Raw genomic sequence first — 144179 nt, forward strand, 5'->3', positions numbered from 1 at the left:
GACCAAAGCAAGCCAGATGACAGAAGGCATCCAGTTCAGCATCCAAAGGAGGTACAGCTGTGTTTTGAAAACATGTGCAGTGTAGCACCATGACCTGCCTGAAATGCAACAATTCAATGCCTGGTAGTGAGCACACCTGAAATTCTTTCCAACTGGTTCCACTCCATATGCACTTCACCTTATACACATAGCTTCAATAATTACTGCTTTGTCAATATGTAAAATCTTCATGAAAAGGTTTGAAATCACTGCAATCTGTGAATAGAACGCTATATCTTTTCACTGCCTGTGCCAAAAGCATTTCTTTATAATTTTGTATCTTTAATAGACAGTGTAAAATGCTGTTTTCAGAAAAATGACTTTTACTATTCATTTTTTTTTTTAAAAACCTGAATTTGTAGCTAATTCCCGCAACTTCAGAAGGAAGGAAATGACTAATGCCATTAAATCAAAGCCCTATTTTTAAAGCTAATTAAGTGAGGCCAAGGTGTGAATATCATTATTAATATCATCACTCCATCTATTTGGTTACTCTTAAAAATGTATTTGATGATTACAGACTTATCTCTCTATATCTCTCAGCCTTCCCTCAAATTACTCAGTTTATTTTATTCTCTTCTCATATTAACAACCCCAATTTACTGAAAACCACTCTTTGAAGGAAAAAAAAATCAGTAAGACTTGGCTAGGTCATTTCAGTAATGCTTTGTTTCCAGAAGTCAGAATTGACTCTTGAATTTATTAACCACATCAAATATGTGTAAATGGACAACATGTCCAGAAGTGCAGTATTTGAGTCAAGCTTACTTAAGCAGATGTTTTTCCCTCTCTCTTTCTTTCTTTTTTTCTTTTTCTCTTCCTTTCTTTTTTTACTAGGAGTGCTGGTGAGGCATAAAATCAGCTACCTTGAATTCCCCGCAACTCTTCTAGAATCTGGTGTGCCATTCTTGAAGTGTCACCTCCACTCACTGCAACCAATTACAAGAAACTTAAATATCTTTTTTTCTTCTTCACTTTTCATGTGTTCCTCTTACCATTGCTATTTTAACCCAGTCTGTGCTAAAACAGAAAAGGCATTTGATAAATGATTGAGGAAGATGAGACTCTACATCACAGACAATACTGGGGAGACCTGTATTTGTTAGCAGAGATGCTGTGGGGTGAAATCATGATACATAAGGTCACCTAAGGGCCAGACACCAGAACACTCAATCTGCAAATGCACTTGGAGAACAAGTGTATGGTGAAAGCAGAGTTGAGAAGGGGCAGTAAGAGAAACATTTGGAGAGAACACTGTGTCCTGGAGTTGGAGCTATCACTGTACTTTTTGGTTATTTAAGAGGGGAACACTTAAAAATTAGACTTACAGTTGGGAGTTATGTATTATTTCCAATTATTTATACCAGTGAATATTCTATATCCTTAAAGAAAAACATACTAAGTGCTTATATGCTAGAAGGATGAGAGGAATAAGTTATACACCTTATTGGTAGAACTGTAAAATATATCTGTGTACATTTTTAAATGGTGATTTGCTGATTTATTTTCAACTTATTCTAGAAAGAGTTTGAAGAAATTGGAGCTCAACAATGTAAGTAGCTAGAAGGCTAAAATAAATAATTGAAGAATAATACATGCAGTATAATAGTAAGTGCAAGATAAACACACTGAAATCTCATTAGACCTCTCTCTCTTGCTATTAAATAACAACAAAAGTTGGCTTTAAGTTTTCAAAATGAAAAATCAAAACAAGAAACATATTTAATGTAAGATTCTTAGCTTTTAAGATAAATGTATTTTTTTTTTTTTTTGCTAAGATTTGGGTACAGTTTCTCCCATGGAGTAAAAGCATTTTGTAGGCATCTATGATGCCATGAATAATGTACACAAGTAAGGCACAATACAGTAAACAGACATAGGAGACCTTTGTGTAGTTCTCATTCAATGGATTTTTAAATCTGTCTCTACTCTCTTATAGTCCAAGGCCAATTGCAGGAGTTTTTACAATGTGACCATTATTTTTTCTTACTATAGAAATATATAGTATTATTGGAAACCAAAAGGAGTTCTAAGCGTTTTGGTTGAGTGCTAATCTTGTTTTGGGTGATGAATGTAACGGAAGCAATTCAGGCATGACCTCTACTCGGGCCTACTTTTGCTTACTTACCTATTTTCTCTCTCATTTATATTTCCAGACCTATAGTATCTGACTTAGAATAATCACTTGGTATTTGTTCATTCACATTTCCAGGTTAGGCTCCTTTCTTAAATATAGTTCTAATATCTTTGGTCCCAGAATCACAGCTCTTGTCTCCACTTCACTGCATTTGTGGGAAATCCTGGCACTTCTTGGCCTCCCTGACATTTGATGATTGCTGAAGTAAGGAATCAGAAATAAGGAAAAAAGGAAGAGAAAAAGGAAACAAAAGTCTAAGGTAAAGTGGGTACAGGAAGGAAGTAGAGAAGCCCTCTTGCCATTCAAATAACTCACTGAACTCTAGCTAACCTGGGACCCTGAAGGTTAGATTATCATGCTGGATTTAGATCAGTTTGAAATATATATCAGAAATTCATGTAATTTTTCATTAAACCCGTATACTTTGTGGAAGTTTTTTGATCCCTTTTATTTATTTATAAATTTTGGTTAAATTTTGTAACTTGTTTCAGCTAATCATATAAAATGATAAAATACTATTTATAAGAATTTGCTTTAAATTTTTATGGAAATTAGAAAAGGAAAGAACAGCAACAAAAATAAAACAGACCACCACCACCACACACAAGAAAAGATGGACTGAGGAGTAGATATTTTTAAAAATCTAACAATTTAAAGCAAATTCACTGGTGTGATTATCATAAATTGGCCAGAAACATATTTTTCTAAATGCATTAATTTTCAAACTGATTGGACTGTGCATTTCCACTGAATTTGCATCTTTAAGTCCTCTCTTTCATTAACTTCCTGAATCAAAATCACCAGGAAATCCCCTTGACTCTACCTTCAGAATGCATTCTGACTATAACCTCTTCTTACCATTTCCTCCTTGTTTCCTTAGTTCAAACGATCATTTTTTTCTAGAAATACTACCATAATCTCTGAAATGGTGTCCCTCCTTTTGTTCTTGACTCCAGACCATCTATCTATTCTCCACACAACATCTGGGGAAATTATTTTAAGATAGAGTATTTTCATGTCACTCCTCTGTCCAATAAATTTCAATGACCCATCAGGCCCTCCAAGATCTGCACCATCACCCCTGCTATCCCTCCAAATTCATCTTCGACTACTCTCCACCCCCACTGCTTACACTCCTCCAGCCATGCCGACCTCTTTGGTGCTCCTTGAATACACTAAGCATGTCCCAGTGCAGGACAACTGCAGCTTTTCTTCTTTTGCCTAGGATATCACTTTCCCAGAGAACCACAGGGATTTCCTCCCAAACTCCTTAAGATAAATGCTTCAATGCCACCTTATCAGGGAAGACTTTACAGCCTCTTCTAATATCCATCACCGTCCTTCCTCCTTCCCTATTTATTTTTTCTTTTCTTCTTTCTATATTTTTAAACAAGAACTACATCAAACATATCAAAGAACATAAAAATATATATGCAGAATTAAAGAAGCAAATAAAATGAATGCCCATATACCCACCAACCAACAGATAGAATTTTACCAATACTGGTGATGCACCTATGTACCCTTCACAGATTGCCATCTACTCTATACTACATCCTCTTTCCTGTCACCCCCAGTAGAAGTGCCTACTACTATGATTTTAATTCCTTGCTTTTTAAAAAGAAATGTTTATCCCCATGTATATATATAACTGAAAGACATACTACTTATTCCATTTTCTATGAAAGAAATGATATTTTTATATAATCTATGTTTTTTGACTCAATAAAGTGTTTTTATGATTCATCCATGTAGGTAAATATAGCCAGAGTAGATTAAATCTATTACTTAATCCACTTTATGGATACCAATAATTCTGGAAGGTCTGAGATTTTATACTACTTGTAAGCTAACCAGTTAGTTTGTCGAAATCTTATGATTGCTGCTACAAGACATGAAACTCCTGGGCCAGAGACAAAGAACTTTATTATTTATGCATAGCAAGCAACAGGATCACCAGCATGTTTTTCCAAAATCCTAAGCACCAATTTCCACAGGTTTGTCACATGAAGAGGGCCAGATGACACCTACAGTGGGTTGTCTTACAGGAAAAAGCCCTGAGATTATGAAACACAAACCTCTAAAATGGGTGCTTAGCATTCCTGCCCTTAGCTGTGTGGGGAGACACCATTTTTCTGGACAGAAGGCAGGACTGCCTTTTTCTCTGGAGGGAGGAATTCTTTCTCTTTCTCTTCCATGGCTGTAAGTAAACCTATCCTTTGTTCCAGAGAGAAACACTGTATTTTCTAGGTTTCTGGCTACATGAACATTCTTCAGAAGATAGTCCTAAACAAAGAGTAGTCAGTGCCTCTTTCATGAGATGTATAGAAACATAAAAGACCTATGAAAAATCATGACCTAGGAGTGAATATGGCACAACTTTTGATTCTGCACTTACTAGATCTTTGAGTGGTTTCCAGGTTTTTATACTGTAAAAAATACTGCTGAAAACATTCTTATACATGAGCACTAGCTTATATATGCAAGAGTTCTAAAGGGTATGTTCTTCAGATAGAGTTGCTGGGCTGTGCGTTTCAACAACAGTGTATAATCATTTTCACTGAATTTCATCCTCAGCTAACCTGTATATCATCAAACTTCTAATTTTAGAATCTCATAGGTATAAAATCATATCTTAATTTAGGTTTGGTTTTCATCTTTAATAATAATAAAGTTAGTCATCTTTCCATTTGTTTTTACTCTTGAGAAAATCTTGGTTACTGTTTGACTTGCTTTGTATTTAGATATATTTTTCATATTAATTAATAAATATTCCTGAAGTGTCATAGGTGCTACTCTATCAATTACCTGTATGCAGATATGTTCAAATTTGGGGGGTGATCTTTTGAATAACTTTGTGATATCTTTTGAGAAACATAGGCTCATGGACTTATTTTTAATATAATTAAAATTGTTACTATTTTTCTTTATAATGTTTTGCAATATATATATAATATATTTACATATGTAATATTTTATATATATTTATGTACATACACATAACATATATTTATATATATCTATTGAGGTCATAAAAGTGCTTATTGATATTGCTGTTTTGGTTTATTTCCTATTCTATTAGAATGATCTCCTCTTCTACTTAGAATATGTTAGGTTCTGGAGTCTGAAAATTTGTCTTATTCTAGTAATAATCTGATCCATTATTATTTTGACTATTGCTTCTCTCCCATGCTTTCTATCTCTTTATTTAGGTACTCAGCAAGTATTAATTGAGTATCTATAGTACACTAGATTCAGTTTCAACATATGTTGGTTCTTCTCTTTCTTTCAGTGCCTCTTAGTCTCTTTTTCTTATATGTCATCTTTATTTGAGTTCCATTCAGGTTAATTTAAACATATCTACTATTCACTAATTTTCTCTTCAGCTGCATCTAACATGCTGTTCAGTGAGTCCTCAAGGGCTCTTTTATTGTTTTGATTTGAATCTTCATTTGACATAATTCTTTGTTTTCATTTATTTAAACATTTAAATAGATAGTTTTTGTCTAAATCTCACAATTCCAAAACATTCAATCACATTATTCAGTGAATCTCAGTCTGTAGTTTACTTTTACTGAGTCTTTTATTTTTTGTAGCTTTTCCCCCCATATGTCTTATAATTTTAGTGTTAGTTACTTTCTTTTGTCCTTTGTAGGCACTATTTGCCATCTGGCTGCAAGGTGCCCTTTCCAAGGATTTCTTTTCTTTTTTTATTTTTTAATAAGGTATAATTGACATACACTCTTATGAAGGTTTCACATGAAAAAACACTGTGGTTACTACATTTACACATATTATCAAGTCCCCACCCATACCTGAATGCAGTCACTGTCCATCAGTGCAGCAAGATGCCATAGATCCACTATGTGCCTTCTCTGTGCTATACTGTTCTCCCTGTGATCCCCAACACCATGTGTACTAGATATAATACCCCTCAATCCCCTTCAACCACCCTCCACACCTGCCCTCCCACACTGCTCCCCTTTGGTAAACACTGGTTCATTCTTGGAGTCTGTGAGTCTGCTGCCACTTTGTTCTTCCAGTTTTGCTTCATTGTTATACTCCACAAATGAGGGAAATCATTTGGCATTTGTCTTTCTCCACCTGGCTTATTTCACTGAGCATAATATCGATCCAGCTCCATCCCTGTTGTTGCAAATGGTAGGATTTGCTTCTTTCTTATGGCTGAATAGTATTCCATTGTGTATATGTACCACCTCTTCTTTATCCATTCATCTACTGATGGACACTTAGGTTGCTTCCATATCTTGGCTATTGTATAAAGTACTGCAATAAACATAGGGGTGCATATGTCTTTTTGAATCTGAGAGGTTGTATTCTTTGGGTAAATTCCAAGGAGTGGGATTCCTGGGTCAAATGGTGTTTCTATTTTTAGTTTTTTGAGGAACCTCCATATTGCTTTCCACAATGGTTGAACTAGCTTACATTCCCACCAGCAGTGTAGGAGGGGTCCCCTTTCTCCGCATCCTTGCCAGCATTTGTTGTTCTTAGTCTTTTTGATGCTGGCTATCCTTACAGGTGTGAGGTGATATCTCATTGTGGTTTAAATTGGAATTTCTCTGATGATTAGTGATGTGGAGCAACTTTTCATCTTTCCATGTATCTGTTGGCCATTTGAATTTCTTCTTTGGAGAGCTATCTCTTCATATCCTCTGCCCATTTGTTAATTGGGTTATTTGCTTTTTGGGTGTTGAGGTGTGTAAGTTATTTACATATTTTGGATGTTAGCCCCTTGTCAGATATGTCATTTACAAATATATTCTCCCATACTCTAGGGGGCTTTTTTGTTCTGTTGGTGGTGTCCTTTGCTGTACAGAAAATTTTTAGTTTGATGTAGTCCTAAGAGTTCATTTTTGCTTTTGTTTCCCTTTCTCAAGGAGATGCATTCAGGAAGAAGTTCATGCTTATATTCAGGAGATGTTTGCCTGTGTTGTCTTCTAAGAGTTTTATGGTTTCATGACTTACATTCAAGTCTTTAATCCATTTAGAGTTTACTTTTGTGTATGAGGTTAAACAATAATTCAGTTTCATTTTCTTGCATGTAGCTGTCCAGTTTTGCCAACACCAGCTTTTGAAGAGGCTGTCATTTCCCCACTGTATGTCCATGGCTCCTTTATCATATATTAATTGACCTTATATGGTTGGGTTTATATCAGGGCTCTCTAGTCTGTTCCATTGGTCTATGGGGCTGTTTTTGTCCCAGTTCCAAATTGTCTTGATTACTGTGGCTTTGTAGTAGAGCTTGAAGTTGGGGAGCCTCCCTGCTTTATTCCTCCTTCTCTGGATTGCTTTGGCTATTCAGGGTCTTTTGAGGTTCCATATGAATTTTAGGATGATTTTCTCTAGTTCGTTGAAGAATGCTGTTAATATTTTGATAGAAATTGCATTGAATCTATGGATTGCTTTAAGTAGGATGGCCATTTAGACAATATTAATTCTCCCTATCCACAAGCATGACATGGTATCTTCTTTAATTTTTCCCATAAGTGCCTTACAGTTTTCACAGTATAGTCCTTTCACTTCCTTGGTGAGGTTTACTCCTAAATATTTTATTCTTTTTGATGCAATTGTGAATGGAATTGTTTTCCTGATTTCTCTCCTGCCACTTCATTGTTAGTGTATAGGAATGTCACAGATTTCTGTGTATTAATTTTGTATCCCACAACTTTGCTGAATTCAGATATTAGATCTAGTACTTTTAGATGGATTCTATAGGGTTTTTTATATACAATATCATGTTATCTGCAAACAGGGACAGTTTGACCTCTTCCTTGCCAATCTGGATGCCTTTTATTTCTTTGTGTTGTCTGATTGCCATGGCTAGGACCTCCAGTAGTTTGTTAAATAGAAGTGGGGAAAGTGGGCATCCTTGTCTTGTTCCCAATCTTAAAGGAAAAGCTTACAGCTTCTCACTGTTAAGTGTAATGTTGGCTGTGGGTTTGTCATATATGGCCTTTATTATGTTGAGGTACTTGCCCTCTATACCCATTTTGTTGAGAGTTTTTATCATGAATGGATGTTGAATTTTGTCAAATGCTTTTTCAGCATCTATGGAGAGATGATCATGTGGTTTTTGTCCTTCTTTTTGTTGATGTGGAGGATGATGTTGATGGATTTTTGAATGTTGTACCATCCTTGCATCCCTGGAATAAATCCTACTTGATCATGATGGATGATCTTTTTGATGTATTTCTGAATTCAGTTTGCTAATATTTTGTTGAGCATTTTTGCATCAATGTTCATCAGGGATATTGGTGTGTAATTTTCTTTTTTTGTGGTGTCTTTACCCAGTTTTGGTATTAGAGTGATGCTGGTCTCATAGAATGAGTTTGGAAGTATTCCCTCCTCTTCTATTTTTTGGAAAACTTTAAGGAGAATGGGTATTAGGTCTTTACTAAATGTTTGATAAAATTCAACAGTGAAGCCATCTGATCCAGGGGTTTTGTTCTTAGGTAGGTTTTTGATTATCAGTTCAATTTTGTTGCCGGTAATTGGTCTATTCAGATTTTCTGTTTTTTCCTTGGTCACCCTTGGAAGGTTGTATTTTTCTAGAAAGTTGTCCATTTCTTCTAGGTTATCCAGTTTGTTAACATATAATTTTTCACAGAATTCTCCAAAAATTTGTATTTCTTTGATGTCCATAGTGATTTTTCCTCTCATTTCTGATACTGTTTATGTGTGTAGACTCTTTTTTTATTGATAAGCCTGGCTAGGGGTTTATCTTTTTGTTTATTTTTGTTGAAGAACCAGCTCTTGCTTTCTTTGATTCTATTATTTTATTGTTCTCAATTTTACTTATTTCTGCTCTAATATTTATTATGTTCTTCCTTCTACTGACTTAGGGCTATATTTGTTCTTGTTTTTCTAGTTTCATTAATTGTGAGTTTAGACTACTTATATGGGATTGTTCTTCTTTCCTGAGGTAGGCATGTATTGCTATATACTTTGCTCTTAGCACAGCATTGGCTGCATCCCACAGATTTTGCAGTGTTGAATTATTGTTGTAATTTGTCTCCATATATTGCTTGATCTCTGTTTTTATTTGGTCATTGATCCATTGGTTATTTAGGAGCGTGTTGTGAAGCCTCCATGTGTTTGTGGCATTTGTCATTTTCTTTGAGTAATTTATTTCTAGTTTCGTACCTTTGTGGTCTGAGAAGCTGGTTGGTAAAATTTCAATCTTTTTGAATTTGCTGAGGCTCTTTTTATGGCCTATTGTTGAAAATGTTCCATGTGCACTTGAGAAGAATGTGTATCCTGTTGCTTTTGGATGGACTGTTCTGTAGATGTTTGTTCAGTCCATCTGTTCTAATATGTTGTTCTGTGCCTCTGTGGCCTTACTGTTTACTATCTGGTTGATCTGTCCTTTAGAGTGAATGGTGTGTTGAAGTCTCCTAAAATCAATGCATTGAATTCTATTTCCCCCTTTAATTCTTTCTGTTAGCATTTGTTTCATATTTGTAGGTGATCCTGTGTTCATTGCATAGATATTTATAATAGTTATATCCTCTTGTTGGACTGACCCCTTTATCATTATGTAATGTCCTTCTTTGTCTCTTGTGACTTTCTTTGTTTTGAAGTCTATTTTGTCTGATACATGTACTGCAACTCCTGCTTTTTTCTCCCTATTAGTTGCATGAAATATCTTTTTCTATCCCTTTACTTTCAGTCAGTGTATATATTTGGGTTTGAAGTGAGTCTCTTGTAGGCAGCATATAGTTGGGTCTTGTTTTGTTATCCATTCAGTGACTCTATGTCTTTTGATTGTTGCATTCAGACCATTTACATTTAGGGTGATTATCGATAGGTATGTAGTTATTGCCATTGCAGGCTTTAGATCTGTGGTTACCAAAGGTTCAAGGGTAATTCCCTTACTATCTAATAGTTTAATTTAACTCACTTAACTCACTTAGTATGCTATTACAAACACAATCTAAAGGTTCTTTTTTTCCTCCTTTTTCTTCCTCCTCCATTCATTATATATTATTTATCATATTCTGTACTCTTTGTGTATCCCTTGATTGACTTTGAGGGTATTTAATTTGATTTTGCATCTGCATAGTAATTAATTGTTCTACTTTCTTTACTGTATTTTTATTTCCCCTGATGACAGCTATTTAGCCTTAGGAACACTTCTATCTATAACAATCCCTCCAAAATGCACTATAGAGGTGATCTGTGGGAGATCAGTTCTCTCAGCTTTTGCTTACCTGAAAATTGTTGAATCTGTCCTTCAAATTTAAATGATAATGTTGCCTAGTAGAGTATTCTTGGTTCCATGCCCTTCTGTTTCATAGCATTACATATGTCATGCCACTCCCTTCTGGCCTATAATGTTTCTGTTGAGAAGTCTGCACCTCATTCCTTTTAAACACACACACAACTATTCTCAAATATTTTTAATTTTGCATGAACTTTATTGTATCTGTTGCCATGGCAACAAAGAAATCCTTGACCACTGACATCAACCACCATCTTCTTTTAATTTTTTTGGTATGTTTTGTCTTTCCAGAAATATTAGAATTAAAATTAGGCACACTTGTTAGAGGTAAGCAGTATTTTTCCCTAGAGATGCTCTTTGTTGTAAATGTCATAGAATGATGAGGCATACTAAAATAAGAACATGGAAATATGGTCTATGAGCTGAATGGAGAAGAAGTTGATAGCAATTTGCAGGCATAGACAGATGTCTCTGAAAATCTAGCCACCTGTGATAAAAGCCAGAATACAGTTGACCCTTCAACTTGAACATCATGAGTTTGAACTGCATCCCAGTTCACTTATAGATGATTTCTTCAATAAATACACTGGAAAATATTTTGGAGATTTGTGACAATTTGAAGAAAGCATTTTTTCTTCAATACAGTGGGTATTACATATAACATACAAAATGCAGTTAGTCAACTGCTTATATTATTGGTAAGGATTCCAGTCACAACTGGACTATTACTAGATAAGTTTTGGGAGAGTTCAAAGTTACATGCACATTTTTGACTGTGTGTGGGTGGCTGGCATCCCTTATCTCATGTTCAAGGGTCAGCTGAATAGGGAAGAACCCCAGGATGCTGGAGCCTGAGAGCCATGAATGCCTGGCAGGGTGTGTGTCTTCAGGAGGAGCTGGATTCCAGCTTCACAGTACAGCTATGTGTGTACTCCCTCCGTGCAGCAACTCTTCACACCCACAGTCTGTCTGCATTCTTATGCGATGATTGTACACACTGGAAGAAAGAGGAGATTCACAAAAATCTGGGCAGCTTTGAGTACTGTCTTTCACAGAAAAACACACAGGAAAGGTGTTGTAGATTTATCTAAATAAGAAAAAGAGTAACAAAACAGGACTGCAGGTTAAATTTTAATTTCAGATAAATAATAAATGTTTATTTAAGCACAAATACATCTTAAATATTGACTATATATGTATATGTGTTAGCATGTATGTTTAGTATAAGTATATGCATATGCTTAGTATAAGAAAATTGTTTAGTAAAGTATATGTGTATAAGTATACATATATTTTTCTACTGTGTTAACTTTGAACTTCAGATAAACACTGAATTAACATTCAGCATAAATATCTCTCAAATATTGCATGGGATTTACCTATGCTAAAAATAATTTATCATTTATCTTAAATTCAGATTTAGCTGGAATCCTGGGTTTTAGCTGTCAACACTGCATAGAAAGCATCCAGTGTTTCCCTGAAGGTTGAAGAGAGAACAGGGGAACTCCTTGCTATTTGGGGGAACCTGCCAATCACCAAGCAGGAAGGCAGCAGGAGAGCAGGTAACAGAACAGGGAGAGCACAGAGCTTCATAGGAGGATTTGATGACCTGTGAGCAACATCTTCTGGTTATATTACTACCCAGGCTCTGAACAAGGTGAGACAGAAGGGTTATAAGCAACCAGCCATGAGCTGCTGACACACTGCTTCCTTCCCCATTCCTGATAATCCCGTTCTAGAGGTCGAAAAGAACTACAGGGCTAATTTGTCCCTAGAATAAGTTGTCACCTCCTTGTCAAAAAAAAATAAAACAAAACAAACAAGAAACACCCAAATGAGAGCAAATACAAGTCATTTATTCAGAGCTTCCTACAGAAATGGAGTTAATTTGCCTTTGGGAGAGTGGGAAGCTAATCACTTGCCTTTGGGTGGGTGGGAAAGCAGGTCAGGAGCTGAGAAAGCTTTATAGTGGAAAAAAGATGGAAAGCTTCAGGGATGCTCTGATGGGAAGCTTTCCCATGGGGAAGGAGGACTAACTAGAAGCAGGGCATCTTATGTGATCACTTTGAGGGGATTGTTTTAGTTTCTCTGATTGGTTGAGTTGGAAGTGGGGAGAGGGGGCAGAAAGACAGTAACTGACCAAGTCCTTATCATCTGAGCCAACTGCTACAGAGGTTGTTTGGCCTCCTGGCTGGTTGCTGCAGAGTTTATGGGTCAAATTTCTGTTATACATATGGTCTGATCATGTGTCCAGCTGCATATTCAGCCTCCTAATATGGATGCCTTGTGAATAAAATTAGATGATTCACTTTAAAACTCTTGAACAGTTCTGGAATAGCATAGCATCCTATAAAGCATTATTATTATCAGTAATGATAATGGGCATTACTATTATTAAGTTTATAGTCTAAACATACTGAGAACACTAGTAAGAAACCTAGATACAGCAAGTCTGGGAAACGTTTATTTCCTTCATGTTTACCAGAGAGTATGTTGAATAAGGCTAGTGTTGATGCATAGGAAAATGTTATTTTTGTATGTCAAAAAGTATGTTGAATAAGGCTAGTGTTGATGCATAGAAAATGTTATATTTGTATATTTAAATATCTACAATTTTTCATGAATCCACTACCAAATATTAATTAGAAATTACCATGGCTGCTTGTACATGTTAAAAGTTGTATGACAACTCAGATATTTACCTTGATCAATAATATTCTTCCATTTACACTGCCTCAGCCTACTATTTTATTCAGTGAAGATGTCAAAGTTTTAGAAGCAAGATATGCAAAATTACAGAGAGGATAATAATTACATGGAGTGATTAGCATAGAATAATTGTTTTAAAAGGCAATAAATCAATAAACACAAAGAAAGGTTATTTACATCACTTTAATGTTCCTAAAAATTAGAACATCTCTGATGGAATGAAATGTTTGAAACTCCATCACTTGCTTGCTATGGTGTTTTGTGAAGTGCATTTAAAGAAAATTTCTCTACAGAATAATTAAGTATTTGTAACTTTAAGAGGGTGAGTTAATTTGTTTTCTGCTAAGCTCAAGAGCTGCTTGGAGAATTGTCACCTCCAGGTCTAGCTTGCTTGCTTTCTGTAATATCCTGATATGAATTGAGCCCAGTTAGTGCCTACTTAATAATTTGCATTTAATCACTCATATTATTTGGTGATGCTTTTAGTATTATTTTTATGTAAATGGGGAACTTAGCAAAATAACTCTACAATGAGCCTAATAACATTGTACAGTTTGTGTATCTAATTGTTCTCTTTATTTTTCACTCCACTTTCACACATTTAGAAAACTTGGGTAGAGTGAAGGCTGCCCATTTAATCTTAAAAAGCTGTTTAAATGTCAGTTCATGGATGATATGGCACCATTAACAAGTCATGATTTCTACTATACTGTCTAGGTAAAGTAAACATGAAAATTGAGTTTATTGGCCTGAAATAGAGTAAGCATTATAAATTGACTCTAGGTTGCTTTTCTCAGATATCATCACTTACTGTATTAATTATGACAATTGCCAAGGACGATTAATTCAATCCATCTTTTTTATACACATATAAGATATAAAGAATATTCAAACTGTCTTGCCACTCATCTTTGCAAGAAAACTTTTGCTTTCTAATAGCTATAAACACTTAACTAATAGTGACTAAACCTGAATTCAGGAGGTACTTTATTTACTTTAAAACTGAAAAGAAAAATTGTATTGAGTAAATGTATTTCCAGGTATGCAAATATTTCAAAGAGAAATGTCTTCATCATTCTACAAATGAGAACATATTTTTGCATATGGTAAGGTGGCCTTTAGCCTGTTCTATGTTTCCATGTGTAAAGTGAAAAGTAAACTTTCCCACACTGAATTCCTCAGAGATTGTTTCTTTAAAGGCTTTACTGTCCTAAGAAAATTATTTGGCATGAGTAAAAATATCATGTCAAATATACAAACATGTCTTTTACTCTGCAGTATTTTTAATGTAATCAGGATAGAAACCAACACATATAGACTGAAAAATTATGTCTCACAATGGATATCTGCTGCGGGTGCACATCATCAGAATTATTATCTGCCCAGCAGATAGGTGCTTAGTCACTTGGATAAAGCTTCTATTTGAACAGCTTTTCACAAAAAAAGAAGCCTGCATCTAAGAGAACATTTTTTCTTTCGTCATCTTTTTTCCTGAAAAAACTGAAATAACTTTGGTACCTAATTGCAAAGATTCAAATTCATTTACAGCCTACTAATTAAGGAATAGTTATAATACCTTTTATCTCTTTCCATTTACTCTTCCTTAATTTTACAATTACAAAAATAACACTGAGAGCAGAGAACATAAAACTAACTGTAGAACTTCTTCAGATAATCTTCCAGGCATTTAGCAGCCTTTAGCCATATGGGTTTTACATGCACAGTTCCAAAATGGCTTTTATCCATGTACATTTATGGAGAAACTTTTTTAAAAAAGGAAAATCTATCTGGGTTATGTTGAGGACAAGTTTTAGCAACTATGAAACCAAGTTTGCCACAGACCAGATATCATCTCTTTGTAAACCACTGGGTATAGGCTTTCCTTTGGTGTGACTGACTTGTAATAGTTCTTGTTTATCAGCAGCAGTTCTAAATACCAAATAATTGAGCTTTTAGTTTGGGGGCTTAATTCCTAAATTCAAACCCACTATAAAATCCTTTTAGGACAAGCACTGTTTCTTGTTAGAATCATGTAGCTGGCAGTATGGCAGCTGCCCCAGCCAGCCTGGCCTGTGGACTCATTCCCAGGACCTGCATTGCTGTGGCCTCGGCAGAGGGCCTGGGCACTGGAAGCTGTGTTGCCCACAAAGAGGACAGCAAGTGCCAGGGAGCTGATGCCCGGTGATGCAGCCAGGCAGAAGGCATGACTAACTGATCCTTGTGTAATGGATGAACACTGGAGTGGAAGTAAAGTGGATAAAGAAATGCTCCTTGTTTCAAAGATTAAAGTAAATTTGTTTGTTTTCTGATTTATTTTCTCCTTTCCTTGAGGGAAAGATGTGTTAGGATGAGTGACTAAATTTTAGAAACCTACCACTTGACTCTCAGTGGTGAATTTTAAATGTGGATGGGGAAAGGACACAAGGCACAAGGAGAAGTATTACCACACTGAGTAAATCTTTGTTTCTGTGATTCTGTACGTGCAAACTCAGTTCTGTGTTCTCTGTGTCTGAATATAATAATCATAGGAAATCATCTCTTGAGATAGATGATAGCACAAAAACTAACCTCAGTAGATGACAAAGGGGAAGACAGTGGCAGAAAGCTGGTTTACAAGAACTTGAATAATGATAATGAAGATAATGCAAACAAAAATATCAAAAGCACATATTTTTGGTTTTAATATTTTAAGTTTAACTTTAAGTGAAGCACATTCACATTAAAGCTAATTTATCTGCTATTATGATGAGCCCCAGAATTTTCAGGCTGCATAATTACATTAAGCTTCACATGAGGATCTAGAAGCTTATAAAATACAAATATAATTTTAGTACTTAAGACTTTGAAATCCTATACTATATGGTTATTAATCTATGCACAAGAAATAGAATCTTTGACTTTTTTCTGAGAAAGTATTATTTCATTTTAAAAGAAAACAACACTTCCAAATAACTATGCCTGAGGTTTTTAATGATTAAATTGTCTGTCATAATTCTTGACTCCAGTCAGTAAGATACAATAATTAATGAATAAGTTAGTTGCTTTCAATGTTCCACAGTTTAGTGATATACAACTTACAGTGTTTCAGAGTCTTTCAGAGTTATGCCTAGATGGGCAGGCATCTGATATATTGCTTCTTTGGTAAGCGTATAATAGCTGAAGAACAATTACTAGCTTTGTGAGGATGGCATTTTATCAATGGAACTTCCATTAAGTTAGCCTTCCATCTTGTTAATGTCATGCTCTTTTTTCAGGACCTTGACATCATTATAATGTGTCACTGTAGGGGGAAAAATGTACTTTTTAAGTGCCATAGATATAAGTGTGTATTCCTGTCTCTGGTAAATTAGCATCAAAGCTTTCTTGTTACAGTCATTTTAAGGACTACACAGGAATAATGTAGATATAAAAAGAGATATCATTTTGACAGGAAAAAATACTAGTTGCCCAACTGCCTGTTAACATTCACTCTTTACATATGGCATTCCCAAAAAAGTAGTTTTTGAAAGTGTGTTCATGGTATAGTCAGCATTCCACTCTGCTTGCCCTAATGACAGAGCTTAATGTGAGTTAAATTGAGTATTCATGAAGAAGGCATTTTAAAGAGGTCTTCCTTGTATACAGAGTCATCTTATTGGTTAGAAAGGAAACACTTTAAAAAATGAAATGCTTTTTTCCTCTTATGTGATTTGATTGTTATTGTGTATTGTGGGGAGAGAGTAGATCAGGAAGTATAAAGTATATTACAATTAACTGTCATCTTGACTAAGTATAAAATGCTATTAAAGTGGTTATGTGTGCATAATGCCAAAAAGAAACATTAAGAATAGAAAATTTCAGGCAAATGGCCAGTTTCTTGATTGATTGGACTACAAGTAACTGATCTGATAGATTACTTTTTCTTCCAAGGTATTGCCCAGTTTGAGGAAACCGCCCAAATCTGCCAGCTCTGTAGTTGATATCTTTTTGAACTAGGAAAATATCAATGCCCTCTCAATAAACCTAAGTGCAAAATTCTTTACTAGCTATCCTCATATACTCTACTTCTGGTCATAAGATAACTACCTTCTGATGTCTTCAAAATGGTTAAAAATATTCTCCTACCCATTTGGGGAGAAAAAAATCAGAAAAAAATCTTTTCTATTTAAAAGAAAAGAAACCTGCTCTCACCTTATATTCAGCATATCCATTCCAATTTCTTATTAATATCTTCTTTAGTTGTCAATAAACAGATCTTCCTACACTCATAAAATTTCTTAGATTTTTTAAATTATCTTGTAATGTACTGTCCAAGAATATAAATGAAATAAAATTCACGTATTCCAAAACAAGGAGAGAGGACTTTTCATGTGGAAGAGAGCTATTTAGGGTTTAGAATCCCAGCCACTGTTATTAAGATTGTTCCCCCCTTTTAGGGTATCTTAGATATTAACTACTGCTGGGCAAGGTGGCTGACAGTAAGGGGACTGTGGGCCTAATTTCTGACGGATGCCTGACACAAATAATTCCATACTCCTCCACTTTTTAAACCAAAAGAAAACACAGATCTATTCTCTAATTCCTGGTACCACAACCAAGAGCTAGCTAGAAGATACAAGCACAACTTTAGTAAGTGTTCATATAATACAGAAGAGAGATATCAAAAGTAGAGAGATTATTCCCTGTTAAGGACTCTCATTGGGATGCCCCACTCCCTACCACCCCTTGGCTTCTGGTTTTAACCAGAGAGAAGCCATCTAAATTCTGTCACATGGGACCACTTTCAAGCATACCTAGATTTTGAATTTCAGAATGCAGAGATCCAACTGAAAAGAAAAAAAAAAACCCAGCAATATTTCCCACCTTTTACCACCTGTCTTCAGAATGTTGGCTTTCTGTGTCTTCCTTTGTTGTTTAATAAGACCAACATTTGAATACAAACAATTTTATTTAACATTTTCACAAGAGATATGGACATACAGTTGTTGAGAAGTTTTGTTTTAAAGTTCTAATCCTTCAAGTTACCTTTCTTTTTCCCTCTCCTTTTGGGACTAAATTCTCAAAAGAGTAGTTTTTCTTGCTAATTCCACTATCTTGTACACTTGGACTTTTTGCAATCAGATGTCTACCACTGCTTAACTTGAAAATGACCATCTAATCACAGAAGCAAGGGACCCTTTCTGAGTCTGAATCTTTACTGATATCTGTGTAACCATCCATATAGCTGACTGTCTTATCCCTTCGGTTCAATGAACATATTCTATCCCCTTTATGCACAGCCTACTCCTCTCCTTTCCTTTACTGACTTCCTGTTTCTTTCCCCGAATGTAGTTACAAGATTCAAGGCCTTGCTTCTGTTCATCTCTCTTGGTCTCTCTTCTTTGGCAGTTCTGCAGTTACAACCATCCCATTAGTGCTTCTTAATTTGAACCATGATATCCCTTGATTGATCTAGTCAGTCTACCATCTGTAACTGTCTGTTGTGATATCTAGCTGAACATCTAATAGACTCTTCAAACATAACATGTTTTAAACAATATTCACTTTATTCATTAAAACAATTGTTTTCTATTTTCTCCTATTTGGTTTCTGATAGTTTTATTTTTCTTGATAACCTAGTCTCCATACACCTAAATAACACTTCTCTTTAGTCTTCATTTCCTGTATTTAACCATTTCCAAAGTAGTTTTTTCTCTGAAATATGTTTTAATTTTGTCATTTTCTATCAATGCCCTTTTTCCCTTTTCAAGCTGTTTTTCTCTCCAGAGCTGGCCTTCACTCTCTCTTTTTTCCCTTCTTATCTATCTTTTTTTGTTATCAAAATCATATCAGAATAAGTATTCAAAATATAAAACAGGCTATAATGCAATTTGAAGTTCTCTTCTAGCACAAATAGTCCATTCCCTCTATGCCACAGTTTTATGTGTATCATTCCAAAAAATTATCATTCATGCACATAAATATATTTCTAAATTATCTCCAAAGTCAGTGAAACAATGTATCCTTAACTAGCAATGTATGAGGGCGTGATTTCCCCACACTGTCTCAACCCTTGTGCTACCATTACTTCATATTTCCAATCTGTTCTCTTACTGGTGTTTTATTTTACATTTTATTATTTATGATTAAGAGTACCTATTAATATGCTTATAAGTAATTTGTATAACTTTTTCTGTGAAATGCCTATATGTATTGCCCTTTATTTCCTTTTCATCTCACTGACTCAAGACTCTTTTGCTTTCTATGATGCTCACCAATCATTTGTAGATTAATTTTACTAAGTCACATCTCCAGAGCATTTCCCAATTAGAATGCTTTTAATTGCTCTTGACTTTAAACTGTATTAAATTTAAACCTTTTAGCCTAGTAAACCAGTCAAGGTTCTTAGGTACAAGTATTAGGAAACAGAAATTTGAATCATTTTCTTAGAAATGCATTTTATTGGAAGGATCCTGAGAAACTCAAAATCTATGACAGGACTTGAGAGTCATATAAAAAGGGCATGCATTTGGAGAAAGAAAATACTTAAAGTTATGCTACCAAACTGTTCATCAAAGATACCAATAATATTGCTTTGAAAAGTGGATGCTATCAGTGGAGCTACACCCGTGGACAACTTTGGAAAATAAGTGAAACTAACCCCACTGCTACCATATCTAGCTAGTTGTTCACTTCAAATTACAAACAAAATCCAAAAACTGGTATCTGTACATCTAGTTAGATCCTGTGCCTGAATCCTACATGCAAATGTAATGTAGAAAGCAATTATCTAGTACTTTCCACTTCTATGGTTGAATGTACGCTTTCCTTCATAAGTCAGCAGATTCCTCCTCATGCATAAGAAAGACTTCAAAAGCTGAGCACAATGAAGAGTAACAGATGTCTACTAAAGTAGCTATTGATTTCTTTTTCAATCTTCACTCACTTTTTTAAGGCTATTTGTTTTACTCTTAAGTTAGCCTATGGTCAACTCAGCTAGATGCAATTTTCCTTATATATGCCCTGAATTTCTTGGCTCACTCTTTTTTCTTATTCTATTCCTTCTGCCTGGATTACATACATTTTGTCATTCTACTTATTTTTAAAATTTCTACTTCAAACATCTCTTTTTCTTTGAAGTCCCCCCGATAATTTTTCATCCTCTAAACCATCATGCAATGTGATTTCCTCAAACAATAATACCCATTGCATCCAGAAATTATTTTAGCATGTGTCACCTTATCCCATTATTCTGTAAGCACCAATTTTATAAGGATGCCTTTTTTATTTTCAATGCATTAAAATATTCATGACTTAAATATCAATTTAAAGAAGAACTCATCAAAAATGGATTTCTAATTCCTTGCCATTCATTTATCTATTCTGCAAATAAGTACTGGATCCCTATTGTCTATGCCAACATTTGCTCAGAGCTTCAGATGTAATGATGAACATGACTGACTCCATGCTTTATACATTTTTAGGAATCAAAACCCAAACTACAACAATAACAAAACAAAATACAAGAAAACAACTTCAGTAAAATTATTTTGAAGTTTGAAATATGTTATGAAAACTGATTTCCAATGTAAAGAGCAGATTTGAGGAGCACAAGAAGTAGCTTAATTAATTAAAAAGCTTAATAAGCATATAAATAAAAGATGAAAACTACATGCATTAAGATGGTAGTGGTGGAGATTAAAAGAAGAAAGGATTTAAAATACATGTTGGAGAAAGAATTTACAGAACCAGATAGTAATTTGGAAGAAAATGCCAATGACTACATCCTGCTCTATTTCACGGGAGCTATTTTCCCATCGGCCCTTTCACCACTAACTCCTGACCTTCCATCACATCTGCCTTCCTCCTCTCCCCAGGTTGTAGAATCTTTTGTTCCCAGTTTTCTGTCTTGCAGTTGTATATTGCAAGATATCATTGTATTGAGAACATTACTAATCCATAATTTTCAATTCAGTTGATCCTTTAATAACAGAGATATATTAGGAGATAGAAACCATGATTTGAACAGGGAGAGGTTAATAAAAAGAATTGTAAACTATGACTAGGGAGCCAACATAAAGGGTAAGGAGAACTGTGAAGAATGACCTAAGGCTAAAGGAGCACAACCAAAGACTGAACAGATTTGGAAGGGAACCCCTAGCACATGGCTGGGATGCAGACCTCACAGGAGAAGGGGTGGTTGCAGCATACTGGACAGGGTAACTTCACGGTGCTGCCACAGGCTTGTATTGTCTGCAGCTACAGGGCAGGCAGGAAATACCATTTATGATATATAGGCTAAAGGTGGCTGGCAGGAAACCATGGCCCAAACTGGCAGGTAAGAAATGCCTCTTCAGAGCACAAGTGGGCTGAGCCTGGTCCAGCAATGAGGGGTACAGACATGCAGGAAACAGCAGCTGGGAGTAGCAGGCAGGAAACAACTTTGCAGGGTACAAATAGGCTGAGACTGGCCCCTAATGTGCAGACAGACTCAGGGCACTGGCAGCCTTCTCGCTGGCCAGATGGCACCAGGTCTGGGTTGTATGCTGTCTGCATGAGAGGGCCACTCAAGAGAACTTGGCTGCACTGCAGCTAGCCTGTATTGCCTACAGTCACTGGGCAAGCAGGAAATACCACTTATGATAGGTGGGCTAAAGCTGGTTGCTAAAAGTGGCTAAAGGTCCATGATGAGTTGGTTACAACCTACAGGGCTGAGGACTCAAGCTGCCTGAGAGGCTGCAAACTCTGGGTGCAGGGCTGGGACAAAAAATCACTGGGTGCTCTTTTCCTGTGCTGCTTAAACCACGCAATAGGAGCAAAAGGAAGTAAAAGTAAGGAGACCATAATCAAGAAGAAAATCCTTTCTTCTTTGTGTCCCTCTAGTGTCCCTTATCAAAGTTTAAAGTACTTGCAGGGAAAAAAATGCTTATAAAGTACAAGCTCCATTATCCCTGTTCAGGTAATGAGGGTGGATTAGGAGCTAAAAGGAAGTACACAGATACCTGGAAAGTCCACTCCTTTGGCTACTGGCCTTCCATATACATTCTGCTAGACAGTTTGCACTTCTGTATGACAATGAAACAATTCTGTCTTTCCACCTAACAGATACAGCTGCCCTTTTTATAAGTGTAATTTTCACCATGTCCCCAAATACTAAGATGCACAGTCATTGTAACCATTATATTTCATCAAAATATCTGAAAAATTCCATTATCTAAAGATTAAATATCAAAGTTATCCTCCTAAAACTTGCATATAAAATAAAAACAAAGGAGGAGCAGGAGAGAGAAAAATAACATGGTTAGTATATACAATTAAACATATGCATGTAACAAGCAAAGAAAAAACATAGAAACATACTATAGTCCTTCTTTCTATAATTGTTCACAAGGCTATATTATTTATGGCTTCCTTCTTCAGCCCCCCCATGACTAGTGCCCTTGCTCTCAGCCACAACCTTGGCTGGCAATAAAGCACAGAGTAACAGCCCCCACCCTCAGAGAATCTCTTGGGTTTCAAATACAATTTTCTTTGCCCCTATTATATAGCAGCAACATCATTTCCTCTTGATAATTGAACAAATTGCTCCAACTAGGAAGAAGTTCTTTTCTGTGTGTGCTTGTTGGTTGAGTGGCATAACCTGCTCAGAATGGAGAGAGGGCAACCTCATTTTCCAACTGAATGTATCCATTGCTTTAACTTCTCCAGAAGGTGGTATAAACAGCCACTACCACTTGAGCTATAGACCCAGAAGATCCCATGGCATTTTAATATATGTGTAGAAAAACATTTTATATTGAGTCCATGACAAGTCATGATAACAGACTCACAGTACAGACCCTGAGGGTCCTAGAGCAAACAGGATGGTTGGAATGAAGAGCAAGTAGTAGTTACAAGATATGAAGCTGGAAAGAGGAAGAAATATCAGTTAGGAAGGGCCTCGTAAGTCTTGAGAAAGTATTTTGAACTTAACCTTAAGGGCCACTGTGAAAGGTTTTTAGTAAGGTTAATCTGTGAACAATACCTTGCTTTAGAAAACTCATTCTAGTTTCAAAATAGTCTATGCAGAAAGTGTGGGAGACTAGAAGGCAAGAGAGAAAAGAAATGCTTTTTTAGGAGGTTAAGGCAATAATTAGGCATGAACAAAGGTTAGTTCATATGCTCTAATCTGTGCATATGCATGTTCCTTTTGCTAAAAGTCTTCCACCAAAACATCTACTTATTCATTGTAAGTATTATTCCTTCTCTCCCCTCACAAAAGTAACATTTCTGAGAAAAAGGTTTTTTAGCTCAAGGACTAAACAGCCACATACAAACAACTAATATTACAGAATTGGGATCTGAACTCAGTGTATATGATTTCAAAGCCAGAGTTCTTTCAAAAACATCCATGGGGAAACTATACATGTACATGGATAAATTAAAATGCAGCATAGATGAGAACCCCTAACAAGAGCTGAACAAAATGTCATGAAATCATTGTAAACAGCAACTTAATCCACAAACAGATAGAATTATCATAAAATTCTGAGATAGAATTTTGTTAGTTTACTAGGATATCTTTCACTACCACATATTGCTATTTACATGGAACCTGGTATTTGGAAGACTGACAATTATGAAAAAGTCATTGTTTTGTCTATGCTGCTTAAGTGTAAGATAATAGATATGTATATCTACTTTTGTCCTTGAGGCAAGATTTTGCCATATATTCTTCATTTCCAATTTGTCAAAGAATTTTTGCTCATTATATGATAAACCACCTTTTAAAAGTAGCTGAATTTTATTACTAACTTTCATCTATATTTTTGTCTTTACTTCTGTTTTTATTTAAAAAGCAGTACAAGCACATTTGATAAAAACTTCAAATTATTCAGAATTATAGACTGTATAAAGTGAAATAATTTTTAACAGTTTGGTTGTATCTTTTCAGACAATTTCTTTGCCAAATATGTGAGATTCCATCATAAGCACTATATTTGCTCTTTGAAGCATATCAATAATTGCAAAATTCATTTGAATCTAAAATTGGGTATTGTAAAACGTAATATATATTACTATTTAAAGGCAAAAAAAAAGGAAAGGGATTCAGGATCTTCATTTACATTTTGTGGTCCAATTGGTACTTATTTCATGATTTAATGAAATAAGAATAGTATTTTTAACAATATGATGAAGTGCATTTAGATGATCATATGCAAAAAATACAATTGTACCTCTACCTAACCTCACACCTTTTGAATATGAAAATTAACTCAAAATTGATCCTATATCTTAATGTAAATTATGAAAGTACAAACTTTAAGAAGAAAACAAGAGAAAAATCTTCATGGTCTGGGATTAGGCAAAGAGTTCTTAGACATGACACCAAAATAATTATTCATAAAAGCAATAAAAGGACAAATTAGACTGTCAAATTAAAGCTTTTGCTCTCTAAAAAATATTGTTACAAAAATGAAAAGACAAGCTATAGAGTAGGAGAATATATTTGTAAATCACACTCATTACAATGAGTCATATTCTTAAAGTATAAAAAATTCTCAAGATAACATTAAGAAAACCAAATCTCAATTACAAATAGGCAATATAACTGAACAGACATTCACCAAAGACTACATACAGATGGCAAGTAAGATGGTGCAAATATGCTCAGTATCATTAATCATTAGGGAAATACAAATTAAATCCATGATAAGAGATCACTACATACCTATAAGGATTAAAGCTAAGAAAAAATGATGTGAAACTACCAAGTGCTGACAAGGATGTAGAACAACTGGAATTTTTATGTGTGATTGGTGAAAGACAAATTGGTACAGCCACTCCAGAAAAGCTTTGCTATGTCTTGTGTGGTTACACAAATACTTGTCATATGCCCCTTTAATCCTGCCCCTGGTATTACCTTAGTCAAATTAGAGAATGACAAATTACCTTAGAGAAATAAAAACTTGTTCACAGAAAAACTTGTACATGAATGTTTACAGCAGCTCTTTTTATAATCCCTAAACACTGGAAACAAGCCATCTGTTTTTCAACAGATGAATGGGTAAATACATTATGAATCACTGAGCCATAGAATAATAGTAATAAAAATCAACAAATGGTTAGTATGAGCACAAAAACTTGGATAGCTCTAAAATGTCTTATGCAAAATGAAAGGAGTGAGTTTCAAAAGTTTATGATTCCATTTATAAGACATTCTCAGAAAAGAAAGAAGTGTAGTAATGGAGAAGAGATCCATGTTTGCTGAGTTTGAGTTAGGGGAGAAGTCTGATTATAAAGAGATAACATGAAGACCCTTTTGGGGGACAATACCCTGGTTGTGGAAGTGCGTGTATGAATTTATATATGTGCTAAAATTTATAAAACTTTACACTTTCAGTTTAATTGCATAATAACAAGAAAAATACTTAAAGTCACAGAATATTTTTATGTACTAATTCCCTGGACCCTTCTCATTTCTTCTCCTTGGCTCCTCAACCAAAGCTTCCTTTATTCACTTACCCTTCCATCTTCACACCTTCTATTCCCTTAATTTTCCACATTGCATTGTTCTGGTTTTCCTCTCACCTATTCTCTAAATATATGTTGTAGGTTCATGTTCCACTCTCCCAACCTTGGATGCCAGACTTTTTCAGCTTTCATTACTATTTTTATTTTCCTTTCACTGCATGGTATCATATCTTTCCATGCCTTTGCATACTATGAAACATAACAGTAATTTTCAATTTTGTATTTTGTAACCAGACTGATACCCCATGTTTTATTCAATGCCTATTCAATTATGAGGTTGTTTCACAGGCACCATCTTATACAACATATGCAAACTGAAATTATAAAATTCCTCAACCCCTTCTTCAAATGCCTTGTTCTTTCTAGTCTATGACTTTCTAGCTCAATAAATCATCCCTCCCACTCTGTTGTACAAGTCAGAACTGAACATTCATCCTTGAGACATCCTGTTACCTTACCACCTATATATAATGAACCAGTACTGTAGTACTTTAGAATATTTTCTGTAGTACTGTAGAATATTTTCACAAACAGCTCCTAAGAGCTTTCACTTACATGCTAAGTCATCTCTCATCTAGGCAACTGCAGTAAGCTGCTTCTTCCTCTTCCTCCTCCTCTTCCTCTTCCTCTTCCTCTTCTTCTTCTCCTTCTTTTGTGGGTGCAGATGGTTCATACTTTTTTATTGCTGGACATTATTTATGCCACAGTTTCTTTATTCATTCATCTATTGATGGACACTTGGATTATTTCCAGTTGGAGGCTATCACAAATAAAGCTGCTATGAGCATTCATGTATAAGTCTCCATATAGATATATACTTTCATTTGCCCTGGGTAAATGCACAGAATGGAATGGCAGGATCACAAGGCAGGTTTACATTTAAATTGTTAAGAAACTACAAAATTGTTTCCCAGGGCATTTGCACAATTTTCCATTTCCCCCAACAATGTATGAGAGTTCCAGATCGGACTGTGTACATCCTTATCACCACTTGGTATACAGTCAGATTTTTTATTCTTACTATTCCAATAGGGGTTATTTCCCCTTGGTTTTATTTTTAATACCCAATTTTTAACTGTGGTAGGTTTTTCCATTTCTGCAAAGAAACATCATTTGGATTTCGGCAGGGATTGAATTGAATCTGTAGATCACTATGGTTAGTACTGACATTTTAACAATATTAAGTCTTCTAATACATGAACATGGAGTTGTTGAGTGTCTTTAATCATGAAAATGTGTTGAATTTTTTCAAATGTTTTTTTCCTGCATTAATTGAGATGATAATTTTTTTTAAAGTGTCCGTCATTTTGTCAATGCAATGTATTACACTGGTGAGTTTTGGTATGTTGAACCATCCTTACATTCCAGGAATAATCCCTGGTCACATTGTATAATCCATTTAATATGTTGCTGAATTTGGTATGTTAATATTCTTCTCAGATCTTTTCTGATCCTGCAAATTCCTTGAGCATGTGCAGTCACTTCCTATTTTTTTCCCATATATACACATGCATTTGAATAGCCTAGCCTTTAGAGTTTGGCTCCCAAAAAGGGAAAAAGAGAAAGTGAATTCAGGAGGAAGTGCTGCTAGCCCTTTCAGACCCCTGGAAATCACTTCAGCTGAAGAGGGAAGGGCTTGCAACATTGCAGGGAAGCATAACAGCAATGCGTGAGCCTCTGTGATCAGAATTAGAAATACACAATCAGAGCATGCATCCTCAATATTTGGAGGGAAGAATCCTTTTTATCCTCATTGAGTCCCACAAGCTGCCTGCAGGTTTATCCAAGCATAGGGGCACAGCTGCCTGCCACAGGACTGGGAGTACCTTTTACGGTGCTAAGAATTGAAATTGACCAAAATTAACCATAATTTGCTGTCCAAGCCTTGCCCTCATAGTTGCAAGCTTTAAATAGATTCCAGAGTTCCAAAATAGCTACATCAGGTAGATTCTTCCAGAGCAATTGTTGTCAAGGTGAGGAGACAGATTCCTGGTGTTTTTACTCTGCCATCTTTCCAGAATCTTCTTTCTGTAGTAGCTTCTTGACTGATCTTTCCTGCAGGCATTCTTGTCTGCTTCTAATCTTTTACCCAAATTCTAATCACAATAATCTTTTCAAAATACCTTCTCCTTAAATTATTGGATTGGCTACTGATTCTATTAGGGTAAAGAAGAAATCTTTTGAAGCTGACTGTGGTAACTATTCACTTTGTTAGCTTCGCCTCATACCACTCCATCTCATACTTTCAAGCTCTCTCTTATCTTTTTCTTAGCCAAATTTGCCTTCCTTTTGTACCCAGCTATATCAATGATATTTTCCCTATAACTTTGCATATGTTTTTTCCTTCTTCCCAAAAGTCTCTTCTCCCATCTTTTTTACCTACTTAATGCTCATTCTTAAATCTCAACCAGAATTTTCATTTTTCAGGGAAGTTTCTCTGACACATCACTTTTTCATCATACATGTGCATGCACATACACACACTGTAAGGATGCCTCTTATTTTCTTCTAATGGCTTATCTTAAGTTACACATTTATTTATGTGGTTAGGTAGTAAATATTTTCTCCTTCTAGACTAAGTTCCAAAAGAGAAGAAACCATGCCTATATTTGCTTTTTGTTGTAATCAAAATGTCTAGAATAGTGTATGGCTCACAGTGGTTATTCAGTCAATGTCATCCAGATATCCCATTGTTCCTGTCATGAGACTGCATGGAAAGATCAATTTACTTATTTCTATTTCAATCTAAACGTTTGTGAAAGAATCCTATTTTGATCTGTCCTAACTTATTCAAGTGGAGAAGGTCACTGCTGCATCGATCACAGCTCCCCTTCTCCTAATGTCTTACTTAGTAGATCATCTTTGCCATCTGTGTATTGTGGTCTGCAACCCCATGGGCTTCCTAACCATTGACAAGGTGTACCTTAGATCTGGGTCCAACCCCTCTGAGTCTGGTATGCTGTCTGGGTATAGTTGGAATGAACTTTTCCTTCATGTGTGATGATTCTCAATGTGATTGGCCCTTCTCTCAGTCACTTTTCATTTGTAATTTTTTTTTTTGTAAAGAGTTCTCTAAGTTCCTGGTGTGTATGTAGATGATACCACCCCTTATTTCAATTATTAATGTATGTTTGCTCCTTTTCATAATTCTAGAGTAGGAGAATTAAAGCATTGCCTCTTCTTGCCATCCTGAACTAGAAGTTTAAATTTCCTCATGTGTGTTTATGTAGGTGTGTGTATATATTTGGTGGGAGGGGACTATTGGTTGTGCTACCCCTTGTTAGGAGTTAAATGTTAATGAATTGGGGTATGAAAATATTACTCTTTACTTCTTATATACTTGAATATCTCCTAAGTTGCAGAAGCTTACCATGCTAGTGAATAGCAAAGTAGGAAGGAGGGTCTTTTGTATTCCTCAGCCGCTCAGAAAAATCCCGAGTCTATCAGGTGCTTTCAAAAAATCCCTAATACCAGAAACATGGCTCTCACTCCTTCAAAATTCCTTTTCTAATTCAGGAGAAGCCTATGGTCATCTCAAGATTCTAAAACATTGCGATACCTTATTAATCTTCAGAAAACATTGCTGGGATCATGTTGCTTTCTTGCTCAGATGCCAACTCTGAATCAATGACTCCCCACTGACTAGAAGATAATTCTCAGACTCTTGGTATGTTGGTATGCAATTTCTCCTCTCTCACCAAAACTAAACATCCACTATCCACAAAACACTAAAATTGATTTGCTTTCTCTGGAGTTTTCCTTTTACCATGCATCTTGCTCTAACTGCCTTCTGATATTCCTGCTGACCTCTCATTAGCCTTCACACCCTCTGTGGCTCACCATCACCACCTACCCAAATCCCTTATACAATTTCAGACCACTTAAAGTTCTGAGTTTTCTCTCATTATCCAGCATAAAGTGATGTTTCTGTCTTCTGAATGCCTATTGTGCTTACCACATTTTAACATTAATCATTTATTTCTGATTACTTCCTCTTCTAATGGTGCCTTTACTGTCATTTCAAACTATCACTGATCTTTAGTTTTTGTACTTATGTGTTGAATTCAAATAGTTAGATCTCAAGCATTTTAAGACCAGAAATTGCTTATGTTTCTTTATGTCTTCAAATGCACGCACCTACCACAGTGGCTTTCCTATTATGTGTGCTCATAAATATTTTTATTTGATTTGATTTTACTGAAATTATTCCAGGTTATGCAACTGTATTCTGTACAATTGATGCTTTTTCAAAATGAGCCACGTTATCTCTTTTGAGCACAGGATGAAAATCAGTAACTAAACTGAGGCATTAGACAATTACAGCAGTGAAATGAGACAAGTAAAAAATATAGGGGAAGATGACTTAGCATAGAACAACAAGAAAAAATAAGGTAGAAAGCCAAAATAGACCATTTATTTTATATCATATTTTCTTGTCAATCAGCAGAAAAGACAATTTTGGCTTGAAGGTGCAGTAAATGGTGAGATAAAAGAGTCAAATTTTCTGACCTTAAGGAAAGAAATAAAAGAATATGGAGGCATGGCTTTTGCTTTCAAAATTTGTTCTTGATTTTTCATCATTATTGGTATACTGGGGTTCTTCGACCAATTCCTGAATTGAAGCTAGTAGAGAGGATGTCATCAATTTATCTGACTGTTACCAGCAAAGGCACTGTGATAAATTCAGCACAAATGAAGAATAAGACAGACATCCTCTCAAAGGTTGAACTAAATGGTTAAGTTTGGGACATCCTAGAATTCAGACTCAATGAAAAAATTTTCCAGAGTTTTATATGAATATATTATTACTAATTTTTGACATGTAACTTTTGTCCCTCTCTCTTGTCTCTTTGTCCTATAGCTCATTATGAAAGGAAAACTATGCATTTAATTTAAAAGTTACATCAGTTTGCATTACCAAAGACATAAAACACCAAATTTTAAAAGCAGTCTTTTTTATACTAGCTGTTCAAAAGAAAAAAAGACAAACACTAAAATAACCAGCATGCTATTTGTGCGTGTGTGTGTGTATATATATACACATACATATATAGTTATAATATATGGATGATGTATGTATCTAAAAATGACATTTTTCAATATGTCAATTTAAAAATATTCCTCTCTACTTTTTGACATTTTCAGTGATAATGTTCTTTTTTAGTTATAATAATTTAATCCTTTTAAATATCTTTTTTTCCCTTTGATTCATTCTGGCTGCATGAATTGAGATTAGCTTCAAATTATAGGGTGGAATATTAAATGGATGCTAGCAGCTGATTAAAAATAGTAGATTTCATCAATAAAAGTAGAATTGAATAGGTAAAAAATGTAAATTGTGATCCTTTTGAATTATTAATATAAAACCATTTTAATGATGAGCAGCACAAAGCACCCTCCTATGTGAAGGCCTATGAAAGCTGAAAGGCCCTTATTTCTTCCTGCTATGATGTTTTGCAACACTTTTCCTTTGTGTACCGTTCCTAAATTCCCAAAACCAACCCCTTAATACACACACACACACACACACACACACGCACTCACTCACACTCCCATGACCTAATCATCATCACTTGCTTTCTCAGCTTGAAAAAGGTATTTTTGAGAACAATAGCCTCTTTCCTTAGGGTCTGTAAGTGGATATGAGGCACAACTAAGACCATGTCCTTATCCACGTGCATTAATACCTTTGGCCTCAGGAGCCAGTGGTGCATATCTAATTCTCTGGCACAAGAAAAAAATGTCCAGAGCATTCATTCTTCATAGCCACACTTGTGCCACTGTGCCTCTGACTACAGTCCTGACTGTCTATGAGCCGCAGACATCCTGGGAGATAGCGTCTGTGCATACTTAGAGCCTGAAGACAGCCACCAGAAAACAATGCAAAGAGGCAGGGAGACTAAAGGGCCCAAAAACGCCATCAGCACAGAGAGCGGTTATTTTGCCCTAGGGTTTCCCAGGACATCATCACAGAGTAAGTATGAACCATAAAGACTTATTGATCATCACGTTGCTTTCTGGTGAGCCCTAATTATCTTTGATAAAAGTGCAGTCTGGCAATCAAACTCCCCAGAGAGATTGGGTGGTATTTTTGAATCTGCAACTTCAAGGATACTTAATTGAAATGTTTATTTCCTTACCTTCTATTTGCTCAGCTGTTATTATGTATGTCTCATAAAGTGAACCTGACCAACCTTAATAAGTCCTTAGGTTTTTATTTCCTGATCCTTTTGTCTGTCTCTTTTGCCTCCCATGATGTTTTTTTTTTCTCTTACAGAAATCTATGTTGTGCATAAATGCCTACAGCATTTCCTGAAACCTCTCCTTCAACTTCCATTGTGGAATGATGAAACTGCAATTTAAAATACAAATGATGTACAACTGTGGTCATTCCATTGTTCAGAAATGAAATCTTGTTAATTTGAGCATTTCTCATTTCAGCATTAATTTTAATCCAGGTATGAGACAAGTAGTTATCAGTCAAGGAAAAAGGAATCTTTCGTCTGTTTCAATACAATTTAGGGATTATTAAACTACAACAACACCCAATCCCTAAAATGAGATGAATAGCAAAACCAAATTATTTTGTAGTTAAAAATTGTCAGAATTTATTACACTCAGAGGTTTATGTCATCTAAGAAAGACAGTGTATTTCAAAACCTGATCCTGAGCACCCTACTTACAAGTCAAGTCCTAGACAAAACAACCATCTTCAACTACTATCGGTAAATCTAACCAACCTTCCTCTAGGTAGCACCTGTGAGGTGACTTGTACTCACACTAACACCGCATCACTACTGCTTCCTATTGCAATGTCTAGGATATTCTGTACTCTTAATTCTTTCCTACTATCTGTATTACTGTTAATCATTTTGAAAGTTTTATATAGAAACACAAAAGGGACACTCCAAATCAATGGATATTTTTTTGGAGTGTCGCATATAGTGTGGTAGCTTTGGGGATGCAAATATCAACTATACATGGTCTCTACTCTTCAGAAACTCACAATGTGATGGAAGGTGTGGGGTAAATTGCAGAATTTCCAGAATCTCCCACCTAGCCTTAGTCCATTTACATATCAGTAGGTGTTTACTGCTGCAATCTCCAGCAGCCTCAGTAGCAAAGGGTGGAGAGATAATGGTCATTTTCTCCACCCCTCCTTTCCTGGTATGGAATTGGTCCTGTATCTGCCAGTCACCAAGGACCCCCAGTGGAGTTCCTCCCAGAAGAGGCTGGCGGGAAGTAGAGCACACAGCGGGGCAGAGCGAGAGCATGGCTGGAGGATACGGATGGGACCAGAACTAGACAGTGGATTTGAGCAAGCTGTCAGCAATAAAAATTGGTTTTTCCCGACTTGCCCTTTCCCTGACTTCCTTCAGTTTCAACAGTTGCATAAGGGACTCACCCCCGGCAGGAAACACCCTTCCTCCCGGAGCCACAGGAGGGTTACAAAAAAAAAATGATTTCAGAATACTGGGTTATATGAATTAATAGAAGTATGCACAGGATTCTGTGAAAGCTCAGAAAAAATACTTCTAACTCACCCTTAAGTGCCAAGGATTAAAACAAAAGAAGGTTTTCCTGTGCTGAATTCTGCTTAACAATTCAGAGATAAGCATGTGGAAAGCAAATGGTATTTTCTGGACAGAAATAATAACATAAGCAAAGACTGGAGACACAAGAAACATTGTGTAGCTTTCAAGTAGCTGCAAGTATGCTAGAACAATTCCTAAAATGAGTCCCTTGACCTGTGCCATCAGCATCCTGAGAAATTATTAGAAACCCAAATTCATAGGCCGCCGCATCTCACATTCAGTGAGAAGGTTTTAGCAATCTGTGTTTGAACGAGCCCTCCCAGGATTTTGAGATGCAGGCGTTTAAGAACCACTGAGACAGAAATCAAACATCAATAAGTGGTCTGACACTGTTTGTTGCAGGATGCCACAGAATGATTTTACCAAGGTGTCACATAGCTAGATTTGAAGTTTCAAGAGACAAACATGGTGGTAGCACAGAAAAATGATGTTATCCTCAGATTATTTCAATCTTACTTTACCTCAAAGGTCCATCCTTCTGAATATGAGTTTTGCCTTCACCTGGCTCAAAATGAACATCCAACTTGAGCTGCATGGCAGAAACTATTACTTAAATGCAATCAAATATTTGCTTATGTTTTAATCTTTTTATGAGAAAAATTGAAGGAGCAAGTGAACATAAGCAAATTTTTCCAAAATGTTTATGTATTAATACTATAATTTAAAGAATTTATCTGCCATTTGAAAAAATACATAGACTTTATCTGAACCTAGGGAGTAATTTTACAGAGTGAATACACTATATTCTCATCATGGTTATTTTGAAGAATAAAGTACCTGAAAAGATTATCTGCATGGCATAATTTTGTCATCTTGCAGCTGTTTATAATATCCAAAGCTGGTCAATATTAACTGTTGGAGTTTACAGATAAAAAAATAGTAAGTTATAGCATGAGGCGACAGGGAGAGAGAAAAGATTTTACATCCGAATCAAAGAGCAAAGAATTTGTTTTTGTTATTTTTTTTACAAATAACTTATGTGATGAAAAAGGCTTTATTTATTTAGCCCATTTTTAATCCTTTGTTAGTAGTAGTCAATGAAAAATCCCCTGTCATAAATTCCTCTCACACAGTTTATTTTAAAGAATATTCTTGTTTATCTGAAATATAAATGCATCTTCGAAGAATATAAATAAGATTTTGGTCTCCATTAATACACATTTCAATACCAGTAATTCTTAGTCAGCTCTTTCTTTCACCTAAGTTTTTGCTGCTGTGTTAGAAATCAGGCACTTTGGGAAATGCAAATGAGTAAAAACTTGTTACCGAGTGAGCTCTGCTAGTTTTTGCATAATTTTATTTGCTTCTCCAAAACTTACTTTCAGACACTTGTTTGTTGCAAGAAACAAAATGATTCCAATTTTGTTGCTTACTCTGAAACCAGTCTTAGCCTGGGGTCACAATTCAGGTATGCCATTATTAAATCATCTTTAATCATTCAAAACTGAATAATTTATGAAGTGACTTCTTTCTGTAACTGAATTTTCTATCTTAGTCTTTGGTTATTTAACATATACAATGAGCTAAAGAGCAATGTTTGTTAGACATTTCTATAATTCAAGTATCAGTGAGTTTTCACAGAAATTTTAATGTTTCAGTTCTCTGAAAAAATCATTATTCATATTTACACTCACAATTACTCAATTTTGTTCACTATTATTCATTATAAGAATTAATTTTTAAAATCTGCCCATAGAAGAGAACCAAAGGAAAAATTACACTGTGGTGCTGTTTTATTTAATGTTTTAAATAGCACAATGATAACAATAGTAGAGGACCATCAGTAGAGTGCTTAGTAAACATTGTTTCATGGAATCCTCACAATCATACTGAGAATAAAGTATCACATTGATGTGACTTTGATCATTAGTCAGCTTCAAGCCAAACTTTAAGTCGGGTTTTCACTTTTTAGGCCATTTCTCACTTCATCCAACTAAAAATGGCATAGTTCAAATGTTGTGCTTTTCTACTGTAAAGACAAATTTAATGAAACTTTCAACCAGATGTTTTCAACATATCAGCAGCATGTTTGTAAGTTTTTTCCACAGAGGTTTCAGCGTTGTAGTGAAATGATGGGATGACATTTATTAGCAGGCTCTACATCTACAAGAGCCATTCTGGGCATGGCAGTCATCAACTGCAGAGCCTTCGAGCATCATGCTTACATCTAATACAATTGCTGAAACATGTAAACACATTGTGAGGACTATTCCTTAATTCTCAGGGTGTACTAACTCCTACAGCTGGGTTAAATACACTATGCATGCAAGTCAGTGCACTTCTATGGAAGAAAGAATCCATAATCTCTCATTCCATCCATCCCTACTAACCAATATCACAATTTCACCTTCAGATAATGATAATTTATATACATACAAATACACACTCTCTTTCTAAATTATATGCATATATATATATATATATGCATATAATTTATTTACTTAGTCCTAGAGGATGTTCATTTATATTCATTTATTTCTGCTGAGGAGAAAGAGCAGCAGATGTTTTAGAGTTAAATAATTCTGGGATAAGTCCCAGACCTTGCCTCAAATACTGATAGTATAACTTTTATTATATTAATAGGAGTGAGTCTCAGTTTATGCATTTACAAAGCCAAGGCAATAATGTCTATGTACAGTGTTGTGAAAGTTGAAAAAATATGTATGAAAATAATACAATGCCTGTTAAATGGTAGGTAAACAATATATAGTAGTCATATTAAAGCAGCTATTATCATTTTATTAAGATTATCATAAGCAGATAATTTTGACACTTTCTAAGATTAATTTATCTTTCCCATGGAGCAATGTAATGTGACTTTGTGTTGCCCTTGTGTGGTCACCTGTTCTTCCCCTAGTGATGCCTGGTGAAAGTCTATGCTAATGTTCCAGTTCTCTAAGCAGGCACATTTACAAAGTGGGTTGCAGCAGGAGGAATAGAGCGATGGGGAGGAGACGAAGCACAGATTTATACCTACAGTGCCAACACCTTGGGGGAAGCCTGTGGATGATTTCTACTGATTCCAGGATGTGCAGTTGGCATGGTAATGTGAAAAGGCAGTGAGGGAGATCTTCAGGAAAAAGGCCCCAACTCAGCAGATCACGGGTTCCTAGCATGATTTCAAAGAAAGTGTCCATGCTTGCCATGTCTAGATAGAGACTTACCTCTTACATGGTACAGCTGTTATATAGCAGAACTGTAAACGAAATATACAGCCTAGTTTAGCAGAGGGTGTATAAAGGATATGTGTGTTACAGTAGTTATAATTGAAGCAAAAACTTTCCAAAGGCAGAAGAGACCTTACCAATCAATGTCTCTGTCAAAGAGAAGAGGGTCAGGCCTGCACTGAAACATGACGGGGGCACCAAACTAGTAATCAGCATCAAGGTCAGCAGTAGCAAAGTTAAAAAATAACACCGCAAGTGATGGTGCTATGGAGAGCTATTTTTGTTCTTTTGGGAAAGACTCATATGCTGTAATAATGGCCTGCAAGAAACATCCACCACATTCCCTGGCTGAGAGTCTAGTTTTATCTCAGGGCCGAGCACTTGTGTAAAAGGGGTGACTCTAGCTCAGGAGTTTTATGATTAGTCATTTCAACTTCACAGGAAGGAAAATGAGCAAATCACAAAGATTCTCTGTGGTTCCCAAGGGGTTTCTCTTTCTTGGTAGCCATAGTTATACAAGGGACCCCTCAGGTCAGATACTGACTTATTTTCTTGTCATTTAGGGGGGAAAAAAGAGTGACATAATTTTCACAAAATAAAAGGAAAATAGAAATTATTCATAGAATATAAGTTATTTAGGAAAACATTTCATATGTTTCTGTTCTGCATTTTGGACACTCTTACTACCTCATTCTGTTTACCCTTCATTCACATGGTAATCATATCTGCAGCCAACTCAGAATATCTTACAAAATCATAAGGATAGCATTTTCTACTGGGTTTACATTGCAGTTCATTCTTATATATTATAAGTGAAATTGGTACCCAGATAATTTGTAGCCTCATGATTATAAGCAAACTTATTTACTCATGTAGCTCTTACCTGGGGAAAAAGCAAAACATTGTTTTTCTCTGCCTTCCAACCTGACAATGTCCTTCAAGCACAATTGATGTAAATGGTTCTTTCATGTAGTTGTTGTGACAGTGTTGCATTGTCTGCATACCTACATCCTGATTCTGTCCTGTTCAAGTCAGTTTTTTGAATAGCCATCATAAGATTTGGTCAGCAGTTCTTCACTGTTAATAACACTTCCTCATGCACCATCTCCATTGATTCATAGAGTAAATTTGTGATGTAGGCAAGGCAGGTTTCTATATACCCACTTGGGAGATAAGAAAATACAGGTTCATAGAGCCTAACTAATTTGTTCAAGATTGCATAGCTTGGAATTAAAATGAGAATTTAGGTTTTCTGCTTCTGTTCCAGCATCCTATTCTATAGCTTATTGGCATCCACAACTGTGCTAATTTTTATACAATATACAAAGTAGAAGTAAAAATATTTTATTTAAACATAAGGTCCTAACTACTTTAGAAGCTATACTAAAGCTACGGAAATTAGATGTGTAAAATTATAGTGTTAATTGTTTGATTCAGTTAACACATGCAAAAAGAGTTGGAGAAAATAGAAATTTAAACATATCATTTGTTCAGTAAATGTACTGTTTAGTAACTATGGAGTTACTAAGTGAGGTTATGCTTTACAAAATCATAAAATAAGAAAAAAAATTGGAATTAGGTCAAAGGAAGGAAAAGAGTAAGTAAAGAAAGGAGATCAATATTGGGAAGAAATAAAGAAACCTAATAATTGCTTCATATTTACTTTGGCATGTGTCACACCTAACAGGTAGTTAGTTACATTAGGAGGGTAACTAGGGCTGGTGCAGACAGAGAGAGAAGGGGCATCTCAGCCAGGTCAGTTGCATTTGGCCTGGCAGAGGTGCCTATGATGTAGAATTCATTAAGGAGGTTGCTTCGCCAGAATAGGAGATTCATGATAATACTTACTAGGAAACAAGGTTGCATTAACTAGTATAGGTTGTACTTGTATGTAAGTGTCTCAAAATGTAGAAAAAAGAGTTTTGTACCAGAGAGGTATATGCTCTCTTGTCTCCACAGCATCTATTCCTCCTTCCATTATGAGCACCTCCACTGAAAAGCAGAGAATAACCCCTTTCTGACTCTATCCATATGACTAGAGTGAAGCTGACCAAATTCCCCTATCCTCTAAAGAGAGCCTCTGAGAACATTCCATGGCCTAGAACTTTTTTTTTTTGTAGATAATTTTTTTTTATTGAAGGGTAGTTGACACACGGTATTACATTACATTAGTTTCAGGTGTACAACACAGTGATTCAACATTTATATACATGACAATTCTAGGTACCAGCTATCACCATACCAAGCTGTTACAATATCTTGACTATATTCATTACATTCCGGTTACTTATTATTTTACCATTGGAAGTGTGTACTTTTTTTTTTTTTTTTGTGAGGGCATCTCTCGTATTTATTGATCAAATGGTTGTTAACAACAATAAAATTCTGTAAGGGGAGTCAATGCTCAATGCACAATCATTAATCCACCCCAAGCCTAATTTTCGTCAGTCTCCAATCTTCTGAGGCATAACAAACAAGTTCTTACATGGAGAACAAATTCTTACATAGTGAATAAGTTCTTACATGGTGAAGAGTACAAGGGCAGCCATCACAGAAACCTTCGGTTTTGCTCATGCATTATGAACTATAAACAGTCAGTTCAAATATGAATACTCATTTGATTTTTATACTTGATTTATATGTGGATACCACATTTCTCTCTTTATTATTATTATTTTTAATAAAATGCTGAAGTGGTAGGTAGATACAAGATAAAGGTAGAAAACATAGTTTAGTGTTGTAAGAGAGCAAATGTAGATGATCAGGTGTGTGCCTGTAGACTATGTGTTAATCCAAGCTAGACCAGGGCAATAAAACATCCACATATGCAGAAGATATCTCTCAGAACAGGGGGGTGAGGTTCTAAGCCTCGCCTCTGTTGATCCCCAATTTCTCACCTGATGGCCCCCCTGCGACTGTGCCTGTCTTAGGTTGTTCCTCCCTTGAGGAATCTTACCCGTCTCTGGCTAATCAGTCATCTTCCGGGGCCATACAGGGAAATGTAAAGTTGGTAAGTGAGAGAGAAGTCTTATTGTTTGAAATGGTTAGCTTTTTATTTCTTTGCATATTTATGCCCTGTAACTTCTATGCCCAGCATTTGTCTTGAGGTATCTTTACCACTTGGAAGAATTATGATACTCGGTAAATTTGATATGAGGCACTAATTCTATTTAAGGGTTGTATTAGGAAGGAAGAAGAAAAGCTATAGAAGTAGCAGGTGGAAGAAAACATGGGAAGATTGATTATTTCTTTGACATATCTTCTTGTAGAGTAACTTCAGCATGTATAGGTTTTAAGCTACTACTTAAATTGCACACACACATTAACATAATAGGAGTATAGTTACATAACCAAAGCATACCTTTAATTACCAGCCATCTCCAGTGAAACCAAGAAAACCAGTTAGGCACCTTAGGCATTTGTGAAAACTTATCTATGATATGGTGGATATTGTCCAACTGAACTTGAACAGTCTGAGAGAAATCAGACAAATTAAAACAACCCATTCCTGGGGAATGTTCACATCCCTTATGTTCTTTTAACAGTAAATAGTCTGTAGTTGTAAGATTTTGGAGCGCTACAATTTGCACTTCTCCTATTTCTTGATTGAGTTCCAACAGTATAGATCCAGTCAAATTTGTTGTTTTACTATATGCACAGGCCAGCTTAGATATCTCCTTCCTATTTCCCATGGCAAGTCCAAGAACTGGTCGGATGAGTGCATCTACACCTGTGGCAGTGCGTGGGTCTCTGTTGGGGTTTATTGATGATCATCTTCTGGCATGAGTCTTAAAGAGGGTGCTGATGTTGGAAGTTCTTTTTCATATCGTATCTTAGTTGATTTTCGGGGTAGCCCAATTAGGCTTTGATCTTCTGTATAGACGCAAACAGACCTTTTGACTACACTTTTATATGCCCTTTATACTCTTGTGTAGAACTCATTGGAGGTTACCACACAGGAACTGCCCTTTTTTTTTTTAATCACTAATCTAAACTTACATGACGAATATTATGATTACTAGGCTCTCCACTATACCAGGACCAACTATAAACCCCTTTACAGTCACTGTCCATCAGCATAGCAAAATGTTGTAGAATCACTACTTGCCTTCTCTGTGTTGTACAGCCCTCCCCTTTCTCCCATCCCCCTATGCATGCTAATCTTAATACCCCCCTACTTCTTCCCCCCCTTATCCCTCCCTACCCACCCATCCTCCCCAGTTCCTTTCCCTTTGGTACCTGTTAGTCAATTCTTGAGTTCTGTGATTCTGCTGCTGTTTTGTTCCTTCAGTTTTTCCTTTGTTCTTATATTCCACAGATAAGTGAAATCATTTGGTATTTCTCTTTCTCCGCTTGGCTTGTTTCACTGAGCATAATACCCCCCAGCTCCATGTGGCTGCAAATGGTTGGATTTGCCCTTTTCTTATGGCTGAGTAGTATTCCATTGTGTATATGTACCACCTCTTCTTTATCAATTCATCTATCGATGGACATTTAGGTTGCTTCCAATACTTGGCTATTGTAAATAGTGCTGCGATAAACATAGGGGTGCACTGATCTTTCTCATACTTGATTGCTGCATTCTTAGGGTAAATTCCTAGGAGTGCAATTCCTGGGTCAAATGGTAAGTCTGTTTTGAGCATTTTGATGTACCTCCATACTGCTTTCCACAATGGTTGAACTAACTTACATTCCCACCAGCAGTGTAGGAGGGTTCCCCTTTCTCCACAGCCTCGCCAACATTTGTTGTTGTTTGTCTATTGGATGGCAGCCATCCTAACTGGTGTGACGTGATACCTCATTGTAGTTTTAATTTGCATTTCTCTGATAATTAGCGATATGGAGCATCTTTTCATGTGTCTGTTGGCCATCTGTATTTCTTTTTTTGAGAAGTGTCTGTTCAGTTCCTCTGCCCATTTTTTAATTGGGTTATTTGTTTTTTGTTTGTTGAGGCATGTGAGCTCTTTATATATTCTGGATTACAAGCCTTTATTGGATGTGTCATTTTCAAATATATTCTCACATACTGTAGGGTTCCTTTTTGTTCTATTGATGGTGTCTTTTGCTGTACAGAACCTTTTCAGCTTACTATAGCCCCACTTGTTCATTTTTCCTGTTGTTTTCCTTGCCTGGGGAGTTATGTTCAAGAAGAGGTCACTCATGTTTATGTCTAAGAGGTTTTTGCCTATGTTTCCTTCCAAGAGTTTAATGGTTTCATGACTTACATTCAGGTCTTTGATCCATTTTGAGTTTACTTTTGTATATGGGGTTAGACAATGGTCCAATTTCATTCTCCTACATATAGCTGTCCAGTTTTGCCAGCACCATCTGTTGAAGAGACTATCATTTCGCCATTGTATGTCCATGGCTCCTTTATCAAATATTAATTGACCATATATGTCTGGGTTAATGTCTGGATTGTCTAGTCTGTTCCATTGGTCTGTGGCTCTGCTCTTGTGCCAGTACCAAGTTGCCGTGATTACTATGGCTTTATAGTAGAGCTTGAAGTTAGGAAGTGAGATTCCCCCCTACTTTATTCTTCTTTCTCAGGAATGCTTTAGCTATTTGGGGTCTTTGTTATTTCCATATGAATTTTTGAATTATTTGTTCCAGTCCATTGAAGAATGTTGCTGGTAGTTTCATAGGGATTGCATCAAATCTGTATATTGCTTTGGGCACGATGGCCATTTTGACGATATTAATTCTTCCTAGCCACGAGCATGGGAAGAGTTTCCATCTGTTAGTGTCCCCTTTAATTTCTCTTAAGAGTGACTTGTAGTTTTCAGAGTATAAGTCTTTCACTTCCTTGGTTAGGTGTATTCCTAGGTATTTTATTTTTTTTGATTCAATTGTGAATGGAGTTGTTTTCCTGATTTCTCTTTCTGTTGGTTCATTGTTAGTGTATAGGAAAGCCACAGATTTCTGTGTGTTGATTTTGTATCCTGCAACTTTGCTGTATTCCGATATCAGTTCTAGTAGTTTTGGGGTGGAGTCTTTAGTGTTTTTTATGTACAGTATCATGTCATCTACAAATAGTGACAGTTTAACTTCTTCTTTACCAATCTGGATTCCTTGTATCTCTTTGTTTTGTCTGATTGCCATGGCTAGGACCTCCAGTACTATGTTAAATAACAGTGGAGAGAGTGGGCATCCCTGTCCAGTTCCCGATCTCAGAGGAAATGCTTTCAGCTTCTCGCTATTCAATATAATGTTGGCTGTGGGTTTATCATCGATGGCCTTTATTATGTTGAGGTACTTGCCCTCTATTCCCATTTTGCTGAGAGTTTTTATCATGAATGGATGTTGAACTTTGTCAAATGCTTTTTCAGCATCTATGGAGATGATCATGTGGTTTTTGTCTTTCTTTTTGTTGATGTGGTGGATGATGTTGATGGACTTTCGAATGATGTAAAAACCTTGAATCCCTGGGATGAATCCCACTTGGTCATGGTGTACTATCCTTTTGATGTATTTTTGAATTCGGTGTGCTAATATTTTGTTGAGTATTTTTGCATCTACGTTAATCAGGGATATTGGTCTGTAGTTTTCTTTTTTGGCGGGGTCTTTGCCTGGTTTTGGTATTAGAGTAATGTTAGATTCATAGAATGAGTTTGGGAGTATCCCCTCCTCCTCTATTTTTTGGAAAACTCTAAGGAGAATGGGTATTATGTCTTCCCTGTATGTCTGATAAAATTCCAAGGTTAATCCACCTGGCCCGGGGGTTTTGTTCTTGGGTAGTTTTTTGATTACCGCTTCAGTTTCGTTGCTGGTAATTGGTCGGTTTAGATTTTCTGTTTCTTTCTGGGTCAGTCTTGGAAGGTTGTATTTTTCTAGGAAGTTGTCCATTTCTCCTAGGTTTCCCAGCTTGTTAGCATATAGGTTTTCATAGTATTCTCTAATAATTCTTTGTATTTCTGTGGGGTCCGTCGTGATTTTTCCTTTCTCGTTTCTGATACTTTTGATTTGTGTTGACTCTCTTTTCTTCTTAATAAGTCTGGCTAGAGGCTTATCTATTTTGTTTTATTTCTCAAAGAACCAGCTCTTGGTTTCATTGATTTTTGCTATTGTTTTATTTTTCTCAATTTTATTTATTTCTTCTCTGATCTTTATTATGTCCCTCCTTCTGCTGACATTAGGCCTCATTTGTTCTTCTTTTTCCAATTTCGATAATTGTGACATTAGACCATTCATTTGGGATTGCTCTTCCTTTTTTAAATATGCTTGGATTGCTATATACTTTCCTCTTAAGACTGCTTTTGCTGCATCCCACAGAAGTTGGGGCTTAGTGTTGTTGTTGTCATTTGTTTCCATATATTGCTGTATCTCCATTTTGATTTGGTCATTGATCCATTGATTATTTAGGAGCGTGTTGTTAAGCCTCCATGTGTTTGTGAGCCTCTTTGCTTTCTTTGTACAGTTCACTTCTAGTTTTATGCCTTTATGGTCTGAAAAGTTGGTTGGTAGGATTTCAGTCTTTTGGAATTTTCTGAGGCTCTTTTTGTGGCCTAGTATGTGGTCTATTCTGGAGAATGTTCCATGTGCACTTGAGAAGAATGTATATCCTGTTGCTTTGGATGTAGAGTTCTATAGATGTCTATTAGATCCATCTGCTCTACTGTGTTGTTCAGTGCTTCCGTGTCCTTACTTATTTTCTGCCCAGTGGAACTATCCTTTGGGGTGAGTGGTGTGTTGAAGTCTCCTAGAATGAATGCATTGCAATCTATTTCCCCCTTTAGTTCTGTTAGTATTTGTTTCACATATGGTTTTGATCCTGTGTTGGGTGCATATGTATTTAGAATGGTTATATCCTCTTGTTGGACTGAGCCCTTTATCATTATGTAGTGTCTTTCTTTATCTCTTTTTACTTTCTTTGTTTTGAAGTCTATTTTGTCTGATATTAGTACTGCAACCCCTGCTTTCTTCTCGCTGTTGTTTGCTTGAGATATGTTTTTCCATCCCTTGACTTTTAGTCTGTACATATCTTTGGGTCTGAGGTGAGTTTCTTGTAAGCAGCGTATAGATGGGTCTTGCTTTTTTATCCATTCTATTACTCTGTGTCTTTTGATTGGTGCATTCAGCCCATTTACATTTAGGGTGACTATTGAAAGATATGTACTTATTGCCATTGCAGGCTTTAAATTCATGGTTACCAAAGGTTCAAGGTTAGCCTCTTTAGTATCTTACCACCTAAGTTAGTTGGTTTATTGAGCTGTTATATACACTGTCTGGAGATTCTTTTCTTCTCTCCCTTCTTATTTCTCCTCCTTGATTCTTCATATGTTGGGTGTTTTGTGCTGTGCTCTTTCTAGGAGTGCTCCCATCTAGAGCAGTCCCTGTAAGATGTTCTGTAGAGGTGGTTTGTGGGAAGCAAACTCCCTCAGCTTTTGTTTGTCTTGGAATTTTTTAATCCCACCGTCATATTTGAATGATAGTCATGCTGGATACAGTTTCCTTGGTTCAAGGCCCTTCTGTTTCATTGTATTATATATATCATGCCGTTCTCTTCTGGCCTGTAGGGTTTCTGTCGAGAAGTCTGGTGTTAGCCTGATGGGTTTTCCTTTATAGGTGACCTTTTTCTCTCTAGCTGCCTTTAAAACTCTTTCTTTGTCCTTGATCTTTACCATTTTAATTATTATATGTCATGGTGTTGTCCTCCTTGGATCCTTTCTGTTGGGGGTTCTGTGTATTTCCGTGGTCTGTTCGATTATTTCCTCCCCCAGTTTGGGGAAGTTTTCAGCAATTATTTCTTCTAAGATACTTTCCATCTCTTTTCCTCTCTCTTCTTCTTCTGGAACCCCTATAATATGGATATCGTTCCTTTTGTATTGGTCACATAGTTCTCTTAACATTGTTTCATTCCTGTAGATCCTTTTATCTCTCTCTCTATGTCAGCTTCTATGCTTTCCTCTTCTCTGGTTTCAATTCCATCAATGGCCTCTTGCATCCTATCCATTCTGCTTATAAACCCTTCCAGAGTTTGTTTCATTTCTGCGATCTCCTTTCTGGCGTCTGTGATCTCCTTCCGGACTTCATCCCATTTCTCTTGCGTATTTCTCTGCATCTCTGTCAGCATGTTTATGTTTCTTATTTTGAATTCTTTTTCAGGAAGACTGGTTAGGTCTGTCTCCTTCTCTGGTGCTGTCTCTGTGATCTTTGTCTGCCTGTAGCTTTGCCTTTTCATGGTGATAGGAATAGTTTGCAGAGCTGGGACGAGTGACGGCTGGAAGGACTTCCTTTCTTGTTGGTTTGTGGCCCTCCTCTCCTGGGAGAACAGCGACCTCTAGTGGCTTGTGCTGGGCAGCTGCGCGCAGACAGGGTTTCTGCTTCCTGCCCGGCTTCTATGGAGTTTATCTCCGCTGTTGCTGTGGGCGTGGCCTGGCTCGGGCCTCTGCTCGAAAGTGGTGGAGTCGCGTTGGAGGGGGAGCGGCCTGGAGGCTGTTTATCTCCGTAAGGGGCCTCCCTGCTCCCTCCAACCCAGGGGTAGGGTGCCAAAACATCCCCGGATTCCCTACCTCTGGATTAAGTGTCCCGCCCTGCCCCTTTAAGACTTCCAAAAAGCAACCACCAAAACAAAACAACGACCACAAAAAAAAAAAAAAAAAAAAAAAGTTGGCCACTCGTTTGTCTTTATTCTCCGGCACCAGCCTCAGGCATCTGCTCACCGGTCTTGCTGCCCTGTTTCCCTAGTATTGGTGTCCCTATCCCTTAAGACTTCCAAAAAGCGCTTGCCGAAACAAAACAGAAAAAAAAAAAAAAAGAAAAAAAATTGGTCGCTTGCTTTTCCTATGTCCTCCTGCACCCGGCCTCCGGTACCCGCTCACTGTTCTTGCTGCCCTGTTTTCCTAGTATTGGGGTCCTTATTCCTTTAAGACTTCCGAAAAGCGCTCGCCAAAACAAAACAGAAAAAAAAAAAAAGAAAAAAAATTGGTCGCTTGCTTTTCCTATGTCCTCCTGCACCCGGCCTCCGGTACCCGCTCACTGTTCTTGCTGCCCTGTTTTCCTAGTATCCAGGGCCCTGCACTCTGGCCCGGATGGCTGGGGCTGGGTGTTCAGCAGCCCTGGGCTCCGTCTCCCTCCCGCTCTGCCTGCTCTTCTCCCGCCGGGAGCTGGGGGGAGGGGCGCTCGGCTCCCGCCGGGCCCTGGCTTGTATCTTACCCCCTTCGCGAGGCGCTGGGTTCTCTCAGGTGCGGATGTTGTCTGGATATTGTCCTGTGTCCTCTGGTCTTTATTCTAGGAAGAGTTGTCTTTGTTATATTTTCATAGATATATGTGGTTTTGGGAGGAGATTTCCGCAGCTCTACTCACGCCGACATCTTCTGCCCCTCTGGCCTAGAACTTTTTAAAAGATAATTCCATGCTTCAAGCTATGTAAGTCAGATTCAATTTTGAAACTTTTCTTTAAATTGTTAAAAGTAGTGAGTTCTTTTGACAAGAGCTGCTAATGCACAGAATGTTAGGTAGGGACTCATTCTGAATATATTTGTAATTTCATAGTGAATTCATTCTTGAGAAAGAAGCCAAATGGAAGAAAGATGAAACCAGAGGTGAAAGGACATAGTTCTCTGACAGTGTTATTTAGGCAATGATACATAGAGTCACCTGACGTCAGATGCCTCAGACTTTTTAGTTGTGGAAGCTAATGAATCCTCAGCTCTCACTTCAAAGGAAAAGCAAGCAAACAAACCTAAGTTTCAATGTGTAGCCAAAGAACACAAGAGAATATAAGTTCAGAATTTATATTCTAAGTACAAGATGGAAAGTTTATGCAGGTTTTTGTGTTGGAGGGATTGATGAAACGTTGTGGTGTTTCTTTTCTTGGTAGTTTGCAAAATTTGTCAGAAGTACATACAAAACTTAATATTATTGAAATGCTTTGTGCTTGAAATGCTGAGAATCTGGATGCTGGGAATAAAACTGATCTGAATAATATTTGGATATGAACTGACTAAAAGCTAAAGATAGAGAAAGAATGTGAAGATTTCTATACATGAAATATTGAAAGATGAGGTAGAGTAATGAAGTAGAATCAAATAATATTGGTAAGTAGTATCTTTAAATTCCCCTAAAATTAATAAATTCCCTTCAGAAAATTGTGTTTAGCCCACTAATTGCAAATTTTCATTTCCAAGTTTCAAAATACTGCATTCATTGCCTCTACCTCCTTTTGTTGTCTAGTATTATGTTGCCTGTAAATAAATCAAATCAAAATTAATAACAAATCAGTTGATCATAATTCTTTCTTCTTTTATATCGTTTTAAAAATGTATGTAGTATTTGCCATAAGCATGATATGCAAGTTAAAAATAATTTTTGGATTACAACAAAAAAGCAAACTTACAGAACAACCACTGAACTTGAGAAATAGACTCCAATCTCATAGCAACACACTGCATTCGGTCCCCTGACCCACCTCTCTACCTGACCCCACACTCCTTCACCCCATGACTGCATTCTGGAGCTTCACCACACACTCTGCCTCTGCCTCCCGTGTAGAGGTGCAGTCATTACTTCTTGGAGTACATCTTTTAGAAGTTGTTTTAGGTAGCGTAGTAAATTACCTCAACTTTTGTTCATCTGAAAATTTCTTATTTAACCCTTATACTTGATAAACATTTTGGTGTTTAATTCCTGCCAGACAATTATCTTGTCCCATCAGTTTGAACATGTTTTGCCACTTCTGTCTAGTTTACTCTGTGATTACTGCAGAGCCCACAGTCAGTCAAAATTTCTTTCATCTATTTGTAGAGATTCTGTCTTTTTTCTCTGGCTGCTTTTAAAGTCCTGTGTTCTCTCAATTTCAGTTTTACCCAGGTCTTAGTTATGTTTATAGTTGCCTTTGATTTTTTTTCAAATAAATAATAGCTGATTTTGCTCTAAGTATCTAAGTTAACAGAGCTAATTTTTAAATTTTAATCCTCTTATGAAAGATGTTCATCTTCCCCTCTCCTACTTCCCACTCTCCCTAAAGGCTTATGCATCACATTCTTATACTATGTTACATTCAATCAGCACATAATACTTCAACTTCCCTCATTATTTATTCAATGCTAAAACTTTCCTACTCTTATGTTTTAAATTTTAACTCACTTTTCAGTTGGCTGGAGTTTTCCTTAGAGACATGTTTTCAAGAAGGATAGACTTGTCTATGCTTTCACCTACCAGTGGTAACTTATTTATGCATTAAGCTTTTCATCAAGAATCTTCTTTTGTAAAAATGCCAATAGTGCTCAATAACTTTCTGTGTTTAGTGAAGCATTGTTGAACTCTGAAGCTGTTGTTTATAAACAAATTTTTGTATCTGCATAGATGAATATGAATTTTTGTTTTTGAAATTAGGTTGTAAAATGGGAAATTGTTAACAGATTAGGAAAAGACTAGGCAGAGTATATATAGATCATGGAGAATCTAACTTGACATGATGAAGATAAAGAAGTTTGTCCTTCACGTGGTAGGACATTTTTATTATAATTGTTACAATCACTAGCTATATTATTACTATCAATATACCAGTTTATGTGGGAAACTCTCAATTTTGGCATCCTGACGGCATCAGTTAGCTATCCATATGGCAAATCACATCAGTGGTCTTAAAGCGCGTGCGCGCGCACACACACACACACACACACACACACACACACACACACATATTTGGCTCAAAAATCTGCAAGTCAGAAATCTAGGTTGATCTCAGCAGTGTGGTTGTTCGGGTTTGGTCTAGTCTGTATTTGGCTAATCTCAGCTTTACTCATCAACTACCTACAGGCCGCAGGAAGGGGAGCTGCTAATGGGTGATTTATATTGGACTCAAATGGGACAACAGGCACAACTGGTCCTTTTCCTAGACAGCCCGCCGTCACTCGGGAGGCTGGTGGGAGCCTGTACACAGGGCGACAGGTTTGCAGCAGCAGCAAAAGTCAAGCTCAAAGTTACAAGTGCTTCTCAGGTCTGTTTGCAACGTCTTTCCCTGTGAATCTATTCCCATGAGTCAAAGAAAATCACAGAGCTAAACCCAGAGTCCCAGTGAAGAAAGCACTTCCAAAGAGCCTGGACACAGAGAAGTATGAACAAATTGTGGATTTTACTGTATTAATCTACTTATACTTTACTGTGAGGACTCTGAGATGCTGTGACACCTGACTACAGAAATCCTCCCGGGAGGGCAAGTATGGGTAACTGGTGCTCACTGAAGCTGCTCTTGGGATCCACTTAACCTCTGGCATCAGAGAGTTCCCCTTCAACAAACAAACAAAAATCCCTCAATTCTTGATCTTGACTCACATTACTGGAAAGAATTCTCACTTTTTAAATTTTTGTATTTGTAGAAACATTGAAACATTTAATCTATAAGGAAGTTTAAACTAAATGAAAAATACTTGAGCCCTTTATTCAATATAGCCATACTAGTTTTATTATTTATTCCGATTAAGTTTCATTTGGTGAAGTTTGAAAATATTAAAGTTAATGTCTTAGAACTTTGCTACATATGTTGATTTTTCACTGAGAAACAAGAGAGAGAATTTGTGATGGGAAATAATAATAAAAGTAACCACCACTTCAGCCTGATTCCTCCTGGCCCCGTATGCTGCTGAGCCCTCCCACTAATCATTCTCCTTCATCAGGAAACTGAGTCAGGCATCAGCTTGTACAAGTCCAGATGCTAGGTTTTATAGTACAAATAAATAAACAGTAAACATATTTATTTATATATTAAAATTTAATTGTGATAATATATATTTATCATGTTAAAGTTTCTGTTGTTTGCATTATTAGTACTGATGGTTCTGTTGTTCACTATTAAGGAATAAAGTGTTGTTTTCCTTAAATCACATTAGATAAGAAAGATCTAATTTAAGTTACAGACGATATTATTCTTTAAATATATATGTTACATTCTACCTATTTTTAAATGACCTTTTTGGCAACCTTATGAATGGTTTGTTTGTATGCCCACCTAGGAGTTCTTGCTTTCTCTCCACAGATGGATGTATACAACCCTGACTTAAAAGTCAGTCTTTTATAACTAAATGATTTCTGCTGAAATGAGTTATTTTTCAAAAGCTCTGTACAGAATGAAATTAGTTTTTCAGTTGTCTCATAGCCTCTTGAAAGAGAAATTAACCTAATGAGTAAGAATGAGTACAAGAAGTTGCAGAGCACCTGTAATACTGCACAGCGTGGGGACCTGGCCCTGGCTCCTCAGGCAGTTACCCAGGGCAGAGACCTTTTCTCTTTTTGTCATCTTTTGTACAGATTACCGTAGGGACTTTTAGCATTCAGTCTTTCTGTTTTCATTTCCCTTGTGCTCCTAATAATTTGGTTTGGGTATTTTCAGCACAACGCACAGGTGCTGCTGCTGATATTGAGAACCGTTTCACCTACTTTCTCCCTGCTTTGCATGGTGAATGTACTGTCTAGAGTCAGAGTACAAAGTGGAAAACCTTACCAGGAGGCTCTCAGTGAAAAAATGACATAGAAAGAGCCTGGGTATGCTGGGTCTGAGAAAATTGTGACTAGCACAGCATGTGCCAGTCAGACCCCAGGGAAGAGCCTGTTTCTCCACTGTCTGCTGGCTCTGTGGCCTCAGACCAGGTGGCCACTGGTTATACCCCATATCCAGCATGGATCCAGGCCTCCCCAAAGCACACCTTCTTAATTAGTTATAGCTGACTGACTCAAATGAGATGGAAGGTGAGATCAAGCCTTCTGCTACTGTTTTGTTTCTGATATTAGAGACAAATGGATTATAATCTTTAAATGGAATTTTTCAAGGCCCTTGTGAACACCAAGAGTCTCTTGAATTTGCTCTCATCAACCAAATCAGAAGTTAATTAAATTAATTAGCAACAAGAGTTTAAGAAATGTCTGCATTTAAAGATTATGGGATGATTTTGTTCCATAATATGTGTTGAACATTTACTGTGACCAGAGAAACAAAGCACTGTAGGGGAATTTCAGAGCAAATAGAAAAAAAAGTTCCTTCTCCTAAAGGTATGTTACTTCATGTCAGACAGTCTTCAAGGAGCGTTTCAACAGAAGTCAAAAATACAAGCCCAAGATTATGAGGCAAGGCTTTCCCAACTGCAAAAATAGTGAGATGAGAACTCAACAAAGCATCATAGCTTCATGGAGCTACATACATACATGTCTTAGGGTAGGATAATATTGTATGAATAACTCACTTTCTAATTCATTGGTGAACAGTGTCTATCAGAAAGGGAACTTAATATTCATTAAGATGGTAACTATAGAAAAAGTAATTTTTTCACAAATTTATTCTTCATGAGAATTTAAAAAATTAACTCAAAATGTTTCCCTTTCATCTGCTTGCTTCTCTTCATTTTACCCATTCTTTTGTATAATATAGCTGATAAGTTGTCTAAACCAGGAACCTAATGATTATATATGATTTCTCCTATACCCTTGTGTTCTGTATCAACCAGAAACCACGTTATTCTAGGTAGCTAGTTCTGTACCTTCAAAACCCTCTGACAACCACTTTCTTGTCTCCATCCCCCTTATTTTACTTTCAGCCTCTTCATGTGTTACATGGACAACTGGTATGGCCTTCTTGCACGGGATCTCTCATATTGCAGTCCATATTTTACTCTGCTATGACTGTGACCTTCTAAAAAATTTCTGACAACTCTCCCCTGCTTATAGAAAAAGAGTCTTCACTTTAGTCATAGTACATAAGGAATAATGGAAGGTTACATTTATACCATTAATACTTTGAGGGAGATATTTTTACACAATTTATTTAAAATCTGAAAAACTACCCTTGCTTGCAAAAGACACACAATAAACAGGAAAAGAGCAAACGTTGCCTAGCTCCATCAGCATGACTACAAATCAAGGATCCAGCCTCCCTGTCCTGCCTCATCCCAGTCACCACACATCACAGGCTCCTTCCACTGCTATCACACTGAAATCTCACTGCCTCTTTCTGGATGGCCCATAATTCCTGTTAATCTGTCTCGTCCCTACACATATTTCAAAAGTGAAATCAAGTGTATCTTCATTTCCTCAGTTTCCTCTGAAACTCTCCCCCAAGAAAGATTATTTACTTATTGTGGATAAAATGAGAGTTCCTGTGGCCAGGATTCTCACCTGGCCATGACTGACTAGCTCACTGCACACTTGTGGGCAGTACATGGCTGTTGACTCTATAACAAGAGCTCAGCCCAGTGCTCTGGACACCATATGGTGGCAGGGCTGCAAGGCTGCAGGAGAACAGAGACAAGGCTGGAGTGGTGACAGTGCTGAGGACAGAGGCCCAGAGGACAGCTGTGCAGGACAAATGTGCAGAGAGGCCAGGAGGACGGCTGTGCAGACAAAGGGACCCAGACACAGAGACCGGCTTGCTGCATGCAGACTCGCTCTGAGTGAATGGGATTCTAGTGACTGACCTGCCACCAGGAAATAAAGTTGGATATAACCCTTTCACCCCAAGAACGTTTTGCTGTCATTTTCTTTGGTCACACTGAATCCATAGTGAACTTGCCTGGGGCTGAAACCCATTGGCAAGATACTTATTCATCTGCATTCCTGTAACATTTCCTATATCCCTTGTTGAGCAATTTTCAGATTATTAGACTACAGGTACTTTTGAGACCTGAGACCTATGTGACTCTTTCCTAATATTTGTGGTACCTGATATAATCCATATTTCATAGTAGGGCTTCTATATATATTTTTTATTCCATATAATTTATCAAATAGATTACAGTTAACTTTAATAATTCCTTTCCTGTTTAACATCCTATTCTCAACCTAAGATATAGATAGTTAGAGCCACTCCAAAGAAATTGGTAATAATCCATTGATTCACTTTGTTAAGAAAAAAGAGTCCAAAGCTTAGAAAGAAATTTAAAAAAATGTTATATGTATGATAAAGCTTGACTCTAACAAAATAGCTTTGTTTTGACCTATTTACTATTAGATAAAGCTTACATTCTATATAGTAATAGATTAATTTATAAATGATATGTAGCAAATGATACCCAATTTTTAAAGATTCAAATAAATTTTATCCACCGGAAGTGATAAATCCAAATCTTAAAGGTTTATTGCCCTGTAATGCATTAACCTGTTTTATACATACATGGGAAAATTTGTTCAAGCATTCTTTTTTCCCACAGGTTTTATGAGAGTCTCCCTTGTTCCCTCTGAATTGTGCTATTTAGCTTATTAATGAGTGAAAAGATGCTCATTATCACTATCAGGGAAATACAAATAAAACCACAGTGGGCTATCACCTCACACCTGTTAAAATGGCTAGTATGAAAAAGACAAGAAATTAATTTTGGTGAGGATGTGGAGAAAAGGAAATCCTCCTGCATTCTTGGTGGGAATGTAAATTGGTGCAGCCCCTGTGGAAAACAGAATGGTGGTTCCTCAAAAACTTAAAAATAGAAATGCCATAGAATACAACAGTCTCACTTCTGATACTTATCCAAAGAAAGTGAATACACTAACTCAAAAAGGTATCTGCACCCCATGTTCACTATTTACTATCTCCATTACTACAGTCTCCAAAATATGGAAACAACCTAAACGTCTGTTCACAGATGGGTGCTGTGAATGTTCACAACATTATTTACAATATCCAATACATGGAAACAACCTAAGTGTCTGTTCACAGATGGATGGATAAATATTAGGTAGTATACACACACACACACACACACACACACACACACACTGGAATATTACTCAGCCATAGAAAAGAATGAAATCTTGCCATTGTGACAACATGAATGTACCTTAAGGACAATATACTAAGTGAAATCAGTCAGACAAAAAAAGACTATTATGCTTTCACTTATATGTGGAATCTAAAGGGGGGGAACAAAAGCAAGCTCACAGATATATAAAACAGATTAGTGATTGCCAGTGGCAGGCTTGGGAGGGGGTGAAATTGGTGCAGGTGTTAGGAAGAAAGACAGAAATGAGTGGGATGAAAAGGAGAGAGGGCCCCCCAAAGACTCAGGGAGTTGATCAAATAGAGCCAAAAAGCCAAAAATGACTCAGAGAATTAATCACATTAAGCCGCAGGGTCTCAGAGTGACTCAGGAAATGTCCAGGGTCCCCCAGGTAAGAAACATCAGAAGCACAGGCACAGCACAGTCCCTGTCATCATTTCACCAATCAGAACAAGCCTAGAGAGATGACAGCTGTCAAGCACGGACCTCCCAGCCCTGCCAAAACCACATAAAAGAAGCCTCAGAATGAGCATCCGGGCCTGTCTCCACTTAGGCAGGCCCACTCTGTTACTCTGTGCAGTGTGTATTAAAACTTACTTTGCTTTTTTGACTTTGGTCTCTCATCTCACTATATCTGACTTCCCTGAGACACGGAGCTGAGTCCTTTCCTTCCTAACACAGGGGGTTAAAATGTACGAACAAAATGAGAGGGCTGGGCAGAATAATGGCTCCCCCACAACATTCATGTCCTAATTCCTGTAACTTGTGTACCTTACATGGCAAAAGAGACTTTGCCAATGCTTTTAAAGTTAAGGAATTTGACATGGGGAGATCATCCTGGATTATACAGTTGGGCCCAATCATATGAATCCTAACAAATAGAACACTTTCCTGGCTGTGGTCAGAGAGAGAGAGAGAGAGTTTTGACAGCAGAATGTGTCAGAAAGATTGCTGTGAAGGGCTCAACCCTCTTGCTGGTTCAGAGAGAAATGGACTATGAGCAAGCGAAACAAAGAGGCCTCCTAGAGCTGAGGGTGCGTCCCCCTAAGAGCCAACAACAACGAGAACCCCAAAGTAGGGATCCTGGTCCTCTAACCACAAGAAGCTGAACTCTGCCAACAAACCCAAGCAAGTAGGAAATGGATTCTCCATGGGAGCCTCCAGAACACACAGTCCTGCTGGCTTCTTGATTTACTGAGTGAGATTCACGCTGGACTTCAGTCCTGTGAACTGTAAGAGACTTAATTTGCATTGCTTTAAGCCATGAAATTTGTGGTAATCTGGTAAGAGCAGCAAGAGAAAACTTCTACACTCAGTTTCAAAATGTTTGCTATTCAATCTATATTTGTGTGAAAGTCACATTTTTAACTTTTTGAAAATTACATTTGGACAATTATGAGGTTTTCTTGAGTCTTCATGCCTACTTTAAAATTGTCTTAAGCATGCCTCTGAATTATGAATTTCCATAATTAATCTCCTCCTTTATCAGGCTTTAGAAATTAATAATTTTCTTAGAAAATATCCTTCTGATTATAGGAAAGATCCTCTGTTTTGAGGGTCTTCCAGAATGGTACCTTTTCCTGAGAGTTAGCTGTTTGGTGAGTGAAGAGAGTCCCTTAGAAACTATAAAATATTTTTTGTTTCGAATCATCATTTTATGCATAATGAGAAAATGAAAGGAAATCCCTGGTTAGAGTCTTTAGTCTTATAAGACAATATATCCATTAAATTAAAAAAAAATGTATCTAAAATAGAGATAAATTTGATAAACTGCCAAAAATTCATTTACAAAATGGCCTAAAGAATGCTATTTCTGAAACAAGAGGATGGTGATAACTTTGGGAGATACTGCGAGTGTTGATAAGATTCTAAAGGCCAGTGGAAAGGGTGGTATTTGATTTCCTCATTGAAACTCCAGGGTGGAGGTTTGGGAGGGGTGGGGGATGGGGTATGTGTTCGCAGCCCGGTGCAAATAAACCTTTGAAGCTGAAATCAGTCAAAGGGAAAAATAAAGTGGGAGAAACCTGTTTATTGCTTGCATCAAGTCATCCACTCCTCTCGCGCCGCCCATGTCTCTCCCTGTTCTGGCTGGGAAGAAGCCAAAAAAATCCTCTCCAGTCCAAATGCCTGCTAGTTCTTCCCCAGCCCTTTGTTAGCACCAATTGATAAGGGGATGGACTACTTCTCTCCACCCGCTGTAAACACTTATTTATGTGGAGATGTACTAAGGCCAGGAGAGATATTCTGGAAATATTGGAATTTTACCCACACTCATTCACTCCATGGGGAAGCATTTTACTATCTTAGATAAGTAACTGTATACAAGTTACAAAAGATAAAAATCTTCGTGTCTTACTTTAATTGACTGAGAAAAGAGTCATGAGTATTAGCCAATGTTTATAAAACTGCTTGCTTATTAAAAGCTTATAATTTCAACCATAATTTTGATCATTAAGATTGAAAAATACCCTCAGAATATTTGAAATAATTTGTTAAAAGTAGACAGCTATTTACACAGCATTTGTTCACTTCAGTTTCCTTCAAGTATATGAGCTAAATTTTCAATAAGAAATTTATTTCACCTAAGAAATATATAGAACAAAATTATAAATGTTTATATTTTTTTGTTACAAATATATAGAATAAAATTATAAATGTTTATATTTTTTTGTTACATATCCTTGGGGAAAAAATGCCTTTTATCCAAAATGGCATTTTTCAAAAATGCCTATTTTCAAAGTGTTTCCATTTTCCTAGGCAGAGACAGAACACACACACACACACACACACACACACACACACACACACACACACACAAACATACACAAATATGAAGTCAATCTACCCTGTTTTGTGCCAAAAACAATACAGTCTACACTAATAAAGAAAGTATAGACTATTCATACATTTAGGCAACTATATAAAATGCTTCTTAATGAAGAATGTATAAGAGCATGATTATATAAATGTATTCTATTGTACTTAATGTTTATGTCAGAGTTTGGTAATTAGTGAAATTATGAATTGTTTGAGCATTACTTCATATGCTACCTAAGGAATTCTTTTAACCTAAGCCATTTGGAAAAAGGAATTCATCATTTCTGAAAAGTTTAAAAAAGAGAAGGGTGGAAAATGATCCTATTTAACTAATACAGCATGAGAATTTTTATAAAGAGACCTTAACCTTGTGATTTGTACTTCTTAAAGATGCATTATGATTTATTCTAATGACTTTGGAATTAAAGTGTACATTACTGTTCTTGATTAAATATCGACGATGAGGCAGATGTTAGTTCCGTTTTTCCATCACTCTGACAGTATTTACATGGAATGCTGATCTCGGTATTCATTTTGCCTAAGTAAGACATGATGATATTCCAAAGAGAAAAATTATGAAGTATCAATTGTCTGAGACGTATAAACTTCAGACAACTGAAGTTTCCCTTTAGAAAATACTTTAATTAAAAAAAAAAGACTTCAAAACTTTGGCTTTGAGTTAATGGTATGTTTCTTTAAAAGGAAACATTGCCTTGTCTGTGATTTGGTGCCTCATTTCTGTAACTTGGTGATGAACTCCCTCAGATGAACCTAAGAAGAGGAAGGCCCTGATTTAATCTAATTGTAGGTTCAGGCAATAATATCCTCTCTTTCCCATTTCCTGCCTATCACATTATCCTTAACATAGAGGAACCCCTCTTTTCCTTTGTCTTAGAGTCAATGATTTAGAGACATTAATGAGAGATACAGAGAGATAAGAGCTAGGTGAGAGAACAAGAGAGTACATGCGTGGAGAGAGCCTACCTTTGACTCTCAGAATTTCCCTCTTGGGTTCAAAGAAAGCAGAAATAACTTTTATTGTTTATTGATTTGGTCTAAAGTAGTAATTGAGAATCTTAAATTCACATAAATGTGATTAAAAAATTAGCACTAGAAGAAAATTTGTTTTCTCTGTTGGCATAGGACAAAAGAAAGAAATAATTTTAAATTAACGAGAATGAAAGTATAAAATACTCCTAGTAAATGATTTTTCTGTATACAAAAGCCTTTAAATTATATATCCTAGGAAAAGAGACAAGCATTATATGAAATTCAATTGATGTTAGGAATATGATTAGATATCATTTAATTTTTTTATATCATAATCCTAAGAAAGATTCATGTTTTCTTCTGTTCAATAATTGATTTGATCTAAGTTCATTTATAGCAACATTTACTAAACTAACATACATAAAAAGTAATTATTAATTCTCAAGAAAATTCTTCAATAATTGTATATTATTCCATTAGTTGAAGGTTTATTTCTCAAGGCATATGAAGATGCCTCCATGCAATTCAGTCAAGCACAAATCCTTCTGATGATACGTATGTGGTAATGGAATTGGTATGTCAGCATCTTGGATATAATTGAAAAGCTTCTGATTGCCATTACCTCTATGCTAAATAACATACTTACATTATCCCCTACATTATAGACAAGTATACGCCTAATTATTTTACTTCTGGCATGCATTATAGAAGAACTCTTACTTGAATAATAGAATTAGAGAAAATGTTTCTGTGTTTCATCACCCTTCATGACTTGTTTGAAAACCATTAACTTCCTAGAAAGTGGAACAAAGAAACAGTGGATGTTGGCATAAAGTGTACCTTCAGCACTGTTGCTGATGTTTTCCATTTTGTTTCCCAAAAGGAAGCTTCCTAATTTAATAAATAAGTTTTCCATTGAAGATAACGTTGTAAGCTAAATTTATGCTCCTTTGCCTAAAACACAACTGGGCTAAAATATTTTCAATATGTAGAGAAAGTAAGAATTTGGTTCTGCCAATGCTTGTCTTTTAGGAGAGCGATTATAGCTAGCAAGGCCTATTAAGAACCAAGAATGAATAATACAAGTAGATTACATACATTGAACACTTACATTCACTTTTCATCCTTATAACAATCCTATGGGGTAGGGTACTCTCCTCACATTTTATTGATGAGCAAAGTGAAGTTGAGCCAGTAAAAGTAATTGCCCAGCATGATAGAATAAATATATGGGTGGACAGGGCTAGACTTGTCCTATTCCATCTTTTACACCTAACTACTGCAATGAATGACTATCACCCTATTTAAGTTATTGGCTCTGAAACTGCCACTATCATGGAAATGATTATGTTTATTTGGATTTTTTATTTTTCTTGTTACGTAATACTGGGGAAATAGGTAAGACTAGGAAAATGGACTGGAAGAAATACAAATCAATGGCAGCTCTAGAATAAGAGATTAAAATGAGCTTTAGGGATAATTTGGGGGCTTTATTTATTTATGATATTCTAATCATCCATTGAAAAATAATGCTATTGTTTTCAATAAATCAATAGTAAGGTTTTCCCAGGTTCCATTTCTCTTAATAAAATTGTTACCCCAAAATAAAAAGCAGTAGATAAAGTCAGTCCCATGTTGTGCATATATAATCATCTAATTTGTCACATATTTCATAACCATAGCAATTACCCAGCTTCCTCTTCCCTGTGATAATTAAGCACATTCAAGTGAATCAACAGTGACTGAGCAATACTATGTGGAAGGCAGTGGTAAGGTAGACTTTGTGGGTTACATGATATATGCCATTAAAATATTCCCAATCAAGTAAAAGGAATAAAATATATAGGTCTTAATATCTATTGCAGAAGGTAGAAAATGAGGAATTCTGGGTCAAGTCCACAAAGTGCAGTGATGGTTCGGAAGAGGTCAGTGGAAGCCCTAGAAAAGAGACAACTTTTGCATAGACAAAACGCGGACAGAGAAGGGCATGGATGGGAAAGAGAAATGGCATTCCTGGGAGAAAGAAATGCCTGAGAAGAGCACAGTAGTACTGAATAATACAGCTTGTGCAATATAATGCAATTCTCTTGAAGAACGTAATGGGAGTGACAGTGGGCTGTATTTGGAAGTCTTCGAATATCCTACTAAAGAATTTGGATTTAATCACTGCCATTAAAAGAGATTCAGCAAACAGCTCATACATTTTCTCAAGTTCCCAACCAGAATTAGTCAGAAATGTAACCTAAAATGATGGGTAGATTTATTCAGTTTTTACATTAGAGTTGTAGTGTTAAAAATCACAAGAGATCTGTAGCATTAGGTGAGACTGTCTGCTTCCTTCTCAGGAGTCTGTAGCTTTTAGATTGCAGCTATGCAGTGGCCTTTGTTCTCAAAAGACAAATTCCAGCTATTAAAAAGAAATACTTTCCTTTGTTAGAAATACAAATTAATCTGTTTTCTCATGTAGATACTCATTGCAGAGACAGTTATAGGAATCTCTCTAACCAACCTATATTTTCCCTCTCAAACCAACTTATTTTTTCCCTCTCAAATATGGTTCATTTACATAAATGATGTGAGAAATAGGAGACAAATTAGAATTTAAGATGGTTATTCTAAAGTGTCAGTAACTGTTAGCAATTGTGCTAGACTTTCCCAGGGCTTTTGAGAAATAAATGGTTCTTATGCTAAGTAATTTCTATGGGATAGAGCAATGTGTACCTTATAAATGATGCTCATGTTTATATAACATGTTTATAATATATTTAGTCTAAAAAGATTACAAAACAGCTGATAACATGCTCTACTAAAATATATAAAAACGTAAAGAAAAATCTTGAAGGACTTCTGAAAACATAGTAATATTCAGTCTTGAAATGTTGGTGTTTACTCTTGCTTAAATTTTCAATACTACTTCCCTAATTTAAAGATACTGATCCAATTGATTCCAAAAGAGCTTTATTATGTTCTCAATAATGTGGTATTGTAGCCTTTTGAAGAAATTCATCAAGGTGTCTTTTACTCCACCCTGCTATCTCTCCCTCTCCCAAACTCTCTGGAAAACACACTTAAATGCAGCTATTGTACATTTAATGCTATGTCCCTTTTCCCTGTAATATTTAAGTGATATAAGCTGTTATATTAAAGTAATAGGCCTTTATACCCTTTGTTATTCAAACAAGGCACAGATATATATATATATATATATATATATACACACACACATCATGACCCACTACCCTGCTGTAGCGAAAATACAAGATAGGGTTTATTGAGGGAAAACACGAGCAGAGAAGTATCAGAGCATATGATATCTATGAGTTCTCAGGTCAGAGGAGACTTAGACCAGCTATGTCTGGACTGGATGCCACTGGAAGAGCTCCTGGTGAAGGAATTTCCTATTAAAGGGAACAATGGGTAGAGAACATCATCATTACAAAAGAGAACATGAAAAACTTTCTTGTCAAAGAAAAAATCTTGATATAAAGGCTGTGCCCCCAGAGCTTAGTATCTGTCACCAGACAGTTCTTCCGTGAGCTCCCGAGACTTCCTGGAGGGCTTCTCACCTTCCTGCTCATTATCAAAAGTGGAGGAGTGGGGCCTGCAGAGCCCGTGGATCTGCCTCTTGACATCCATTTAACGTGGTTTGGTCAAATCCCATGTCAACATCCCTGAGCAGCTTGGTAACTAATACAGTCAATTGATGTAATATTTAATAATTTACCTAAGAAAGACATAGCAATCAGAAACTAGGATGTGATTGAGAATAGGTGATATAAAAATACTATTATCTATTATTTCTGACTTGAGTGAGCATAATTATAGTTTCACTGCAGTTTGAGAGATGAAACAGACACATGTGAAGACACTTCAAGAATCACTATGCTCAAAAAATCCAAAATGAGTTGTGGAAATAATCATTGGACTATACTTGTCCCTTAAGTGACTTTACAGTGTAAGTTGTATGACAAAATAAACACTCTCTAGTAGAATAAAATTACAAAAAGTAACTTTTCATGATTTTAGAAAGATCAGTATGAAGTTTGTTGAATGTTGTTTGAAACTTGTTTTTTTAATTTTTCATCTTTTGGTGTGTTCAACAGCAAATTTAAAACAAAGGAGATAAATTAACATCTGGGAATGTGAGAGATTAATTTTTCTTTTCCAACCCATAATTAGAGTTTTAACAGTTTTATACAGTAATTAGTTTTCCAATTACTATTTCTATTTTTATTTTTCAGAATGCATCATATACCCACCTATAAGCAACTGCTTATATTTAGATTAATAAAGATTTTTTTTGTACATTATTATAATTAGTCATTCTTGAAAATATTGCCTTTCTACTATTAGGTTCCGATCACTGACTTGAAATAATGAACAGAGAACACAGAGTCATTATGGACTGATCCCCAAATAAACCATAATAATTCAGTAAGTTAAATCTTAATGCATTTTAAAACTGTCATAGATGTATATGTTCATTAACATTTTAAACCTCTAGGGTGTGTCCTGTGCTCAAGCATGCAATGCTTTTCTTGGGATCTCAGATGACTTTTTTGCCATTCCCTGTGGGAAATAAAACAATATAATATATACATCAAACTCAGCCTATATTCAATCAAAATTGCTTCTTAAAATTTCTGGCTACTCATTCAATATTTTTTTTAAAAATGTACAAACATGGAAATTTTGGCAGACCATTTCCTAAAGTACATTTTTGGGTCAGAGTAATCATATCTATATTATTTTCCTTTATTTCATATTAGATTATTTCTTCATCTGATTTTTGCATTTTTCCCTTATTGACACTTATTTTAATTGAGTACTGATAATCTTTTAAGTACTTAGACATTATTTAATCATAAAACCAATCAGGATATGTTGTGCTACCTCAGAGCTGATTCCTGTGCCTCCATTCTGCTTATCTTTGGATAAAATGCATCATTGAGAGAAGGTTGAATTTGTGTTTTTATTGTTTTTTCTTTTAATTGACTGATATGACCTTATTTAGATCTTGATGTTGTTTAAGGAAAAAATGCATAGCACTAGCCTTTGAAATATGGGTTGTCTTTTATAGCTGTACAGTAGTTTAGGTAGATCATTTTCCCTTACAGACAGACACCTTTAACATCACTTAAAGAGTAAAATCTTTTATCTATTATCTGTTCAATGTGTCATTTCCCACAGGTGCTAGGAACTTTCAAGCCATGGAGAGAGAAACATTTGAAGTTGTTCATATTCAGACAAAGCCTCACTGATAGTTTGCAGTTAATCAGAAGATAAATCACCAAAACCAAAAACTGACAAACAGTACTGAATTACATATCAGAATAATGTTGAATTATATCAATTAACAAATAAATATTTTAAAACAGTTCTTTATTAAATATGGCTATATATTAGTAGCCCCACTGACTAATAATCAGGAAAATGAATCTTCATGACTGAATAAAAGAGCAATAACAAGGTGAGAGAAAGATTGCCAATTGATTACTTTTGCTTTGTTTGCTCTACTTTCTGTTACTTTTAAGCTTAGCAATCCTTTATTAAGTTTTTTTGATGCTCTAGTGAAATGAGTAATGATCTGTTGTAAACATTTCAGAAGAAATCAACTAGTTTATTTCCATTTCAGCCACCCTGCTTTCAGACTCTGGCAATTAAAGTAGAAATTCTGATAAGTGAGGACTGACAAATATGTGGATAACTGAGAGGTTTAACTGGTACAAATTTACATCCATAAAAAGAAATCCATTTTATTTACATAATTTTTAAGTTTAGCAAAAGGTAAAATATGAGTTTTGAAAGCTACAGTAGGTGCTGATAGGAATACATTCATAATATTATCAGATTTTTCTTAAAAAGTCATGAAGAAGATGGTAGTTCATGAATTATTCATTCATTTAAAGACGCACTTAAGCCAGAGGAGGGATCTCCAGACTTTAGTGCTATTGGGAAAAAAATGCTTATGTTTGGGTAAGAAGACAATGAATAGGCAATTAAATATTAGATGATAATCATTAAAGGATGGGAAAAAATGTTCCTGATGTGCTTTTTAATAAGTGAATGAAGAACAAGCTGATATTTTGCCCATTTGAGTGTCTGGAAATTATAATTTTTGGAACAGATTTTCAGTTTCAGTATATAATTTCTGGGAATTAGTCCCAAAATGATACATGATCAGACTCAGCCACTTAATCTTTTAATTCTTTTCCTTAGATAAATATAAACCTACTTCTGAAATACAAGGTATATAAACAAAACACAAATGAATTACTGAAATATGTCATTATATCTGAGAAGGGCTCTGCTTCTATTTGCAAGCTACACATGGTCTATTGGCACGGTGGGCTAACAACATGTACATAATCCCAGAGGCCCTGTGTGACAGACTGGCATGTAGCATAGGCTGGTGATAATCACGCCTGACATGTGCTTCCAGGTATTTGGCATCTAAAAGTACTGCGTGCATTTGTCAGCTAGCCAGCCCTATTCAGGATTCGGGATGGAGGGGGAGAGAAGAAAAAAACTTAGGGTGGGAAAAGTTTTACTTTAGTAGACTACCAGATATTTACATCTTCAGCAGAATCAAAATTCTATTTAAATCAATCAGACATTGGCTTTTTAGTTTCACCAGCCCTCCCCCTTTAATTGATTTTATCTCATCTAATTTCTGAAGAAACTAAACCGTAGGTCCTCTTTATCTGCTGCCAAGATCTATTCTGTGAAGACTTAGTGGCAACTCCTGGTGACAGGTGAAGTTTTTGATTCAGCACAGCTATCATTGGTCTGCTCTTTTATTTATTTTTTTCATCTGGGAATAGTTTGTTATAAATAAGTGAATTAGGGAATGAATGAAATAATAGATGATGATAAGATTAGTATAACCCTTACTTCAGATAAGGGCTTAATCATGCCAACTAGTACTCTTCCTGGATACTAGTGCATGCTGGGACATTTTATAACATTTCTCAAAGATGGATTTCTTCTTTTCTATGTTTCAAGGTGAAATAAGTACTTTTAACAACCTTCCCTGTCATTAACTTTTTTTTTCCTGTCATTAACTTTTAGGCATGCTACACTTTTTCTCTATAAGCAACTAATGTCACGTACATTTCTGACTGCATGTAGTAATTGCCTTTTCAAGGTATTCTAGTAATGTTATGTCAGTGTGCTCCAATCCTTACTACTGGACACATCACATAATTTTTCTATGGGAAATAAAACTATTCTTTGTGAAACAATATTATCTTGTGGTATTGAAAAGAGTATATGAACAATTCAGGAGTTAATCATCAAAGATGTATGTCTATAAGTTAAAAAAGAAAAAGTAGTTCAAGTACTCTTGAAAATCATTGCTTATTCTACCAAGAAAAGGCCGTCTTATTGAGCACTGTAGGCTTTATAATGGGGGATGTTTTTATTAGTTTCAGCTAAAGACTTTGTCAGGTTTCTGTTTTTCCAGACTGCTGAATGTTATGTAAGAGGGCTCTACTTATTGCTTCAAGACGTAAGTGTTGTCATTCAGTAATTTCTCATTATTATCTTAGCCTAATAAGGTGGAAAATATCTCCTATAAGAGTTTTATATGTATTACACTTAAAAACAGAACACTTTCTATAGAGAGCATTTCTCTCATTTAGAGGTAACACAAATTTTGCTGGGTGTTTATCATTTATACAAAATAAGGTCTTATTAGAGGTGTAACTACAGAAGATCACTTAGCAGATTAGAGACTATTTTATACAATTTGTGGGAGTTTTTAAACTTTGTGCTCCTTTCTTAAAAGGAAACTCTGGTTTCTTTAAAAACATTCATAGAGTGAAATATGATAAAATTAAAAGATAAAATTACCCCATACATTTACATTCTGAGATCGCCAATCTTAACAATGTGTTTACACTATCAGAATTGGTCAGTGTATCAGTATGTATTTATTTCAAAATTTTAATAAAATTGAAGTCATATTTCATATACTAAATTAACCTAATGTACATCAGTGGTATAATATTAATATATTTTATTTTATATCAATAAATACTTTTCTATAATACCATTTCACATGGCTGTATAGAGTTCATCTTAAGGATTTAGCTCAATCATTCAAACTCCAATGTTATGACCCAAAGATTATTACATTTTTTCCACTAGGTAAATAATGTTACACAAAGCATCTTAGCTGCAAAATGTTTGTATATACCCTTAGTCATCTTCTTAGGATTATTACTAAAAGTGGAATTGCTGAATATTAATAGCTAATACCTGTATGTGCCAGGTATTCTTCTAAGTATTTTACATTATCTCCAAGTAAAGTGTACTATTATCAGCTTTATATTAAATATGTGATAACTAAAACATAATGAGCACAAGTAAATTGACAAACTTGCAAGTGGCCCCAGTCTGTGCTTTCCAGGACACCAAGGAATATGTACATTCCTTGCTCATTTGTTTATATTTCTAAATTGTTTATATGTTCCCTTTACTACAGAACAGTAGATCTTAATTAGCAATGGATGAATGTTACTTTCAATGAAGTTTGCATCTATTCTTTAAGAATTCACTAGATGCAATATGCTACTATGCTAATATTGTTCTATTGACTGACAAGGAATGAATTTAACTAGTTGATACTGCTGCTTTAAAGTTACTGTCAGATGTAACAGTCCATCAGCATATGTTGTCATTTTTATTTCAACTAGGAATTAAGTCAACATTTGGGTGGATGCTTTTTTGGTGTCACTGAAAGATCCACTTTAAGTTGTAAGGACCAAAGCAGAGTGTGGGCTTGAATGATCCTACCCGACCTTTTCCTCCAAACCTGCCCTACTAATTTGACATAGACTTAGTCTGAGGATGTGTACACATATATCACATTGATTACTTCCACCTGTCTTAATTCCTCAATTATTTAACAAAAGTGAAATGAATGCCCCCAAAAGGTGTATTTTAATGAACTTACTTCATTACCCTTGAATTTCTGGCATAATTTATTTTTGGAAAGAAGCATATCAGTCTAACTACATAAGACTTATAATCAATATTAGAGATTCCTGTGTAGAATACATACCAAGATGCCAAGAGAAAGCTGGATTGATACTAATTTATACACTTGAGTCATCTGCTTGGAGAAAGAGCTAAAAGCATACGCTCCTCCACTAGCCTGTTGTGACTTGAAATCATTCCAGAACCTATCATTTACAATAGCCAGTAATTTTGTTTTCTGGTATCATCAAGTCAGAGTATTTAACACAAATGACATTTTTAAATACCATATGCAAAACCTAACTTTAGTAATTTGAGAAGCTGAAGCAAGAAAACACCAAGCTGTTTTTGGTGAAAAGAAAAGAAGAAAATTAAAAACTTATTTTAAAAAATGATGCAGGGTTAGGTTTTCAGTGAAAAATAACTCTCCATTAAAAAAAATACTTCTAAATAAATATGTATGCATTCAAAACACTATACCTGGGTTGCTTTTAAAAGGAGTTCTCTGCCTTTTCCTTAGAATATAATTCAGTTTTATTCCGAGGATCGTTTTTTCTGTGGGAAAACCCAGATTCATATTGCATGTAAGGAGTGTGATATTATAGAATGATAGTTACAACTTTCAGAAGCTATGAAACTGATTGCTCCATAAATAATTTGGTAGATTTTTTTCAAAGTGTAACTAAATTTCAGTTACTGTCATACTTTCTGTATTTTTTGAGCTATTAGACTTTTTATTTACTTTTTTCATCTTGTAAATGAAATTGAGAAAAACAGGAGTGAATCACTTTGCATTTTCTTTTTATGAAGAATAATTAAACAACACTGCAATGCTTCTTAGGAGAGTTCCTTGGAAGAGCAAAAATTAATAATAAAAATCCAGTAATCATATGCTCTGTATTTACAGTGTACCGAATATTCAAATTACAAAAAAATAAATAGAAACAGGTGTAAAAATGTGGATTCAACTGTAAAGAAGTGCAAAGAGCAGCAAAAGTCAGGAAAAAGAACTAACAAAACCTAGCTAAACCCTAGAGCAAGAGCCACCCAGTTTTCGTAGAAACTGCCCAAAGCTAACACGCCTGCCCTAAGTTAGATAACCAGAGGTGGGCAGTAGCCTCAGGACATAACCCATGATAAGTCACGTAGACACGCTTGTGTGAGCTAGAGATTACGGGAAGCGGTTAGGTAACCGGGGCGTTCTCGTTTCAACTCCATTGTTTAAAATATAGAATATATAGAATGTGTTTTAAAATTATTGGTTGTAGAAATGCGCGGGCTTCAGAGCAACGGCTGTGAAAACCCTATATAATCCCTACCTAAAGTTGCCTAGGGGTCGGCAGCTCGGACTCGGCCTGCATGTCAGGGGAGGTGCTGTTGGCCCCAGCTAGCTGTCTGAAAAAAGACTTTGCTTGGATTTACATCTCCGTGTCCATGTGGTTTGCTCTCTGGGGAAACCCCAGAGTCCTGGACCCTAACATTTTGGGGGCTCGTCCAGGATTCGAGCGGCTTCCCTGGGAACAAAGGACGGCTGGAGGCAAGGTCTAATTGTCCGGATGGGGCAGTGTAATTCGAGGGTCACCCCCTTGTGTCTGCATAAACCCATTATAAAGCGGGAGTCACCATCCCATGTATGGTCTCGGGTTAGTGACCCCGAGTGAGGAAGTCGGGGTTGGTAGTCCCGGCCCCCAGGTTAGCGACCCTGGGTGAAGTCCAGGTAACCAATCCTGGCCCTGGGGTCCGAGTGACTCGGCCTTAGGAAGGCAAGTCCAATCGGCAGGAACCTGGTGCCCAAGGAGGAAAAGATCGAGCTTGTCACCCTGCGGCAGTCCGAGTGAACGCCTTTCGGGAGAATCATGAGAGTTTTTGAGGATCCTGAAAGTGGTGAGTGTGGTGCGCACCAGAGTGAGAGAAGGACCAGTCCGAGCGAGTGTGATCAGATGTGGTGTGTGTGTTTAGTGTTATTGTTGCTTGTTTTATTGTGTTTTGGTTTTTATTTCTTTCTGTGCTTATCATTTTAAGTTTCCCCTATTCTGAGGTTCTCCTGTTCTTTCTGTTCCTCCTTTCTGTCACTAAATCATTCCCCGCGGGCACAGGTCGGGCAATTAAGAGCCATTAGGGTGCCCGCCGCTAGAAGACTCCCATGACAGGATAAGGGGGTCACAGCCGCGAATCACAGATAAATTCGCTTCCCCCTCAGAAGAAAAAAACTGTGCAACGACAGGCACCTGTTCACAAGCACATACACCAGTCATCTTGTTTTAAGTGGCATCTCTATCCTTCGCCTTTGTCTTCCTCACTATGGGCCAAACTCAGGCTACTCCTAAAGGTCTGATCCTTTCCCATTTTCTGAAGGTCAAGGAACAGGCCTTAAATATGGGTCTTAGCATCAAGAAAGGTAAGCTCGACACCCTTTGCTCGGCCGAGTGGCCTTCCTTTGAAGTAGGCTGGCCGATGCAGGGGTCTCTTTCCTTGGACCTTATCGGCAAAGTCAAAGCCATTATCTCCCGGCCAGACCCTGAGGGCCACCCCGACCAACTTCCCTATATTCTTGTCTGGGAAAATTTGGCCGAGAATCCCCCTTCCTGGCTGAGGCCCTTTTTGGTGGGGAAACCTCACACCGACCCACTAAAGACTTCCGTCCTAGTTGCCCGGGAAGATTTAAAGCCCTCTGATCACAGGGCCAGAATCCCGAGTGCACCGCCCATTCTCCCGGACAGTTCTCCTCTATACACCCCTCTGCCAATTGAGCGGCCACCCCTGTATGCGGCTCTGAGGGAAGAATGGGGTGAAGCCACTGGGGGGGTAGAAAACGAGGTTGGGGAGCCCAGCAGGGACCAGGCGGCCGCAGCTTTTCCAGATTCTTCAGCAAGAGAAAACAGGAGGCCAGGGAGAGCGGAAGGAATGGCTGCAGCTTTTCCAGGCTCTCCAGCAAGAGAGGGCAGGAGGCCAGGGATAGCGGGAGGAATGCAGTTAAGGCCTCGGGGGGTCAGGGAACAAGAAGGGGAGGCTCTCTCCTCCACCTCAGAAGGAGCAGTGCCGGTCCTGCCTGTGCGTGCCATTGGTGCAGGCAGTCCGGACGGAGCTCAACAATATCAGTACTGGCCCTTTTCATCTAGTGACCTCTATAATTGGAGGACTCAGAACCCTCCCTTCTCGGAGGACCCCAAGTGTCTTATAGGTCTGGTGGAGTCCATTATGTTTACCCATGGTCCCACATGGGACGACTGCCAACAATTGCTCCGCACCCTCTTCACAATGGAAGAGCGAGAGCGCATCCTCAATGAGGCCAGGAAAAATGTCCTCGGAGAAAATGGAAGACCCACTACCCTCCAGCCCATCATCGACGAGGCGTTCCCACTTGTGCACCTGAATTGGGACTTCGGGACTGCAGAAGGTAAGGAGCGTCTCCGGGTCTACCTCCAGACTCTGATGATTGGTTTCCAGGCGGCCGCCAGGCGGCCCACTAACCTGGCTAAGGTAAAAACTATTGTTCAGGGGGAAATGGAAAGCCCAGCCGCGTATCTGGAAAGGCTGTTTGATGCTTACAGGCAATATACCCCCATAAACCCAGAAGCAGAGGAACATAGATCAGCTGTAATCCTTTCATTCATCAACCAGGCAGCCCCCGATATCCGGAGGAAACTCCACAAGCGGGATGACCTGGGGGAAATATCTATTAGAGAAATGCTGCAGCAAGCGGAGAAGCTCTTCAATGCTAGGGAAACTCCAGAAGACAGAGAGGAAAGGCTGAGGAAAGAGAAATGGGTAATGCAGGAGAAAAATAAGAAAGAAGACAGAGAATTTCAGAGGAGGGAGAATAAGAAGCAGAGGGAGGAAATGGCCAGGATATTCCTGGCCAGGGTGAAGGAGAGCCCTAGATCACCTCAAAGAACAGGGCCCCACCAATCCCGACTAGGACGAGATCAATGCGCCCTGTGTAAGAGATATGGGCATTGGAAGAGGGAGTGCCCCAAAAGGAGGGAACAAGGTGGAGGGAACCCCATTAAGACCCTACACCTAGGAGAGGAGAATTGACGGGGACAGGGCTTGGCACCCCTCCCCGAGTCCTGGGTAACCCTGTGCATGGAGGGGACTCCCATTGGGTTCATGGTAGATACTGGGGCACAGTATTCAGTTCTCAACCAAGCCCATAGTCCCCTAAACCCAGGACGCACAAATATAGTCCAAGGAGCGACACGGTCCAAGAGATGTGCCTGGACTACTAACAGAAAAGTGGACCTAGGAAGGCATCAGGTCACTCACTCATTTCTGGTTGTACCCGAGAGCCCCACACCATTGCTGGGCAGAGACTTACTAACCAAGGTCGGGGCGCGCATCCATTTTGATCCCGAGGGGATAAAGATCATGGACAAAGAAGGGCAGCCCTTACAACCAGTACATGTGTTGACTCTATCCCTGGCCGATGAACATTGCCTGTTTCAGGCGGATCAAGAAGAGGGGGGCCAGGGAGAACAGGGAGAAATTGACTTTTGGTTGCAGAGGTTCCCTTCCGCATGGGCCGAAACCGGAGGAATCGGTCTCGCCAAACATCTGTCCCTGGTTGTTGTTCAACTCAAAGCCGTGGCCCTACCCGTCTGGGTCTGGCAGTATCCAGTACCGGAAGAGGCTAGGAAAGGGATAGCACCCCATATCCACAGACTGTTGGAGACAGGAACCCTTAAACCCTGCCGATCCACATGGAATACGTCCCTGCTTCCAGTAAAGAAGCCTGGCAGTGGGGATTACAGACGGATGCAGGACTTGCGAAAGGTCAATGAGAGAATAGAAGACATCCACCCTACAGTGCCCAACCCTTACACCCATAACTCGGCGAGTGCAGCTTCCCGGTGCAGAGGACCCAGCCCCTGACTATCTGAATGTGTTGCAAGCTCTTGCTAAAGTGCAGCAGGAAATCTGGCCCCTGATCAGAGCATATTACGAGGGAGGGAAAATTCCGAGACCGGAACATGGCATAGTCCCAGGGGATATGGTATGGGTCAAGAGAAACCAAGTGAGGACTCTCGAGCCCAGGTGGAAGGGACCTTATGTTGTATTGTTTACCACCCCCACTGCTCTCAAGGTTGATGGTATCGCTCCCTGGGTGCATCACACCCACGTTCGGAAGGTCCTGCCTCATAAAGATCCTGGGGCCCGCAAGGAAGAGTGGAAGGTGCAGCAGCATCCTGCGAATCCCCTAAAACTACACCTAAGCCGAAGATGAAGGGGATTCTGCTGATAAGCACCTTAATATGGACCTTCAAGGGAACCACGCTCGAAGGCACCAACTCCCCTCAGCCATGGGACCTGACCTGGATGCTGGTTAACGGCACAACTGGGGAGGTCATCAGTACCACAGAACACACTGTGCCACTCGGAACCTGGTGGCCTGACCTGTTTTTCTGCCTTTGACAGATCAACCAAAGTTACCGAACCCTTTGGGGGTAGCCCAACGTTCCTCAAAACTTGGCTCGCTCCCATGGATTTTATGCTTGCCCAGAAGCAGGTAAAGGAGAGTCATGTGGGTGGGGGCCCTTCTGGTGTGCCAACATAGGGGACTGTGTGACCTCGAACGATGGGGATCGGAGATGGCCAGTTACAAAAAAGGATGCTGTCAAATTTTCTTATGTCAACCAGGGCATCCCTCGTCACATGCCTATGGACAAGGCTTGTGACCGAAGGGACCAGGATTGGGTACGAATTCAATTCACCAAGACGGGCAAAAAGACTGAGGTATCGCGTTGGATAAAAGGACTAAAATGGGGGATAAAGTACTATAAATATGGGGGACATGGGGAACATGAAGGCTCAATCCTCACCATCAAATTAGCCATGTCAACTCCCAGCACCGCCGTAGGTCCCAACCCGGTTATACATCCCCAGACACTTTCAATCCAGGACAAGGGCCTGGGCCAAAGGGACGAGAAAATGTCGACCGGACATACGCCTGAGCCTCACACCTGGCTCAGCTCCCCGAGGGGCGCCCTGGCGGGCACCGACAGCTACATCTGCCAGCCAACCGCCGGAACACATGCCCCGGACCCACCTGTAGTAGTAGCCGGGGCCGTAGCCGTAATAGCCATGGGGCGAGTCGTCGGAGCCGCCATAGCCTGGCCCATAGCCCTGCTGGTAGCCGTAGCCCTGGTTCCAGTAGGTGCTGTAGCCCTGATTCCAGAGCCCACAAGAGGACTGGGTCTGGGTCCCTCCGGGTCAGATAACCCCATGTGGGAAATGGTGCAGGCAGTAGCAGAGACTCTTAACCACACCACTCCCTCCCTCACCAATCCCTGTTGGCTATGCTACCCAGGTTCACCCCCCTTCTATGAGGCAATCGGGATAAATGGTTCCTACACTATCAGTAACTCCCATCCCACTTACTGGGACGGGAAACTGTGGGGACTTACGATCGCTCAGGTTTCAGTCGCTGGTACTTGTGTAGGCACAGTCTCGATGGCACAGGGCCAGTTATTCTCTTCCTACGCTTACACCACATGGGAGCAGGAAAAGTGGATTATACCCTCCTCGGGCTGGTGGCTCTGCTCAAAGACAGGCCTCACTCCGGCCCTATCCACCTCTGTGTTCAATACTAACAGTGAGTTTTGTGTGCTGGTGGCCATTCTACCTCACCTAATGTATCATTCTCATGAATCTCTCCTTTCTTATTGGGAAGAAAGGCCGAGCCCCCACCGGAGCAAGAGGGAGGTTGTTACCACCCTGACCATTGGGACCCTCTTCTCCCTAAGGATAGCAGGGGCAGGCACTGGGGTCGCAGCCCTTGTAACTCGGGAAAAAGGGCTCACAGCCCTGAGGCTGGCAGTTGACAGGGACCTAGAACAACTCCAACAGTCAATATCAGACCTGGAGCAATCCCTCACCTCCTTGTCAGAGGTGGTCCTACAAAACCGAAGGGGCCTGGACCTCTTGTTTTTAAAGGAAGGTGGACTATGTGCAGCCCTAAAGGAAGAGTGCTGTTTCTATGTAGATAAGACAGGTGCAGTCAGAGATTCCTTAGCCAAACTAAAAACGGATCTAGAGAAGAGGCGTAAAGAATATGAAAGTAATGAAAGCTGGTTTGAGTCTTGGTTCAAATACAAGCCTTGGTTCGCTACCCTCCTCTCGGCCGTTGCGGGGCCATTAGTCATCCTGTTGTTGTTATTTACAATCGGTCCGTGCATAATAAACAAGCTGCTTAGGTTTGTATGGGAGAGGATTAACACCGTCCAACTTCTGGTCCTTCGTCAAAAGTATCAGGCCCTAGATGCCGCTGTGGAAGATTCCTCAGTCTGATCAAGAAAAGGGGGGAATGTAAAGAAGTGCAAAGAGCAGCAAAAGTCAGTAAAAAGAACTAATAAAACCTAGCTAAACCCCAGAGCAAGAGCCACCCAGTTTTCGTAGAAACTGCCAGAAGCTAACACTCCTGCCCTAAGTTAGATAACCAGAGGTGGGCAGTAGCCTCGGGACATAACCCATGATAAGTCACAAAGACACGCTTGTGTGAGCTAGAGATTACGGGAAGCGGTTACGTAACCGGGGCGTTCTCGTTTCAACTCCATTGTTTAAAATATAGAATATATAGAATATGTTTTAAAATTAGTGGTTGTAGAAATGCGCGGGCTTCGGTGCAACGGCTGTGAAAACCCTATATAATCCCTACCTAAAGTTGCCTGGGGGTCGGCAGCTCGGACTCGGCCTGCGCGTCAGGGGAGGTGCTGTCGGCTCCAGCTAGCTGGCTGAATAAAGACTTTGCTTGGATTTACATCTCTGTGTCCATGGGGTTTGCTCTCTGGGGAAACCCTGGAGTCCTGGACCCTAACACAACTAACTCAGAATACCTTGTGATTTTCATCCATAAACTTCAAAACAATTTCTTTCTTTATTCTTGCTGGTAAATTTACATGCTAATCCTCAGTTTCAAATCACCCCTCACCTTGGTAAGCCAACACATCAGCTCCACAGATCTGCATTTTAAGCCGACTGGTTGCTGTGTTCAGTCTTTGTGCATTTAAGTGGACCAAGTCAAACCAGAATGGTGGATCCGAATTGGACCTGAGTAACAGCAGGCACTGCTGCCGCCCTGCTCAGACCCCCTGTGGAGCTTGACGCGCCCACCTCCCAGCTGCTGGGAGTGCCACCTGCTGGCCGCTCACAGCTGCTATTCCACTGAGTGTTGCCCTCTGCTTTTGGGAACTGCTTGGCACAGAAGAGCCTAGGATATTACATTCCCCTTCCACCTCCCAGGCAGCCTGTGCCAAAGACTTACTGACAAGAATGAAAAAATGCTGAGCCCTTGCTTCAAGGTGGGCCAACTGCGTGGTACCATTCCCACTCCAGAATTACCTGCGAAATGAGCCTAGGCGAGACTTCTCCCGCTTCCACATCTGTGCCCAGCTTTCCTGTGACCTAGTCTGCTTCCCTCTTCCTACAGGTGTGACTGCAAACATTTCTTCAACACATGCCTACACAGGAATCCCTTTCTCAGACTCTGCTTGTAGAGAACTTTATAAAAGTTGTCCTTATTGAAAAAATGTCCTTATTGAAAAAATCCTTTTTGGTGTAAAGTTTAGGAAGTCCCAGATGATCATGAGTTTGTACATTCATCTATAATGAGAAATTTTAAAAACTGGGTTTGGAGTATTGATTTACTGCTTAATCCTAGTCTGTCTGCTTTTAAAATCAATGCTGTGGCCAATTAAAAGTCAAAATAAAATAGTTTTCATAATGTTCTTTCACAGAAGTTGTATTTTTACCTTTAAAACAAAGCTTAGCCTTCCTCCACCATAAGAATAAGGGAATGTAAGAGTACCAAGTAAAATTATCAAGTTTTTGTAGAACATCTATAGTTAAGCAGTTAGAATCAACAATGAAGATGAAGGAAACTCAAGTTGTTCCATCGATGTGCTGTGTTCCTCAGTGGTTTTCTCTGCTAAATGATATTGACGGTTGGCCTTACTGAAGAGGAAATCAGTATGTTCTTGGAGCCTCGCAGACGACCATTCATCATTCTCTCATGCAAAAGACAGAACCCCTGTGCCAGCACACAGAATCCAGGGGCAGGTACAGCAGCAGAAAATCAATAGACTGTATTAGAGAACTCAAAGGCTAATCAGAGCCCAATCTCCAGGCGTGTAATACTCCAAGAGAAGCATTGCCTTAGGACTCAGTTCTCTGAACACCACAGACTGCAGCTTAATTCAAGCATTTAGGGGGAAAATGAGGGTCTTTAAAATATACATTGTGTTCTTTATTGCCTCCCAGAGAAGCTTCAGTGCGGTACTGTAATGAATAACGATAGTATACATTCTTAAAAACTGATGTCAGCTCAGTCATTATGCCGGAATAGAATGAGAGCCCCTGCAGTGTGGAGCCAGGAGAGGTCATTAGTAAGCAGCGTCTCAGCTAAAAGGAGGACGCATATTGTTACTTGTTAAACACACTATTAATATCTGTAAAGGTAAATGACAATTGGCTCTTCACTGTCATAAGAAGCTGATTTTGCTGACATATTTTAACTGACCCTGAACGCTAAGATACACACCCCAATCAAAATTTATTGTGTGACAAATTTCAAGCCAGTTGAAAGTGACACGCATAAGAAAAATGCATTTAAGTTAAAATATTCAAAAATACCAGGCTCTGAACAATATCTGAATCTTTTGCACTAATGTACTATTTTCCTCCTTGAGAACTCTAAGCACTTTGGAATACATCATATGGCAATTTTCCTATATTTTCTCTAGAGTAAGTAGAATATATTCTTAACTCAAGTTTTTTTTTTTTGTTATTGTGGGAATGTAGTATTCATGCAAGAATTGTACTAGCAATATAGGTTCATAATATTGTATACCTCCTCTTCTATATGGGTATATTTTTAATATTTTTAAGTAATCAACAAGTCTTTAAGAATAGGTTTGCCTTCTTTGCTAAATTTATCATATCTCAATATGTTCTGAATTTCATGTAACAAATTCTTGTTTCAGTATTAAAGGGACATGTATGTTTTTAATGCACTCTGATTTTATCTTAGGTTAACAGCTTGAATTTAAATATTGCATAAATATATGCATTTATTGTAACGGATGAAATGTCAAGATCATTTTGAATCTAACAATCCTAGCAAAATCAACATCACAGAAAATAAAACCCTGCTTGGAAACAAAAGCTAATTAAGAGTTTTTTTTAATGCCCCTGAGAGAATAATGTACAGAGGGTAGCCAAAGTTGGTTTAAGATTGGCAACTCTGGCGGGTGTGACAGCACATTCAACTCTTCCCATGCAGACACAATCAGGCATATGTGATGATAATTATTAGACTTCAGAACACTTCTTGGAAATTGTCCATGTGCTAGAGAGCTTACAAAAGCAGGCCTTCTGGAATTACTACTAATTAATTAATAGTTTTATTAATATGTGCTTTATCAATATTTATTTATCATTTTACCTCTTAATTATAGCTATTTTGACATGTAAAATGATACTGTAGATTTAAAGATATATTTTTGTTTCCTTTTAATAAACAATCCTTATACTTTACAATCTCAATATTTAAAATTCCAAATGCATTACTTCTACAGAATAATGGTGAATAAACTCTCAACAATGAAATAAGTGAAAGGATCTCATTTTAGTATAAACTTTAAAGGTTCTTACATAAAATTTTAAGACATATTCATGTACATAGCATCCTAACACAATATTCACTTAAAAACATACTTGACTTCATCACTTAAAAAAGTGATTTTTAAGGTGCATAAGAAGCAACCAGTTTGAAGTTTCAATGGATAGTTTTCTGGAGAGATTATACTGTACAATAAAAATCATTAATTCTGTGTTCTTTTCTGAGAGCTAATATGATTATTTAACAAGGTATAGAACAGGTTCTGCCACTCTGTAACCTTGGGTAAGTCACTTTTGTGTGCTTAGTGTAGGATCTTGAGACAATTAATTGTAAACATTTTACTAGACATAAGACTGACAAAGTAAAACACGTTTGCAAACATATTTATATGCTCTATGAAGATACTTTCTCGTATCTTCTCCCAACTCTATTCTCTCACATTACATAAAATCTATGTCCCTTAGTCTTTAGCAAAGACAGTCTTATAGTCTCCCTGTTGTTTTAGATTCTAGAAATCTTCAAATATTCACATATATTACTGAAAGATCTTTTAGATGCAAGTAATGGAGACCAAATCTAAATACAAAAGGAAATTTGCTGCTTTTTTATAGGTGGATAGTCTGTAGTCCATAACTTCAGGCACTGCTGGATTCATGAAAACAATGTCAGGGCCATGCTTCTTTCATGTTCAAATTCTCTATCAATATGGTTGATGAAGAGCCTTCTGGCAGAACTAGACTCACGTGCTATCAGTGCCAGTGTGAATGGGACAGTCTACTTGGATGAAAAAATACCCTTGGAAGAATTCTGATTGGCGAACTTTTGTCACATATATTTGTTGAGTAAATGAATCCTCTTCCCATCCCTGTATCAGTGTAGCATAAGGTTGATAAACTCTGATTTGTCACACTGTATAATGACCCCATAATCATGTATGCGGAGAGGTAGGGTCGGCTCCATTTGAAGATAAGAAACAAGTTCCACAAAAATGAATGATTCTACTTTTACAAGAAAAAAGTATAGAATGGGTGTTTAACATCCCAAAACAATACATAGCAAAACTAGAATTTCTATTACCTGACAATAACTTACTTGCTAGCATTTCTCCCCATCATCAAGAATCTATATAGTAAAAAATCCTACTTAACATGATCTCATCTACCAAACAGGAGAACTTTTCAGGAAAGTCATGAAAATAAAGGACACTGTAGTTGATATTCTATATAACTATTAGAACAAATCAACTATCATCTAAATAGCTATTTTTCAGATTATCACCTGTGTGCATATCTAGATACTACAGTATACACATAGTATACTACATATAGTATACTATGAGTATACTATATTTCTATGCTATATGTATACTATCTTTCTACTTAAAGAAACTGATTAATTTTGTCACACAGCACCCTATCTATTCTTTTCATTTCTTTACAATTTATCCATTGATGAACCTGGACTATTTGACATGAAGAATTTCCCCCATTCTGGATTTGGCTGATTTTATACACATGAAGCAGTTCAAACTGTGCCTCTTTTCTATTCTTTATCAGCATATTGGCACTTTACCGTAGGGGTCTGATTAGCCTCAGGTTCATCTCTTTGGCAAGGTTATATATGATGGTATGTTCTTTCATCAGGGACAGATTATGTCTGGTTTTCTCTCACTTTTATTTATGTTAAATGCCTCAATCCATTAATTCATTGGGGCTGCTAAATGGTGATGTTCTATTCTATCCTTTTATTCATTTATTTGTTGATATACTTTATAAAGACACATTACCCCATGCTTATTTGCTTATCTAGTGATACAGTTCTTAAGAAAGAGCAGTACTAATGCTTATTTTCCCAACTTGCCAATTTTTGAAATAGTAAGTTGTTTCTCTATTATGATGGGCAGTTTTTGTGTTATCTTGAATAGGCTATTGTCTCCAATTACTCACTCAGTCAAACATCTGTCACTGATAAGAAGGCATTCTATACATGGGATTCTGGCCCATAATCAGTGATGGGAATTAAGGAGATTATCCGAGATATTGTGGATAGGCATAAATTAATTGGTTGAACAGCTATAAAAACAGAAAATAAATCAGCCTAGATTTCTAAATTTATTGAAAATATCCTTACTAATCAAGATATTTTTAGACAAAGATATCTAAGATTAATTGCTAATATACTGCAGTATCAAAATATGAAATGAAGTTATAAAGCTTATCAAAACTGATAGAAGATGAAACAGACAGTGTGAATAGGTCTACGACTATTAAAGAAATTGAAAACCACCCAACAAGGCAAGCCCAATGCCCAAAAGCTTCCACTATGAATTATATTTTAAAAATATTTTTTTCACAAACCACTTTCATAAAATAGAACACAAAGCTACACTACTCATCTTGTTTTATGAACACAGCATAACATTAATATCAACACCTGATAATGATATTATGGAAAAGGAAAATACAGATAATATCACTTATGAAAACAGAAGCAAAAATTTGTTTAATTTTTTTAAATGTTCTGTTTCAATTTTTTAATTGAATTGTTTAATTCTTTTCAATTTTTTAATTGAATTGTTTAATTCTTTTCAATATTTGACTATAAGTACTAGAAACTGCAATAAGGCATGAAAGGAAATAAAACTCATAAAGTTTGGGAAGAAAAAGTAAAGCAATCAAAGCAATCTCTACTTAAAGATGACATGATTCTATTCATTAAAAATCATAATACTTTAACAAAATTACTATTAAAACAAATAATTCTGTTTCAGGCAATGCATCTGCTATAAGGTTAATATCTAAAACTGAATTATAATATGTAAACTAGTAACAAAGTGAAAATAAAATTTTTTAAAGTTTACATACCAGTATATTAAATATAAAATAATAAATTAAACAAACTATGTATAAGGCTTCTATTGTTTAGATCAATTAAAAAATAACTGAATAAATGGATACATACATACTACATTCATGAATTAAAAGACACATTATTGTTAAATTGTCAGTTCTCCACCAATAATTTAGACTTGTGATCAGAATTATAATACTAATAGAGATTTTTAAAGAAATAAACAAGATAATTCTCAAATTTATATGGAGATAAAAACCTTTTACTCTCCAAAGCAAACTTGAAAAAAAATAAGAACTGAGTTTAACAACTTACACTATGTAACATTAATATTTACTATAAAGGTATAGCAATCAAGACCATGTGATTCAGAAGTAGAATCACAGAAAAGAATAGAGAGTCCAGAAATTGAGCCCTACTTACATTGTCAGATGGTTTTCATTATAGATACCAAAGCAATCCAGTGGGGAATAGGATGTCTTCTCAACCACTTGTGTTGGAATTACAAGATATATATATGGAATAAAAAAATTATCCCCTCTCACTATACACAAAATTAAATCAAGATCAACCATAGAGCTAAAACAAAAGACTCTTTAAAACATGTTTTAAGGGGAAATACTTAGAGAATATATCATATATAATACAATATAATAACATGTTATGTTATGTTATATATATAGTAATGTAATAAATATATAATATCAGGGATAGACAAAGGTTTATTAAGTAAAGAAAACAGTGGTATTAAAACATTTTTAAAATCTAATAAATTTAGTTTTTGAAAACTGCATCAAAAATAAAAACTACTACTTATTTAAAGACACTGTTAATAAAATAATAAAGAAAACCTTTTATCAGATTGAAAGACATTCATGAAACATATCCTGGTTTCCAGGATATATAAGGAATTCATAGAATTCAATAATAAGAAGATAAACAATCTCATTAAAAAATGACAAAAAGATTTGTAGACAGCTCACAAAAGGAGATATAAAAATGGCCAGTATACATGAAAAAGTGCTCAACATTATTAGCCTTTGGGAAATGCACATTAAATCATAATGAAATACTGGTACACATTGATTAGAAGGGCAATACTCAAAAGAACTGATAACATCAAGCTTTGGTGAGGATATGGACTACCCAAAAGTCTCATATATATCACTAGCAGGTGGGTAAAAGGCAACAATCTTATTGGAAATGACCCAGTACTTTCTTTTTTTTTTTTTTTTTTCTTTCTTTCTTTTTTTTTTTTTTAGTTACTTATTTATTTATTTATTTTTTTTTTTTATTGAAGGGTAGTTGACAAAAGCATTACATTACATTAGTTTCAGGTGTACAACACAGCGACTCAACATTTATATACATGATATTTCTAGGTACCAGGTATCACCATACCAAGTTGTTACAATATTTTGACTATATTCCTTATGCTATACATTACATCCCGATTACTTATTTATTTTACAATTGGAAGTGTGTTTATATATAAATATATATATATATATATATATATATATATATATATATATATATATTGTGAGGGCATCTCTCATATTTATTGATCAAATAGTTGTTAACCACAACAAATCTCTGTATAGGGGGGTCAATACTCAATGCACAATCATTAATCCACCCCAAGCCCAATTTTCGTCAGTCTCCAATCTTCTGATGCATAACGAACAAATTCTTACATGGAGTACAAATTCTTACATAGTGAATAAGTTACATGGTGAACAGTGCAAGGGCAGTCATCACAGAAGCTTTCGGTTTTGTTAATGCATTATGAACTATAAACAGTCAGTTCAAATATGAATACTCATTTGATTTTTAAACCTGATTTATATGTGGATACCACATTTCTCTATTATTATTATTTTTAATAAAATGCTGAAGTGGTAGGTAGATACGAGATAAAGGTAGGAAACAGAGTTTAGTGTTGTAAGAGAGCAAATGTAGATGATCAGGTGTGTGCCTGTAGACTATGTGTTAATCCGTGCTAGACGAGGGCAATAAACATCCATGTATGCAGAAGATTTCTCTCAGAACATGAGGGGGGAGGTTCTAAGCCTCACCTCTGCTGCTCCCCATTTTCTCACCAGATGGCCCCCTGCGACTGTGCCTGTCTTAGGTTGTTCCTCCCTTGAGGAATCTTACCCGTCTCTGGCTAACCAGTCATCTTCCGGGGCCATACAGGGAAATGTCAAGTTGGTAAGTGAGAGAGAAGCCATATTGTTTGAAAAGGTTAGCTTTTTACTTCTTTGCATATTTATGCCCTGTGGCTTCTATGCCCAGCATTTGTCTTGAGGTATCTTTACCACTTGGAAGAATTGTGATACTCGGTAAATTCGACATGTGGCACGAGTTCTATTTAAAGGTTGTGATTAGGTAGGAAGAAGAAAAGCTACAGAAGTAGCAGGCAGAAGAAAACCTGGGAAGATTGATTATTTCTTTGACATATCTTCTTGTAGAGTAACTTCAGCATGGATAGGTTTTAAATGACTAATGAAATTGTGCACACACACTAACATAATAGGAATATAGTTACCTAACCAAAGCATACCTGTAATTACCAGCCATCTCCAGTGAAACCAAGAAAACCAGTTAGGCACCTTAGGCATTTGTGAAAACTTATCTATGATATGGTGGATATTGTCCGACTGAGCTTAAACAGTCTGAGAGAATTCAGATAAACTAGAACACCCCATTCCTGGGGACTGTTCATATCCCATATGTTCTTTTAACAGTAAATAGTCTGTAGTTGTAAGACTTTGGAGCGCTACAATTTGCACTTCTCCTAATTCTTGTTTGAGTTCCAACAGTATAGATCCAGTCCAATTTTTGTTTTACTGCATGCACAGGCCAGCTTAGATATCTCCTTCATCATTCCCATGGCAAGTCCAGGAACTGGTGGGATGAGTGCATCTACAGCTGTAGCAGTGCGTGGATCTTTGTTGAAGTTTTTTTTTTTTTTTTTTTCTGATCATCTTCTGTCATGAGTCTTCCCGAGAGTGCTGATGTTGGAAGTTCTTTTTCATATCGTATCTTAGTTCATTTTCAGGGTAGCCAAATTAGGCTTTGATCCTCTGTATAAACACAAACAGACCCTTTGCCTACACTTTTATATGTCCTTTATATCATTGTGTAGAACTCATTAGAGGTCACCACATAGGAACTGCATTTTTTTTTTTTAATCATTAATCTACACTTACATGACGAATACTTTGTTTACTAGGCTCTCCCCTATACCAGGTCCCCCCTATATACTCCTTTACAGTCACTGTCCATCAGCGTAGCAATCTGTTGTAGAATCACTACTTGTCTTCTCTGTGTTGTACAGCCCTCCCCTTTCTCCCACCCCGCTATGGATGCTAATCTTAATACCCCCCTACTTCTCCCCCCCTTATCCCTCCCTACCCACCCATCCTCCCCAGTCCCTTTCCTTTTGGTACCTGTTAGTCCATTCTTGAGTTCTGTGATTCTGCTGCTGTTTTGTTCCTTCAGTTTTTCCTTTGTTCTTATATTCCACAGATGAGTGAAATCATTTGGTATTTCTCTTTCTCTGCTTGGCTTGTTTCACTGAGAAAAATACCCTCCAGCTCCATCCATGTTGCTGCAAATGGTTGGATTTGCCCATTTCTTATGGCTGAGTAGTATTCCATTGTGTATATGTACCACATCTTCTTTATCCATTCATCTATCGATGGACATTTAGGTTGCTTCCAATTCTTGGCTATTGTAAATAGTGCTGCGATAAACATAGGGGTGCACTGATCTTTCTCATACTTGATTGCTGCATTCTTAGGGTAAATTCCTAGGAGTGGAATTCCTGGGTCAAATGGTAAGTCTGTTTTGAGCATTTTGATGTACCTCCATACTGCTTTCCACAATGGTTGAACAAGTTTACATTCCCACCAGCAGTGTAGGAGGGTTTCCCTTTCTCCACAGCCTTGCCAACATTTGTTGTTGTTTGTCTTTTGGATGGCAGCCATCCTTACTGGTGTGAGGTGATACCTCATTGTAGTTTTAATTTGCATTTCTCTGATAATTAGCGATGTGGAGCATCTTTTCATGTGTCTGTTGGCCATCTGTACTTCTTTTTTGGAGAACCGTCTGTTCAGTTCCTTTGCCATTTTTTAATTGGGTTATTTGTTTTTTGTTTGTTGAGGCGTGTGAGCTCTTTATATATTCTGGACGTCAAGCCTTTATCGGATGTGTCATTTTCAAAGATATTCTCCCATACTGTAGGGTTCCTTTTTGTTCTATTGATGGTGTCTTTTGCTGTACAGAAGCTTTTCAGCTTCATATAGTCCCACTTGTTCATTTTTGCTGTTGTTTTCCTTGCCCGGGGAGATATGTTCAAGAAGAGGTCACTCATGTTTATGTCTAAGAGGTTTGTGCCTATGTTTTCTTCCAAGAGTTTAATGGTTTCATGACTTACATTCAGGTCTTTGATCCATTTTGAGTTTACTTTTGTATATGGGGTTAGACGATGGTCCAGTTTCATTCTCCTACATGTAGCTGTCCAGTTTTGCCAGCACCAACTGTTGAAGAGACTGTCATTTCGCCATTGTATGTCCATGGCTCCTTTATCAAATATTAATTGACCATATATGTCTGAGTTAATGTCTGGATTGTCTAGTCTGTTCCATTGGTCTGTGACTCTGTTCTTGTGCCAGTACCAAATTGTCTTGATTACTATGGATTTATAATAGAGCTTGAAGTTGGGGAGTGAGATCCCCCCTACTTTATTCTTCTTTCTCAGGATTGCTTTGGCTATTCGGGGTCTTTGGTGGTTCCATATGAATTTTTGAATTATTTGTTCCAGTTCATTGAAGAATGTTGCTGGTAGTTTCATAGGGATTGCATCAAATCTGTATATTGCTTTGGGCAGGATGGCCATTTTGACGATATTAATTCTTCCTAGCCATGAGCATGGGATGCGTTTCCATCTGTTAGTGTCCCCTTTAATTTCTTTTAAGAGTGACTTGTAGTTTTCAGAATATAAGTCTTTCACTTCTTTGGTTAGGTTTATTCCTAGGTATTTTATTTTTTTTGATGCAATTGTGAATGGAGTTGTTTTCCTGATTTCTCTTTCTGTTGGTTCATTGTTGGTATATAGGAAAGCCACAGATTTCTGTGTGTTGATTTTGTATCCTGCAACTTTGCTGTATTCCGATATCAGTTCTAGTAGTTCTGGGGTGGAATCTTTAGGGTTTTTTATGTACAGTATCATGTCATCTGCTAATAGTGACAGTTTGACTTCTTCTTTGCCAATCTGGATTCCTTGTATTTTTTTGTTTTGTCTGATTGCCGTGGCTAGGACCTCTAGTACAATGTTAAATAACAGTGGGGAGAGTGGGCATCCCTCTCTAGTTCCCGATCTCAGCGGAAATGCTTTCAGCTTCTCGCTATTCAATATAATGTTGGCTGTGGGTTTTTCATAGATGGCCTTTATTATGTTGAGGTACTTGCCCTCTATTCCCATTTTGCTGAGAGTTTTTATCATGAATGGATGTTGAACTTTGTCAAATGCTTTTTCAGCATCTATGGAGATGATCATGTGGTTTTTGTCTTTCTTTTTGTTGATGTGGTGGATGATGTTGATGGACTTTCAAATGTTGTGCCATCCTTGCATCCCTGGGATGAATCCCACTTGGTCATGGTGTACGATGGTTTTGATGTATTTTTGAATTCGGTTTGCTAAAATTTTGTTGAGTATTTTTGCGTCTACGTTCATCAGGGATATTGGTCTGTAGTTTTCTTTTTTGGTGGTGTCTTTGCCTGGTTTTGGTATTAGGGTGATGTTAGCTTCATAGAATGAGTTTGGGAGTATCCCCTCCTCTTCTATTTCTTGGAAAACTTTAAGGAGAATGGGTATTATGTCTTCTCTGTATGTCTGATAAAATTCCGAGGTAAATCCATCTGGCCCGGGGGTTTTGTTCTTTGATAGTTTTTTGATTACCGCTTCAATTTCGTTGCTGATAATTGGTCTGTTTAGATTTTCTGTTTCTTTTTGGGTCAGTCTTGGAAGGTTGTATTTTTCTAGGAAGTTGTCCATTTCTCCTAGGTTTCCCAGCTTGTTAGCATATAGGTTTTCATAGTAGTCTCTAATAATTCTTTGTATTTCTGCGGGATCTGTTGTGATTTTTCCTTTCTCATTTCTGATACTGTTGATTTGTGTTGACTCTCTTTTCCTCTTAATAAGTCTGGCTAGAGGCTTATCTATTTTGTTTATTTTCTCGAAGAACCAGCTCTAGGTTTCATTGATTTTTGCTATTGTTTTATTCTTCTCAATTTTATTTATTTCTTCTCTGATCTTTATTATGTCCCTCCTTCTGCTGACATTAGGCCTCATTTTTTCTTCTTTTTCCAATTTTGATAGTTGTGACATTAGACCGTTCATTTGGGATTGCTCTTCCTTTTTTAAATATGCTTGGATTGCTATATTCTTTCCTCTTAAGACTGCTTTTGCTGCATCCCACAGAAGTTGGGGCTTAGTGTTGTTGTTGTCATTTGTTTCCATATATTGCTGGATCTCCATTTTGATTTGGTCATTGATCCATTGATTATTTAGGAGCGTGTTGTTTAGCCTCCATGTGTTTGTGAGCCTTTTTGCTTTCTTTGAACAGTTTATTTCTAGTTTAATGCCTTTGTGGTCTGAAAAGTTGGTTGGTAGGATTTCAATCTTTTGGAATTTACTGAGGCTCTTTTTGTGTCCTAGTATGTGGTCTATTCTGGAGAATGTTCCATGTGCACTTGAGAAGAACGTGTATCCTGTTGCTTTTGGATGTAGAGTTCTGTAGATGTCTATTAGGTCCATCTGTTCTAGTGTGTTGTTCAGTGCCTCTGTGTCCTTACTTATTTTCTGTCTGGTGGATCTGTCCTTTGGAGTGAGTGGTGTGTTGAAGTCTCCTAGAATGAATGCATTGCATTCTATTTCCTCCTTTAGTTCTGTTAATATTTGTTTCAGGTATGTTGGTGCTCCTGTATTGGGTGCATATATATTTATAATGGTTATATCCTCTGGATGGACTGAGCCCTTTATCATTATGTAATGTCCTTCTTTGTCTTTTGTTACTTTCTTTATTTTGAAGTCTGTTTTGTCTGATACCAGAATTGCAACACCTGCTTTCTTCTCTCTGTTGTTTGCTTGTAATATCTTTTTCCATCCCTTGACTTTAAGTCTGTGCGCGTCTTTGGGTTTGAGGTGAGTCTCTTGTAAGCAGCATATGGATGGATCTTGCTTTTTTATCCATTCTATTACTCTGTGTCTTTTGATTGGTGCATTCAGTCCATTTACATTTAGGGTGATTATTGAAAGGTATGAATTTATTGCCATTGCAGGCTTTAAGTTTGTGGTTACCAAAGGTTTAGAGTTAGCTTCTTTACTGTCTTACTGTCTAACTTAACTCGCTTGTTGAGCTATTATAAACACAATCTGATGATTCTTTATTTCTCTCCCTTCTTATTCCTCCTCCTCCCTTCTTCATATTTTGGGTGTTTTGTTGTGTGCTCTTTTTAGGAGTGCTCCCATCTAGAGCAGTCCCTGTAGGATGCCCTGTAGAGGTGGTTTGTGGGAGGCAAATTCCCTCAACTTTTGCTTGTCTGGGAATTGTTTAATCCCTCCTTCATATTTAAATGATATTCGTGCTGGATACAGTTGTCTTGGTTCGAGGCCCTTCTGTTTCATTGCATTAAGTATATCATGCCATTCTCTTCTGGCCTGTAGGGTTTCTGTTGAGAAGTCTGATGATAGCCTGATGGGTTTTCCTTTGTAGGTAACCTTTTTTTTCTCTCTGGCTACTTGTAATACTTTGTCCTTGTCTTTGATCTTTGCCATTTTAATTATTATGTGTCTTGGTGTTGCCCTCCTTGGATCCCTTGTCATGGGAGTTCTGTGTACCTCTGTGGTCTGAGAGGCCATTTCTTCCCCTAGTTTGGGGAAATTTTCAGCAATTATTTCTTCAAAGACATTTTCTATCCCCTTTTCTCTCTCTACTTCTTCTGGAATGCCTATGATTCTTATATTATTCCTTTTAGATTTATCACTCAGCTCTCTTAAAATTCTTTCATTCCTGGAGATCCTTTTATCTCTCTCTGCATCAGCTTCTCTGCGTTCCTGTTCTCTGTTTTCTAGTCCATTAATGGTCTCTTGCATCTCGTCCATTCTGTTTTGAAGTCCTTCCAGAGCTTGTTTTATTTCTGAATTCTCCTTCCTTAGTTCTTGCATATTTCTCTGCAAGTCCATCAGCATGGTTATGACTTTTGTTTTGAATTCTTTTTCAGGTAGACTGGCTAAATCTATCTCCCCAGATTCCTTCTCAGGAGAAGATGTAGCAGATGCTGAAGCTGTCTGGGTTAGTCTTGTCTGGATCATATTTTTTTGCCTTTTCATGTTGACAGGTGCTATTGACTGTCAGCTGGGAGGGCCAAAATTTTCACTTGCTACTGGCCTTTCTTTACTGGGGCCACTACGACCCCTAGTGGCTTGTGTTGGGTAATTGCGTGTAGAGTGGGTCTTTGTGTCTTGCCTGGCCGGAAGGGAGAAATTTCCCTTTCTGTGGGCGGAATTTGTCTCAGGCTGCTTCTCTGCTTTCGCAGCGCCCGGTGGGGTAATGGATGGGGGGGCTGCTTGACTGTTTGCCTCCGTGAGGGGTCTCAGAGCTGTTGCCCAGGGGGTTAGTGCACCCGGTTTTCCCTGTAATTTCCAGCTGCTGTACTGTGACCTGGGTTGTTTCCGTCAAGCTGTTAAGTCCCTGTCCCTTTAAGACTTTCAAAAAGCCCCCGCTTTTCTTTGTCTCAGGGGCATCAGCTTCAGCACCCACTCAGAGGTCTTACTCCCTGTTCCCCCAGTATCCAGGGCCCCCTGGGCATGTACTCTGTCTGCGCTCTGGCCCGGATGGCTGGGGCTGGGTGTTCGGCAGTCCTGGGCTCCGTCTCCCTCCCGCTCTGCCTATTGTTCTCCCGCCGGGAGCTGGGGGGAGGGGCGCTCGGGTCCCGCCGGGCCGGGGCTTGTATCTTACCCCCTTCACGAGGCGCTGGGTTCTCGCTGGTGTAGCTGCAGTCTGGCCACTGTCCTGCTTCTTCTGGTCTCTCTTTTAGGGCTAGTTGTGTTTGTTGTATTTTCAAAAGTATATATGTTTTTGGGAGGAGATTCCCACTGTCCTACTCACGCCGCCATGTTGGCTCCGCCTCCCCCAGTACTTTCTTATAAAACTGATTATACTAGATGTATAAAACTAAATGTATTCAATGACCAGCATTTTTAATACTATATGAAACATATAGCCTGTGACAAGATTTGTAATATTGAATGATATTCTATTCCTTTTTATTGTTCAATTTACTGATGTCTAATAATTTGTACTTAGAATAGCAGCATTATTCTTACTAGACAAATACTGGAAAGAATCCAGGTATACTTCAAAAGGTAAATGGGCAAACCAAATGAAGAGTGTTCACACAAAGAGATACTACTGACCCATAGAAATTAATGAATTACTGAAGCACGAAATGAATGACTTAAAACCATAATGTTGAATGATAGAAGTCTTATACAAACAGTATATATTGTATAATTCTATTTATAAGAAGCTCTTGGAATAGACAAATTTTAACTATGATAGACAAAATCAGGACAGAGATATCCTCAAGGGACAGTAGGCAGGAATTGACTATGAAGTGACAGCAAAGAATTTTCTGCAGTGATCAAAATATCCTATATGATGATAAAAGTTTAAAGTATATATATACAGATATATATATATCTGTTGAAAGTCAACTAATGTGTAAGAAAGACTTGTGCATTTCATTGTATGGAAATCTTATATTTAAGGAAAATACCTGTAAAAAGTATTTAACTAGTCAATGATATTCATGCTGAAGTGTTCAGGGAGAAGTGTATAGATGTCTGCAATTTAATTTGTGATGCATCCAAAAGAAATGATTCTATTTTGCATGAATAGCACCAGATATACATGGACAGACCCATGACAAAATAAGAATAGTTAATGTTAATTAAGTTAGAATCTGGGTAATAGGTATCTGGTATATGCAATTCCCTGTAACATTTTTTCAACTTTTCTATACATTTGAAAATTTTCATAATCTAGTGTTAGTGTAAAGAGTTTATTTGGAGTTCCTTACTCCTCACCCAAATACTACAAAGAGCCAGAAACACAGGTGGAACCTGCAGATTATAAACCTCATGAAGGCACAGACCATATCTGTTCTTTTTCACTAGATACTTGACAGGTAGTTGGTAGACAAAGAATATTTGTTGAATAAATAAATAAAAAGTTCACTTTACCATTAGGCTAATTCTTTATTAATGTTTTATACTTACTCTATAACGAATTTTATAAAGTAATAAAATAAACTAGTATAATATAGTAAACTAAAATCCTGGATGTAATAGGTCATTTGTTAAATGACTACAATATATAATTGGGTTCAGAAAAAATAACTCCCACAAGTAAGTGCTGGATATTTAAGCTTAAAATCCTGCTCTGCATTTGGAGAATTTAGAACCTACACCAAATAGTTCAACAGAAGTGAAAGCCCACATCAGTTTGAAACTAGTCACCTAAATAAAAGAAGAGTAGAGGAGCAAACAGGCTAAGAAGAACCTGACATAAACTAAAGAAAAGTCCTCTCTACGCGTAGTGCTAGTGGGAAAAAGGGAGGCGGTGATACTACCTCCAGGATCTGGTCTGCTTGCTTGTAACATTAGAAGAGTCCACCTGCTGGAAGAAGCCATCCAGGAAGCTACCCATCAGCAGCTGGTACCCCAAGGGGAGGGACGGCTCCAGGGAGACAGAAACACAGAGAAGAGGTAGCCATCGCCACACTGCACCGTACTCTGCTTGAAGCCAGGAGCCAGGAGGAAAAACAACAAGGTTCTTCTCTCCTTTGGTCCTCCCACTTCTTGTTAGTGCTTCCTATTGACTGGTTTGAAGGCAACTTTGGAAGTGTAATCTGTAAGGGTTAGGTCTCTAGGATACAAAGAAGGGCAGAGAAATGTTAGAAATGGATTTGAAGGGAGACAGGCAAATGATTGGCTCATCTACTACAACACATTTGATTATTTCATATCTCTAATAACAGTTGTTGAAATGTATAATAGCAACACCTGACAAAAATGTAAATTGTTTCACAAAGTACCTAGCATATTGTGAGTTTAAGAGAAAGTGCTTATCCTGCCTTGGCCAGGAAGGGAGGAAGCTATCTAACAACTTTCGTACAGTATGTTTCTTTGTTCATCCCCAAGGCAGCACAGGTACTGATTTCATGAGGCTGAATTTGACATTCATTGGACTTCATGTTACATATAAATGAATTGTTGCATCTCAGATATCTTCCTTTTTTATTGCTTATATCAAAGATATGTAAAAAGCATTCTGAAATTCTTCCTTCCCTGTCAAAATTAAACCTGCTAGGGTCCAGTTTGTATGTTAGACAGTCTTTCAATTTCTCCCTTGTCGCAACCTGAGCCTTTTTAGACCCAGCTCTCCCTAAGTCACACCTGAGTAAAAGAGATTCGAAGATGAAGGTTGACTTATGATGGAGAAGATGCCATTTCAGTCCCTGATCTTGTTCTTTACTGAAGCATATAAAAGACAGGCTTTCATTTGGCCTTTTAAGTGGCTTGAGCAAATTAATAAAATTGCTACTTGATTCCCATTTGGCTAGAAATCCTCATGTGTATATTCCTTCAGCCAGAACCCTGGTGTGGAAGAGAAAGGAGTGCTAGGTCTTGAATCACAGACAGTAAGTGTTAAATAAATGGTAGCTGTTTTTGCTGTTGTTGGGATGACATGCTATAACAGGTTTTGAAACAGGGAGCGTAAAATGCAAGTTATACATATAATCCTTATCTTTTTCCAAATTTCTGTGTTACATATGTACTTAAACCAAACACATAAAGGGTATATCTCCAACACTATTATTAACAAAATAACTTAGGAATCATGACACCTGTCCATCTTTTTAAGTCAAAAATCTTCTGATATTATCTTGGATTAGGAATGTGTATTCACTCTGTGATGCTTTTTCTTAAAGAGAAAGAGTGGAGGTTATTTTGAGAAACAAAATTAATGGCAAAGGATACCATAGAAACTGCACATAGCAACGAGGGAAAATGATGACGTGAACAAGGCTGAAAAATACTGAGAGATGAAAGCAGAGATCATGCACAAAGAACACTTCCACGATGCAATGATCAGAGTGAGGTTATAAACACAAGAAACCAAAATGAAGTGATTAAAAGAAAATTCAAATTTGATTCAGAGTAAAAGATACAGGTACAGGAAAAACTGCTATCGTTCATCCCTTCATGAGCTTTCTAATTCCTCATGAGGTATAGGATGAATTCCTGGTAAAATTGTTCAGAGATTTAAGCCATCCACGAAGTCACATTGTACTGGTGAGAAGCTGATCCACCTTCCCTTTTTCTCTCCCTGTGGTCAGGGGTCCCAGAAGGTGACCTTGCCAAGCACTTTTTTACTTTTCCATTTCTTCTCTGCAGGCAGTATGGGTAAATAAGTTGAGTCAGGGACTATTACAGCCAAATAAGTTCCCTTACTATCCTGTAAATAGAGAAAAATATTTCAGGCAGATCCCATCTCCCTGAAATTATTTTGATTTCTTTGGAGATAAGCATTTCAACACCCCAGTTCTTTCCCCTCTACTGCTTTATGGCAGTGCTTTAGTTCTGCATGTATAGATGTTCTTCCAAGTTGGCTTTAAATCAATCTTCTTAATCCTATAAATCTCTGTCTGATATGAAGGATTAACAAGTCATGTATTTGTGTCACATCAAAATCACTTTCAAATTGTGGAAAAATAATTTGAGATGAATTCTGTACCATACTTGATGGTTATACTCAAAGCATACAGCAAAATTCAAAATGAAATTAAATATATATTTAAAATACTTTTTCTAGATATGAGTTTTAAGAAGTCTAAGATTAGGATTCACTTAACTAAGTTGGCTGCCTGAGAGACTGGCGAATTGACTATTAAAACTAGTTTCTCTCCTTATACGCAGAACTGAGCTACCTTTCCCAGATTCCCCTGCAGCCATGTGACTACCCTGAGGGGAAGAGAATGGCTGAAAGCATGTGTGTCACTTGTAGTTCTGCCCATAAAACTCTTTCACATATGATCTACTGAGAGTTTTGCCCTTTTAAGATTGTTTGAATGAAGATTACACCTGTGGAAAGTGTGGGAGCCTTGTGTTGAGGTTATTAGAGCCACAAATGGAATAACCTGGAATCCTTATGCCACTACTTGAAGAATTACCCACTTAATATATTTCAGATGTCATACCAATAGATGTATTTTATGTAACTGCCATGTTAGACTACTGGATTTGGGAAGTTTGTCATCTCAGTATTACTTCAATGAATGAAATATAATAAAAGTAAAATAAATTAAACTATATTTTAATAAAATCCATGTGGTGTTAAAATCATCATGCATCTTAAGGGAAAGATCAACTCGATATTGTTTCAACTGAAATCTTTTTAAGGAGGCCATTTCCAATGGCATTTGTGCATGTCTAGTACTTTTAGACTACCATTTCAAGAATATTTGCATGAATATTAAGGAAACAGTCTTAGAAGATAGAAATAGTATCTCCCTTGAAGACAGCAGGTAAATAGGTTTGCTGTCCAGGATAATAAAAATAATGTCTCCATCCAAGTAAAAGAATTGGCAACTCCTTTACAGGATTGGTGATAACTTAAGTTTGGATTTTGTCAGTTGGGAAACAACCCACTGGGTGAGCAGAATCCGAAAGGGTCCTCCTAAGCATCACTACTGTGGAATTTGGAGAACAAGGGGAACAGATGAGAATATGAAACTCGTGCCTTATGCTGTGCCATGAATAATAAAGTCCTTCGTCTCTGTTCCAGGAGTCTGCTGGCATATGTGAAACTGTAACAGGTTAACTTGTCAGTCTGCAAGTAGGGTAAAACCTCAAAGCCTTCACAGTTCTAACAGCCCTCTCCAGAAGCATGTGTGAGCTCATATGTGAGTAGATTTTAGTGCTATGTTTCTGTCTATACAGACTAAATCATGCTTTTTGCTTTCTTGCCTCCTTTTGTTTACTCCACCAACTGCCACCTCTGCCTTCTCCCACTAGGACACACTGAGTTTCTGTCAGGGGATGTAGAAAGAGCAATATTAGAAACAATATTCACATATACTTTATAAGAGTGGAAATAAAATTAATATTCATAGTGATGGTTTTGATGAGTGTAACTTAGAAGACTTTGTTCATGACAACCATTTCAAGTACTTTTTTTAAAATATTAACTCATTTAATACACTACCACTCTAAGTAGTTACTACTGTTATAACCATATGTACTTTTAAGTAGTTCTTATTGCTATAACTAGTTATTTGGATTTGTGTGGAGTCATAATGTTTGTGCTATAGACTAGTGGTTTAGTCCATTTAGGCTTCTATAACAAAATATCACAGACTGGGTGGCTTATAAACAACATAGATTTATTTCTCACTGTTCTGTAGACTGGAAATTCAAAAATCAAAGTGCCAGCATGGCTGCATTATGGTGAAAACCTTCTGTCTGGTTCATAGCTTGTGCCTTCTCTCTGTGTTCTCACATGGCAGAAGGGGCAGGGGATCACTGTGGAAACTCTTTTATAAGTGAGCACTAATCCCACTAATGAAGGCACTAATGAAGGTCTTACCTTCTATTACTATCACCTTTCTAGGTTAGGATTCCACAGATGAATTTGGCAGGGAATACACATTCAGGCCATAACACCTAGCTTAGATGCATTAAACAGCACCAGATGCTGCCATAGTCCAGAGGCTCAGATGCCATGACATACCATAGCTGCTAACCAACTTCAGAATGTAGATGTCACACCAGATGAAGGAGGGGATAAGAAATGGAAATACATATTGATTGTGCTTTTATACTTTGTAGTCACCTGAAGTGACTGAGAAATCACAGAATCATACAGAAGAGAAGAATTTCTAAAACTTATATTTTTGTTTTTGTTTTTGTTTTATATGAGAGCTAGGGATTGAAATTAATGCAATTATTATGGTTTTCAATAGTTATTACTAGAATTAGAATAAGGGTAGCAATGCTTTGACCTCTTAAATACCAAATCTACAAGACATAGGATGATCAACAGTACAGATCAAACAGTAAAGAAGAAAGTCTGTTTTCTCTGAGACTGAATATAAGACAAGCAAGTCAATTGTTTTAGTCAGCTTGTTAAGTCTTCTCTATGTTTTATCTGGAAAGACTCAGATATGGGGTACCATGGGATTCTGTTTTACCAATGCTTCGCCTCCATAGCTTACCAAATTCCAGAAGATGTAGAGCTCAGATTTTATCACTCCATTTCCAGCCACGTTTTGATTCATATCCCAGGGTGCCCTCAAAGTGACAGGCTCACATACTTACACTGAAGTTTTCACTCTCTCAGTCACCCACGGTAGAACTGATCATGCAGTGAGGGTTTTCATCAGAAGGCCTTGGAGTTTTCCCTTAAACGCTGTACCCCATATCTATGTCTTTTTAAATAAAATATAGAGAAGACTAAAACTGATTAGAATAATTGCCTTTATAGCCCTACTTATATTGAGCCACTTAGAAAGTAAGATTTCTTCTTTACTGATCAGCATGTACTTCTGCTCTTTCTGTCATTTGTAGACCTAGCATTCCAGAAGTTCATGATAGTGTCTATCCTTACACTAATTTGCATGATAACAATGGCAAGTCAAATTGTTGAGGGTAAAATTTACCTCTAAATTATGAACCAAATGACTTCAACCTGACTCATAAAATTCCTTACTAATTAGAATTCAAATTACTAAACCTATATAATACAGAATCCCAAAATGCAGTTCAATCCATCAGTTTACATTTGGCTGCAAATTTCTGATTTCCATTAAATGTAAATTAATCATGATACACTGAGATCCACCAGAACTGTTATAGTGAAGATAATGGTACATTAAAAAATGTGTTCATACTTTCTAAAGGATGAAGGAGAAGGCACTCTCTTTTCACTGAATTGTATAAGAAAATGAAGACTATTTAAGAATAGAGTGTTTGAGCTTTGGGAAAGTAATATATTATAATCACAACATTACTCAGAGCACTACCTTTTGAGAGTAAGACCTACCATGCAAATTACATTATGAGCACTTGAGAATTTTACTCAATTGATGAAATTCTCTCTATTGTTACTGATAAGGAATGGGGATACACAAGGCGTAAAACTTTTGTGAGTATGTGTGCATGTGTGTGTGTAGAATGTATCTGAACTTCAACTTAAATCAAATAGGTTATCACATGATTTTCTTGGAATGCTAACTGTTCTATTGGAGTAGCCACTTGGGGTTCAGTAGCTGCAAGGGGGAATCTGGAGGTGGGGCTTCACTCATTTCCTTCAACCAGAACAAATGCAGGTTTTTGTAATTATAAAAATTCTCTAAAATTTGCCTTTTAAGATATATGCACTGGAGCTAAAAAATGAACCCACGTAAGTGTAGTTAACTGATCCTTTTAGAAGGAGTTATGCAATACAATGAAATAAAGACAAGCTTTTCAACAAATGGTGCTGGGACAGGAGGACATCCACATGCAAAAAAAAAAAAATATTGACATAGAACTTATGCTCTTCACAAAAATTAACCTACAATGGACCACAAACCCAAACGTAAAGTGTTAAACTATAGAACTAAGTTTTGTAATATAAGATAAAGGAAAGAAGGAAACCTAGATGAGTTTGGAATTTTTACAGCAGTGAATATATTTCAAACTGTGTTATAATAGTGAATACATGCCACTATACATCTGTCAATGTACACAGAATGCTCAACAACAGGACTGAATTTTAATGTAATCTGTGGACCTGGGTAATAATAATGTGCCACTGTAGTTTCACCAATTGTAACAAATATACCACTCTGGAAAGGGATGTTGATGTTGGGGGCAGGAAGTATATGAGAACCCTGTATTTTCTGCTCAGTTTTGCTGTGAACCTAAAAGTGCTCTAAAATATAATCTACTAAAATATATATGTCTTGTAGAAGAGAATGTCTGGGGAATAACATTTTTATAATTAAACTGTGCAACAGTGGTCATGCAAATTTAATTGTATTCTGCACCACCAAAGTATTCATTCACTTCAAACCTAATTTTAAAGCTACAAAGTCCTTCACACTACATAGCCTACAAGTTTTGTCAACTTGCTGGAATGCTCTTGACTTAGAACTTAAAAATCCAAGTTATAGAATGCAACAAATTTATTGAATAATGTTGTAAGACCTTCACTAATCTGAGGAGCTGCCAAAGAAAATATCAACCAAAGTCTAGTCTTCAGATTAACCCTTTTATGGGATGATTCAGACAATGTATTGAGAAAAGGGGAGGAGAGTCAATGGAAAACATCACAGTCAATTTTGATGCAAAAAAAATTGTTCTAGGTCTAGAAATTATCTGAAGTAAAATAACAGAAAAAGTAATATATATAGGTTCTACAAAAACAGTAGGTAAATGTCTTGTGGAAAGCCCAGAAATGGCTGAAAGAAAAGGAAAAGAGGATTAATGGTAGAGCATTAAAATACACCCTGCAAAACTGAGAAACAATCATTTCTGGAAGAAGATATATCAAGAGACAGAATAAATATTTTAGAAAGTAGTTAATTTATTATCCTGGAATTAAAGAGAGCATGTGATTCACAAAACAAGTAATAACAGATCAAGTATTAAGATCACAGAATGAATAGACTAAATACTTGATAAAGGAAAAATCTTGCATAGAAAACATGAAAAAATCAGAAGTTATAGGATACAGTAGTTATATAGAGAGTGTGAAAATGTAGTACAGCATACAAACATAAAGGATGTTGTTTAGTGCCAGGAGGTAGTGGAGCAACATCTAAAGAGTATGGCAAGGAATATAAATATAAGTATAGAGGAAAATAATATGAATTCTAAATTGTATATCCAGGAAGTTGTGCTTCATATGTAAAGGCATCAGGAAGACATATTTGGTATGCAATAATTCAGTGGTATAGTACTTCACTAATATTCAAAATATGATTCAGAAGAAATAGCTCATCTATGAAGAAGATAGCATTCAGGGAATTTTGATAGAGTTCCCAACACTTAAAAATGGAGATAATTAATCTAAGCTAAACATGCTCATTTCAGTTTTCCTTCCAGAAAAATTTTGAAAGTGCAAATAACACCTCCAACAACACAGGAGGGAAAACTTACTAATGGCTTAAGTGGAATGTGTCTCTATACCTAAGAGAATTAAGAAAGGAACTTCCTCTTCTTCACTTAGATATTTTTCTTCTCTTATCTCTTGTTTTTTGGATATGACTGTGGTACCTGGAATTTCTCTGTTACTTGCTGTCAATCTGAGGTTAAAGGTAACCATGGTTCTTGACAATATCATTTAGACTGATGTTCATTGCAGTGTTCTTGGATCCTGTATCATCCATGGGATTCTAATTATGGAAGATTCATTTCCAAAAATTTTAAAGCAATTTGAGTGTGCTTGTTACCATGCTCAAAAGCATCTTATCTGGTATCATATGGTGTGAAACACTTAAGAGAGGTATACATATTCATTAAAATATAGTCTTAACTAGATAACTGGGATGATATGCTGAGAAATGGATATTTTCTGAAAAGAGAAGTAATATAATGTATGTAAGTATTATTAGCTATCTTTAGTAATTGTGATGAAAATTGTGATGAAAAAAAGGGAAGAATATTTTACTTCCCTTAAGAATAAGGGAAGAGAAGTTGAGGAAAATACTCACTAGTTCATCAGTTTTATCACCTTCTACTTCAGGGAATTAGTAGATGATTTTTCCTTGCAGTTAGTAAAAAGAAAGTCAGCCTTAAGTTATAAGTTAAGGTACAAAAGGAATTACCTCTAAGAAAATAAAAACAGATTATAACTTCTATGAGGCAACAAGCAGACCACATAGCAAAAGAAAGAAAAAAAAGAAAGAGAAAATAAGGAAGAATCAACACAATATCAAATAAGACAGAAATAAGACCAAGCAGATGCTCTGTGAGAAGTAGATGGCTCTGAACTGCCTACTGCTTGCAAGGTCTTGGACAAATCAGGTAACCTTTCTGGGCCTCAGCTTATCATTTGTAAAATTAGAATAATATTAATAGTAGGTATCTTACATTGTAGTGGGTGTTAAATGAGTTAAGACATGTAATGATTCGAATGATAGCACAGAGTAAGTTTTCAACAAAAGTTAATTATTGTTATGGTCGTTCTTCACAAAAGGAGAGCAGTAATTATGATTTATTCCTGGATGACAAACCTCAATATTATAAAGCTCATTTTCGCTGACCTAACCTCTTAATTCAATATAATCACAATTGAAATTAAGGAACTTTATTATTTGTACTTGAAAAACCTTAGCTGTACTTCTGGTTTCTATGTATATGCCTGTTTCTAACTGTTTTAATTATTATAGTAATTCTACCCAGTGTAGGGAAGGAAAGAATTAAATATCAGTAGGGAAAATGTCGTTTGTGTCTTTTTTCAACAAATGCTTTTGGATTTGTTGAATTTTCAACTGGCTAGTAGAAAATAAAACTCTTACCTGGATTTTAGAATACCGCCTAACTATTCTCCTACTTCCACCCCGCCAGTCTTTGGATCATTCTTTACAGAGGCAGACCACATCTCTCTCTCTCTCTTGCTCACAACTCTCCATTGTTGCCCCGTCTCGTTCAGTCTGCACAACTCACAGAGCACTACGACTTGGTCCCTTCTTCCTCTGAGCGGTATCCTGTCCTCCTGGCTGCAGTTCCTGCTCATTGGTCCCCTGGTTGTACCCCAAACATACCAGGCCTAGGATCAGGGCCCTCAAACTTATTCTCTCTTATGAAATATCTTCTTTCAAAACCCAGTGTAGTTCGTATCCTCACTCTTTCAGATTTTGAACAATCTTATTGAGTGCACTAATGGAAAAACCCTCACATGTGATTCCTGTTCTCTCAGCAATGCATTCCAGTTAAAGAAGGAATCAAATAAAATTTAAGAAATTGATTTTAACTTAGTCTTTGGGAGAATATTTATTTGAAATAGTAAAAGACAGTTTGGACTATTTTAGGGGCATTAATGTAGCAGCCTAATTAAGTTTAGAGGGTATTTTTCTCTTATTTTCCTAAAGTTTTCTTTTCAAGCATTACTTGTTGTATGTCTGATGTTTGTCTATGAAGCTGACATGTCTATAGTTTTCCCATGGCCTCGACATATAGAGATTAGCAAATCCACTAAAATAAAAAAACTTAACAATGGTGATGATTACGTTTATAAATGGATACTTTTTTGAACTGAAAGAATGTTACATAATTTAAATATATATAAGTATCTCTATTTATGTTTTTATATATAATAAACATAAATACATATGAAATTTCAAGTCATGCTAATTTCAAACCAAACACTTTGAACATGTGATATGATAAATGCATATAAATAATATATTTTTTTACTAAAGTATAATTGACATACATCATTATACTAATTTCATGTATACAACAGAATTATTCAATATTTATATACATTGTGAAATGATCAACACAATATGTCTAGTTTCCATTTATCACTATACAAAGTTATAAAAAAATTAATTTTTCTTGTGATGAGAACTTTTAAGATTTATTTTCTTAACAACTTATAAATCTCCAAGAAAATATTATTGACCATAGTCTCCATGCTGTCCACACATCCCCATGACTTATTTACTTTATCATTGGAAGTTTATACCTCTTGATCCCCTTCATCCATTTTACCCAATTCTCCCGCCCTCACTATGGCAAGCACCAATCCATTCTCTGTATATATGAGTTTTGCTTTGTTATGTTGGTTTGTTTTATTTTTTAGATTCCATATATAAGTGAAATCATAGGGTGTTTGTCTTTTTCTGTCTTATTTCACTTAGCATAATACCCTCAAGATCCATCCATGATGTTGCAAAAGGCAGGATTTCCTTCCTTTTTATGGCTGAGTAGTATTTCTGTGTGTGTGTGTGTGTGTGTGTGTGTGTGTGTGTGTGCCTGTGCCTGTCTCCCTGTGCATACTACATTTTCTTTATCCATTCATCCACCGATGAACACTTAGGTTGTTTTCATACCATGACTATTATAAGCAATGCTTCAAAAATATAGGAGTCATATGTCTTCTTGAATTAGTGTTTTCATTTTCTTCAGATAAATACCTAGAAGTGTAATTGTTAGATTATATGGTAGTTCTACTTTTAATCTTTTGAGGGTCTTCCGAACTGTTTTCCATAGCAGTTGCATGAATTTACATTTCTGCCAATAGTGCCCAAGGGTCACCTTTTCTTCACATCCTTGTCAACACTTGTTATTTCTTGTCCTTTTGATAATAGCCATTCTGACAGAGGTAAGGTAATATCTCATTGTGGTTCTGATTTGCATTTCCCTAATGATTAGTGATGTTAATAATACTTTCATGTGGCTTTTGATCATCTGTATGTCTTCTTTGGAAAAATGTCTATTCATATCCTCTGCCCATGTGTAGTCAGATTTTTATTGTTGTTGTTATAGAGCTATATGAGTTGTTTGTATATTTTGAATATTAACCCCCTATCAAATATATGATTTGTAAATTTCTTCTCCCACTCAATAGGTTGTTTTTTTATTTTTTCAAGATTTCCTTCACTATGCACAGCTTTTTAGTTTTATGCAGTTCACTTGTTCATTTTTGCTTTTATTTCTACTATCTTTGGAGTCAGATAAAAAAATGTATTTTAATAGCAAATATTTGTAAGTTCTCATAGCAATAAAACTATCTGATAGTTTTGTTGCTATTTATAATTTTTGCATGCACTTAAATAATAGTGTCTCCACTGATTTTGATTTGTCAGTGTTTGAATTTTGCCCACTTTAGCAATGGTGTTTCTTAGTGCCTCAAGTCCAGTTTTATTATATTAAAAAAATACAGAGAATGGTACAAATAATTACATGGCAACAACATGTGTAAGGAAGGTCGAAATTATGAAATGTGTATGCTTCTTTCCTCAGCTGCTTTTTTGACAGGAAAAATTGTATAAGAGAATATATGTGTAGTCCATTAGTACATATAAAATTTCTTAGCATTCTTTCAGTGCCTGTATGGGAAATTTTAATGGAAGGAGTAATTTGCAGATAAAATGTTAGCAAATTTAAAAATACTATATTTTTTATAGAATATATTGGAAACAGGAGAAATTCTGCCAACAGACTCACTGTGCTTTTAACACCATCTTCACTATAACTTTCTGTGAAATCAACCGGCTGCAGGCCATCTTCACAGGGGCGTGATTGGATGACTGATGCTTTGAGACACCTGCTGCTTACATCACAGTGTAGATAAAACCCAGTCGATTGTAAACACAGGTTGCAGACAGAATGCTTTCACAAAGGTTTTGTTTTTGCTGGCTCAGTTGAGATCCTTGTGCTTGTCTTATTTTTTAACTTCACAGTAGCCTGATAACCATGCATATCCAAGGAACAAACTCACAAGAGTTTCTATTGTATGTGGTATAAGAAGTGCAATTCAGTGGGACTATGGGCCAAGGTAAACCATTATAATTTAATGCAAGATCCAAAAGTGAATCCAATGCATTAGTCAATTCATTTGTTCAGAAAAGAATTTTTTTGAGCACCTACTAATTGCCATTAAGGACATAGAGGTTAACAAAACTGAGAAGACCCTGCCCTCTAGTGGGAAGCAGATACCAAACAAGTAAGAGGATAAATGTGAATTATGTTAAGTACTTTTTGATGGGAGCTCCAGTCTGGAATCTTTCTAGATCACATTCTAGAAAAACAAGGCTCTCTCTTTTTCTTAAAGACACTTGAATAATAATAAATGTTTAAATATTTAATCAAGAATACATCATTGGCTATTCAGTGCCCAACATACCTATCAGTTAAAGCAAATTAAACAGAATGAGAGTCAAATATATTTAACAACCTTATTTCTCTTCAAATACCAAGAATTTTGTAAAGCTGACCCTTTCATATATAGTGGGACTAAATACTTTAATGAACACAAACTGATGAATTAATTTAGAAAACATTTAATCGATAGGTTTATTCCCATCTTTTAAGAATAAAAATCAACCAATTCAAGTTAGGCCTTGTCTTTAAGTTTTACATGGTGAAAAAGCTTTTGTGCCTAGAATGAATAGTTGAATAAGCCCAATATCTTACTGAAACAAACAGCTGGATTTGCATAGCATTCATTACCTCAATGGCAAATTTCAAAGGAAAAGTATTTGAACACTTTGAGCTCAAAGTGTTTGTGATTTGTGTTTATATTAAATAGAATAATATTTATTTTTACTTGAAGGATACTTATATATAATGCAATAAGTTACTTCTGCCCAGACACTCTTCCCCAGGTATAAATACCAATGAGTGCATTCACATCCTTTTAAAAAATTGACAACTATCTCTATAACATTGTCCAACTTTGAATTTTCACACAAATTGCATGCATTTGATTCAAGTCATATAAAAAATTTACATCTGATATATAAATATTGGATATGACCACTAATAACATTCTCCCAGTATTTGGTATGAATTTAAATTCTCAATAAATAATTTATAATGTTCACATGTTCACAATGAAAAATCTTCAAGAAAGTTGTAAAGAATGAAACATAGAGTCTGAGATTCATAACAGATACGTTTTAAAAGCTATGTTTCTAACCTACCATTCATATGAAAATATGAGTGAATTTACCTTCAAAGAAATAATAAGTTTCCTAGGTATAGTTTTTTATTGTGCTTCAGATTCTTTTTACCAGCTGGAGTCTGTATCCATGTTTTGGGAGAAAGTACAGCCTGAACTTGGGCAACAAGCAGGAAGTAGAAGTCTATTAGACTTAATTACTCATATTTTTTGGATCTTTTTGGAGTGCTCAACTACTTAAACAGCCAAGTAGGAGAACTGGACTTGAAATGGTAGAACTCATTTTTTTCCTCCCCCAGGGAATAGGGGTTCCTTCATTTCCAATCTGCTGCTCATGCATTTTATGGCTTAGAGCTGGGAGAGAGTGTTGAGAGAAACTCAACGTTCCTTTAAGCCATGGGGTATAGATGGTCACTGTGGAATGAAGAAAGAGTGAGGTTCTCCTAGACACTTCCTTATGTAACTGAGATGCTTTGCAGTTCCCAGGCCAACATCCAAGTCACACTGCTTACTTCCACTTTCGGGGCCAGGGTTTTGTTCATCTGCTTCCCTTTCAGCTGCCATTATCTGCAGCTTTAACTATGATTCTTTTTGTCTAGTCGACTGGGGAAGACAATGAAATCTATAACTCTGACCCAAGTCTCCTTCTTCTGAAGCCTACAGCTTTTTCTGAGACTGTCAAATGCAATAAATTATCTCAAACACCAAGAACTCTCATTTATGGAGTCTAAACTTACATATACAATCACAATAAAAAAACTATATTCTTTAGAAATATTCACAATCATTTCATCTTACTTATAGGAGGAGGTAACTCTGCAAACAAAGACAAAGCAGATCATGGAAATGGAAGGTGCTGAGTGGAGAGTCAGTGAGTTATGTGATTTTCTTCCAAGAGCTTTCTCTGAAAATGTGAGAGAACTACATTTAGAGATGTCAAAGAACCACTAATTGTAAACTATTTGCAAAAGTTATCTTAATGGTTGGTAAAGTTAATGATTACTCTACATTTAGAGAGTTAAGTTGATTGAACCATTTTTGCTATAGTAGAACAATAAATATTATTTACAATAAAATTCAACAAATGTTAGATGGTTCCTTAGCATAAATTCTCAGATTTGGAATAATTAGTTCAAGGGACTTATTTGTTTATGTCACTTAATGGATATGCATGACAAAATATTTTTCAAAAATGTTATATTTATTAAGCAGGTTGTAAATATATTTAATTTATAGCATTTTCATCATAGTTTTTAATTTGAAGTAAAAACATTTTCATTGACTTGGTAAAGAAATGAGCAAACACTTCTCTATACTTAAAAACAATCCTATACTTGAATGGTCCTAAAGAAATGTGTAGTTTTATTACATAGTTTTAAGGCAAAATATAATATAATAATAATAATGTTTGACTTCCTAAATATAGCATGAGCTAAGTTTAATAAAATAATTCTGATAAGGTAGCTATAAACACTTGGTCTCCTTGGCTTTCTATTTCTAGTGTTTGCTGCATTAGTGTGCTTTTCTGCAGAAAAACATGCTATCTAAGTTGTAGTAGCAACTAAATAACTCCTTAATAGATTCCTTAACACTCAACTCTACACACAATGTCAAAATAATGTTGCGATTATTTTGTTAACTCATCCTGATATTTCTCTGTGTGATGTGTTTGTTTGTTTCTTTTTTATAAACTAGCCCCAGGCCCTCTCATCATATGTTTTTCCTGAATAAAAATACTTCTCCTGTCTTAAAATATGCAGTGACCCTTCTACTCCTAGAGGCTAGATTAAGCCCTTTTCAATTCTAGGTGTATTAGTTTCTGTGCTGCATAACCCATTGCCAACACTCTAGTAGATGAAAACAACATATATTCATTATCTCTCAGTTTTTATTCAGGTCAGGAGTCCATGTCCTTTGCCCAGGGTCTCCCAGGATGGCAATCTAGATGTTGGCCAGGCTGCTTTCCTTCCTGGAACTCAGGGTCCTTTTCCAAACACACATGGTTGTTGACGGAACCTAGTCCCTTGTTGTTCCCCTGGCTGAAGTGTCCTCTTTCTGCGGGCTCTCAGGAGCTGCTGTCAGTTCCTAGAGACTCCTCACTCTTACATCCCTGCGAAGTAACTTGCTCGCAGGGCCTTCACAAAATAGCCACTTCCCACTTCAAAGCCGCTTACCGCTTACCTTACCCAGTCTGCTCAGGTGGTCTTTCATCACCTACTCTGAGGTTGACTGTCTCACTGCTTCTCTCATATTCTGTTGGCTAGAAGCAAGTCCCAGGTTCTATTGCCCTCAAAGAGGAGAGGATTATAAACGGGTAAACGTGACTCACTAAGGGTCATTTTGGCATTCTGCCTGCTGCACTAGACAATAATATGATTGTATTTAACTGCCCTGCATTCTATCAACCTCGCTGTCATATCACCCACTTCCTGAGTCTTGAGCTGTATCTCCGATCATTCTACTTCACTGTCTTACCAGACCTAGAGATCTGATCAGCGTATGTAGGCTGGTTTTTGAAATATCTGCCATTAGTTGACTTTCTCTCATAATCTAGTCTTCATAATAATAATAATAATGCCTAAATTATATGGAATATTTTCTCATTTATATAACACTTTCATGTATTTTTTTTTTTACTTCATTCAAGAATTCAGTAAAGTTTTGGTAGTACCACTTCATCAATAAAGATATTTTTGTTTAGAAGCTAAGCAGTAATTTGCCTAATCTGGTACAGCAATGACTTGTGATTTTGATCTGATGTTTTTCTTTACTATACCGACATAGCATAGTGGAATGACCAGGCAGTGGCCTCCGCGAGTTCTCTTGTTGGCTTTGGTTATTAGGTCAATAATCTCTCATTCTGACCTGATTAGTCAAGTGCAAAAGGCAAAATAAGGGTAGCTCTCGGACTTGCTAGTTTACACCCATGCATCTGATTTTAAAAAGGGCGATTTTAGAAAAATTATATAATAAAGATGATGACATGGTTTACAGGAAAAAATAACAACTCAGCATAAGCCAAAAGTCAAGTAGTAAGAGTTAAACAGGAAAGAACACTGTGCTAGAAACAAATGTCAGCAAGAAAAGAGAAGGAAAAAGTTTTATCTAAATGTAGAATAAAAAATGCTGACTTCATTTCAAGATTATATCAACTTGAAGTTTGCTGGCTGTGAATTATAAATACTAGAAGCCATATTTTAAAGTTATAAATTATGTGAAGAAATGCTCTCTTCTTTGCTTCAAGGTCTGAGAATATTGTTAGCACATTTTGCCTTCACCACTACATTTTTTAGAACTCCCATTTGAGAAAATAAAAACTTCAATTAGAAAGTTTTTATACTAAAATACAACATTTAGACTGAATTATTCTCTCTTTAGTATTAAGAAAAACAAGTTAAATGAACACAGATAAAAGCATGCGAATGTACATGGAATAAGTGTGATGAAAATACACAGTTTTCATTTTTTCTTTACATGGGAATAATACTCACAGGAAAAGGCTGAGAAATTACTGGCAAGTACAAAGAACAGGCTTTTGTTGCTGTGGATCATCAAGTCAGTTATCTCTCATTCCGATGTGACTTGTCAAGTGAGAAAGGCAAACTAAGCTAGTTATTTTAATAGTTTGAACACAACTGAGTATTGATTTCTCTACTTATTAAAGTTGTCACTGGGATAAAGAAAACTACAGACTTAGCACATATACTCAACACTCAACATCAAACAGAACATCAACATTAAATGTTTTAGCATAAAATAACATTATTTTTTGAATTTCACGAAGCAAGGTATATTGTTCATTAAACAAGTAAGACAAGAAATTACTAAAGACAGACCAAGTCTCATAATTTTAAGCCCAAGAAATCATAAATTAGTATTATCCAAGATCCTATTTCATTATCTGTGATTCATTTTTCTACAATATACAGCTTTAAGATACAGCTGATAGATTTAACAAATGAAATTCATGATGTGTTCTGTTTTGCTGTAATAGGCAGATACCCTGTGATAAAAATACAATGGCTAATGTCCTTGTTTTGTAGCTACTAACAATTTTCCAAATATTTTCTCAGTATTTAAATAGTCAACCCCTTAAGTTTTGCCAAATTATCTCCTGAGACTAGAAATTATCAGAACTATCTGGTAAAAGAAATGTCTAAGAAGCAAGCTTAAGAGAGTACAGTTGAGTCTCTCTCTCTCTCTTTAAAAATTGTTCTAAAAGCCCACCCAGTGGACATCGACATCCTTTTCACAGTAAAGATGTCATATTGAGACTCAATCTGAAAGGAAGGCTATGATAATAAATATTTTAACAGAGAACACTGGCAATACACCCCACCCCCCCAAAAATAATAGTTTCTATTTGCAAGGTAGCAAAGAAAAATGAATATTGGATGAGTGACTGACAATGTCTGCCACTCCTACAGGTGTGCTTATATGTTTCATAGGATTATGTGACTAGAGATGAATGGGCAAAGATGTACAGCAATCTGCTAGGACTGATTACACCACAGGGGTGGGAACGGATGTTAAAAGAGATCATTAACTTTTTACATCATTTGGGTACTGTTTCACTCATTACAATAAGGATGTATGCTCTTTTTATTTCAAACAAAATGAATAGAAATAAAGGAAGATATTGAATGAAAACATGGCACAAAAGGAGAACTGGAAAACATGAAGAGCTGAAGTTACATGAAGCCCTGCACTAGAATCCATTAAATTCAACGTTCCATTTGAACTGTTGTGCAGGTTGTAGTCACCAGAAGACTAACAACAGATACAGCAACAGTGGTAGTTTCTTTGGGAATGAATAAGGAGCAAAAGTCAAACATGAGAAATGTTAATTTTAGTTTATATGCTTCCAATTTTTAAAACTTACACATAATAATTTATTATTTAAATAATGAAGACTTAAATTGATAAAGTCAGGAAAATTGAGATGAAGAAGGGAACAAATGAGTAAAGCTTCCAAAAGGGTGGGCATATTTGGAGATGGTGAGTTCCTCAGACTGACAGGCTTGGAGGAACATACAGGGGAGGAGCGAGAGGGGGGCCTGGAATGGTAGTTGGCAGCTCAGAGGGATGTGGAATGACTTAGGGACATAGAACTTGGACTAAACAAGTGACAGTAGAACTAGAGAGGAAAGGATGGATATGACATGCGTAAAGGAAATAAAACAGAGACTTTTCTTGTTATCTAGGATGAAAAATTACTGATGTCGTTGGCTTCCTCTGATAGAGAAAAAAACATGTATTAATAGGGTGTTTTGCTTAATTGAAAATAGCCACCTTTTTTCCAGTTTTGTAAACTACATTTAGGTGTCATGAAACAAATGTGTGAAGATATTTATATTCTAAGTAATGAACATATGGTTGCATATTGGATAACACATTTCACCGTAAACACACTGTACTCAAGAACATCATTTCACACCATAAAACTGATCAGTATGCTTTCTCAAGACAAAGTTTTAAAAGTACTTCTAAACTTTCTGAATAATGCATAATCTATGTGAATATATTGTAAGGATATGTAGGGAATGTGTATGTTGATATTGAATGTTTTATTTGACCTAATGTTTAAATTTGCAGTATATTAATATCTTAAGATTTTCAAAACACCATACCTCATTGGGTGAGCCACTCCACCCTGTGGTAGCAAACAACCATGAATTTCAGTGGCTTAAAACAACCAAACAAAAAACAAAGGTATATTTCTCATTTTGGCTTTAAGTTCATCTCAGGTTTTCCTCACAGTAGGACCATGTAAATGGAGCTTCCTCTCTCTCTGGAATATGCCTGGTCATCATGGCAGAGAGAAGGTGACATGACACACTACATATTGTCTCTTTGCAGTCATATTATATTTCATTTGGAAAAGCAAGTGGTGAGAACACTGTTAACTTCCATATAGGGATATATAATCTTATCCTGTGCCCAGGAAAAAATTGGAGTGAAAGGTCAACTGAAATAATATCTACCATTGTATTACATTAATTTTTCTTTCGATGAAAAAGGATTTTTGATAAGCAAAAAAATAAAAGAAAACCTAAGTAGAACGAAGTTTTTATCCATATCCTTAACACTATCACATTTGGGTTAAGTATGCTCAGTAATAGAGATTAAATGTAATGTCACCTTGGCTTTATAGAAATTTTAATTAAGATAGAATTATGGAAGAGAATAGAACTCATATCTCACACCAACTGTCTTTTTTAAAAATACAGACTTTAGTCCCAGTTGCTAATGAACTCTTATACATGCCATTTATATGTACTATATAATGGACAAGCATAAACTACATTTTAATATTTTTAATTGGTTGTAAAGAGAAATCTTTTCCCCAAAAGACCAAGTTTAAAACAGAATCTAGAGGATTTTTAAATAGTCCTATTTGAAGCAGTTATTTTTGAAGTTTTAGTTACTATGCTTTCATGAATCTCTAAAATTAAAATGATTGGTAGAAAACAAAACTTACATAATATAGTGCAGCATACCAAAAAGCATCTGCTTAATTTTCTTTTATTCAGGCCACAAGAAAAAAATTACAAAGAATAAAAAATAGGCACCATCCTTTCCTTTCAGCTAATAAGCATATCTTTTCCTAAAAGAAAGATTCATTTGTTAATGTCAACACATCTAGTGTGTTTGAACGTTATTAATGTAACAATATAAATAATAGCAACCATATAATGAGAACTTTCTGGCTACTAGGTATGATATAATAGATATTTTAAATATATATATTCCTGAATATGTATAGAACATCCCAAGGTTAAGTATCACATTCCAGTTTTTTAATAACATATTTTTTGAGATACAATTCACATACCATAAAATTAATCCTTCAGTGTATACGATTCGGCATTATTTAGCATTTTACTGAATTGTGCAACTGTTGCCACTGTCTAATTTTAGAACGTTATCTTCATATTCAAAAGAAATTCCATACATATACCATTCCTGCCCTGTCCCAGTCCCTGGCAACAATTAATATACTTTTCTGAATATTTCATATAAATTGAATCATACAATATGTGTTCTTTTTGTCTAGATCCTTTCACTTACCATAATGTTTTAAGGTTTACCACATGTTGTAGCATTTGTCACTGCTTCATTCCTCTTTATGACTGAATAATACTCCATTGTATGGCTATACTACAATTTGTTTATACTTTTATCAGTGATGAGCATTTGAACTGTCCACTTTTTGGCTATCATCAATAATGCTCATATGAACATTTAAGTTTTTATATGAACATATGTCTTTGATTTTCTTGGTATATAGCTAGGAATGGAATTGCTGGATGATATGATAACTCTTTATTTAAATTTTGAGGAATTGCCAAATTCTTTTCCCTATTGAAAGCATGATTTTCTATTCCCATCAGTAGTGGATGAGCATTCTAATTTCTCCAAAACCTTCTCAATATTTGTTATTGTCACTCTTTTTGAGAGCAGTCATCCTAGTAGATGTAAATCTGGTATCTCATTGTCATTTGAGTTCATTATAAAATGAACATCTTTTCTCATGTTCATTGGCCATTTATATATTTTCTTTGGAGAAAAGTCTCTTCAATGTCTTTGGTCATTATTTAAATTGAGTTATTTATATTTTTATTGTTAAGCAGTAAATGTTCTTTACTATATTCTGGATACAAGTTCCTTACCAGATAAGTGATTTGCAAAAATTTCCTCCATTTTTGTGGGCTGTATTTTCATTTATTACCTGTATCCTCTGAAGCACAAAATTGTTCATTTTAGTGAAGTTCAATGTATCTAATTCTTCTTTTGTTGCTTGTGTTTTTGTTGCCATATCGAAGAAATCATTGCCTTCTCCAAGGCAAATCATATTTATCTCTATGTTCTCCAAAAACATTATAATTTTAGTTCTTATATTTAAGTCTATGAAAACTTAATTAATTTTTGTATATGGTGTGAAATAGGGGTTCAACTTAATTCTTTTGCATGTTTATACCCAGTTGTCTTGTCACCATTTGTTGAAAAGGTTATTTTTTCCCCTTAATTGTTATGGCACACTTGGATGATATTCCAGTTTTTCAGATAAGCAATGGAGGCTAAGAGAATTTAATATAATGTCAGGAATATATAATGTCATATAAGTGACAGACATATTTTCAAGCCTGTACTGTCTGGTTCCAAAGTCTTTCCACCCTGCCACAGTCTCCTGGACTTTAAATCCTGGGGCTGGGAGATGGCAGTGGTACACTTTGAGTTATTACAGCACCTATGAATCTATATAACCACCACTTAAGGTCTGTATACTGACTACATAAGAGCTTAACTACAATAATACAGGAATTCATGGTCATTTTAAAGATTCAAATAGTAACTATATATATGTCTGTATATATAGTTATTTTTAACTATAATGCAGCAGTTTATATTTTATAGTGTAGATAGATACAGATATCTCTCCATATAGTCTGTGGTGTGAAAAAATATTATATATTATATATATATATAAAATACATAAAGTACATATTTATAATATGAATATTATATATTTTTATATATAGTGCTATATTTTACATTTTTATTATTTTAAAGCAGTATTTCAAAATTTCAGGGAACAGCATTTTATAGAATGACACTTTTGCCATTTACCATAAACATTACTGACAACCTTACTCTAGTCACAATATTCCCCAAAAGTGAGAACATGTTGGAGATCTCATATACACGTGTATTTTAATGATGGATTGTAAATGATCTCAATAATTTGAGTTCATACATGAGTATTTGCTGGTATTTTATAGAACAATAACTTACCATTTCATCATAAATAAATAAATTTTTGCGAGGTCATTAATTGCCTCAAAATACCCAGATGTCATTTAAATCAGGTACATATTTATATAAATTTGGACAATTAATGTAGATACATTGTTCAGGGATCCTTTAACTAAAATAGTGAGGATAAGAAAATGACAAATTATCATACTTTCTGATAAAAAGTGAAATTATTGAGGTAAGTTCTAAGAAAATGTGTTAAATATAAGTATTCCAAATATATATTTTAGTTAAATTTGAAAAAGTATTTAGATGAAAGCTGACAAATACAATGTTTTGTTTTGTTTTGTTTTGTTTTTAGGGTTACAAAGTATAAGGCATAGAAGAAAAATTTATTGAAAAATAAAGATGATAGTAAAACTTTTTTTCTATCATAAATGCTTCTATTCCACTTATTTGGAGAATGAAGATAATGGCTTTTAGAAAGCAGGTTTATTTTTTATATGGTCCAGTTGACTTTTCCATTCTACAGTTAAGTTTAAATGTTGTGCTCTCTCTCTCTGTCTCCCCCTTCTACCATGTCTTATGTCAACTCTATCCCCTATGAATCCTATATTGTAGGTGTAAATTTATAATATTGCTCACTCAACATTACTGTAGGTATCCACATGCATTTTTAATAGCACCTTTGACTATCTGAAAGTATCTGGTCCATGAATTTTTTAAATTATACTTCTCTCCACTGTGTTTGCCTGGTTCACCACTATCCAAATGCTTTGAACAGTGACTTGCAATGAGTAGAGATTCAACACATGAGAGAATCCTGTAAGTAATATTTTTATTGTTAGTGTTGGAGTTATTATTATTAGATAATAACAATTTACTGCATATTATATTACTAGATAAAAACCTACAAATCGATCATACATTTTTGTATGTTGTGCTCACATTTTTGAGTTACGGCATTATATTGTATTTCAATGTCAGCATATTGACATTTTATATACTACAAAATGGAACAGAAATGTAGGAAAAAGTAAGAATTTTATCTTTTGATGAGCTCTTAATGAAGTAACTTTTAATAAATTTGGGTACCAAATACTAGGTGATTTAAAAACCTAGTTATAATAGAAATATTCATAATTTGAATACTTGATTGCATATGTTAAATCAGTTGGTAGAAAGCTGTTACCATTATTGTTTTATCACTGATCTCAGAAACTATAAATCAACTTAAAACCACTCATTTTTACCCACTTAGAGATCTACAATAGCTCTTGAATCAGCAGGTGACCCATTAATTTAAGAGACTCATTTGACATAATCAATATGACTCCAGTGCCTTTACTAGCTCTAAAGTCTTAATATTCAATATTTCTGGAAGAATCAAGGTTATGGATTTCATTCATATTTACTGGTTGAACTATATATTTTATCTTAAGGTAAAAGCTGATTTTAATTTAGTCATTTACACTGTATTAAAGGTATCATTCTTAATCTAATTTCATGACTTATTTAGCAATTCATATTATGCAAATAGATACAGGAAATGGAATACAGTAAGCATTAATTTTATAATTTAAAAGGTATTTTCTAGTACAAAACCCAATAAACCACAAACAAGAATAATGAATGGTGAATAATGAAAGCAATTTTTCCTAACTCTTCTAAATATTAAAATGTGTGAAAACAACAAATGAAATACCTGGAGTGTTCATCAATAATATCAACCAAATATATAAAATAAAATAAAATGTATATGTAAATACTAACATAAAATGTTAATATAAAAAAGAGAGCCCTAGGAAAAATCAAAACAATGACTGATGTAACACTGTAAATGAACAGAAAAAAACAAAAGGCATTAGCTTCATTAAACTTATACTTTGGAAATATTTAACTGATGTTAGGGTCTCCAGAATATTTGATAACATTTCAAAGTAAGATTACGGGGCTCTTTAAGCTACTGATTAAAAAATAATTACCACAAATGAGTAATATGCAGGGTGGCTCTAGTGTTAAAGCTGTCCTTCCTAGTAGGGGAAGGTGAAAAATTTAATGTGTGATAAATGGACCTACCTCTGTCCTGGTCCTTCTGCAGTTTCAAATTGTGTCAACTTAGGTTTTTATCATTTGCTGGTTTTTGTCTGAGTCTCATTTTTTTGTCATTTTTAGCCACCAATTTTCTTGTACAAGAAAATTTATGCACATCTTTAATGTAAAATTTGACATTAAATCCTTAGTCCCTGAGGTTGCAATTGCATCAGACTTTAAGAGTTTTCATCAACTGAGGAAAAATAATATGAAAAGAAGAGATCTTACTTTTTGAGCTACTTGAAATGATCCCTTTGTGTAGAAGGAATTGATGACTGTATATTCATTTTGTAGCTCTAGAAAATAGGATTAACTTTGAAATTTATGGTAGATTGCCAAAATAATGACACTCTGTGAAGACATCACAGGCTAAAAATATACTTTTTCAAAGGTTGTGATGATTATCTTTTGAATATATTCAATGCATTTTTCTCTGGGATAGAGAAGTTCTGAAGCCTAATGACAAATTATGAAACTCCAATGTTTACTCAGATTATTGTCATATTTACTATTTGTATATTGCCTGTAGTCTTTTCTCCTGTATCAGTTGATAGTATTTATGTTGTGTTAGCATTAAAAATATAAGTTGTCATAGATTATTTTGACTAATTTAAATAATAATGGATTGTCATTTTGTTAATGGTTAGCTAAAGCTACATTCTAAAACCAACCTGGACTCTTACAATTTTGAATAGTAGGTCTTTAAATTTGTTTCTTGATCCTTATGGTTGGTGACATGTTCCACTTCTTCATGATTCAAATTTCATCCAATTGTTCTGATAGTGTCATAAATTTCCTTGTGATTTTGAAGTTTCTTGTAATAGTATTTTTATTATCATTTTCAACTTCAGTTCTATCTTTGATTTCATCCCAATTATACTTGAACTCTGCCTTGTGATTTTAATCAGGGCTGCTGAGAGATTGTTTCTTTTACTGTACTCTCCAAAAAAGCTAGTTTTTTATATATAGTTTTGATTTGTTCTTATTATGTTTCTTTTGATTAATTTCAGTGAGAGAAATGTTGAGCATATTGTGTCATAATTATTATTTGAAATATTATGCTGCTTTTAAAGATATTGAATTAAATGTATAATTGTTGACCTAAGGGACTATATCCACAATGTATTATTAAATGATAAATGCAAGTGATTGTTTGAATATGAAGAATGCTGAGATAAAAAAAAAACAATGTTGTGATGATTATCTTTTGAATACCCTGGAAAACTTTGACTACCTTTTGAACACACACATGAAGATTATTAACTTTGTGCAGGTTTGAGTTCTTTTGTGTCTTACAATAGTCCAATAACACTTATACCACAAAATGGAAATGAAGAAAAACTTATAAAGGTAAATAAGTGAAGTTTTGCTGTTCTACTCAAGGCTTTTGTTTGCTTGCAATCATAATTCTTTTAAACAGTAAAATACAACTAGATGGGAGGAAAAAATAACAAAGATCTCAAGAATTCTATAGATTTTGAAGCAGTGGATAGACAATCTTTAGCAGAATGACAGTAGCGTTATGGAAGATCAAGAACGTAGGTCATCCCAACATCTTACAGCCTTGTGGGCTCTTATACAACCATTCTTTCTTTATTTTAATTGAAGTATAGTTCATATACAATCTCATAGTTTCAACTATACAACACAGTTGTTCACCAGTTATCCACATTATTAAATCCGCACTCCAGCTAGTGCAGTTACTATCTGTCAACATAGATGTCACAGAATCATTGGCTATATTCTCCATTACACTATTTTCCTCATGACCAGATTATATTATGATTGGGATTTTTTTGTGCCCCTTTATTTCTCTCCCACCCATCCCAACCCTCCCCCAGTGGTAACCACCGGTCACTTTTCAATATTTATAAGTCTACTTTTATTTTGTTCATTTTGTTTTCTTTGTTTTTAGATACCACAAATAAATGGAGTCATATGGTATTTGTCTTTCTCCACATGGCTTATTTTACTTACCGTAATACCCTGTAGGTACATCTATGTTATTGCAAATGGCAATATTTTTTCTTTTATAAGGCTGAATAATATTCCATTGTGAATATGCACTATGTCTTCTTTATCCATTCATTTATTAATAGACTCCTTTGTTGCTTCCATATCTTGGTTATTGTAAATAATGTGGTAATAAACACAGGGGTGCATATATCTTTTCAAATCAGGGATTTTGTTCTCATAGCCACTTCTTTTTGCATGTTCCTTCTCTTGACTGACATTTTCTTGAATTTTATTATGCCCTCATATCACATGTCTTAAATCTTTTTTTCAGAATATGCTTTTTAGGAGCTGGTTTCCATCACCAAATAGTATAGTTGCTTTGTGTTTCATATTTGAAACAATTGAGCTGCATCATCTTTATGAGCAAAACTGTATGTCATAAATCACAAACCAGCTTATGAATTGTTTCCTCTCCATTCTGGAGTCAACTCCACATCTAGTCAGATGTGGATTAGGGTGTTAATTTCTTCAATCCAAAGAAACAGTGGGCAAAGATTTTCCTAGAAAGAGCTTCTCCAGATAGTGGGTGTGGATTTGTAGCTCCAATAAATTGTTTAAAAACATTTTGCACATGACTGAGCAATAAAATGAAATTAAAGCAGTGTTAAGGATTTAAATCTAATAGTGATCATGAGGTTGGAGAGTATATGACTATAGAAAGATAATTTTATTAGAGCCCATTGCCATAAATTAATTTTCTAAATAACTCCAAATTTTCAAGAAGCATAAGAAAAGAGGACTTCTTTTCAGAAGATACAAAGTTCAACAAAATTCTAGGTGATTGAGGTTTCCTTTCACGACAGAAAATATAACATAGAAAAGCATGCATGTTTTCTTTTCCAAGATTTAAAACAGTCCTGCTACCACAGCCTCTATATTTGAGAAGTGATGTGACTTGGGTCGCTGCATACATGTTTTGTGAATTATTTGAATTCGTTTTATAACCTTAAGTCATTAATGAATTTAGGTAAGACCCTTAGCTTATGCTTATGTAAAGATCTAATTATTTCTGCTTCAAAAATACCTTCTCAATACCCGTAATACCCAAAAATTTACCCATAGGGGCAAACAAACTCTTTAAGCCAAGATAGCACAGAAGGAAATGATGCATGTTCCCTACCTTCACTTTCCTACTCTTGATTCCATAGTTTTGGTACCCTCAAGTTTTTTTCATCATACCTTAGGGAGAATGAGGAGTATAAAATGATTGTTAAGGTGCTGGAATCCAGTCTCCAGAGTTGTATCACGAGTCTCCATTAAATGACTATTTGAGCTTGAGCAACTGTACAACATAAATTTGTACAAAAGGAGATCCTTTTCAAATTTTCTTGCTTCTTCTAATAGTCCCTTGTCTGAAATTTTGAGGTTATTTTTCAAAAGAAATTAGAAGAGTATGGTCATGTCTCAAGTTGTCAATATAACACACACAAAACCACACACATTCTCACACACACACAAACACTTGTGCATTCACATACACACATACACAAACAGAGCTTAATATAGCCAAATACAGAACAATCTGTGAACAGGAATATATGATTTTTCTTTTTTCATTTCAAAGTATTGTATTCACATACAGGTGGGTATCTTCACAGCCTGAGGATGGTGTTATACAACTGTAAGAAAAAGAATGATCGATATAGTTAAAATGAGAAAAAAAAGCACACATCACACTCCTAGTATAATAAAATACCATGTTTTTGTGACCTACATTTTCACATTTTCTTGATTTTCTTCTGATTATAGGAAATTCTTTGGAAATTGTAACAAAAGTTTCCTTTACATACAGGTAAAAACAAATGAAAATGCATTTTCTTATTTCCTATCCCTAATCATAGGGTAATTTAACATATATTTCAAAGGAAACTTTATAAAGGGAAAGAAAGAAAAAGAAAAAATTTGAAAAGATCATATTCAATTTACTTTGAGTCTCATAAATGAGCAAAACAACAATACTTCTGCAAAGCAATCTAAGCCCCTAATTTCCAATGGTTACTTTGATTTTGGGTAATTTTTTTTACTTCAAAAAAACAGGACAAAATATTTACATTTTAGGTTATAATATTTTAGTATTGATATTTTACTGCTGATGATCATTAATTGATTTTATGTAAAGCTATAATATTTCATTCATTGAAACTATTTTGATTCTTATTTGGCTGTTGAGGTTTTCCATCTATGTGTTGTTTAGTGTTGAATCTCGAGTGAAAGCATTCCTTTCTATTCCAAATAAACAAACAGCAGCCATGAATCAATGTGTTATATTCTTGAAAACAATACATCAACTATACTTTAATTAAAAAATTGATAAAAAGTAAGCTATTTGTTCCATAAAGTAGTGAAATCATGGGGAGATTTCCAAATTGAGCAAAGACAAGGAGCATGTGTTACCTTCAAATGTTTCCCCTGTCTGTGAGTTGCACAGTTTCACCCTCGGTCTGAGGCAAATGGAAGCCCCGCCTTCTTTGCCATGCACTAGAGAACCTATCACCTTCCAGATCATGGGACTAGTTTTTGTGCACTGGAATTCCATATCCAAATGGCTCCAAGTGTATTTTCAGGGCATGCCTGGGTCTTCTTTAAGATAGATTACAGCACTGTGTGGGTTCCTCTTTGCTCAAGTGTTGGCCAAGGAGAGGTTGTTTATGGAAACTTTGGACAGGTTTGGAAGTCTAGGCTGGAATGTTCAACCCTATAGAGTGAGATTTGAGCCAGGACTGGAGAATAGGGGCACACTGCATAGCCATATTCAGACATGTTATTTTAAGGAGTAATTTTAAGGAGTTCTGTGTTATTTTAAGGAGTACCTTATTCAAAGTAAGAAATTGGAGTATATTTAGCTCTTTGTTATTTTGAGTTTAACCTAACATTAAATGTTTGATTTATGGAATATAAACATCCATTTCTTTGCGTCTCCTAATCTTGCAAAATAAATGTCAAAGACAAACTTGATGCTGCATGTCATAAATAGTTGCACTTGCATTTTTGTTCACAATTATGTTTTTTTGTAAATGCTTCAAAGGTAAGGATGAACAGTAACCCATTCACATTCTGTAAATACTCTTGGAGTCTAATTTGGAAAATCTGTAAATACAGAATTAAGATGAGTCAACTTATTCTTATGCACATATGAAATTGTCTAAGGCCTTGTATGCATACACTCATCAAGAGCCAGTAAAATGAGTAGACTAGGAACCAAACCAAGAGAAAAGGTATTTGCAGAGGTAGCCACATAGATTTTTTTTAACGACATTAAAGTATGAATCACATGGATTTAGCATTATGGATGTAATTCAAGAAAGGTAAAAATATTATATTATTTTCACATTTTTTAATCATAAAAATCAACTCTGAAAAAGTGTGACCTGGTGCTTCTAAATAGACTTCTTGCATTAGTAATTTCCTTGTTACTTTTTGCCTGAATAATTATTCATAATTTTAAAATATTATTCCTAACATTTGATGAAAAGAGAAAGGATATGAAAGCATTTTGAAACTCTATTATATAAATTTAGATGCTGTTACATGTGTCACATTAAATAAATAAAACATATAATCATATGTATTATATACATATTTATAATATAGTGAAACTGCACTATATAAACACTAATTTAATTATAGTGAATATATAATAAAATGCTTTTGAGATAAATGATACATCATTAGCATTGATTTTGAATAGATTATAATGAAAAGTAATTGTAAGAAATATCTAAGGTGCATAAACATAAAAGCTCCCTCATATTAGATTTCAGAATTTAATATAATCTCTTGTATAAGTTTTTTGATGTATTTGTGTAATCTCTACCTTTTAGAGTCAAGTTCAAAAGCATGGTAACATTCACCAAAAATAATGTTGCAGATAGCTCAGGGACCCATCCAGTGCAGGGCTCCAGGGATACAGAATGAGCAAGCACACAGGAGGTCTCTTCTAGTGGAGCTTGCAATCTAGTTGAGGAAAGGAAATGAAGAAGCTCTGTATATTAATAAACATGTATAATTTCATTTATTCAGATAAGTGCTTTGTATGGAAAGGAAATGATCAATAAAAGCATCTCATAAAACAGTGTTTCTCAAGGCTTAGCACTTATCATCATCCTCTGAAGGGCTTGTTAAAACTCAGATTATTATACCCTAACCCCAGAGTTTGATTCTGCAGATCTGATTACCTCCCAGGTGAAGCTGATGCTATAGGTCATAAAGAAGCATAGTCATAAAGAAATCACACCTAGAATGGAAGATGATTGCTTTTACATTTCTATCCAGCATGCAAAATAACCTGTGCTCGGCAAGTGCCAAATAAACATCTGTTGATTTCAATTATGCGTTTCCTGTAACATATTCCACTTACCAGGGATTTCATTCTTACAACCATTTCTTCAGAAGTGATCCTGGATTTATTATGATGAACACAATCAATTGAGCAAAAAATAAGTGGTAGATTAATGACCACAACTAAAAATTCTATACCTTCTCCTTTCCTTTTTGATAATCATACTTTTAAAAAGTCATATTTTAAGTAATAGGAAGTGCAGAAAATTTTCTGGGAGAGAAAAAGAAGAATGGTAATTACAGTATTGGAAGCAATAAGAAATTACAACAGAAAGAAATTAAAAGGGCATATAATACAAGAAAAGTAAGTTAAATAAAATGTGCACCAATGGTGCTATTGGTATACAACTCACAGTTTAATTTAAACTGAGGAAATTGTACGAAGCACTCATTAGAAGTTACATGGATTTCAAACGTCTGTATGTGAAAACATTTCAAGCTTTACCAAAGCAGTTACATGGAGGATAACTCATAGTTGCAATATTTTGTTCCAAGCTACCATATTTTCATCTTTGAGTAGGAAAAGCCCTATTCAAACTGAAAAATTAAATACTAAATATTAAAACAAGCTGGAAAATTAAGCATTATACAAATATAATATTTTATTAAGGCTTATGACTATTCTTACTATAATTATATACATGTAAAAATGGAATTAAAATTCAATGTAATAATTTTATAATAGTATTTACTTTATAACATTTTCATATTAACAAAATAATGAATAATTATAGCAAAGAAATTTTAGATATAAAATTGTACATATATCAATAAATTACTCACTTTTTCCCTCTTGGCTACAACTGCACAATGCAACAACACTGTAATTTCCAAGTAATGACAGAAATTACCTTTGTATGTATTTAAAGGAAGTTATTCCTAAATGTTTCCTTCAGGCTCTTAAACTGAATCAGAATTCTTCAGCCTGATATTTTTGAGGATTCTAGTTAGCTTCTATAAAAATCAAGATTTTTATTTCATTGTTTGTTTAATCCTAAAAGCAATTCCAAAAAATGAGTGACCTAATGCTTCTGAAGCATAGTTTTGTTTCAAAGGATGTTGGCTTTCAGAATCAATTGAAAGTATTAGGTGTGTGTTAGCTGGCAGTTAATAAATGATAAAATGACTTGTCATGATTACATGTCTCACCAAGAATAATATAAGTAACAAAACATTATTATACCAATATTGAATGGATGATAATTCATGCCATTCGCATCCATTCTAGGTAACTAAATAAAAGCAAAATTGAAAAGTATTTCTATGCTGTTGGTAAACTTCCATTTCCTTTTGCTACAAAAATTTGCAGGAACTTAATAATATGGGTGAATGTAGTAACCACATTGTTTATCATATGAAACTTTCATAAGAGTGTATATCAATAATACCTTATTTAAAAAATTGTAAAAAATATAGCAAACATTCGACCTCAATCTCCCCCAAAAAAAATTTACAAGAAAAAATGGGGGAACTAATACATGAAGACTTTCTAATTCAGATTTGATTAATTTGTCTTTTCTATATAACTATGACCTGGGGTAGTTAGAGTTGAATGCAATTAGAAATCATTGGAGTTAAATTTTGATTCATTTTAATATAAATAAATGTCATGCAAGAACTAGCAGAACGTATTAAAATTATTTAAATGGTGGTTACAAGACTCAGCCACATCACCATCTCCATTTCATGACCCATGTCATGTTTCATGACAATGTCATGACCCAACTATTAGTGTTAGAGTGGATTACGTACCCCTCCTCTGTACAATAGCACCCAGAGTCTGCTTCTGCTGTGAACTAGCTCACTACATGTTATGGATTATGCTCATTCACTTATATTTCTGCTCTTTTGAACTATGAATTCCATTGAGACATTGAATATGTCATATTCATTTCCCTCTTTTTTATTTTTATTTTTTGTCAAGACTTTATGTTTTTAGAGCTGTTTCAGGTTCAATGCAAATTTGAGAGGAAAAACAGAAATTTCATATATACTCCCTGATCCCACACATGCATAGTCTCCCCCATTATCAACATCATTCACCAGAAGGGGACATTTGTTACCAAAAATGAATCTACATTGACACATCATAATCACTGAAATCCTAGTTTACATTATGGTTCACTAGTAGTGTTATATATTCTATGGATTTGGATAAATGTTTCATGACGTGTATCAATCACTAAAGTATTTTACGAAATATTTTCACCATTCTAATAATGTGTGCTCTGCCTGTTCATCTTCCCTCCCCTCTACCCAAACCCCTGGAAACAACTGATTTTTTAATGTCTCCATAATTTTTTATTAAGAATGTCATATAATTTCAGAATCATACAGTATGCAGACATTCCTGCTGGCTTCTTTCACTTAGTAATATGTGTTTTACTTTTCATGGCTTCATAATTTTTTTTGGTGTCAAATAATATTTCATGGTCTGGATTTACCATCGTTAATTTATCCATTCACCTACTGAAATATTTTAACAAAAGTTGGTAGCTTCCAACTTTTGGCAAATATGAATAAAGCTGCTATAAACATCCATGTTCAGGTTTTTGTGTGGACATAAGTTTCAACTCCTTTGGGAAATACTTACAAGAGTGCAATTGCTAGATAATATGGCAAGAGCATGTTTAATTTTGGAAGACTGTCAAATTGTCTTCCAAAGTGGCTGTACCATTCTTCATTTCCACTAGTAAGAAATGAGAGTGTTATTGCTCCTAACCAACATTTGTTGTTAATGTTTTGTATTTTGGGCTATTTGAATAGGCGTGTAGTGGTATCTCATTTTAATTTGCATTTCCCTGATGACTTATAATGTGGAGAATCTATTCATATGTTTATTTGCTATTGCATATCTTCTTTGGAGACATATCTGTTAGGGTTTTTGGCCTATTTTTATATCAGGTAGTTTTCTTAAGTTTGAAGTATTCATTGTATATTTTGGATAACAGATATTTATCAGATATGCTTTTGCAAATATTTTCTCCCAGTCTGTGGATGGTTCTATTCTCTTGACAATGTCTTTTGCAGAGCAGTTTTTAATTTTAATGAAATCCAGTTTATCAAGATTTTTTTCATGGATTATGCCTTTAGTTGTATATCTAAAAAGTCATCAGTGTATACAAGGACACCTAGGTTTTCTCTATGTCATCTTCTAGGAATTTTATGGTTTTACATTTTACATTTAGATCTGTGATCTATTTTGAGCTATTTTTTGTGAAGAGTATAAAGTCTGTCTAGATTCATTTTACTTGCACATGGATGTCCCATTGTTCTACCCCTATTTGTTGGAAACATCATCTTTGCTTTGTTGTATTGCTTTTCTCTCTCTGTCAAACATCAGTTGATTATAGTTATATGGGATCCTGTTTATTTTTATAACTCAACACCCAGCACAATGCCTGGCACAGGGTAAGTTTTCACCATATTTCTGTTCACCGTATTTCACCATATTTCTCAATGGTTAAATGAATCACAAAATTTGGTCTGGGTGATGTTTTGTGTATTCAGTTTCTAAGGTTTTTTTAAAAGGTAGTTGACAAAAATGCTCACTGAGATAAAACAAATGGAAGTGATCATTTTGAATGAAAAATCATTAGAATAAGCTAATAAGCAAACAAAAAATACAAAAAAATTAATAATTGATTCTAGGTTAATATTTAATTCTTAGTATGTTATTAGCTACTTATAGAAAGGGAAGGCTGTTAAAACTATATAACATTTTGGAAATGGCAAGACTATAGGCACAGCAAAATGACCAGTTATTGGGAAAGGGTAGCGATAAATAGGCAGAGAACAAGAATTTTAGGAAGAAAAATACTCTGTATGACAGTATAATTAAGGATTCATTATTTATTTGTCCCAGTCTATAGACTGTGCAATACCAAGAGTGAACTTCAATGGGTAAACTATGGACTTTAGTTTGACATATCAATTAGCTACATCAATTGTAAGAAATGTAACACTCTAGTGGGGGATGTTCATCATGAGGGGGTCTATATATGTATAGGGATGGGGCATTATGGGAGATCTCTCTTTTTCCCCTCATTTTTGTGAAAAATGTAAAACTACTGTAAACACAGTTTTAATTTCTTAAAGAAATTAAATAAATAATGACTTAAGAAAAAAGACAAGGCTGTTTATAAGAGTGAACTCTACAATAAATGGCAAACACAAATGTTAATTTGAAGGGAAAATGGTTAAATTGAAATTAGTATTCAGATAAAATAATAGAAACTTTTAATATATTTTTAGTTCTGGGAAAATGTTGAGCACTAAGATTCTCAGAAACTAAAGCAAAGCAAGAAACATAATCTTAAAATTAAAAGTAATCATAAACTAAATTATTTATTTTGGTTTTTCAAAATTAATACTCTAAAGAAATTTCCCTAATGCCTATTGAAGGGAATGCTGTGTGATATAGTAGACAGTAGCCTTTAAAAATCCATATAATGATTATAAAGGCAAATTTCATTTAATGGCTCCTATAGTATTCTCAATCCAAGCTGAGCCCATGATGCCAAAGGAAAGTCCAATAAAAGCAATTGTTCAAGATATCAAAGCACTGAGGTCCAAATGCTGTCCTCTCAGACTCTTGCTCACCATAAGGTAATATTCTCCACATCAATGGTAATATATGATTCAACATATCCTACAAGAATAACCCCATTAATAACAACCATGGTTTTCTGTTTGTTCATTTATATTTTTTCAGTATTGAGGAACAAAGATTATGAGAGTATAGCCTTCGGAAATCTAGAGACCTGATATTCATTCTGCTGATTAAAGGCAGGCCAATGTGCTTCATAGTCAGCTAGGGATGATAGATATCTGAAAAGAATGAAAACAAGGGATTTTATTTTGTATAGATTTCAAAACAAGGATTTTGTCTGATAAGTGACCACCCCATCTTTGAATGAGAGTAGCAAGGAAAGTATTTGGGATCTGGTTTCCTTGGCAAATAAATCAACATAACAATTAATAAATGATTAAAGCCTTGAGGCATATACCATACTAGATAGCCTCAGTAATTTTACCCTGAGCAATTTTCATAGTTAATATTATCGATCACTCACCAAGGCCTATAAAATATTGTATTTGAAGCAATTTGACTTCCTGGTAAACCATTAAAAGTTAAATTAGTTGTAAAACATACCTTGAAGCAACTAAACATGTTAGCATGCTGGATACAGTTGTTGGATAAGAAGCCAATTAAACATTAGAGAACATGTCTGAAATCTGATTTCAGTTTTAGAGTAGTTGATCCTGTCATTCCTTCTGACAGCAATTGCCAGCTACTACACTGTGATAAAGTCATACCATCAACATGGTGTAAAACATATATCTTTTGGTTGTCTATAGTAGTAGCAATCATTGATTCTGCTCATTTAAGAGCTATGTTAATCCATTAATCCAAAAATTAAGAGAAAGAATGTTAAAAACTGATTTTGAGAAATGCGGCTTTGGTATATTTTTCAACATAATATCAATAAAAGTTTCAGAGGTAAAAAAAATTTTGTATCTATATATCACACTCATCTACATGTATATATTGTATAGGATTCAATATACTGCTTGAAAATTATATAATGGTATAAATCACACGAAGTCTACAAATTTAGACAAAAATTAGCATGAACTGTTTTTGCAGTATTTCAAACATCCACATCCTTATTGGATATTTATATTTTGTCATGTCTCAGAAGGAAGAAACAGCAAAAATTTCTCTATAATTGAACTTGAAATATGAGTAAAATATATAAATTGTATTTTTGTTGCTATATAAGAAAAGAATTTGTTCCTGCAGTTGAAATTTTTGAGTAAGACCATTTTTTTTCTAGATAATATATTTACTATTAAAATTTTTGAGATACTTATATTTATTAATCTATCAATTACTTGTTAAGTGCTTATCAAATGAACATGTGCATCTTAAACTTACACAATGTTATAAGTCAATTATAACTAAAAAAAAAATAAAAATAACAAAGAATGTATCCCAGTGATGAACAAAGAAAAAAACAAACCCTAAACATCAGTATCTCTGAGTTCACAGGTGATATTCAAGATTACCACTGAGTTAAAGCCCAGGCTTAGTTCACCAACCTGGTTCTCACGTCTTCCTCCTTAAATTACTTGTGTGATTTTTGGTAAATTCCACAATAAAATCTTAGTGTTCTCACTTGAGAACCTTAGAGGTAATGATCCTGCTTCACAGGGTTGCCTTGAGAAGTAAATGAGATAATGTGCATAAACCCCTCAATGGAGTATTGGCTCAAAGTTACCCTTTATCAATTCTGTCAAATGTTGCAAAAATACATGGCAGGTCTGAACAGGGCTCCACCAGACTTGGCTGTCCAGGGGAGCCAGGCCCACACCAGGGGATGAGGAGGAGCAGTGGTTCTGTGTGTAGTGTCATAGAGTCCATAGTCAATAATAAACATTTCTCTCCTTCCCTCTGTCTGTCAGTCTCTCTCTGTCTCCATTTCTGTAAAAACATTATCTGGAAATAAAGCACAATGGGCATAATGGGTATTAGAATGAGGAAGAGGAATACTCTGAGTAGAAGAAAATGGATTTCCAGTAGTAGATAAAATTTCACAGAGGATGAGGCATTTAAGCTGAGGTCTAAAACATACAAGTAGGGAATATAACTAGTTAGAGAAGAAAATACTAAAATCATTATGGAATGATAAAGATTAGAGGATACTTCTGAAGGAGAAAAATATAGTGGTCTTGGAAAATTAGAGTAATTATGCCTGTAGTATTGGCACAAAGACTCACGAAGGTAGACAAATTGCCCAGTAGAAAAGAATAGAGACCCTAGAAGTAGACTCAGTTATGTTTGGAACCCTGATTTCATGACAAGAAGCACTGCAAATCAACTAGGGAAAGAAAGGCTTCTCAGTAAATGGAGCTGAAAATAAAATGGCAGTCCATGTGGAAAACAGATGAAATTGGATGTCTAACTCATGTCATAAACCAAAATGAGCTTTGGATGTATTAATGTCAACAACAAAACTAAAACTTTTAGCAGAAAAAACATATAGGCATCTGCAAGACCTTGAATTAAACAAAAAGTCTAAAACACTGAACAAAAATCATTGACAAGAAAATATTGAAAAATTTGACTATATTAAAATTAAGAATGTTGGTTCATTCAAATATATCTTAAAGTAAGAAGAGAATTCCCAAAGTATAGAAGATATTCAAAGAATATACAACTAATAGATTATCATCAAGTATATATAAATAAACCCTATTATTAGAAAAGACAGACAAACACACAAAAAAAAAACAGTAGGAAAAAATGGGCAACAGACATGAATAGAAATACATAGAGAAAAAAAACTTATGAAGAAATATTTAACATCATTTGTGATCAGAGAAATGGAAATCAAGGCTATTATGGTATATTTATATCCACTCAATTGGCAAAAAATTCAAAAAGATGACAATACAAATTAATAAAAGTGATGCATTTCCACATTTTTTACTGTGGTAATATTGACATATAATTGTATCAGTTTTAGGTGTACAATATAATAATTCAATATTTATATGCACTGCAAAGTGAACACCACAATGCCTAGTTATCATCCATAACCAAACAGTTAGACTTTTTATTTTCTTTTTGCTTGTGATGAGGCTTTTAAGATTTAATCTCCTGACAACTTTCAAGTATGCAGTTCAGTATTACCTACCATAGTTGCCATGCTGTGTGTTACATCTCCGTGACTTTTTTATTTCATATCAGGAAGCTTGTACATCTTTACCCCGTCACCCATTTTCCCCATACCCCAACACCTTCCTCTCTGATAACCACTGGTCTGCCCTATGTGTAAGTTTTGTTTTGTTTCATTCATATGATTTGTTGTTTAGATCCACATATAAGTGAGATCATAAAGTATTTGTCTTTCTAATTCATTTCACTTAGCATAATACCCTCAAAGTCCATCTATATTGTCACAAATAGAAAGATTTCCTTCTTTTTAATGGCTGAGTAGTAGTAAATTTGTGTGTGTGTGTGTCTGTGTATGTACGTACCACATCTTCTTTATCCATTGACGAGCACTTATTTTTTCAAATTATTGTTTTTGTTTACTTCAGATAAATAACCAGAGTGCTGGATTATATGATAGTTTGATTTTTAACTTTTTAGGAACTTTCATACAGTTATCCAGAGTGGCTACATGAGTTTACATTTCCACCATTAGTGAATTATGGTCCCTTTTCTCCACATGCTCACCAACAAAAATGGTGCCTACCAACACCCTGTCTTGGAGAGAGTCCCAGTTGTCCCCTGCCCTTCCTATAGATGCTTTAAGATGAGCAGATGAATCTCCTTCACATACAGTCTAGGTGCTTTTCAAACTGCTTTTGTGCTGGGCCCTGGGGTGAATGAGTCCCTACGTGAACCCTTTAGAAGGGTGATCTCAGTTCCCATATAATGCTTTAGACCCCGTAGACTTAAGCTCCATTAGTTTTCAAAGTCAGATATTTTGGGGGCTTGTCTCTTTGGTGTGGGTCCCAAGAGCACAAATCCCTGGCTCCTCAGGGAGACACCCCAGACTTGTGAGATCCCTCCCTCTTGTGGGTTGCTGCATAGGGAGTGAGGTTTTGGTGAGACAGCATCTCTGCCTCTCCTACTGTCTTGATGTGGCCCTTTTCTCCTTTGTTGTGGAGAAGTTGTTCAGCTAATTTTCAGTTCTTCAGACAGAATTTTTCCATATGCAGCTGTAGATCTGATGTGTCTAGGGAAGGAGATGAATTCAGGGTCTTACTCTAACATCTTAGACCCCCAACCTCCCACCAACCCAGTTGATTTCTTGTGAAGCTTTTTGATAATTTAAAGTACATGCAACTCTGAAAAAAAAAAGAATTATCCAAGAAAATCTAGGATAATTTTCTGCAATGAACTTAACAAATTATAACAACTTGCTGGATATTATTTCTCATAAATAATATTTGGAGAGCTAAAGTTGTACAATACAGGCATAGATTACTCATGTTGATGACACAGAAAATACTTGAAATAGCTTATCATTTTCCCATCCTTTATACATTAACTCTGGACATCTATGTGTAGCCAATGAATTTAGCATAAGATGTACAATTACAGTCTGTACTGAATAATGTCCTGACTGCAACACATGCTAGGCTAAGTAGCATGAGGGGAAATAGGTAAATGGAAGCAGTATCTGCTCTGTCTTCAAAATGAAGCTGGCATAACAGAAATTTCCATAAAATGATAACATTACGGAAGTATTTAGACATAATTGGATTACTCTCAGTACAATTGTCCCTGTAAATGTGCTTTGAGTCTTCCTATGAGTTTCTGCATCTGATTGGCAAAATTTAGTAGGGAAAAGAAAAGCAATAAATACAGGTTGTTAATTTCAGTGTTTCAGCAGCATAATTCCCACCTATTAATAATAACTTTTGCTTCTGAAATCTTTTTTTAATCATTGTTGAGTTGCAGTAATAGTCTATAATATTTAAAACACTTGCACATACATTTATACATATTTTTATAAAATGTGTATTCTATTTTATATCATTGAATAACAAATTGGATTAATTAGTAGATAAAGAAATAACTATCATTTCTATATAATCTGTCTCTGAACATCTTGGCATTTTCTATTAAATTGATAACAGAGATAATCTTAGATTCTGATGTGAAGCTATTTAAGAGACCTAGTAGAGCCTGACAGGAAATAAATACATCAATAAGGACTTATGTGTATTCAAATAAGTCTATTTTAGTTTGTCCTATCTTTTCTTGGAATAGTGTTTATGCCCACCCCACATACCTCTTACATGAAAATTTAGGTTAGAAAGAGTTGATTGTATGACAATGTCAAATATTAGATATTCATGTGCAAGCTCACCAAAGTAAATGTCAAAATATAGTCCCTTGAATGTTATATCAAAACTGAGAAGATATTTGGTTTATCAAAATTTATCACTTTTTAAAGGTAATTGTATAACTGTTATATTTAGTCAAAATTATTCTGAGAAACCAATGAAATATCATTATCTATGTCAAAAATGCCTGTTAGATATAGTTTAATACTTATCCTTCTTTGTGCTGAAGATGAATTTCTTACAGATTCATATTCAACCAGAACTGTAATAGTTATTACTATAAATCCATGCTAAAGTACATCATTCTTCATCTGCTACTTTGATGCTTATGGGAATTTCCTTTGACTTTGAAGTCATCTGATAGTCAATAATTGTCCTAATGGAAAGTCTAGGTCTCTGTTTCATTCCCAATTTCATTCTTACAGTTAGTGCTTTCAGTACTTACACAAGCCCAATAACCATACAAGAATGAATTCGTGCTATTGCAGTTATTAGAAAGTATTGAATTCACACACAGTCACAATGTCAATCAATTACAAGCCTGGCTAGAAGGAGAGTAGGGATGGAAAACTGAGGATGCACATTAAAAAAATCACCATTCTTTCTTTGTATAATACTCTACACATAAACACTGAGAGACTCTAGATGAAAGCTATCATGCTGAGCTGAGCTATAGCTCTGTTTCCTTTCTGCTTATGTTAAAACATCTACATATTTTATTATAGTCTTTGAAACAGTGACCACTAAACAATGTGTTATCTTAGCTGACAAGTGATTAGCAAGAGGAATTTAATGTGTTGTATAGAATAATATTGCAGATTATGTAACTATATGGCGGTAACACTATGCATATTCCATAAGATCCACTTGTAGAAAATAGAGATAAAGTGATTTTTTCAGTTATAGGGAAGTAGAAATTGCTACAATGCTTTGGAATATGCAAATTTGAATTCCACTTGAGTGAGCTTCCTCTTATAGCCAAATCTTCTGCCAAGAATGAAAAAGCATTTGTAATACAATGGCTACCAAGTGTTTTAAAGAATGATCTGATACATTTTTTACAAAATGGAAGCTCAGTTTTTTTACTTGCTCAGGCATGGACAAGTTGAACTATTTTGAATTTTGTCATCTATGGACTATTGTCTGAGTCAGTGATTTCTCTGAGCTTTAATTCTGCAACAAATTGCAGCAATAATAACAGTAAAATACTGTTATTATAAAAGCAATTAACATTAATACCGGGTTTAGGAAATGTATGAAAACATTCTTTAAACATCAATTTTTACCTTGAATCCCTTAAGTGAGACAGAAGATACCACAAAACAGCCATTTGAGGAAAACCTACTTTACTAAAAAAAATAAGAAGGTAGAAAATTGGAGAGGAAGAACAAGGGAAATTTCTAAACCTTCTCTTTCTACATAACAGGTCAATATGGTTTCAGTATTAAAGTAGAGTATAAAGGTACATAAATAATAGACAATGGGGATTCCATATTTCATAAAATAATTTTCACTATTTATATGGCTCATTTGCCCCCTGCTTTACAATCAAATACTGCTTATATGTATAACTTTAGACCATGAGCCATATTACTTAAAGCCAAAAATAGTTATTTGTCAGTATATAGGAAGTCACTGAAACTGCATAATAGATTCACAGGAAACATGTTTATAAAAAAGTATAATTGTTAAAGCAAATATTTTCTTTTGGACTCATGGGTGTATCTGCTCTAGCTTTGAGGGAATGGATCTACCAGGACAACCTCAGTTATGCTGTGATAACAAACAAAACAACATTATCAATAAAAATTTATTTCTTTTCTATATCCCATGTTTAACAGGGTTGACTGAGGCCCTGCTACAGGTGTTTCTTAATCTTGAACCCAGACTAACAGAACATCCATCAGCTAAAACTTTTACTATGACAGGGGAAAAAAAGAAGGTGGTGAAACACACTGGCTTGTAAAGCTCTGCCAGCAAGCAACTCAGCCCAGAAACAGGAAATCTTACGGCCACAACTCACTTCAAACTACAGGAATTGCAGCATACAAGAGACACAGAAGAGAATTTAAAAACTTGGTTTATAGTGTTAATGACTAACATAGGAGTATTAAAAAAAACATATTTGACCAGCAAAATCTACTGTTACACAAAATCTTTTTATTAGAAAATGACAGGCTAAATTATATTACTGTGGGATTAACCAAAAACAAACCAAAGTATATCCTTATTAAAAAACAGGTAAAGCAGTATTTGAGAAGCATTAGAAAATAACCTAATTTTTCTGAATGTTATAATGATTTTATTTCATTGGAAAAGAGAAAAGGAGAAAGTAAAACATTGTAACTGATTAAGTTCACCATTAGCTTTATTTGGCTTAACCAGGCATTACAAATGACATTATTTTGGTAAGTATAACAAAGCCAATTTTCTTTTTGTTATTTATTTATTTATTTTATTTTGGTATCATTTATCTACAAATACATGAAGAACATTATGTTTACTAGGCTCCCCCCTTCACCAAATCCCCCCACATATCCCTTCACAGTCACTGTCCATCAGTGTAGTAAGATGCTGTAAAATCACTACTTGTCTTCTCTGTGTTGCACAGCCCTCCCCGTGCCCCCCACATACACTATACATGCTAATTGTAATGTCCCCTTTCTTTTTCCCATCCCTATCCCTCCCTTCCCACCCATACTCCCCAGTCCCTTTCCCTTTGGTAACTGTTAGACCATTCTTGGGTTCTGTGATTCTGCTGCTGTTTTGTTCCTTCAGTTTTCCTTTGTTCTTATACTCCACATATGAGTGAAATAATTTGGTATTTGTCTTTCTCTACCTGGCTTATTTCACTGAGCATAATATCCTCTATATCCATCCAGGTTGTTGCAAATGGTAAGATCTTTTTTCTTATGGCTGAGTAATATTCCATTGTGTATATGTACCACATCTTCTTTATCCATTGATCTACTGATGGACATTTAGACTGCTTCCATATCTTGGCTATTGTAAATAGTGCTGTGATAAACATAGGGGTGCATCTGTCTCTTTCAAACTGGAGTGCTGCATTCTTGGGGTAAATTCCTAGAAGTGGAATTCCTGGGTCAAATGGTAGTTCTATTTTGAGCATTTTGAGGAACCTCCATACTGCTTTCCACAATGGTTGAACTAATTTACATTCCCACCAGCAGTGTAGGAGGGTTCTTCTTTCTCCACAACCTCCCCAACATTTGTTGTTGTTTGTCTTTTCAATCATGGTGATCCTTACTGGTGTGAGGTGATATCTCACTGTGGTTTTAATTTGCATTTCTCTGATGGCAAGCGATGTGGAGCATCTTTTCATGTGTCTGTGACCATCTGAATTTCTTCTTTGGAGAGCTGTCTTTTCAGCTCCTCTGCCCATTTTTTAATTGGATTATTTGCTTTTTGTTTGTTGAGGTGTGTGAGATCTTTATATATTTTGGATGTCAATCCTTTATCGGATCGTCATTTATGAATATAGTATTCCATACTGTAGGAAACCTTTTTGTTCTATTGATGGTGTCCTTTGCTGTACAGAAGCTTTTTAGCTTGATATAGTCCCACTTGTTCATTTTTGCCTTTGTTTCCCTTGCCCAGGGAAATATGTTCATGAAGAACTCATTCATGTTTATGTACATGAGATTTTTGCCTATGTTTTTTTCTAAGAGTTTTATGGTTTCATGACTTACATTCAGGTCTTTGATCCATTTGGAGTTTACTTTTGCATATGGGGTTAGACAGTGATCCAGTTTCATTCTCTTACATTTAGCTATCCAGTTTTGCCAGCACCATCTGTTGAAGAGACTGTCATTTCGCCATTGTATGTCCATGGCTCCTTTATCAAATATTAATTGACCATATATGTTTGGGTTAATGTTTGGAGTCTCTATTCTGTTCCACTGGTCTGTGGCTCTGTTCTTGTGCCAGTACCAAATTGTCTTGATTACTGTGGCTTTGTAGCAGAGCTTGAAGTTGGGGAATGAGATCCCCCCACACTTTATTCTTCATTCTCAGGATTGCTTTGGCTATTCGGGATCTTTGGCAGTTCCATATGAATTTTTGAACTATTTTTTCCAGTTCATTGAAGAATGCTGTTGGAAATTTGATAGGGATTGCATTGAATCTGTATATTGTTTTTGGGCAGGATGGCCATTTTGATGATATTAATTCTTCCTAGCCAGAAGCATGGGATGAGTTTCCATTTGTTAGTGTCCTCTTCAATTTCTCCTAAGAGTGTCTTGTAATTTTCAGGGTATAGGTCTTTCACTTCTTTGGTTAGGTTTATTCCTAGATATTTTATTATTTTTGATGCTATTGTGAATGGAATTCTTTTCCTAATTTCTCTTTCCATTAGTTCATTGTTAGTGTATAGGAAAGCCACAGATTTCTGTGTGTTAATTTTGTATCCTGCAACTTTGCTGAATTCCGATATTAGCTCTAGTAGTTTTGGAGTGGAGTCTTTAGGGTTTTTTATTTATAATATCATGTCATCTGCAAATAGTGACAGTTTAACTTCTTCTTTACCAATCTGGATTCCTTGTATTTCTTTGTTTCGTCTAATTGCCATGACTAACACCTACAGTACTATGTTAAATAACAATGGGGAGAGTGGGCATCCCTGTCTTGTTTCCAATTCCAGAGGAAAAGCTTTCAGCCTCTCGTTGTTCAGTATGATGTTAGCTGTAGGTTTATCATATATGGCCTTTATTATGTTGAGGTACTTGCCCTCTATGCCCATTTTGTTGAGAGTTTTTATCATGAATGGATGTTAAATTTTGTCAAATGCTTTTTCAGCATCTATGGAGATGATCATGTGGTTTTTGTCTTTCTTTTTGTTGATGTGGTGGATGATGCTGATGGATTTTCGAATGTTGTACCATCCTGGCATCCCTGGGATGAATCCCACTTGGTCATGGCGTATGATCCTTTTGATGTATTTTTGAATTCAGTTTGCTAATATTTTGTTGAGTATTTTTGCATCTACGTTTATCAGGGATATTTTTCTGTAGTTTTCTTTTCTGGTGGGGTCTTTGCCTGGTTTTGGTATTAGGGTGACGTTGGCTTCCTAGAATGAGTTTGGGAGTATTCCATTCTCTTCTATTTTATGGAAAACTTTAAGGAGAATGGGTATTATGTCTTCTCTGTATGTCTGATGAAATTCCGAGGTAAATCCATCTGGCCCAGGGATTTTATTCTTGTGTAATTTTTTTATTACTGCTTCAATTTCTTTGCTGGTAATTGGTCTGTTTAGATTTTCTGTTTCTTTCTGGGTCAGTCTTGGAACTTTGTATTTTTCTAGAAAGTTGTCCATTTCTCCTAGGTTTTCCAGCTTGTTAGCATCTAGGTTTTCATAGTATTCTCTAATAATTCTTTGTATTTCTGTGGGGTCCATCATGACTTTTCCTTTCTCATTTCTGATTCGATTGATGTGTGTTGACTCTCTTTTTCTCTTAATAAGTCTGGCTAGATGCTTTTCTATTTTGTTTATTTTCTTGAAGAACCAGCTCTTGGTTTCATTGATTTTTTTCTATTGTTTTATTCTTCTCAATTTTTTTAATTTCTTCTCTGATCTTTATTATGTCCCTCCATCTGCTAACCTTAAGCCTCATTTTTTCTTCTTTTTCCAATTTTGATAATTGCGATATTAGACTATTCATTTGGAATTGTTCTTCCTTCTTTAAATATGCCTGGATTGCTATATACTTTCTTCTTAAGACTGCTTTTGCTGCATCCCACAGAAGATAGGGCTTCGTGTTGTTGTTGTCATTTGTTTCCATATATTGCTGGATGTCCATTTTAATTTGGTTGTTGAATCATTGATTATTAAAGAGCATGTTGTTAAGCCTCCATGTGTTTGTGAGCCTTTTTGCTTTCTTTGTACAATTTATTTCTAGTTTTATATCTTTATGGCCTGAAAAGTTGGTTGGTAGGATTTCAATCTTTTTAGTTTACTGAGGCTCTTTTTTTGGCCTAGTATGTGGTCTATTCTGGAGAATGTTCCATGTGCACTTCAGAAGAATGTGTACACTGTTGCTTTTGGATGTAGAGTTCTAGAGATGTCTACTAGGTTCATCTGTTCTAGTGTGTTGTTCAGTGCCTCTGTGTCCTTACTTATTTTCTGTCTGGTGGATCTGTACTTTGTAGTGAGTGGTGTGTTAAAGTCTCCCAAAATGAATGCATTTCATTCTATTTCCTCCTTTAATTCTGTTAGTATTTGTTTAACATATATTGGTGCTCCTTTATTGGGTGCTTATATGTTTATAATGTTATGTCCTCTTTTGGACTGAGCCCTTTATCATTATGTAATGTCCTTCTTTATCTCTTGTTACTTTCTTTATTTTGAATTCTATTTTGTCTGATACTAGTATTGCAATACCCGCTTTTTTCTCCCTGTTGTTTGCATGAAATATCTTTTTCCATCCCTTGACTTTAATCTGTGCATGTCTTTGGGTTTGAGGTGAATCTCGTGTAAGCAGCATATAGATGTGTCTTTTTTTTATCCATTCTATTACTTTGTATCTTTTGATTGGTGCATTCAGTCCATTTACATTTAAGGTGATTATTGAAAGATATGTAGTTATTGCCATTGCAGGCTTTAGATTCATGGTTACCAAACATTCAAGGTTAGCTTGTTTACTACCTTACTGTCTGACGTAACTCACTTATTGAGCTATTAAAAACAGAGTCTGATGATTATTTCTCTCCCTTCTTATTCCTCCTCCTCCATTCTTCATATATTGAGTGTTTTGTTGTGTGCTCTTTTTAGAAGTGTTCCCATTTAGAGCAGTCCCTATAAAATACCCTGTAGAGGTTGTTTGTGGGAGGCAAATTCCCTCAACTTTTGCTTGTCTGGGAATTGTTTAATCCCTCCTTCATATTTAAATGATAATCGTGCCTTCATATTTAAATGATAATACAGTATCCTTGGTTCAAGGCCCTTCTGTTTCATTGCATTAAATATATGATGCCATTCTCTTCTGGTCTGTTAAGGGTTCTGTTGAGAAGTGTGATGACAGCCTGATGGATTTTCCTTTGTAGGTGACCTTTATTCTCTCTCGGGCTGCCTTTAATACTCTGTCCTTGTCCTTGATCTTTGTCATTTTAATTATTATGTGTCTTGGTGTTGTTCTCTTTGGGTCCCTTCTCTTGGGAGTTCTGTGTGCTTCTGTAGTCTGAACAACAATTTCCTCCCCAGTTTGGGGAAGTTCTCAGTAATTATTTCTTCAAAGACGCTTTCTATCCCTTTTTCTCTCTCTTCTTCCTCTGGTACCCCTATAATGCAGATATTGTTCCTTTTGGATTGGTCACACAGTTCTCTTAATATTGTTTCATTCCTGGAGATCCTTTTATCTCTCTCTGCATCAGCTTCTTTGCATTCCCATTCTCTGGTTTCTATTCCATCAATGGCCTCTTGCATCTTATCCATTCTGCTTATCAATTCTTCCAGAGATGGTTTCATTTCTGTAATCTCCCTCTGGACGTCATCCCTTAGCTCTTCTATATTTCTCTACAATTCTGTCAGCATGTTTATGATTTTTATTTTGAATTCTTTTTCAGGGAGACTGGTTAGGTATGTCTCTGCACATCCTCTCTCAGGTGTTGTCTGAACTATCTTGGACTGGACTAAATTATTTTGCCTTTTCATGGTGATAGCGTTGGCTGTAGGCAGGTTGCGCATGTGACAACTGGGAGAAGAAAGTCCTTTCCTGCTTTCTGGATGCCTTGCCCTTCTCTGCTGCCTGTGTCAGTTACCCACACTCCTGGAGCAGCCACTGAGTTCATCCCCTAAGCTGCTGTGGGTGGGGTCTATGTCAGAGCAGCTTGGATGCTTGCAGGGAGTGGCAGGCACAGCAGGTGTGCTCCTCCGCAATAGTGGCACCCCTGCCGGGCAGCTGTGTACCAGCAGAGGCCTTTGGGTCTTGCCTGGGCAGCTGTGCATTGGGCTGGGATTCTGGTCGGCTGCTGGGAGTACAGCTGCTCTCTCTGGCACTGCTGCAGGCGCGCTTGGGTCGCTCCCAGGCTGTTAAGTCGCTGCCCCAGTGGTCTCACATGAGCCACTCCTGGTCCCCTCCAGCGCCGCTGCCCCTGGTGTGTGCTGCCGCTCTCCCACTACTGGGCCGGTGTGTCGGGGTCCTTGCCAGTTGGGGGAATGACTGGCAGGCTGCTTAGTGCTGTGTGGGGCTTCAGAGCTCCACTGCCGCCTTGGGTTTTAGGGCATCTAAGGTTTCCTGGGATTCCCAGCTGCTGGCTAAGTGTTCCGGAACGACTTCATCCAGCTGTGGGGTCTCTGTCTCTTTAAGACTTGCAAAAAGCTTTTCTTTTATTTCAGGGGCTCCAGTTGTGGGGACCTGCCCACAGGTTTTGATTTTCCATTTCTATAATATCCAGCACCCCGTGTACCTTGTGTCTGTGCTCCGGGTGTGGATTTCTAGAGCTTGTTGTTTAGCAGTCCTGGGCTTTCACTCCCTCCCCATTCTAACTCCTTTCATCCCACCAGGTTCTGGGCTGGGGGAGCATTCAGGTCCGGCCTGGCCGTGACTTGTATCTTACCCCCTTCGTGTGATGCTGAGTTCTTGCAGATGTAGATGTATCCTGGCAGTTGTACTGCATCCACTGGTGTCTCTTTTAGGAATAGTTGTATTTATTGTATTTTCATAAATATATATGTTTTTGGGAGGAGATTTCCACTGAACTACTCACGCTGCCTCTTCCTGTGATCCTCTTTTTGTTATTTTAATAATTAAAAGGAAGTTGTAAGAAAATGATTTTCCTGGAGCCTGATTGCTTATATTTGATATCCAGTTTTACCATTTACTAGTGCAATTATGGTCAAGATACCTCAACAGTTTGTGCCTTTGCTTCTTCTTTATCTATAAACTGTGTGTCAGAATATAACTCATAGAATTGTTAATAGGATTAAATGAGTTAAAACACAAAGGCCCCATGATGAGTACCTAGTATAGTGTAAGGCCTCAAAAGAGGTTAGTTAATTCTATTACAATCCTCTCTCACTCTTCATTTAAAATCAAGCAGTTGAGCCAAAAATGACTTTAGACTATGCTCCTCTGCCTTGCAACCTCACCATAACTCTAAGATTTTCGAGAAGGAATTATGGCAATAAAACAGAATCAATTTCTAATGTTCAAGGCTTGAAGCTGATGGATCAACAAAGATTCTTCTGAAGGGGCATGTCTGTGTGTGTGTGTGTTTGTATGTGTGTGTGTGTGTTTGGGGCTGGAGATTTGTAGCCCCTTACAACAAGGCATATCCCTACTGGGATGGTATAGTCCATGCATACATGAGATGATTATTCATATAAAATTTTGAGGTACAATATGTTATTCCCATGCCTTGATATCTCTCCATAACATGTAGACAAAAAAGCAAAAAGGGAGACATTAGGTGGGTTGAGTAGGTCAAAAACATATACTGGGAACAAATACAGGAAAAAAAACTGGTTTATGATGAGTGGTACCATATGTCTATTTCCAATTTTTTTCCCACAAATTCTGCCCTCCTCCCAATATGTCTCTTTTCCATTTATATGTATTCAGTTTTAAGTACCCACCTTGATTAAAATAAATGGATTGCCTAAAAATAATTTATATAAGCTAACTGAAATATTTTAATATAACTGTATAAAATATTTTTATGTGAAAACTTATATCTTATCTGTAATTTATAAACTTTACATTTTTTCATATTTTGTCATTTAATATTATATAGAAACATGTTCTCAAATGACATTTACCTGTGCACCTGTTTTACTGCCACGTAAGTCAAAGTACACCTTATTATTAGCACTCCAGAGTCTACATTATCCCTTACTAATTCCAAAAACTTCTAGAATTTACCTACTTGGCATACAGCTTTGATTTATGTGTGTTTCTGTTTGTGACTAGGTAACTTCTCTGGTCCCTTCTCTAGTTCATGATCTTTCATTACCTGTTAACACTGAGGAATCAAATTTTGTCTGTTGTTAACAATTGTCATTAAAAAGGCCTGGAGTTCATTTCTCCACAGATATATACAAGCAGAAGTTTTAGAGAATATTGTTATATTTTCCTCCTTGGGAAAAGAATGATTGAATTTTTTATAAACAATACTTAATTTCAGAATGTATTATTAATGAAGAAAGTAGACAATCTTTTGATTATGAGCATATGTATATATCTATTCATTCTTAAGTGTGATGAAACTATTTTTCATTAAGAAAAATACAAGTTAGTTATCACATTTAAGTAAAAGCTCTTGTAAATACATATATTCCTGGGGCAGAGCCAAGATGGCAGTGTGAGTAGAGCAGCGAAAATCTCCTCCCAAAAACACATGTATCTATGAAAATATAACAAAGACAACTCTTCCTAAAATAGAGACCAGAGCACACTGGACAACATCCAGACCACATCCAAACCTGTGAGAACCCAGCGCCTCATGAAGGGGGTAAGATACAAACCGCAGCCCCGTGGGACCTGAGTGCCCCTCCCCCAAGCTCCTGGCGGGAGGAGAGGAGTCGGAGCAGGAGGGAGACGGAGCTCAGGACTGCTGAACACCCAGCCCCAGCCATCAGGACCAGAGCGCAGACACAGGGCATGCGTGGGGCCCTGGATACTGGGGAAACAGGGCAGCAGGACCGGTGAGCGGGTGTCTGAGGCTGACGCTGGAGAACAAAGAAATGGGAGCGGCCATTCTTTTTTTAATTGCAGGTGCTTTTTGGAAGTCTTAAAGGGACAGGGACCCAAATACTAGGGAAACAGGGCAGCAAGACCAGTGAGCAGGAGCCTGAGGCCGGTGCCTGAGGACACAGAAAAGCGTGCGTTTTTTTTTCTGTTGTTGTTGTTGTTTTGGTTTGGCGAGTGCTTTTTGGAAGTCTTAAAGGGGCAGGGCAGGACACTTAATCCAGAGGCAGGGAATCTGGGGATCTCTGGGCACTCTAACCCCCAGGGCAGCAGGTAGCACAGAGGACCCTCATTGAGATAAAGAGCCTCCTGACCGCTCCCCCTCCAACGGGGCTCCACCATTTTGAAGCAGCCACCCGAGGCAGGCCACGTGCACAGCAAGAGTGGAGATAAACTCCATAGAAGCGGGGCAGGAAGCAGAAGCCCAGTCTGCGTGCAGCTGCGCAGCACAAGCCACTAGAGGTCGCTGTTCTCCCAGGAGAGGAAGGCCACAAACCAACAAGAAGGAAAGCTCTTCTAGCCATCACTCGTACCAGCTCTGCAAACTATCTCTATCACCATGAAAAGGCAAAACTACAGGCAAACAAAGAACACAGAGTCAGCACCTGAGAAGGAAACAGACCTAACCAGCCTTCCTGAAAAAGAATGCAAAATAAAACTCATGAACATGCTGACTGACATGCAGAGAAAAATGCAAGAGCCAAAGAGATGAAGTCCGGAGGGAGATCACAGATACCAGGAAGGAGATTACAGAAGTGAAACAAACCCTGGAAGGATTTATAAGCAGAATGGATAAGACGCAAGAGGCCATTGAAGGAATAGAAACCAGAGAACAGGAACGCATAGAAGCTGACATAGAGAGAGATAAAAGGATCTCCAGGAACGAAACAATACTAAGAGAACTGTGTGACCAATCAAAAAGGAAAAATATCTGTATTCTAGGGGTACCAGAAGAAGAAGAGAGAGAAAAAGGGATAGAAAGTGCCTTTGAAGAAATAATTGCTGGAAACTTCCCCAAACTGGGGGAGGAAATAATCGAACAGACCACGGAAATACACAGAACCCCCAACAGAAAGGATCCAAGGAGGAAAACACCAAGACATATAATAATTAAAATGGCAAAGATCAAGGACAAGGAAAGAGATTTAAAGGCAGCTAGAGAGAAAAAGGTCACCTATAAAGGAAAACCCATCAGGCTAACATCAGACTTCTCGACAGAAACCCTACAGGCCAGAAGAGAATGGCATGATATACTTAATGCAATGAAACAGAAGGGCCTTGAACCAAGGATACTGTATCCAGCACGATTGTCATTTAAATGTGATGGAGGGATTAAACAATTCCCAGACAAGCAAAAGCTGAGGGAAATTGCCTCCCACAAACCACCTCTACAGGGCATCTTAAAGGGACAGCTCTAGATGGGAGCACTCCTAAAAAGAGCACAGAACAAAACACACAACATATGAAGAATGGAGGAGGAGGAATAAGAAGGGAGAGAAGGAAAGAATCTCCAGACAGTGTATATAACAGCTCAATAAGTGAGCTAAGTTAGGCAGTAAGATACTAAAGAGGCTAACCTTGAATCTTTGGTAACCACGAATTTAAAGCCTGCAATGGCAATAAGTACATATCTTTCAATACTCACCCTAAATGTAAATGGGCTGAATGCACCAATCAAAAGACACAGAGAAATAGAATGGATAAAAAAGCAAGACCCATCTATATGCTGCTTACAAGAAACTGATGTCAAACCCAAAGACATGCACAGACTAAAAGTCGAGGGATGGAAAAACATATTTCAAGCAAACAACAGCGAGAAGAAAGCAGGGGTTGCAGTACTAATATCAGACAAAATAGACTTCAAAATCAAGAAAGTAAAAAGAGATAAAGAGGAAAATACATAATGATAAAGGGCTCAGTCCAACAAGAGGATATAACCATTCTAAATATATATGCACCCAACACAGGAGCACCAGCATATGTGAAACAAATACTTACAGAATTAAAGGGGGAAATAAACTGCAATGCATTCATTTTAGGAGACATCAACACACCACTCACCCCTAAGGATAGATCCACCAGGCAGAAAATAAATAAGGAAACAGAGGCACTGAACAACACAGTAAAACAGATGGACCTAATAGACACCTATAGAACTCCACATCCAAACGCAACAGAATATACATTCCTCTCAAGTGCACATGGAACATTGTCCAGAATAGACCACATAGTAGCCCACAAAAAGAGCCTCAGTAAATTCCAAAATACTGCAATTCTACCAACCAATTTTTCAGACCACAAACGTATAAAACTAGAAATAAATTCTACAAAGAAA

The sequence above is a fragment of the Manis pentadactyla genome, chromosome 5, assembly GCF_030020395.1.
Source record: "Manis pentadactyla isolate mManPen7 chromosome 5, mManPen7.hap1, whole genome shotgun sequence".
NCBI classification, from domain to species: Eukaryota; Metazoa; Chordata; class Mammalia; order Pholidota; family Manidae; genus Manis; species Manis pentadactyla.